The sequence below is a fragment of the Pseudonaja textilis genome, chromosome Z (genome assembly GCF_049901715.1).
Source record: "Pseudonaja textilis isolate UNSWEBS1 chromosome Z, rPseTex1.2, whole genome shotgun sequence".
NCBI lineage: Eukaryota > Metazoa > Chordata > Lepidosauria > Squamata > Elapidae > Pseudonaja > Pseudonaja textilis.
Window position 1 is genome coordinate 4913058 of NC_142008.1, and position 101154 is coordinate 5014211.

At 39.7% G+C, this 101154-nt stretch overlaps 2 protein-coding genes across 6 annotated transcripts; one reads left to right on the plus strand and one right to left on the minus strand.

The window, feature by feature from the left end:
• Window positions 1–16002: 16002 nt before the first annotated feature.
• Window positions 16003–77070, minus strand: TTC21A (tetratricopeptide repeat domain 21A). Its single transcript, XM_026718477.2, has 29 exons — window positions 77044–77070; window positions 73508–73637; window positions 72210–72323; window positions 70648–70814; window positions 67571–67693; window positions 65847–66004; window positions 64062–64146; window positions 60333–60431; window positions 59881–60076; window positions 59031–59128; window positions 51136–51336; window positions 49840–49969; window positions 47778–47935; window positions 46761–46973; window positions 44774–45012; window positions 38661–38733; window positions 37627–37737; window positions 36110–36248; window positions 34660–34766; window positions 32700–32888; window positions 31583–31693; window positions 27499–27580; window positions 27153–27303; window positions 24255–24419; window positions 22480–22675; window positions 21431–21655; window positions 18250–18370; window positions 17713–17780; window positions 16003–16345 (listed from the first exon to the last, which is right to left on the minus strand). Exons 1-29 carry the CDS (start codon window positions 77068–77070, stop codon window positions 16268–16270), a joined length of 3954 nt encoding a protein of 1317 aa, XP_026574262.1. The 3' UTR covers window positions 16003–16267.
• Window positions 77071–77420: 350 nt separating this feature from the next.
• Window positions 77421–100791, plus strand: GORASP1 (golgi reassembly stacking protein 1). Of its 5 annotated transcripts, XM_026718483.2 has the most exons (10): window positions 77421–77611; window positions 77993–78063; window positions 80644–80724; window positions 85381–85584; window positions 89614–89700; window positions 91057–91187; window positions 92730–92868; window positions 95132–95282; window positions 95971–96120; window positions 98587–100791. In XM_026718483.2, the coding sequence occupies exons 4-10, from the start codon at window positions 85465–85467 to the stop codon at window positions 98829–98831; spliced, it is 1023 nt and encodes a 340-aa protein (XP_026574268.2). In that variant the 5' UTR covers window positions 77421–77611; window positions 77993–78063; window positions 80644–80724; window positions 85381–85464; the 3' UTR covers window positions 98832–100791. The 5 variants fall into 5 exon arrangements, with proteins under 5 accessions (XP_026574268.2, XP_087771794.1, XP_026574264.2 ...); XM_087915668.1 differs by lacking the exon at window positions 77993–78063 and having other exon boundaries at window positions 77421–77930; XM_026718479.2 differs by lacking the exon at window positions 77993–78063.
• Window positions 100792–101154: the final 363 nt, after the last annotated feature.

A 101154-nucleotide genomic window follows, 5' to 3' on the forward strand; every position in this document is an offset into this window, starting at 1 on the left:
TGGTTCTTACCTGATACGTTTCTTTTCGTAGAGCTGTAGAGAGTGTCCAGCCCCACCCATAGGCCGTCTGGTGGAAAACCTTGCTGTTCGACCGAGCAAACTAATATATTTTTCCTGAGTAAGATGAGAACAGGGCCTTCCTTCTCGTCTTCGCAAAACTGGGGAGCGCCCGGAGGACCACGTGATGGTGAGAGGCGTTCCTCAATCTCAAGCTCAGCCTGTGAGAGCCGAGACTGGAGCTCCTCCCAACCTGGACACTCTCTACAGCTCTACGAAAAGAAGCGTATCAGGTAAGAACCAACGCCCCTTCTCCTCCCACCCTCCCAAATTCCCGTTTCCCTCTCTCCTTCCATAATTCCCTCCATAACTCCTTCCTTCTTTCCCACCCTCCCTCCCTCCTCCCTTCTCTCTCTTCCTCCCTCCTTACAAGAATTAAAGAGGGAGGGAGAGAGGAAAGGAAGGAATCTTCCACCCCTTCCTTCCCTCCTTCCTTCCCTCTCTTCCTCCCTCCTTACAAGAATGAAGGAGAGAGGGAAAGAGTTAGGGAGGAAGAATTCCTTCCTTCCTTCCTTCCTTCCTTCCTTCCTTCCTTCCTCCCTTCCTCCCTCCCTCCCTCCCTCCCTCCCTCCCTCCCTCTTTTCCCTTCCTCACATATCTACACTAGGGATTTGAAATCCTATTCCACAATCTTGGGTTCCTTAAGGGAAAAAAAATTAAGAATCTGGCATGGGAAGGTGAGTGGGGAAAGGTCTGAGAAGGTTTAACAGATTGTCACCAAACTTTTTGTCTCTTTCCCTTCCTTCCACCTTTCTTCTGGCAGATCCTAACCTTGTTTTCCGGAGCGTATTGAATTCATTCCAAAGATGTTTTGCTTTGTAATGCAGATGCAATCTATAAATTTTGGATCTAAATTTGGAAACTTATATTATTTGCTACCTGCTTCAGGTAGTTGGACAAAGTAGGGTGCATGCAGTAAAGGGAGCCACTTTTACTGAAGTTTGGAAGAATTTTGGAATATTTATGATGGATATAACTGCTGTGCAATTGTTTTGGGATCATAGCCATTGCTTAGCAAAGCATTTGAGCCTTGAAAGGTGTGAATGAGGGGGCCTTCTAAATGGGTGTTCCTCAACCTTTGGGGATTTAAAGTTTCAGAATTTCTTAGCCAGCATGGCTGGCTGCAGAATTTTGGAAACTGAAATTACACAATTTAAAGTTGTTGGAGCTGATAAGCTCTGTTCTAAATGCTGCAATACAGATGAAAGTGACTGCTATCAGCAGCCTTTCATCTGCAGAGTTCACACATTGTATTATGAAGAGCAGTGCCTTGCTACTATTTAAGGAGAAAAAAAAAAACCCTTGATTTCTACAGTTTTGTACTTGATAAAACTGGTAGTTAAATATGACAAATTATCAAACTAAACTATTAAGAGAGGAACAAAACCTATGAACTATTTAACAAAAAAAAAAAGAGAGTTTACATTGTGTTATAAATTATTGTTTTTATTTATTTAATTATCTAAGGATTTGGCCATGTGATAGAAAACAACTTTATTTGTCGTTATGGATGCCCACCTAGATTGGAGAGGTGTGGTGAGGAAGTATCAGAGAACATTTTACAGCCTTGGGAGGAGAATATAGAAGAGAAACTATGCTATTATTTTAGAAATATTGGATATCTCTTGCGGGAAAGGACAAGGTAGATCCATCCAATTCCCAGAAAAGCTGTAGTTTTCTTGTTGGGGTGACAGATTGTGATAGCCACAGACCAGTATTTTGAGTGCTCAGGAGTTCCCTTGCAACTTGATGATGGATGATAGTTTTAATCTTCTAAAAAAAACATAAAAAACAATCCTCGTCAGCAATCATGCCCACTATAGTTCAAAGTTTAATGTTCAGAGTTGGTTGGAAGTGGAGAAAACACTGGGTTTTTGTTTGTTTTTGTTTTTGTTTTGCTTTGGCCAAGCCAGGAGAGCAAGATAGTTTTTTATAATGAGCCAATTTACATGATTTAGAATGAGAGAGAAGTATTGCATTCCTTGTTGCCGAAATGCTGAGGAAAACCATCTAGATCAAGGTTTTTTTAAACTTGAAAACTTTAAGAGATACGGATATGGCCGCGGAAGTTTAAGGTGGCATCCATAAAACCCAGAGAGAGCTTCAATTGCACTGTTGGGGTACCACTGTGAAATTTTGGGCCCACAAAAGAACCAGGGGGAGCTTCCATCTCTTGTCTTGGCCACCATCTTGACTTTGGGGGATCATATCCTACAGATCCTCTGCACTGACTTCTTTCCAGGTTTGGCTAGGGTGCATACCAGGGCTAAAGTTTTGCACATCTGTGCATTGCTTTCTTCCCTAGACTACCATCCTGTAAAGTGAGAAGATTGCGATTCAGGAAAAGGGAACAAGAGATAATTTGATATGACTTCACACCTTCTGGTCACCGGGAGTCTAATGGGTGACTTGGCTTTATGGGTTAGGAGTTGCCCAGGAGGGTGCATTTATTTATGGTCTGGGAAATTGGTGGTGTGCAGGGGGGAAAAAAAAACACATTTTGGTCTTTTCATTGTCTGAGTTGATTGACCTTGCCCTTTGACCTTCAATAATTTACAAAGGGCCCCAAATTTCTTCCCGGGAAGGAAGGTTTTGTGAAGACAGCTGTCCCCCATCTGGTCTATGCAAAGAAACAGTTAACAAATGGTGGCAGAGTAAAATGTCTACAGAAATAATGTGGCATAATCCTGCTGTGGGCAGCTTTTCTTTTTTTTAAAAAAAAGTATTTTGTGAATATTATAGTTTTCCCTATTTTTATTTAATTGATGGGATTTTTTTTTTAAAAAAAATACCAATTTATATTAATTAATTATTTTACTGTATAAGTTTTTCCCCCCTCTGGGTACTGTTTATATATATACTTTTTTGGCACTAAAGCAATCATTCTTAGAACATTCCTATTTTCTCAGCATATTTTTCTAGAAAACAGCTTCATTTTCCAGTGAATGTTGGTGGGATAACAGACACAGAAGTCTTGTTTAGCCTTTATGTTTCTTCCACCCACCTGCTTTAATTTATTCACTTCATTTTCGCACCAATCCTCATCTCAGTATGCACTGATTTGTAAATAAATGAATATTTCCTCTTTCTGCATATTATGTGAAAGGTTTTTGGTTCAGACCCCTTGTTCTTTAAAAAAAGAAAAACCTAAGTTAAATCTGGGTATTTATTGACATATGTAATTAGCCAATCTATTGATGGAAATAATTTGGTTTAAATGCTCTGCCTTTGTTTTTTGGAATTATTTTTTCTGTGTATACTTTTGGATTCATGTTGCTTAAAGGTACAGATTTTATTTTTCCTTTTCATTTGTTGTATAAAACCAAACAAGCAAACAAAAGCATTATCCCAGCAAGTTGCTGTCTCTCATTTTGTTGAAGCAATATGAAGAAATTTTTTTTATTATCTTTTCAATTAAAAAAAAGAATGGAAATAAACTTTTTGTGTGTCATGATTCTTCTCAGTGGTAGATTGAAAAGGTGTGTCCGTGGGGGGCGGGGGAATATCAAAAGTGTGCTGACCAATAATCGTGCCTCCCCTGCCAGCTTTGAATGTAGCGGTTGCTATTCCTTTCTTTTCTAATTTACCACTTTGGGGAAGGAATTTCCCCTCTCTAACACAGAAAGAAAGAAAAGAAAAAAAGGGAAGGAGGGAGGGATAAGAGGGGATTTTAAATGCTATGACATGAAGCAAGCTGTGGATACATTCACATCATAGACCGAAGTATGAACAGAATACGAGAGTTGGAAGGGACCTCGGAGGTCTTCTAGTCCAACCCCCTGCTCAAGCAGGAGACCCTGTACCATTTCAGACAAGTGGCTGTCCAGTCTTTTCTTAAAAACCTTCATTGATGGAGCACCTGTCAAATTACACACAAGGGCAGTTTTTCCCCCGAATGCCATCACTCTGCTAAAAACAAATAATTCCCTCAACGCTGTCCAACTATTTACAAAGTCTGCATTACTATCACTATTAATCCTCCCATCCTTCCTTTCACCCATCTCCTCCCACTTAGGACTTTATGACTGCAAATTTGTCGCTTGTATCCTTACGATTTATATCGACTATTTCCTAGTATGATTTGATTGCTTATTTATACACTATGACTATCATTAAGTGTTGTATCTGATGATTCTTGACTCTTGACGGATGTATCTTTTCTTTCATGTACACTGAGAGCATTTGCACCAGGACAAATTCCTTGTGTGTCCAACCACACTTGGCTAATAAAAGAATTCTATTCTACTAGGTTTGTATGCTAGGTGAGCTGGTGATTTGAGGTACTATGAGCACAGCCACTAAATTAAGTGTTTTCTGACGCTTTGAGAGGCAAGTCACTAAATCTCATAAATGCCATTTCCTGGGAAATCCCCTTGGGTGGGAAACACGGTGGCATTTTCAACTCTGATGATTGAATTTTGCCTCCACTTTTAGCAGTGCCTTCGTTTCATTAATATGAAATACTTATTGCTTTAGTGGTCTAAGCGGGTGGGGAGGGAGACACAGAGAGGAGAAAGACTTTGCCAACTCTAAAACTAAGCAGTATCCGACCTGGCAGGAAGCTGGGGTAGAAAGTAAATAAATAAATTACAGAAGGAGGCAGAAGCCAACCACTTCTGTTTTGCTGCCAAAAAACCTGCACATGTCCAGGAAATCACCTTTTTGGTAACAGCTTCCTTGCCAGCAGTTCAGCTCAGGACTAACTACAGACTGACTGCATCCAGTTTTGCTCACCGTGGTATTAAAAAGAGGTTAGGACGCTAGAAAGAGTGCAGAGAAGAGCAACAAGGGTGATTAGCGGGCTGGAGGCTAAAACACATTAAAAAAAATGGTTGCAGGAACTGGGGTATGCCTAATTTAATGACAAGAAGGACTAGTGAGTGACATGATAGTATTTGAGGGGCTGCCATGAAGAGGGGGTCAAGCTATTCTCCAAAGCAGCTGAGGGCAGGACAAGAAGCAATGGATGGAAACTGATCAAGGAGAGAAGCAACCTGGAATTCAGGAGAAACTTCGTGACAGTGAAAGCAATTACTGTAACTAGTGGAACAACTTGCCTCTGGAATTTGTGGGTGCTCTGATATTGGAGGATTTTAAGAAGAGACTGGACAGCCACTTGTCCGGAATGGTATAGGACAGGGGGTTGGACTAGAAGATTTCAAGCTGTTATTCTGTTATATAGGTGACTTTTTAGCCAAAAATAGATGGGACACACACATCTACATACCCAGGCATATTTTACCACTGAGAGTTATTTCACTGCCCAAATTTTATACCCAGAGCCAGAGATGAAGGGCAGTTTTGGACACTCGTCCTACAGCAGGCTCCAAGGTGGATCTGTAAACTCTGAAGCATCCTTGCTAGACCCAGGCCTTTGTGAGTTTCCTTTATGTTCCCCAGCCATCAAAAACTGCCAGCTTTCCTTTTCCCCTTCCATGTACAGGTAATCCTCAACTTATGACCACAGCTGAGCCCAAGAGCAGGACAGTTAAGTGAGTTTTCCCCTATTTTATGACCTTTCTTGCCAAAGTTGTTAAGTTGGCATGGCTAGTCTACTTGAAGAGAAGGATCAGAGGAGACAGGAGAGCACTCTTCCAATATTTGAGGGGCTGCCACAGAGAGGAAGGGGTCAAGCTATTCTCCAAGGCACCCAAAGGCCAGACGAGGAATAATGGATGGAAACTGAACAAGGAGAGATTCAACCTGGAAATAAAGAGAAACCTTCTGACAGTGAGAACAATCAACCAATGGAACAGAAGTTGCCCTCGGAAGTTGTGGGACCTTCATCACTTGAGGCTTTCAAGAAGAGATTGGACTGCCATTTGTCAGAAATGGTGTAGGGTCTCCCGCTTGGGCGAGGGGTTGGACTAGATGACCTACAAGGTCCCTTCCATCTCTGATTATCTATTATCTGTTATCTGTTAAGTGAATCTGACTTCCCCATTAATTTTAGTTGTCAGGAGGTCACAGAGCGGGATCACATGACCCCGGGACACAGCGAACTTCATAAATGTGAGTTAGTTGCTAAGGGCCTGCATTTTGATCACGTGACCCCATGGGGGTGCAGTAACGTTTTTATCTGAAAAATCGTCATATTTTTTTTCCAGTGCTGTTCTAACTTTGATCTCTAAACAAACTGTTGTAAGTCAAGGACTTACCTGTAGTCTTTTTTTTAAAGTCTACCCAGATGAGATGAAAAAGTACTGTCTGTGGGAGAGATGCCCATTGAGGCCAGCTTCCAGTAATACGGACCCTTAGACTAACCTTAGATTGTATCCAGGGGTGGGATGCAAATATTTTTCCTGCCAGTTCTGAGAGCATGCCTAGGTGGGAGTGGCCGTGGGACTGGGTGGGTATGGTTTCTTTTTTGCAGCAACCCCCCCCCCCCACAACACACACTGTGATTTGGCTTTTTTGCTTCCTGGGTCTCAGGGAAGCCTCCGGGGGAGGGGGGTGCATTTTTATTCCCAGGAGGTTTCCCAAAGGCCCAGGAGGCAGAAAACACATACACACGTGCGTGCCCCTTTTTTCCTCCTGGGCCTCAGGGAAGCCGCCTGGGCGAAGCAATAAGATAGCGAGGGGGATCCAAGGACAGCTGATGGTTGAAACAGCTGATCGTCAGGAGGAAAAAAAGAAATACCTTTAAGGAGTGACTGGGTGGGGGAGAATGCAGTCAGCGATATTGGGCATGCGTGATAAGGACTGACTGGGTGGGGAGGGGAGGGGATACTGCAACCGTCATACATGACTTGCCAGTTCTCCGAACCGCACAGAATCGTAACAACCGGTTCTATAGAACTGGTCTTAGCCGTTAGAATCCCACCTCTGATTATAGCCAACAACGCTTCAGTACTTCATCCAATCTTCATTGCTAAATGATACTTTTGAATCTCTTCTCTAAGGCTGTGGCCCCTAAACTTTTGGGCACCAGGGACCAGTTCTGTGGATAAAGATTTTTCCATGGTCCTGGAGGTAGGGATGTGGTTTTGTGTGGTGCCTGCATCCTCCGAATGGGGCTTCGCTTGTTTATGCGGACTGATTTCTGGCATGCCATGGACCAGAAGTTGGTGGTGGTGGGGGTCTGCTTTAAGGCTCTCGTGAGAGAGTTTTTAAAAGGCGCAGAGCATTTCATTGCTGTTCAGTTAAAGCAGTCCTTAAAGCAAATTTCTTAGCTTGCGGCCCTAGATCCATGGGGATTTGGGAGATAGGTTTCAGGAGATCTGGAAACATGGTCATAAGTTGAGGACATAGAAACTCATTTTCAGGCACATGAAAATGATAACAGATATCAGACTTGGAAGGGACCTTGTAGGTCATCTAGTCCAACCCCCTGCCCAAACAGCAGACCCTACACCACTTCTGACAGATGGGAATCCAATCTCTTCTTGAAAGCCTCCAATGGTGAAGCTCGCACCACTTCCGAAGGCAACTTCTGTTCCATGGGTTGATTGTTCTCACTGTCAGAAAGTTTCTCATTTCCAGTTTAAATCTCTCCTTGTTCAATTTCCATCCATTATTCCTTTTCTGGCCTACAGGGGCTTTGGAGAATAGCTTGACTTCCTCTCTGTGGGAGCCCCTCAAATATTGGAAGGCTGCTATCTTGTCTCCCCTAGTCCTTCTCTTCCCTAGACTAGCCAGGCCCAGTTCCTGTAACCGTTCTTCATATGTTTTAGTCTCCAGTCCCCTAATCATCCTGGTTGCTCGTCTCTGCACTCTTTCTAGAGTCTCAACATCTTTTTTTACAGTGTGGTGACCAAAACTGGATGCAGTACTCTAGGTGTGATCTTACTAAGGCTTTACAGAGTGGTATTAGTACTTCCCTTGATCTTGACTGTATCCCTCTGTTAATACAATTTAGGATTGCATTAACTTTTTTGGCTGCTGCTGCACACTGCTGGCTCATATTTAGCTGGTTGTCCACTAAGACTCCAAGTTCCCTCTCACAGTTGAGCTTGGTTTCTTAGTTTCTCAACTTATCACCATAATTGAGCCCAAAATTTATGTCGCTAAATGAGACATTCATTAAGTGAATTTTGTCCCATTTTACAACCACAGTTCTTGCCACAGTCATTAAGTGAACCACTGCAGTTGTGAAATTAGTAACACAGCTGTTAAGTGAATCTGGCTTCTTGGTTGACATTGCTTGTCAGGAGGTCACAAAAGGGGATCATGGGACTTCGAGATACTGCAACCGTCATACATATGAGTCAGTTGCCAAGCCTCTGAACTTTGATCACATGATCATGGATGTTATATTCAGGAGGACGGCGTTCAGAGACGAGAGACTCAGGTCGGTAACAGCAGCTCTTTATTAGTAGGTTAAATCAGACTGGGGAAATAGCAGCACCGCCAGCTCTTTTATAGAGCTTTGCCGAGGCTAGGAGGCCAATGGTGCTGCTTTGAGTCTCCCACGCTTGGATTTAACCAATCGCGGAAGACTCTTAGCGAGCCAATCACAACCGTCCAGGCTAACCAATCAGGTAGCAGTTCAAGCAGACCAATGGGAATGCAGGGTTTCAAGCCTGCTAATACGGAACAGTGGAGATGCTGCAACAGTCGTAAATGTGAAAAAAAGTCATAAATCACTTTTTTTTCAGAGCCATTTGTAATTGCAAACAGTGACTAAATGAACCGCTTTATGTCGAGAATAAAGCATCTGGCTCAGAAGTGTTCAGTGTGAGTCAGGATAGTCTAAAACTTCCATTATTTTTTTCCACGGGCCTCAGAACCCTCCAGAACACGCTGCCAAAAAGCTGTTGTAAAATGGTAAACATTGGCAGCCTGGTTTCCTGCTTTTTAATTGAGCAGGCGAAAGATATAAAGGGAAACCTGCGAGTTAAACTGATAGGTCTATTTAATTGACAAAAGTAGTTTCCTCCAAAGTAAGTCAAAGCAGAGCAACACGTCCAGCCTCTCTCTGGAGAAGTTAATTATTTCAAGCCCTCTTTCCAGCTTTGCTTGGCTGCTAAATAAAATATTAAAATAAAAATATGTATTTAGAAAAAGTGTTCTCAACTCACTATAAGGTTCATCAGAATGTTTGGCTAAATTTTCCTGACTCAGTCCATAAGTGGGACTTTAGTTTGGCCAAAACATCTCAGAGAAAGAAGAGTAAACCAGGACTAGCAAAACGTATTTGTTCTCTAAGAACAAATATCCAAAATGAGCTGGTGACTACAGACCCAATGCAACCTAAATCTATTCATTGTCCAGTGCCTAAATGCCTAGCCAAGCGAACTGTGAGAGTGCAGGATTATTAGCTGAACACAACATTGGCCCTTTAATTGCTGGTCTTCTCTGCTCTAAGATATTGGTGTCTTCACTTGTGGCTTTTTGACAACATTCCTTCTGAAATGCTGTTCACAGTATTGCCCAACATTCCACAAGTGTGAATTTTGCAGCACCAATCTCCAGCTAATAAAGTCTGGCTCTTTTTGAAGTTTAACCTTAAAACTTCAGCTTAAAACTTTAAAAAAGAGTCAGACTTGGCTACAGTTAGTCCTTGACTTACAACAGTTTACTTAGTCACCGTTCAAAGTTACGATGACATTGAAAAAAAGTGACTTGTGACCATTTTTCATACTGATCAACATTCAGACGCTTGGGAACTGTTTCATATTTAAGACAACTGCAGTGTCCTGGGATCATGCAATCCCTTTTTGTGACCTTCTCACATTAAGATTCATTTAACGACAGTGTAACTAATTTAACAATTGCAGTGATTCACTTAACAACGGTGGCAAGAAAAATTGTAAAATGGGGCAAAACTCACTTCACAAACTCCTCACAGCCACATAAAATTTTGGGCTCAATTCTGGTCGAGAGTTGAGGACTACCTGTATTCGCTGCAGAAAGGATGTCAAAAGCTACAAGTGAAGACTTTGATCGCTTGAGAAGAGAAGATCAGCAGTAAAAAGGATGATATTGTGTTTAGCAAATAATCCTGCACTCTCACAGTTCAATTAGTTAGGCACTTGGAGGGACTATATAATGCAGTGTTTCTCAGCCTTGCCAACTTTAAGATATGTGGATTTAAAATATGTGGCTGGCTGGGGAATTCTGAGAAACCCACCTATCTTTGTTGCCAAGATTGGGAAATACTGAAATAATGCTTAGATTTCCGTGTAGCCTGCAAATAAAGATTAGAAAAATTAGAAGAACTTTATTGTCATTGTACAAGTACAACAAAACTGAGGATGCACCGCAGCAGCTGTTCGCAATTTGCAAAAGGATCCAATTAAGCAGGCAGAAGTGGCACGGTGAAGATGCGAAGCCTAGCGAGCTGGCAGACCTTCTCTTGTTGTGGTTTGGGCTGTTATATCTCCATTGCACAATTCCAGAAGATTGTGAGACGGCAGCAAAAAGATAGAGAAAAATTGAGGTTTTTGCAGTGCAGATGTGGTTCTCTCAACATTTGTGCCCAAAGGCCTATCAATTTGGAGGCTAATGAGGTACAAGGCCCCCCCTTAAGACCCCTGCCAACAATTATTAGCCATCACTTCTAAATAAATGCAAGCCTTAGGAGAAGCATTGGACATAAAAATAGATGCTAAAATTATCTGGGAAAAGAACATTCACCTTGGGCAACAACAGTCGTCTCAGCCTGGAAGATCATTTTTCAGCTCTCAAAGGACCCAACTGTGTTATTTGATGGTTTTATTATGGATTTGCTTTGGGCAAAGAGTGAAGTGTTCAGAGTTGCAGGCACAATTCCTGCTTCCTTGGTATTCTGACAAGAAGGATGAGGCTTCTTGAAAGCAACCCAGCGGCTGAAAATATTCTGGGTGGCCAAGCCTGGGAACAACCTGCACTCTTGTCAGCAAAGCTTTCTTTTTCTTCTTCTTCTTCTTTTTTTTTTTAAAAAAAAAAGTCTAAAACTTCCTGGCGCCTTCAGACAATTCACAGAACGGCAGCATTCAGCTCTTGTGAGATTGATGACACATAGAAACCCCTGTAGGTGGCCCGCCAAATGCAGAGTTCCTCAAGTTTATTCCCAGCCTGAAAGCGGGAGGTGGGGGGAGATACCCCCCCCCTTCTCCTGAAATTAAATTCCGGTCTTTGATTTTTCCAGAGGCAAACTGAATATGGTCGGTCGGTGGAGGGAGGTGGAGGCCCACATGTCGTTTTAAATGCCAAGAAGAACCAGACTTGGCAGCCTGCAAAAGGCGAAGGAAGGACGGTCCCAACTGATTCTGCCCCCTGGGAGAGAGGTGGTCAATTGGTCACTGTGGCCAAAGTCATTTCAAGAAGCGAAACAGGCAGGTTTGCCAGCTCTGCCTGATTGGATCTGAAATGAACTGTCTTCAGCCTTTATTTATTAATTAAATGTATCTGCTGCCCATCTCACTATCCAAAGCAATTATGGGTAAGATTTTTTGGTGCTGAGCTATTTTGATGTTTTATTTTATTATACATTTCAGTTTATATTTTATTTTATTTCGCTTTAATTTACTTCTTATATTTTACTTTTATTTTATTGCTTTAATATCAATCTGCCCTCTCTTTATTTTGCTTTCCAAGGAATTAAATCTGAGTTTTCAGCGTTGTTCAATGGAATAGAATAGAGCTGGAAGAGACCCTGGAGGTCTTCTAGTCCAGCCCCCTGCTCAAGCATGAGAACCTATAATATTTCTGACAAGTGGCTGTCCAGTCTCTTCTTAAAAACCTCCAGTGACGGAACACACACAATTTCTGGAGGCAAGTTGTTCCACTGGTTAATTGTCCTCACGGTTAACCAGTTGCTCCTAAATTCCAGGTTGCTTCTTTCCTTGAATAGTTTCCATCCATTGCTTCTTGCCTTGATAATTTGACCAACCCTCAAATACTGGAATATTGCTAAGATATTCCCCTCCCCCAGTTCTTCTTTTCTCTAGACTAGCCAAGCTCAAATCCTGCAGGCATTCTTCTTATGTTTTAGTCTCCAAACCTTTGAAGCTCTTAGTTGCTCTTCTCTGAACTTTTTCCAAACTCTCAACATCCTTTTTGTAGTATGGTGACCAGAATTGGTTGCAGTATTCCAGATGTGGTCTTACGAGGGATTTATAAAGTGGTACTAATACTTTACGTGATCTTGATTCTGTTTAATAGCCAGGATTGTATTAGTGTTTTTAACTGCTGCTGCACACTGCTGGCTCATATTCAAGTGATCATCCACTAGGACTCCAAGGTTCCTTTCTCAGTAGTACTTATACCTTTGATTTTTCCCTAACTGTAAAATTTTGCTTTTGTCCACATTATAATTCATTTTGTTGTATAAGGCCCATTGTTCACGTCTGTCAATATATTTTTGGCTCCTAAGTTTGCCTTCTGATGTGTTGGTTGAATTGTCTGCAGCTCCTTAAGATTGTTCACAGTATCTTAGAGGGCAATAAAATGGCCTTAGGGTTGCTTCCTTAGCTTTGTTTAAATTAAGCCCAGGTGCCAGGCACAAGAAATCAGGAAAACAGTTCAAATGAATATAAAGGTTTATTGCAGGCTCTCCACAAGAATCTGAACTACTAATGGTGAAAGCAAATTGGCGGTAGATAAGAGTCAATGGAATTCAAGATTTCTTGTGGACTTAGTTTGTTCTGGCTGCAAAGGCACTCAAGACTGATGATGCGTTTGACCCCCTCCTTCAGATTCAGCTGGTCATCTCCTATACCAGACTACAAATCATGAATTGGTAACCAACGGATCAGGAGGAGGTCTCTTGAGAAATAGAGGTGGGAAGAGATTATTGTATAGGGCAGTGTTGGCAGTGCACATGCAGGGAGGGGGACCACCGGAAACTCCCTGGTGGGCATGCGCAGGAGCGCTGGAAACTGGAAGAGCAGCTCCCCGGTGCACGCATGTGTGTGCCAGGAAGCTGAGTTTCCGGTTTCCAGTGCACACATGCATGCCTGGGAGCTGTTCTTCCAGTTTCCAGTGTTCCTGCAGTTGCGAAGAGCAATGGGCAACAGCTGATCTGCCTGGAGAGATGGCTCTGCATGCCACTTCCGGCACATGTGCCATGGATTCACCATCACAGGTGTAGGGAATAATCAGATAAGAGAGGGATAGCTCACAACTGCATAATGAGTACAGTAGCTCAGAAAGGGACCTCCCTCACTTATCAGTCTGTACAGGTAATTGCAGGATCCAATCTGGGCTGGTCGCTGGGACCAGATGTTTAGTCTTCTGATATTTTAGATTTGTGCTGGAGAGAACTAACTTCTCTCTAGCAGTGTGTGTGATTTGGGCTGTTATGTTATTCATATGGTGGCTGGTTTTGTGTGGCTTTTTAGTTGTTGATTGGGGTGTTGATGGCCAGTTATTAAACTGCTGGCTCTTGTTGCCTTGTGCTGTCAAGCCATCGCCTTCTAAGTACCTAGTAAGCTGGTGGTCAGTACCCCTGATGACTGACCAGGGGCCTATTTCCAATGCTTCAATCCCTTCCCTGGCTGTTTTTGTATCTGCCCCTCCTTAATCTTAGCAACTGCAAAACTGATGCAAAATAAATAACACACAATACAATAGCCTAAAGCACACACTCTGCTAGAGAGAAGTTCCCTGAGGATGGGCTCCAGCACAAGTTCAAAAACCTCTGGTCCCAGTGATTGACCCAGATTGGATCCTGAAACATTATCCTGGGCATGTATATTTATCTTCATTCATGTATAGGTAGTCCTCAATTTATGAGCCCAGAAGTGGAACTTACAACCTGGATGTGAAATTCTTACGTCTGTTCCCCTGTGGTCACATGACTGCACTTTGGGCACTTGGCATTTATGCTGTTTCAGCACCCTGAAGTCATGTGACTGTGATTTATGATGCTTTTTCTGGAAGTCAGTTTCCATGTCAGCATTTACAGGTACTTCCAGTTTCCTGGAAATATGGGTCCATAGCAAATAATGGCTTTGCTTAATGACCAGAGTGTTTGCTTAACAACCATAGGATATGTGCTTTATGACTGCTTCATTTGCTCAATCGTATCCTTATGATTTATATGGACTGTTTCCTAGTAGGATTTGACTGCTTATTGTACCCAATGACTATCATTAAGCGTTGTACCTGATGATTCCTGACTCTTGACGAATGTATATTTTCTTTCATGTATACTAAGAGTATTTACACCAAGACAAATTCCATGTGTCCAATCACACATGGCCAATAAAAGAATTCTATCTATGACTGCCGCAAAAAAAAGTTATAAAATTGTGTCTGGTCATGTGGTTTTATAGTCTCAAAACTAGAATAGAAGAGCATTAGTGCAAATAAGTCCTGAAATTATGACCACAATTGGGACTAGTTTTTACAATGCTAAACAAGGCAGTTGAGTCATGCTCAATTCTGTGACTTTTTTTATATGGTTGTTAAATGAATCACTATGGCTAAGTGAAATGTGGTGATTAAGCAAATCTGGCTTCCCCTACTGACTTTGCTTGTTGGAAGCTAGCTGAGAAGATTGCAAATGGTGATCACGTGACCTCAGGATGCTGCAATTGTCATAAATACACAACTGTTGCCAAGCATCCAAATTTTGATTAAATGATTGTGTGGATGCTGCCATAGTTGTAAGTATGAGGACTGCTTAAAACCACCTTTTTTTAACTGAATGCTTGTTAAATGAATGGTTGTAAAATAAGGACTACCTTGTACTATACCAATATTCAATTACAAAATAATTAATGAATTGTGTTCCAAAATAAGGCAACTCTGTTTAGCTGGCCTGGAGATACTGCACTAGGGGAAAACAGCTGCTAATTATTTAGAACTTCTTTTGTGTCAAGCAGGTAGTAAAGTAATACAGGAGCTGTATTAGGCACGCCTCAAAGCCTTAACTCCTTCTTGCATCCAATATGTCTTTCTTTGCTTTAAGTTTCCATAGGAACAGGTCCTATTTGCTTGAGCGTTGCCCTGGTAATGGTGCTGGCCAACTCCCAGCTGAACTGTAGCCACGCCCAACCTTCTGCAACAGGCTTCCTAGGAAAACCCTTTCCAAAGAAATCCCTTCACACACTCCTCTTCTTTCAGGGTCTGTCACAAGGGGGAAAGGGGTGGTGGTCTCAGCCTAGTCTCCAAAGCACCAGAAGGCAAGGCAAGAAGCAATGGGTGGAAAAGAAACCACAAAGACAAGCAACCTAGAAATGAGAAGTTTAGAGAGGAGAACAATTAAGCCGTGGAATGACTCGCCTCCAGAAGCTGCGGGTGCTTCATCACGGGAACTTCTGAAGAAGATTGGCTGGACGGCCACCTGTCTGAAATGGTAGAGGGTCTCCTGCTTGAGCAGGGGGTCGGACCAGAAGACCTTCAAAGGCCTTATCAGAAGGTCTCAAAAGGTGATCCAATCACCCCAGGACACTGCAACTGTCATAATAAATATGAGTCAGTGGCCAAGCATCTGAATCTTGATCACGTGACCATGGGGATGCTGCTATGGTCACAAGTGTGAACATTGTCATTTTTTTTCCAGTGCTGTTGTAACTTTGATTGGTCACTATACGAACTGTTGTAAGTTGAGGACTATCTGTACAATGGAGGGAAGCTGGAGGGCTTCAGCCCACCTTTCACGCTTTCAGTGAGCGAATGGATTATCTCTCCCATCATTCCTGCCTCTAATAAAGACGGTGACTGGCGGTGAAGATTCTCAGTCTGAAGAAAAGGCAGCAGGGACGTTTCATTGAGCCTCACCAATCTGTACTGTTTCTATTTTTAAAAAAGGACCAGTTTGAAACGTCCCAAAGATTTCCTTCAGAAGTAAATATTTTGAATAGCAACAACGTGTTTGACTATGAAGAGTTGACACATCATTTCAAGCAGGGAATCCGGAATGAAATTTGGAAGGGGTGCTATAATGAATCATTATTAATCCAGTTCTAAGTTTTCTCGAGTGCATCACAAATGAATCACATGAAGCACTATTTCAAGTGAAGGTTATATTAATATTTGTTTTGATTTTAACATATCACTTTTTTTGTGCAGTGAAGGGACACCACCACCTTGTGGATACAGAAGGAAGTGGCAACCCGGTCTTAATTGATGTTAAATCTATATTCAGAATCTGTAGTGAGGTCCAGGTGGAGTGAGAGAAAGAAACACACACACACACACACAAAACCAAAAATCAGAAACTGAACTGCAACAGATGTGCTATTCTGCTGATTTGACAATCAAGGTAATTTAAATAACGCAAATAATGCAACTTTATTGTTGAGTGTCCATGTTGATGAAGTATGAAAAACTGTGCATTTTAAGGTTTAAATGCCATTTGAGCTTTTTCCAAAATTTCCTCTTTAATTTTTGGATAATCTGGATATCCTTTCAAAACCTTTAACAAGGAAAAATTAATTAATTTTTAATAGTAGAAAGCAACAATAAGCATTTACAATTAATATGATACCAAATTATATACTAGAACTATAAATACTGCCAGATAAGCATTTAGTATGAAAGACGATTTGTGGCTGTTCCCCCCGCCTACACAAAACCGAAATAATTTTTCTATGATATGAACGAATAACAACTACAAAAGTAATGGAAAACACTGGAAATCCACTGGATTATCTGTAAAATTCCATGAATGGAGCAAGCTTTTTGTCTTCTAAATCTCTTTTCCCCCTTTTAGCTGCCAGCTACTGCCGTATTGCCAGCCCTCCTACTTGCCAAGCAGCTGCTTGAAGGGGGGGTCAAGGAGATTTGGCTCTCCACTGCAGATGGGGAGGGTGCACACAAAAAGGGGGGGTTACTTCCTTCCGCGGCAAAAGAAGGGGGCTGCCTAGGAAAGCAGAAGAGGCTGCAGAAGAACGGTTGGGGGCCTTTTTTTGAGTCTAGGTTTCGTATTATTTCAAAAACAGTAGTACACGCCTTTCAAGGCTAGCTTGAAGAACTGCTGATCATTGGGCTGGGCGACAGGCAAAGCAGCCTTCCCACTCCGCAGGATCAGCTATTCAGTGAGTTTGGAGATACCGGGTGTTGACAGACCAAATGACTAATCCCATAACTTGCAATCTGTTGAAGCCACTGACAAAGACAGCAGTTCCCTTACTGACAACCGGTTTCCTGCCAAGAGGGAGGGAAGCAAAGCCAGAGGGCCTATCCAGGGCTATTGCCTGGCATGGCCTGGCCCTGTGCACATTGCAATCCAGCGGAAAGGCCGTTCAGAGGCTATAGAGGTTCGGCAGTGGGGACAGCATGTTTCATACCCGTCATTTTTGGCTGACTCAGAGGCAAGCAGAGAGCATTTTATCTGAGCCACGGGGAAAAGCTCTGCAATGCCCACTATAATTCAATGGGTACAGCTGCTCCTTCTGTCTTGAGTGCTACATAATCTGGTCAGAATCCCAAAAATGTCTTTAAAAAAAAACAGCCCCCATCAAAATCTATTCTGAAAGGGACATTTGATTCAGGTAGGCTGCAATGTTTGAATCCCTGGATTATGGCCGCTCTCAGGAGGCATCTAAATTGAAATGTATATGTTTAGTCTTTTTCTCCATATATTTTGGTTAAGAACAGGACAAGAAGAGATGCAGAAAAGCATGATAGCATTAAAAACAGAAGTTTTACTTTCTGGATCACATTTACAATTCCGTGAATTCCGTGAGGTTTGGAAATAGCCAGCTTAAGTGGGACAATACAGGGCTGACAAGGTTACTACAGTTACTGTTAGTAACTAAATTATGCTTTGGAGAAACTTACATCATGGCATACATCTATGGTTTCTACATATTTCTTATCTTTTAGGTAGTTGAATGCCAGTTTAAATCCTACAGGAAGAGAAAAACGATGGGTTGGCATTCTGCAAAAATGTTATCTCAGTACAATGAGTGTAATGAGCACAATAATGCATACTGTTGTACTTTTTTATATCTGTGAATGTCATTATTTTAAATTGAATATACATAAAATGATACGTAGGACATGTATTTATTTATTTATGATACGTTACATTTATACAGTTATAGAATTTGATATTAGCTTTTTAATGTTTGCCATCGTTCAAACCCATTTAACAAAATTTACTGTTTAATTAAACACTTTTAATACTTTTCTAACAATTTTTATTCTTGTAATACTATCTGTTTCTAACAGTAAGTCCTTCTTGGTAGGCCTGGCATATATGGACGACTAGTACATACAGTAAAGCTAGATTCTATGCCAGAAAAAAATATTGAAAAAGTGCTAAACATTGCACTACTGAATCCAAGCAAATTCAATTGAAAAGATAATACTTACCAACTGCAGGATTTGCTTGGTTACTATATTTCCAAGCTAGTTCATAGTTCATGGCAGCATCTTTATATGCATTCTCCTTTTCAGCAATAAATCCCAAGCATTCATAGGCTTTTGCACATGACTAAAGAATAAGATTGAATGTGTAAAATAGATGCTTTTGGAAATTCTGATCTGTAAATGACAATACCGCTTCCAGGATTTCCACGGAGATCTAATAATTACAATACACAACTACCCACTATTAAAGGACAGCAACCAACAATTTTTTTACATGCAGTTTTTATTAAACAACCACCACCTTTTGAGCTTAATGAATATGTTAACAAATAGCTGTATCCTTGCCTGTAAATCTCTTGGTGTTTCTTCAAACTGAATTTGGGTTGTTATGAATTTGAGGGAGGGTCAAGTTGTTCCAGCCCCCCAAAGATTCCATTCAGCTAATTCTTGAGTTTTAAGATTTCTGTTGGTAAATTAGGGGCATGAAATACAATAATTTTTATTGCTCTGTAAAGCCACGCGTAGAAAACAGCTTGCCCCCTTGAATTGTGGGTGCTTCATTGCTGTAGGTTTTCAACAAAAGATTGGATAGCAAATTTATCCACAATGGTTTAAGACTAGAAGACCTCCAAACCCCTTCCAGCCCTATGATTCTATGATACAAATTCACCCTATTGCTTAAGGCAAGGGTCCTCAAACTTGGCCACTTTAAGACTTGTAGCTGGCTGAGGAATTCTAAGAGTTGAAGTCCACAAGTCTTACATTGGCCAAGTTTGGAGACCTCTGGTTTAATGGGATGCAATTCACATTTACACAAATTTGCCCAATATTTAAGGTCATTATTTTATCTCTGGAGAGATAGCTCATCATGTCTTCTACCCCTCAGCTTGGGTTTCACTTTCTCATGGAATAAAAAGTCTCTGAGAGTGCTTTTGCTAGCATGAAAAATTTTCAGCAGGTGCGCAAGTTAAGATTTATTAAGGAAACACCCATCTTCACTGATAATCTCATACCAAAGCTAGATAATGGTTTTGGGGACTTCTCTTAGCCTAATTAGAGAATGTTTTAGCTAATACTTTCAAAAATCAGTTAACCTGATAAAGTTCCCATTATCCTTTCAAAAGAATGTTTTCCAAACAAAAAAAAATGCATGCAAAAATATATGGATTGTGCATGTGGGGAGTCTAGACATTTGTTTACTCTTTTATTTAATGGAAAGATGGAATGCTGTTAATTTATATACCACTGGAAGTTCCATGATCACTGGAAAATTTAAAACAGTCAGGAAAGTTAGAATACCGCACCCAGTTTTGGTCCCCATATTATAAAAAAGATGTTGAGACTCTGGAAAGCAACGAAGATGATTAGAGCGATGGAGGCTAGAACAGACATGATAGCAGTGTCCCAATATCTAAGGAGCTGCCACAAGGAAGGGGTGTGTGTGTCAATCTATTCTCCAAAACACCTGAAGACAGAACAAGAAGCAAAGGATGGAAATTAATCAAGGAGAGATCCAACCTAGAACCGAGGAGAAATTTCCTGACAATGAGAACAATTAATTAGAAGTTGTGGGTGCTCTATCACTGGATGCTTTTAAGAAGGGCTGGACAACCATTTGTCTGGTATGGTATAGAGCAGTGGTTGCCAACCAGTGGGCCGCCGCCCACTGGTGGGCCATGAACATTTTTTGGTGGGTTGCAGAGAAATCTCACCCCCAGAGCACCCCCATCCAAAGCAATTAATCCAGGCTGCACAGGAACACAAGGCTGCTCAGCCCACATGGCCCCTGGGAACCCTCCCTGCCCACTCACTCCTTACCCGGCAAACTTGGCTGCTAAGTTGCTATTTTTCCTTTTTTCCAACCATCAGCTGTTCTGCTGTGCCGGGAGATTTAAATTAGCTAGGAAGTAGGAAATGGTTGGATTTCTTGCTTTCTAGCTAGTCTTTGGATCTTCAGCTCTGCTTTTAAGCACAGCCGAGCCTTCCTGAGGACTGAAGGTTCAGTGCAGACTCACAGCAAACAAATTTGAGAGACTGAGCTAACCGATGGCAGATAGATAGATCACTGGATGATTTTGTGAGCAACTCAATCTGCCTGCCTGCTTTGCCTGATTTGGGGTAAAAGTTGCTCTTTTTTTAATAAAAACATTCAATATTTATATACATATTTATAATATTTACATACAAGTCATGCCCCGCCAGTCACATGACCACCAAGCCACACCCACAAATTAGGCCACACCCACAGAACCAGTTAGTGGCCCCTGGGATTTAAAATTATGAGTTTGGTGGTCCCTGAGGTCCAAAAGGTTGGCAACCCCTTGTATAGAGTCTCCTGCTCGAGCAGAGGGTTGGACTAGAAGACCTCTAAGGTCCCTTCCAACTGTTATTCTGTTAGGTTTTGGCAAATTGGTATTTTCTGTGCTCAGCTGTTGATGGATTGAATTAAGCAATTATTACTTGAAGATACCCTCTGTAACCTCACACTTGCAACTATCGGACAACATCATGAAAACATTTTTGCTGTGGAGATGGTAAGGATAATGTGAACAAATTGCTAGTTCATTTTAAAATGTGTGGGTGATCTATTACAGCAGAGCTGTAGGTTTCAAGGGGCCAGCCATTTACCTCAGGGACAGTAATGCTCTAAAATACATTTGCAAATGATGCTTGGATGATTGGATATTGCAAGTGAGTATTTGTAACAGTTCAAATTCTGATAGAATTGGAAAAAAGAAACAAATAAGTTAAGTCTTGGGAATTCTATAATATTATCTTACAATAAATCTCATTGGCAATCTATGATATGAAGTGTTAATGATGTTTAATTTGATTAAATACTTGATACACTTCTTGTATCTCCTTCCAAGAAGCAAATTCCTGGGCAAGTGTTGATATGGTACTTAACTTTGTCAACCACTTTGAGTGGCATAGCGCAGCATTAATTACACTAAATATTTTTCAAACTTCTCATTGTTCAGAAATTGAGCATATAGCAACAAAACACTACATTCTTAGTATTTAGAAATCTCAGGGAAGACAAATTGTTTAATCAAGAAAAGAAAGCTTTCAGAATCAGGAATTCATGTGGTTTGATAATAAAGTTAGGCCTAAGAGAAGCCTATTTAAAACCCAATCCTGTGAAAATTTCTTCTGCTATTCCAATAGGTTCGCATCTTCTTACCTTATTGTATCGTAAGCAGCGCTTCACTTGCTCGGTGGCAAGATCATACTTCCCAGAAGTGCAGTAAATATCAGACAACAGCAGCCAAGCCTTTTCTAATTCATCAGCATCTGGCAGAGACCAGTTCACTTTGATCAGGCGCTTGAGCTGGGTCCGGGCTTTAGCTGTATATTTAAGCAGCATGTAGGCTTGAGCCATTGCCAGAATGGCAGGAACATTGTCTCTCTGTTTTAAAAATTGTGGAGAAATTTAGATTTTAACAGTGACTTCATATTCTTAAAAGGTTGATCTCTTTACCTGTATTAAGATGACTAGTAGACAGTAGCAGGGGTTAGCTTTTTTTGTATCTCTCTCACTTTGACATATGTATGTATGTATGTATGTATGTATGTATGTATATCTTGGTTTTAAGATACAAAACATACACACATACAAATGCATACAAATGTCAAGTCTGCCATCTTCAGCTTGGTGCCTACTGGCATCCTGCCATCAAAAGCCGGGGGGCAAGAGGGGAGGACAAATGGGATAAGTTAAGATAAGTTAAAGGAAAGATAAAACAAAACGGGATAAGCTTTTTCTCAAGCTATTCACTGTCACTTTACAACAGCTCTGATAAACCCACATTAATATATAAGGTCATATAATCTTCATTTCATCCTATGTAGGGAAGTTATTTTATAGATACTGTAGATTCCCCTCCAACTTACACCTGTCATATCTACTTTCCATCTCTAGCTATGCCAATTTTTAAAGAAGCACATATGAAATGAAATAAGGAAAACTACTTTGGGCATGTCCAAAGAACATTTCCCACCATCAAATGCCTCTTAAGGAATAGATTTTTTTTCTAGATTAAAAGTATTAATATTTCAGTATAGTGTGAGATAGTAGAAATCATTTGACAAACTGACCTGTATTTCTACTTCTATTGATATTACTCTGAAAAGAAGTATCTTTTAAGGCGAGTTAGCTTCTATCGGCATTCCGATGCCTTTACAGAGTTTCTGCTGATATGTATCATTTTGGATTTCAAATTTCTTATTTACCTCATTTTGTCCCATTTCTATAAACACTTTCAGAGCCTTCTCCACATTGTGTTTTTCTTTTGTAGCCATTAAGCAGTAGCTCTGCAACATTTCCACTTGATTCTGGCCTTCCTGTGAGTGAGGATAAAACTCCTTAAGTAGCTTCTCAGCTGTACGTATCCCATGCTGTTCAGATTCCTTTTTTTCCTTTAAGTTACTGTCGAAAAGAAAGTATTTGATGTTTCCTAAGCTATTCAAGTAGTGGACAACATTAAAGAAAGTGTTACTGATTCATTGCCTTTTAAACTAAGTAATATAACCACAAAACTTGGATTTATTTGACTAAGTGGTGTCCATTACATTGGAATGTCTGTTAAAAGGTGAATGGAATTTTGCCCATAGATAAAACAAATGAATTTTACGTATAGAGGATTATGCGAGCATAAAATCTCAAATGGATTTTGTCTCTTTCAGCAGAGATTTGATAAATCTGTAGATATTACTGGAGAGAAAAAGAGTGTACAGTGATCAGATCTGGTCAAAGCAACGATCCAGCATTAATGTGCCTATTGTTGCCTCCTTAATGCCTCCTGAACATAAATGTGTATCTTCCTAAGCCTGAGTGGTGATTGTGCAAGGCCAGATATGGGCAGAGGTCATTCAACGAGTTGCTGATAGATACAGCAAAATTGTCCATGTCAGATCTGAAACAACTTTGCTTACTATCAACTTCTATCCTACACTACTTACATTTGCTATAAGGCAAGTTCTGCTTGCTTACTTACTGGTTTATTTGCTTATTTATAATTAAGTTTGCACCCATTGTAATCTAATTACCCACAATAGAACAACAATTATTTTATTATTAAAATATTGGAAAAACTACAAAGTAATTATGCAACCGTGTGAATTTCATGGAACAAATAAGACTTCTGGAGAATATGACTAACTGAACACACACATGGGGAGAGATAAATAGTATCTGGGGATAAAAGGCAATTGTGGGATAATAAAACATTGCAATATGAACAAAATTATTATTATTTCTTTCTCTACCAATGGCATAATCCTGTTTTCCAGGCCCAGTTGGAAGTGTTGAAAGGCTGGAAAATGCCTTTCTTCTGAGGATTCGATTTTCCTGCTGGGAGGGCTCCGGTGCAAGGACACAGACAACTGCTTGGAAGCTGGTTTATTTTTCAGGAAGGCAAGAGATAGCAAGAAGTCTGCGTTCCTGGGGCTAGCCAGCTTTGTATAATAAACCCCTGATTTTTATACCTTTTCTCCTTTTGTGTGTGAGTGCTTGTGTTTGTATTTCTTAATGTTTTAAATCCTGTCAAGGGTTGTCTTCATTTCTGCCAGAGGGTAAACTCCGCAGGGTGGTTTGATTGGATTATCAGTTTCATCCTAATGTTTTCTTATATTTGTTTTGTGGCAATCTCCTGTCTGCTATGGAATTTATTTCGTGTCTTTTGTCTATTTGTTTTGCTAATTTGGCATGACCTGTTGTTTGTAAGGGATTTCTTTTTCTTGTTTCCCTAGCTTTCTTAATTACTTGGCTTTTGTCTAGGGGGCTTCTTTCAATACCTTTTATTAAATCTCTTTTCCTATGCAAGTTTGTTTTATGGCTGGGCTGATGTTCCCTTTGGGCTTTTCCTGCTTGGGTGTCACCACTGTCCTCATGAAGTTCCCTTTCCACAGAAGGTAAATGAAAAAAAGAAAAACTACAAAAAGACCAATTTTTCAAAATATATCTAAGAGCATGAGCTTCATATTTTATTAAGGAGCTTTTCCTTTACCTGGCATCTGTAGTATTTTGATTCTCAAAAGTCTCTCCACCTACTATCTCATTGTCAGGGTTTAGACATATCAGGATCATACAGCTGAGGGCTTTTTGGCCCCAATCACTATCCTTACGAGACTTGTTGAAGTACTTCAAAGCCTGATTAGGTTGCCACATATGCCTGTTTAGGGAGAGAGCGGTTTTAGAAAGTACATGCAATATAGCAGCTTTAAAATGATCGATCTTGCTAATAAAAATACTGTATATTTCAAACATTTGGTTTCATATTATCATAGATCTGATTCAAAACAGAGCCCAGTGAACTGAAGCCCAGAGAGTAATTAAGTTTAAATGAACTTTAATCTGTTGTACTAATGACCCTAAAAGAGTCTGAGATTTTCTACAAGTGTAGAAGAGAAATAAAGATAATGTTATCTAGACAAAAAGAAAAGTATACATGTAAAATCCATTTAAAAATTGAAAAGATCTAATTCTGAAAATATTCTTACTACAACAGCAAAGAACTTCATTCACTGTAAAACTGAGGAGACAATAATACAGTTCTTCCTCATTTGCCCCTAATCTGATGTAAATGTGCCTCAGTAAACACATTTTTTCCTGTCAAATTCTCATGATGTTCCCCTTATCCCATCCCATAGTAGAGGCAGTCTGAAGTCATTGCTAGGAGAGAGAGTGGTGGCGGGTAGAGAGAGAGAGAGAGAGAGAGAGAGATCTCCACATCATAACTTGATGCTTCAGGCTTTAGTGCTTTTTTTTTCAGTTATAGAAGATTGATTTAAACAATTAAATAGGAATTTGTGGGGCTACTTCTGCATCACTGATTGGCATTTCAGGTTTTCTATTGCAATAAGTGGCTTTTCTGTTTTTATTTTTATTCTTTCTGAGGATTCAAGAAGAAGCATTTATAACTATTGGTACAACCACGACCAATCTCAGGCAGCTGCAGTTTCTATAGTTGTTCTACAACAGACAGCAGTTGTCTATGTCTGCCTTTGAGAGTTGGGTGCCATAATTTTATTACTGATTCATTCGATTTATATTCTGACTTTCATTGATGAGTTCAAGTAAGATATTGTACTATTTTTCCCCCATCAAAAGCAGCCCTCAGAAGTAGACTGACCTGTGAGTGACTGGCCCAAAGTCACAAAGTGAATTTCTGTTGCTGAGGATGGATTCAAACTTGGGCCTCCTCATTCCTAGCCCAATTCTTTAATTACTATATCACACAAAATCTCACTTTTTTTTGCACTCCATTCCAATTTTGATACTATAGGAAATCCTTGACTTACAACAGTTTGTTTAGTGACTGTTCAAAGTTAGAACGACACTGAAAAGAGTGATTTATGACTGTTTTTCACCATTGAAAAACATCCTCATGGTCACATGATCAAAATTCAGGCATTAAGCATGTATTTATGGTTGCTGTGTCCCAGAGTCATGTGATTCCCTTTTGTGACTTTCTGACAAGCAAAGTCAATGGGGAAGGCAGATTCACGTAACAACTGTATTACTAGTGATTCATATATATAACAACTGTGGCAAGAAAGGTGGTCAAATGGGGCAAAATTCAACTAACTGTCTCACTCAGCAACCTAAATTTGGGGGTCAGTTGTGGGGTCATAAATCCAGGAAATTCTGTACTAATTACCATTGCGGTGACTCTTATTACGCATGAGGACAACCATGTGTAATTTATTTTTTCATGTCCATCCATTGGCTACTTCCAGGTGCTGCCAGCCCCATGGTAATTGGGTTGAATGGAACTCCTCAGTCACTCAGCCAGTTGTTTCAGCTTGCTCATTATCAATTGTTCCCTCATACTTACCTCTGCATCTGTAGCTTATCGGTTAAGCTGATTTTTTTTTTAACTTGGGTAGAATGCTCTTTGGAAAGAACACTAAAGTTGCATTCAAGAATAGCTCTGCTGCCGTGTCACAGGCATGAAGAAGGCGTCGTGAGCAAGAGCATCAAAAATCCCCCCCCTCCCCTTTGGTGCCTGGTAATGGCAATCCTAATATGCACAATTTATGCCAGCATGGTTTTCTAGTGACTCAAGGGCTGCTGGGCAGCATTTAACTCAGCCACCTAGATGAGTCCAAATGTTATTCTAGATACTCCAATGTGCTTCTGGCAAGAGATTTAAATTTAGTAGCTGGAACAGTGGGGTTGTGCCATGAGCCAGAACACATGGTTCTGGTTGATTGATAGGAGAGGGCAGGCGCCTGCGTGAGGCAATCTGCAATGTGATTGGTTGCTGTGGGGTTGGGAGTTTCCCTTTTATCCCACTTTTTTTCTTCTGTGTGCACCCTGTGATTTATTTCATGATGTTCCTGCCATGAATTGATTTACTATATAATGCTCCGATTTTCCTCACTATTTAGTTTGCTGTAAATATAGATATAAGATATATTTATTTATATAAAACTACAAGTACATGTCAATGTCTCTGACTCCATTTGGACACCCACTGCGCCATTCCCTGACAGCTTCTTTCACCGTTTGACCCATAGATATTGTACAGGTCTAACAGTCACACTTGATAGGGGACAGAAATTCATTTTAAGGTTTTAAAGAAATTGTAACAATTGCTTGAGGAACACATCAAACTGGGATCATAGTCTATGTTATTTTCATTATGAAATTGGATGGAGGTGGGAGGGTTTATAGGGATCAATATGACATGTAAGTTGTCATATTTTTATACAAACAGGAACTTGGGAAAAGTGGGAGGGCCACCAATTCTTTTTCTTCTGTAGCATTAGAATGAAATACAACTCCATCCTCAATTATTTCTTCCTAATATACAATGGATGTTATAATTTTGGGTCATCAACATCACATTTAGATGTACCTTAAATCTGTGATTTTCATCAATTCATTCTCTATGACTTACCAACAATAAAGCCCCATGCAATAATTATAGCCAGGTTCCAAAGCTGTTCGAATTGATTTTTTCTTGGCTAGTTCGAAAAAGAGTGTTGCTTCATCAAGTTGACCACTTCTTCTTAGCAAATCAATCAAGCTCTCCATAACTGAAAAGTTATCTAAATCACAAGTTTATACTTTCAGCAAAAATATATTTTCAACACTTTTCAGTTAAATTTTTGGTAACATATATACATGACAAATGAATTATTTAGTTTGATAATCTTTTAATTTGTTTTGTAACTTACTTTAATAATCCTATTTAAGTTCTAAAAGAAACATATAAGTGCTTTTATTAAATTATAAATACATACCAGGGGTTTTCTCCAAAACATTCCGGTAAAGACTTATGGCTTGCTCATATTTCTCTTTTCTAAACATAAGGTTTGCCAACATCTAACAAAAGAAAAAAATATTTGCATATTTCAACAGAAAGCAAAACCACAGCATTTTTTAAATTCGTTCTTTTATAAAAGCTAATAAAGATAAAAATAAATGAAAATAAATCTGTGAAGAGCTGATGCATAATGACTTTTTATCTTAAACTCTTGGTCAACTTAAGTAGAATCATAGAACCTTAACAACTGGAAAAGATCATTTCTGGAGGTGCACTAAGTTGTGGGTATCTCATTTCCTTTTGTGATTGTGGGTCTTTGTGGGTCTGTATGTGCCTACATACACACGTGCACAGGTAGTCCTCGACTTAGCAATAATCCATTTAAATAATAGAATAATAGAGTTGGATGGGACTTTGGAGGTCTTCTAGTCTGAACTCCTACTCAGGCAGGAAACCCTATATCATTTCAGACAAATTGTTGTTCAATCTCTTCTTAAAAGCCTCTAGTGATGGAACACCCAGAACTTCTGGAGGCAAATCATTCCACTTATTAATTGTTCTCACTGTTAGGAAATTTCTCCTTAGTTCTAGCTTGGAACTCTTCTTGATTAGTTTCCATCCGTTGCTTCTTGTCCTTTAGTGACTGCTCAAAGTTACAATAGCACTGAAAAAAGTGACTTATGACAGCTTTTCACTCTTAGACATTACAACATTCCCACAATCATGTGATCAAAATTCAGGTGCTTAACAACTGGTTTAAATTTATATCTGTTGCAGTATCCCAGGGTCACGTGATCCCCTTTTGCCATCTTCTGACAAGCAAAGTCAATGGGGAAGCCAGAATCACTTAATGGCTGTGTTACTAACTTAAAAATAAATGCAGTGGTGATTCACTTAACATCTGTGGCAAAAAAGGTTGTAAAATGGGGAAAAATTCATTTAATAATTATCTTGCTTAGTAACATAAATTTTGGGCTCAATTGTGATTGCAAGTTGAGGACCACCTGTATACATAGCTTATTAGAGTTATATTATATTTTTCCTTTAGGATTTGCAAGCAAGGTATACTCTATCCCAGACAGACTGAACAAATAAAAATGGGATTTTGACTGTAGAATAGCTAAATCCATAAAAATAGTTTCAAATAGATAATATTTTTTTGCATAAGCTGAACTTCTAGATAAATAGATAGCTTCTTTCTTCCATATGGGGAAGTTTGCAGATAACTGTTGCACAGTGGATAAGTGTAAATATCTTTCTTCTTTCTTGTTGGTTTGAATTAATTATATTCTTCTGGTTCTATCCTACTCCAGCTTTTGATCTGTCAGCAGATTCGGGGTACTCTGTCTACTACCCCACTTTCTGGCAGTTTGGCAATTCATTCATAAGCCTCTTCTGACTCTCCAGGGAATGTTCATATGAAGTAGTAAATGTCAACACAAAATCAAATATTTTTGTGAGACTCTTATAGACTTATAAAGTAAAAAGCTTTCTCAAAATGAAAATAAATGGTATTGCTGCTAGTCTGAGACAGTAAAGACTGAATTTGTGTGTACTATATTCTGTATCATCACACCATTAAGACAAAAATCGCTATGGTGTAAAACAAAACTAGCTATGTAGAAAAGTTTAAAAACCAATGCAACACCTTATGCCAACAGATAAAGGCAAAATGCACAAATTACTACTGCAAGCAAGAGGAAAACACCCTACGTACAAAATCCACCTGTGCCTTCTACAATTTTGTAAACACCAAACTTAAAAATTCAAGAACCATCTCACCCCTAAAAGGACTAAAAGGGAAAGACTACAGTGATGAAACTGATAAGGCCAACCTCTTCAACATATTCTTCAGATCAGTCTTTGTAAACAGCAATAGCTTATGCCCTACATTTTCTAGTCATGCCACAACTAACTGTAGTGATCTACTACATATTGATTTTACAGAATATAACGTAGAAAAGGCACTATGAAACTCAAAACCATCCCTATTTATTGACCCCGATGGATTATGTGCATACTTCTTAAAAAAGCTCCCCTCTGCCATAGCAGAACCCCTAAGCATTATATATGAGATATCATTCAGAACCAGCTCCTTACCGAATCTATGGTCCTTAGCTACGGTCATCCCTATATTCAAAAAAGCCTGGTTGAAAACTACAAACCAATATCACTGTGTTATGTCATGTACAAAGTCATGGAATCAATCATTAACCAATTCATCACCCTCCACTTAGAGTCAACCAAAAACAATTTGGTTTTAGGAAAAAATTGTCCTTCAATCTACAACTCCTACACTGCAAAAACATATGGACTTATTCTACGTGACCAAGGTAAAGCAATAGACGCAATTTACATAGACTTCTGCAAAGCCTTTGATTCAATGGTACATGACAAACTACTGTTAAACCTAAACTCTTATGGCATTTCCAGATCCCTTCATAAGTGGATTGCTGCATTCCTGTCAAACAGGCAACAAATAGTAAAAATAATGAGCGCTATATCAAACCCTGCTCCAGCTAACAGCGGTATCCCCCAAGGCAGTGTTCTGGGACCCATACTCTTTATAGTCTATATAAATGACCTTTGCGATCAACTGCATCCTCTTTGTGGATGATGTAAAATTATTCAATACCACCGACAATGCAACTGTCCTTCAAAGTGACCTTGATTATGTGTCTGTATGGTCAAACAATTGGCAACTCCAAATCTCGATCAACAAATGCTCTGTCCTACACAACGTTAAATAAAATCAGTACGCCAAATACAAGATAGGGGGATATGACCTCGTTGACAACCCTCACTCTGTCAAGGACTTCAGAGTCTAACGACTTAAGTGCTAGAGCTCACTGTAACAGCATTGCCAAAAAGGCAATAAGAATTGTAAATCTAATCTTACTTCCTCTGGAAATATAGAATTGTTAACTAGGGCATACAAAACCTTTTCTAGACCAATACTTGAATACAGCTCATATGCCTGGAATCCACACTGTATATTGGACATTAATACAATTGAGTGAATCCAGAATTATTTCACAAGAAGAGTACTACACTCCTCTGCTCGCAACAGAATACCCTATATCACCGGGCTTGAAATTTTGGGCTTGGACAACCTTGAACTATGCTGCCTACGATTGGACTTAAGCATAATACACAAAATTATCTGCTACAATGTCCCCCAGTCAATGACTACTTCAGCTTCAACCGCAACAGATACAAACTCAGTGTTAACCGCTCCATACTTGATTGCAGAAAGTATGACTTCAGCAACCGTGTGATCAATGCCTGGAATGCAGTACCTGCAGTACCTCTACTGTTACAACCTCTAACCCTCACTCCTTTAACCTTAAACTATCCACTATTAATCTCACCCCATTCCTAAGAGTTCTGTAAAGGGCGTGCATAAGCGCACAATCGTACCTACTCTCCCTTTCCTATTGTCCCCATTTATTCATACCTATTTCCTGCATTCTTACTCATGTTTATACTTATACCTATTATCTTGTAAGTGATTGACAAATCAAATTTAAAAAAAATATTGTTCTGGGCTATAGCAAATGCTCCGTTTATGTCTGTGGAGATTCTCAGTCATCCAGGGTCATAGTTGTCTCAAAGGTGTTTTTTTTTTCTTCAAAAGACAAATGGACTGTTTTTTTCTTTGAGGAAGAAGAAAATATTTAGCTTCTCATCCAAGAAGCTTCATCAATTGTGACGGCAGGGGGATGGAAGTTTTCTTCTCCCACCATCAGAACTGATGAAGCTTCTTGGAATGAGAAGCAAAATGTTTTCTTCTTCTTCCTCAAATAAAAAAATAGTCTAAATACTTTTGAAGAAAAAAAAAGCACCTTTGAAGCTCCCTTTAACACATCTCTTCATGTGAGCAATAGAATTGAATTTTAATCTGAGAGCGTTTCAAACTTTTGTTCAGAGTCACTCAGTGAACAGCTGTGTGTGTGTGTGTGTGTGTGTGTGTGTGTGTTTGTGTGTGTGGCGAGTTATCGAGATAAAGAAACCCACATTTTTTTTACAGCTGAGTATGAGATGGCAAACAAACTGCATACCATTGTTCCAATTTCACTGCACTCATCATCTTGAAGCAGGAGAGAACAGTAATGCTCACACTGGTCTGTGTCTCCTAGTATCAAGTATAGTTCAGCTAATTCAAATATTATCTGCAAATAAAATGAAAATAACATCTATTCAACAATAAATTTATAAGGGAATGATAATTGCAGATAGTCCTTGAGTTATTCAGTTTATTTAGTGACTGTTCAAAGTTACAACTACACTGAAAAAAGTGACTTATGTCCTTTTTTGCACATTTATCACCATTGCATTATCCCCATGATCATGTGATCAAAATTCAGATGCTTGGCAACTGACTCATATTTATGACGGTTGCAATATTCCAAGTCATGTGAACACATTTTGTGACCTTCTGAATCTGACAAGCAGAGTCAATGGGGGAAGCCAGATTAGCTTAATAACTGTGTTACCAACTTAACAACTGCAGTAATTCACTTAATAACCGTGGCAAAAAAAGTCTTAAAATGAGGCAAAACTCACTTAACAAATGTTTCATTTAGCAATTGAGATTTTGGATTCAACTGTGGTTGTAAATAGAGTATTACCTGTATATCGGATACCTCTAACCCTCACTCTATGTTTGAACTAAATAATTAACTTAATTTTTAGGTTGTTTTCAATTCCATCCTGAATCTCCTGCTGGTAAACTAAAAAAAGAAATATTCAAATCCAAAAGCAAAAGTTCGTTTCTAGGCTTTGTCTGAGGTAAAGCCTAAGCAATTTGATCTGCATCACTGAGTTTGTGCTTTAACTTCCTGTAATTCATGCTTGGAACAGTTTTTTGTTACCATCCAGATGCCAATTTGTCTTGGCATCGTTAACATAAAATACACTATATTCATTTACATAGTTTGCCTTTTTTCTAATAATAGTACTGTAGTCATGCTCTTTGCTACTTATTTCAAATGGGTAAATTTTTATTTTAATTTTTTTATGGGTAAAGCAAAACAAATTTATAATAAATCATCTGAAATACATATTGCTGCTTAAGAATGTAAAAATGCGTTACTGAATCTGACCCAGCATTTTTTGTGAGAAGTCCCAGAACTGGACAGTTTAGGTGGTTTGCTTTTCAAGTGAAGAGTTGGTTACCTTATTATCAGTTGGTACGGAGGCCAGGGCCTCTGAGTAGTACTTCACAGCCTTTTCATATTCCTTTTCTGATTGATGGAATTTGGCAAACTGCACACAGATTGTTAGTAGCATTTGTTTTTGAGGAGGGATCAACTCAGGCTGCTCTACACGAACTCTCTTTAATATCCTTTGCTGGATGTCATAAGCCTTCAACATGACAAATGCATAAAATTATAGCAATTGAGGCTACATGTAAGCTAGCACCTGATGAATATGTAATTCTGAGACAATTACTTTGTCACGTTCTTTAGATTTAAACTGCTATTTTCCTTTGAGGATCTTAAAGTGGCATACTGGTTTCTCCCCTTGCCATTTTATCATAAGGTTAGGCTGAAAATTAGCTATTGCTTTAAAGTCTATTGTGTGGTTTGATTATTGGACTGAAATCAGGGGACAAGTTGAGTGCCTTTGGGCCATTTACTTTAATAGAATCTATTTCAAAGATCAGGTGACAGCTCTGCCTGGCAGGCTTTTGCACCACTCTGTGCTGTATGCCAATTATGCCCCTTGCTGGATAAGAAGGCTCTGCTCTCAGGCCTTAGTGGGCTACCGCAAATCATTTTATATAGGCTGCCCTTGAAGAAGTTGCAGCGGGTGCAAAAATGAGACAACATAGGCAGTTAAGAGTAACATGTACGCATTTCTGCTCTGAAAGCTGCATTCACTGTGCTTGTAGGTGCAGTTCAACAAGCTGGCAATCATCTATAAAGCCCTTCATGCCATAGGACTGGATTATTTGTGGTACCACTTCCCATCAATTGTTTCTATTTGTAGTAGAAAAAAACATTCTAAAGACTGGTATTTGGGGGAGAGATCCAGGAGGAAAGCCTTTTCTGTCTTAAAGCCTCTCTTAGAACGTCCTTTCCCCAAAGATTAGATTGGCCCTGGCCCCTGAGTGGCATGGGCTCTTGAAAGGCACTGAAGAAATGGTTGTGTTCCTGGACTTGAGGTTCACATTGTCAGTTAGAGTCTGGATAATTAGATGAATTCTTGTTTGTGTTTTAAAATCTTGGCTGAAGTTATATATGTTATTTTTATTGTTGGCTCTGGTTTTTAATTGTCTTAACAATCCAGAGTCACTATGGTGAGATACAGGGCCACATAAACAAACACCACACATGATTATTGTGGAGAGATAAAATTGCGAGTCAAATTATAGTAGTATAATGTATTTGGGCTTGATTTCCTAAGATACAAGTCTAATAAGTATAACAGAATAATAGAATTGGAAGGGACCGTGGTGATCTTCTAGTGCAACCCCTGCCCAAGCAGAAGACCTGATAACTTTCCAGACAAATGGCTGTCCAATCCCCAAAAGCTGAAGGTTCAATCAAGATGTTAGGGATTCTTTTTATTATGCATACATTTTGAACAAACCATTTCTCATTATGTCTCTTAATTTTGCATGTACTTTGGCTTTGCTTTAGAGATCAGACCAGAAACACTTAATTCAAGAATTAAAAACCCTAAATTCTTTAATCAGTAATGTTTCTTAGAAAGAATGCTAAGGTTACAATACAAGAATTTAAATAAATCCCCTACTTTCAAAGGAGACAACGATATATAGGTGCTTATTTTGGCAAATATTGCTTCCTTCCACTGTTTCGATATTGAGGGCTATTTTGTAAAGGCATGGCAGTTTACATCTGTTCCTGTTTTAATAACTGTCAAACCTTCTGTTGGTTGACAAAAAATTAAGAAAGATGAATATTGAACTCGTTGCTCTCAACTGTTTACCTTCTCTGTCTGAAAGAATAGGTTATATCATAAGCTTATTGTGATACAAAAGTTAGGTTGCTACTTGATTTCAAACTGTGACTTATTTGAAAAACACATGTATGTATTTTTTCTTGTATACTGGAATTTACTTTTAAATAATTTTTCCTGATTTGTGGTTTATGTGTTGTTGGTATTTTACCTTTGTCAGGGTTTCCAGAATAACTTCTCCTTTTTTAGTCGTTTCATAAATCTTTGCTAGTAATATTAGATTTTTCACATCTTTCATCATTGAAGGCAAATCATCAACTGTAAGTTAAACAGAAATAATTGTTGATTTGTATATATTTTCTGAACAATTAGATATAGAATTCTGCCATGCAGTTTTCCTCAGAAATTTCTCAGAATAACAGAGCTGGAAGGGACCTTGAAGGTCTTTTAGTCCAGGGGTCGGCAATCTTTTGGACCTCAGGAACAACGAGAGAGAGAGAGAGAGAGAGAGAGAGACTTTTGGCTTCATGCAAAGAAAGCAGCAGAAGCCTTTCTTTCTCTCCCCCAAACTCTGCCAGAAATGAGTCTTTGTGAGACTTGTGACGCTGGTGCAGTCTCTTGGAACAGGATGCCTTGCAGAGTCTCAAAGACTCATTTCTGGTGGACTTTGGGGGAGAGAAAGAAAGACTTTTGCTGCTTTCCTTGTGTGCAGCCAAAAGCAGAAGAAGAAAGAAGTGGAAAGAAGCAGCCAGTGGCCAGGCCAGGCACATGGGGTCAGTGGGGCAAGTTCCTCCCTTCTCCACTTTCCCCTCTCCACTCACTACCTTGTGTGGTCCACAATGCAAGTGACACAAGCTTTGTGTTCCTGCAGGCCATGTGGGTGGTGCAACCTTGTGTTCTGCGCAGCCTCGATTAATTGCTTTAGGAGTGCTTTGGGGGTGACATTTCTCAGCAGACCACCAAAATTTTCTCACGGACCACCAAGTGTCTCCAGTCCACTAGTTGGTGGCCACTGTTCTAGTCCAACCTCCTGCTGAAGTATGAAACCTTACACCAGTTCAGACAAATGCTGTCCAATTTCTTCTTAAAAACCTCCCAGTGTTAGAGCACCCACAACTTCTGAAAGCAAGTTGTTCCACTGGTTAATTGTTCTAACTGTCAGGAAATTTCTTATTTCTAGGTTGTTCCCTGTTTGAATAGTTTCCATCCATTACTTTAACCTCCAGCCCACTAATCATCTTTGCAGCTCTTCTTTTATTTTATTTTTATTTATTTATTTTTGTCAATTGCTTACAAGATAATAGGTATAAGTAAAAACATAGTTATGAATACATGGATACATATAAGAAAAATAAAAAAATAAAAGAAACAATAGGACAGGGACGGTAGGCACACTGGTGCGCTTATGCACGCTCCCTACACTCTTCTCTACACTGTTTCTAGTTTCAATTATATATATATTTTACCTATAGCTAAGGCAGAGATGATGTGATAAGACATAGTCTTAATAGTCATAATAATGAGGTAGTGAGAAATAGTGAGAAATGAGGTATTATATACAAATATTGTGGTATGTAGATGACGAGCATGTTTCTGCCTTATATCAAACTCCAGCTGAAGATAAAAACTACAGCCAAAAATTCTAAGAAAAGAAAAATTACCTGGATCATGATCCAGTGCTTGGCTCAGAACTTTCTCAGCTTTCCCAAATTTTTTGAGTTTTAATAGGAGATCAGCGAGATCATGACACAAAAAGTCCTGTTCACTCATCTTGAGAGCAACTTCATAGTAATTAATAGCCTGAAACAATTTGATGTATATTGATAATAGAGTCTCAGCGATTTAACTATGAATGAAAAACATGCTTCAATGACATTGACAAATCTTAGAGATCTAAGCTGAATAAGTAAATCATATCAGCATCAAATCTGCTGCTCTCAATAGACTGTATGACTTCACAGCTGAATTAAATCCACTCCCATATAATAAGAGAATAGGAACAGAATTTGGTTCATATATTTGTTTTTACCCATGCATTTAATTAATTAATTTTAATAGGCTTATACAGTTGCAATCATCAACTGATTCTGTTGGCTTGCAATCCCACCAAATGTATTCAAAAATGAAACCAACAGGAAAAAATCCCCAATCCAACACAGAAAAAAAACCCTCAAATGAATAAATAGCATTACATAATCAATTATTCCTATGCCAGAGATAATGAAATATTCATATTTCCTTCTAAGATCAGCTGAAATAATCAGGTTTTGCTAGTCTTAAATCTCAATAATGTTGAGCAAGTCATGTCTCCACATTTATTTGGATTAGAAAGGCAATCCAAATAATGAGCTGTACCTCTGACAATTTAATGAGCTAGAAAAGGAAAGAAACCAAACAAGACTATGGTGCGTTTTTTTTCAGCACAAAAGTGTCATCATAATTTGCTCTGGAAAATGAATGGCCTTAAAAAACGATTGATTGGAGCCAAAGCTTTTTAAAAAAAATTGTGAAAGAATAATAGGAAATACAAGAGAAATAATAAAGCAAAAGCTGGATACTTTGTTTCGAGGGCCTTTCTACCTCATGGTAGCATTTTAAATAAAAATGCATCTTTGCAATACTGCATTTCCAATAACTAATCAAAAGATTGTGTTTTAGCTCAGGGAAGGCTTTGGATTAAAAATAAATGTGTATTTATATACCCCACAAGTGTAGTGGAATTTCCCTGATAAATATACACAGGATTGTGTTGTTATGTGGTTTTTTTTAGTTGGAATGTTCAGTTTTATGTGAATATTCTAATTAATATAATAAAAGCAAGATGGCAACTCTACAAGGACCCTATAAATATTTTATGATGTGCCTACACATTTTTCTTGCATACAGGGCTATTATAAAACTCCTGTACTTCAAAATTTGCCACCACATCAGTGAGTCACGTAACACTGAGAAGATTTTTTTCCTTCCTAAATGTCCTGGATTACATAGCCTTTTGTATCTAATTCCACTTTAACCCAGTATTTTAGGGACTAAGCAGACTAATCCCAGATCCTGATTTTGACAATGTACTCAAGTACAAATTCAGTTCATTAGGCAGATTAAAGGAACATAGCAGGCTGTATATTTCCTTGGCTCGGTTCTGAATGATGTTGAATAAAAAAAAAAACCGTTTCTGAACCTTGTTATACTGGTGAGTGTACACGTATGCTTGCCCAATTTTCCGTGCTACTGTTGCATCCAGGGGATTCTTCTTCTGAGCTGCTTCATAGACCTCTAAAGCTTTTTCAGGCTAAAACAATGAAAGTAACATTGCAGTTATTTTTGTGTGTGTAATATTAATCATAATAGCTTTGGAATCCCCTGACCTCAGCTTCATTCGGTGCTTGTTTTTCTGGACTCTATACACTCACACTCACGTTAAAGATAATTTTTCATTGTCTCATTTGTTTGTTGTTTAAACTCTACTGATACAGGGTTTAATGCCTTCTGTTAACGTACAGACAGTGGAAACCTAGCCCTATCTTGATCAGTATAGCACTATGCTATATCTGTTTCAATGGTCAAGGAATATTGTGCTATTCTCTGGTTAGTTGTCAAATCATTGTACCTGCATTTAATCCCATTGCACAAGTCAGTACAGGAATCCAAGATCCAACAAAACATCCCCTTGTTACCAGCTTCCCTTCCCTTTCCAAACAAACAAATCAGAACGGGAACTTAATTTTTCCTCCCTATGTACATTCCTCTATGTACATTAACCATGTTTCTAATATAAAGGTAACAGCAGTTATTTCAAGCTAGCTAGCTAGATGATTGAGTTGCTGTGCAGATGAATTCTGTAAGAGCAGAAATGATATTGTGAGGACCTGTGGAGAAACCTTAAGGAATGGGGAGTGAAGAAATCCAAGAAAAAGATTGCCCCCATAGGGATGAAGAAGTATTGTGAAATGTATAGGTATTTTTGGGGTGTGTGTGTGCTGAGATTGTAGAGTTTAAGAAGAAAAACACTGTAAAGTTGGAACACTTCATCTGTTTTTAGGCAGCAAATGTATAAGGGTAATCTGCCTTCAAAATCCTGATCTGTCGAGCTGCTTGGAATAGTCAGAGGATTAATATTTATATATTTATTGTTATACATACACATGATGGAGGGAGAGAAGGGGGGAGAGACAGTGTGAGAGAATCAATAATAAAAAATCATTTTCAACTAACCTCTTGAATATTCATGTAGGCATCACCCAGGAGAAGACTAGTATGAGGACTTGGCAAATTTTCACACAGTTCACTAGGTAAAAGGATAGTATTTAAATTACAAGAAAAAAATTAAAAATATAGGGCATACTTTTAAGTTTTCATGAGCAAAAAGTAAAAAATAACTTTTAGATTGGCACAGTTCATTTGACTAGCTCCCAAAAGTGTTTTTTCCCCAAAAGGCAACTGGACTTCTTTTGTTTTTCTTTGTAAATGTTTCACTTCTCACCCAAAAAACAAGGGAGTCCAATTGCTTTTGGACAAAGCACCTTTAGGATAACCACAACCTGGATGATTAAGAATCTTCATAGACACCTGCACTGAAATATGAATGGGTACTGTTCTATATCAGCATATTCCAAATACTGAATACTGATTGGTCCACATGGACCACGACCCAATTGGTCAACTGAACGGCCATGATTGGCACGCTAAGAATCAACCGTGATTGGCCGAGCTGATCACAGGAGATTCAAAGCCCTGTCATTGGCCGCCGAGCCGCGAGCAATCCCTATATGAAGGGCTGCCACAGCTCCAAGATCTTGCACAGGTCTTAACATTGAAATAAAGAGCTGAATGTACACTTTTGGACTCGCGTCTCTGTGGGAACCGATCTACCTGATCTAACACTGGTGACGAAGGTGGGATCGTGAGACAAGAGACCAACCAAGCACGTGGCAAAGCAGCACAAAACAACCGACAAGATGGCCAGCAGCATCACGCCACCTGCACCCTTCAACCAGGCTGCCGAGGATTGGGAATCATACATTGACCGATTCCTAATGTTTCTTGAGAGCAGCAACCTAAAAGATGCCAACGGACAGAAAAAAAGGGCCGTGTTCCTGACACACTGCAGGCCCGCAGTGTTCAAAATGGCTAAAGCCCTAGCTAAACCCGCCAATGTGAAGGAGATGGATTGGGCCGACCTCGAATCGTTGCTGTGGTGCCACTATGCCCCCGCCATGCCCAATCTCATCAGAAGGCATGAGTTCTATCGGCGGGACCAGAAAGACGGCGAGAGCATCAGCGATTTCGTGGCCACGCTGAGGGACCTCGGAGGCATGTGAGGTTTCACCGACATGGACGAGGCTCTACGAGACTGCGTGGTCCTTGACCTCAGAGACCCCATCCTGCAGAGCCAGCTGATGGCATCTCCGACACCGAGGCCATCGCCGAAGCAACTGCATCTGAAGCAGCCAAACAGTCATTGGTTCAGATGCAGCAGATGAATGCTGCGGACCGGCCAGCAACCAGCGAAGTGACCCCAGCACCAGAGAAACACCCGGAAGCAAGCCCAAGGATGACCACCACCACCCACCATGGAGACGTCGCCTCCTTCTCCGAAACCGAGGAGGAGGAGATCCACCAACTCCAGATGGAACGTGATCGACGGGAACGGAGAGGTCGTAAGTCTGGGTTCCAGTGTGCCGGCTGCGGCGGCGACCACCCCCACTCAGAATACCGATTCCTCAATGCAATTTGTCTGCATTGTGATAAGCGGGGGCACATCGCCAAGGTATGCCAGAACAAGAGGAACCACAGCCCTGGCAATGAGATGGCAGCCCCCAACGACGAGACGGCACCCCCCCTCCGGACCAGAGACCACCACGCCGAGAGCCGGTGGAGCCGGGACAGCCAAAGCAAGCGACTCAGTGAAATGCGGCAGAGAGAGGAGACCCATCAGACGGTCATCATCGGCCATTCCTCGACCATCGACGCCTGGAAGGTGCACATGGAGGTAGGCATTGAGGATCAACCATGCGAGATGGAGGTGGATTCCGGATCCTACCTCTCCATGGTTTCCTGGCGCACAATCAAGCACCTGGTGCCTACCATCCACCGGCGTGAGCTAGAAAGTCAAAAGCTGACCCTAAAGGACTATCAGGGAAACCGCATCCCTGTACTCAGAACCGGACATTTTAAAATAACCTTCAAGGGGCATACCGAGGTGCTTCCACTCATAATCGTGGACAAGGACCACCCAAGCCTGCTGGAACTGCAATGGTTCATGCCATTGGGCATAGAAGTAACGGGCGTCAACCATGTCACCAAGGCGGACTGGGAGGCAACACTCATGCGGGACTTTCAAGAGGTGTTCAACAGCGACCTAGGCAACTACCGGCAGTCCGCAATCTCTTTTAACTTAAACCCTAACATTGCCCCAATCTGCCTTAAACCGTGGCGGGTGCCATTCGTGCTCAAACCCAAAATTGATGAGCAATTGGACAAGCTCATCATGCAAGGGGTCTTAGAGCCAATTGACCATGCCCGGTGGGAGACACACATAGTCACCCCGATCAAGCCAGATGGATCGGTCAGGATCTGTGGTGATTACAAGGCCACCCTCAACCATGCGTTGCAGCCGAGCGCCTATCCCGTCCCCGTAGTACAGCACCTTCTGCACTCACTGGGGGGAGGTAAGGTCTTCGCAAAACTCGACTTGGTGCAAGCATATCAGCAACTGACAGTCAATGCCGAGACCGCAGAGGCGCAAACCATCGTCACCTACCGAGGGGCATTCCGGTGCAAGCGGCTCCAATTCAGAGTCAGCGTGGCACCCGGGGTCTTTCAGAGCCTGATGGAAAGACTCTTGCTAGGAATAAAAGGGGTGGTTCCCTATTTCGACGATGTACTGGTGTCAGCTACAAATAAAACCCAATTGGAAAGCCGCCTAAGGGAGGTCTTGCAAAAATTCAAAGACACCGGACTAAAAGTTAAAAAGGAAAAATGTCAGCTTTACACTGAGAAAGTTGAATTCCTAGGGTACCTCCTAGACAAAAACGGAATCCACCTCACGGAAAAAAAGCTCAAAGCCATCAGAGAAGCCCCTAGACCTAGGAATAAGACTGAACTGCAGGCTTTTCTCGGCCTCATTAACTTTTACAATGTTTTCCTGCCCCAGAAGGTGACGGTAGCGGAACCCCTCCATAGGCTGCTGGACAAAACAGCTGCCTGGGCCTGGGGGAAGTGGGAGGAGAATGCATTCAAATAGACAAAAAACCTGCTAACATCAGACGCAGTTCTCATCCAATACAGTGAGACTCTGCCATTAAATGTGACCTGTGAGGCATCCCCTTTTGATGTCAGAGCAATTCTCAGCCACACGTTGCCGGACGGAAGAGAAGCACCCATCGCTTTCTTCTCGAGGACACTATCCAAGCCAGAAAGAAACTACAGCCAGCTGGACAAGGAGGCCCTAGCAGTCATCACCGGAGTGAAAAGGTTCCATGAATACCTATACAGTAGGACCTTTTCAATCATCACCGATCACAAGCCACTGCTGGGGATATTGGCAGGGAACAAGGCCACCCCGAACATTTTGTCATCCAGGATGACAAGGTGGTCCGAGTTCCTTGCTGCCTACTCCTACCAGTTGACGTGCTGACCCAGCAAGAACATCTCGCATACAGACGCGTTGAGCTGTTCCCCTCTGCCCGACCTGGAGGACGACCCGGCACCCACAACAGCAGCCCTGCACATAGAGACAGTACCCAACCCACTCTTGACCGCGTCAGACATTGCCAGAGAAACCAATAAAGACAAACGGCTGGCACGAGTCTTGAGCTGGGTAGGAAAAGGGTGGCCGGAAAGCGATGGCAACGAACAATTCAAACCTTTCTGGAACCGGCAAACTGGACTTTTTATGCAAAAAGGCTGCATACTTTGGGGGGACAGGGTTGTGATTCCAGAGACTCTACAAAAAAGGGTATTGTCTATGTTGCATGAGGGGCACCCAGGCATAGTTAGAATGAAAGCCCTGGCCAGGAGTTACGCCTGGTGGCCAGGAATGGATAAACAGATCAAGACTTGGGTAGTTGCATGCAAACAATGCCAGGAAACCAGACCAAGCCCACCCGCCACCCCAATCCTGGAATGGGAAACGCCCAGGGGTCCCTGGTCTAGAATCCATATAGATTTCGCAGGGCCTACCAAGGGACAGACATTCCTGATTGTAGTCAATGCTTACTCCAACTGGCTGGAGGTAAGCACTATGAAAACCACAACCACAGAGGCAGTCGTGAACAAACTAAACAAATTATTCACCAACCATTGGTTACCAGATGTGCTAGTGTTGGACAACGGCCCACAATTTACCGCACTAGCCTTTGAAAAATTCCTGGCAGAACGGGGCATACGGCATGCGTTGACAGAGCCCGCTCATCCGGCGGTGAACAGGCGGGCAGAACGCATGGTTCGTTTCACAAAGAATACCATACAGAAAATCGAAACTGGAGATATACAAGAAAAAATAAATAAAATGCTTTTAATACAACACATAACTCTCAACACAATGACAAACAAAAGCCCAGCAGAATTAGGTCATGGGCAGAAAACTAAGATCCCCGTTAGACAGGCTACACCCCACATACAACCCCAAGAAACCCCCAGACTCATCAAGCAAACTCTGCACATTCAACATAGGAGATGCCATCCATGCCAAAAGCTTCACAGGGGACCCACTCTGGATACCGGCCAAAATAACCCAGGTAATGGGCCCCCGGTCTTACCGACTACAAACCATAGACGGACGAAGCTGGAAGCAGCATATCGACCAACTAAGGTCAAGAACAGCTACCGATGACACCAACAACACGCAAATACCACAAACAACCACTAAGGGGGAGAAACCTCAAACAAAAAACAAAATAGGGAAGAAAATCCTAAAACGCAAACCGAACATCCCCAAGCCAAAATAAACCAGCAATACTCACCGGTAGACGATGAAACCGAAACAGACGAGCAGCCAGAAGCTTCACCTGGAAGGAGCAGCCAAGCCAGTTCAACCAGCCCGGAAAGACCAGGTGGCAACAGCAAAATCGGCAGCTCAACCGACCCGGGTAGACCGAGTGGAAGCTACCGCAGTAGGCCCAGTTCACTCTTCCAGGCGGTTCCATCCAAGAGAACTGGAACAACGAGGAGCCTGTCCGAACTGGTCGAGGACCAAGCAGCAACTGAGCCACGCAGGTCAACTAGACAGGTATGAAGCCCCACCTACCTGCGCAACTACGTAACCATGCTCCATCGGACTGAACCAAGGGAGGGGTGTTCTATATCAGCATACTCCAAATACTGAATACTGATTGGTCCACATGGACCGTGACCCGATTGGTCAACTGAACGGCCGTGATTGGCACACTAAGAATCAACCATGATTGGCCGAGCCGATCGCAGGAGATTCAAAGCCCTGTCATTGGTCGCCGAGCCGCGAGCAATCCCTATATGAAGGGCTGCCGTGGCTCCAAGATCTTGCACAGGTCTTAACATTGAAATAAAGAGCTGAATGTACACTTTTGGTCTCGCGTCTCTGTGGGAACCGATCTACCAGGTACACTATTAATGTTCAGCAAATGATAACTATAATGTGCAAATACAATAAATACCTGTATAACCATATTAGGGAATGGGAACACCCTTAGGCATTCATAGGGAAACATGAAAATTCTGTCATATCTGAGACAGCACTTTTATTGTAAACATGAGGAGAAAGGGAAGGCCAAGTCTTCTCATTTTAAAAAGGAGTATACTATCCCCTGGAGAACTATGTTCTTCTCTCTGAACCTTGTCTTTTAGAATACAACTCTACTCTATCCTCAGAAAATGTTCATGTTGCATCAACTATATTGTCTAACTGACATATCTAGAGGGCTAGAGGTTGGGAAAGTTGATCTAACCATTGTATGTTCTGTATGTGCATACAGACAGATATCAGAAAATCCTGCTCACTCGCTGAGAGAAGGAAAGTTGAAGTGCTGCTCTCAATAGCTTAATTTAAATAGTGACTTAGCACCTTTGCATCCAACAGCTCAATTAAATTCATAAGCAATCATGTTGCTGTTTCTTAAAGAAGGGGTGTCATCTGAGCTAGGGTATAACAAGAATGTGGAAATAGAATACTTCTCAGTCTTCAGGCTAAAGTCAATATTATATTTTCAGACTGTATTATTCAGGACTTGTAATTTTCATGTTTGCTCTAATTTTTCATGCTCTTCTCTATCTCTAAAGTCAAATCTGAAAGTGAAGGGTTGCAAAAAAAAAAAGACAACATTAATTTGAGGCAAAAAAAAAAAAATTACCAATAGCATCCAATATATAATCTCTTATCTTTTCGGATCAGAAGGTATATTTGAGCCATCTTTTCCTTAACTTCAGTGTAATATGGCTGGTTGGGAGTGATATTCCTTAGCATTGTTAAAGCTAAATCCACTTCTCCTTTACTGAGAGCCAAATCTACATTAGCAACAGTGACACGGATTTCTTCGGAGGTCCCACTAAATTCATTAATGGCATCTTGCATAATCTTGGTAGCTTCATGCTGGAATGTAAAAATGCATGTGAAAACAAAACTGTAATTTTTAATGATTATGTAAGTATTACAGGTAAAATTATTTACGTATTTACCAGTTTTAGAAAAATTAACGTCCATATATGTGCTCCAATAACTTTTATATAACATCTAAAAAGAATACCAGTTTTTTTTCAAAAGCAGATAGAGGCTGAAGCTAAATATTGGTTGGTGCCAAAAATCAAATTGAAGAGTTGAATTGAAGAGATTTTTCTTTTTATTATTGCCTTTTTTTTTTTACAGTTGTTACCCTTTATCACAATACAAAGCAGAAAACAAATTGTCAGCCTCACCTGACCAGATCAGGATATAAACTTTATAGAAAGGCTATAACTATTTTTTATTGATATTGCAATAACAAAATCTTACAAGTCTGATTGTGCTGTACCTCCTCCCATTTCTTATAATCCAATTAATCAGGCAGCATCTGAGCTGCTCCGAAATATTACTTTAATTTTTGGACCTAAAAAAAATCAACAAACTAAATGATAGTTCTTGCATATAGGTGTTCCTTGTTTAACAACCACTCTCTCAGCAACCATTCTAACTTGTAATGGCATTGAATGAGTGGCAGCTATGACCAGTTTTTGAAGTTCCAGCTGGTGCAGTGTTCCTATTCAAGATTTCAAGAAGCTCATTTTTGACAACACAGAAATTAAAAGACTTCACTAATTATTCACCAAGATGTGGAATTCACTAGTTATATATTTCTCTAATTTTATTGTAGCTGGTGATATGAAGAAAGCAGTTAAAATATAATTGTATGGTACAATAATTCACAACAGATAAACAATTGAACAAAAGGCCATCACAACATATTAATCTAAAGTTAGTGTATGAGATCTCATTATGAATCAACCAAAATCTTGCAAGATTTGATAATCTCACAAAAGTTTGATCACTTTAAAGCACTACTGGTATTTGTATCAGTTGCTTGCACCTTAAACTAGTTGAAACTGTTCCTGATTACTTTGGAGAAGCCAGCAACTGGCCTTCTTAAATGATTTAATTGATAATTTTGCCTTCACTGGACCATAATGTACATTCAGGTAAATTTTGGTCCCATCTTGGCAAAGCTTGAGAGCTAGTACTGAGAAGGTCCTGCTTTGTTCTCAGCAGATATCAGCTACTGCTAACTTAATAGACAAGCATAAAGATGAAGGTTATTGCTTAAATAATACACCAGGCATAAAATTAGTTAGTAATGGTTTTTAACTGTGAGGAACATGTTCCAATTTTTATACAGCCTAAATTAAAATGGTCCATAAATCAATAGATCCAAATAATGCAATCCCCAATGCTTGGAAATAAAAGCCCTCCCCCCGAAATATTTTAAAAACATCTGAATATTTATATCAATATTAGCTAATAAATTTTTGATCTGGTTTTAAAATTCTTTTTGATTGTGTAGATCTACACTTCTTAAATGTTTTTCTCTCAGGACCACTTCCCACTTTTAAAAATTATGGAGGACCCCCCAAAAACCTTTTGTTTTTTGGGTTATATTGATGTTTCTCACATTGAAAATTAAAACTACGCATTCATAGAATATTTATCAAACTACTCAAAAAATAACAAAATAAAACCATTAGACATTAACAAATCATTTTTTTCATTAAAACCCTATGTTTAACAAATAAAAAATAATTAGAAGAGTGACACTATTTTACATTTTTGCAAATATCTTCCATATCTGGCAAAGAATTTTGATTTCTTACCAACTCCCCATTGAGTCGAAGAGCTTCAGCAAGTTCCAGGTAAATGGAGACCTGCTCACTCATTGTGACAAAGGGCCCCTGGCCTTTCTTAGCATCCCCTTTCATTTGAGGTATATTGATAAGCATTTTTAAGACTTTAATTGCTTCAGGATACTCCCCAGCTTTATTCAGTGCTCTAGCCTTGATGAAGTGGTACAGTGGAGAATCACGAAGCTAGAAAAGAAATATTAGAAGTTGACACAAATAAAATACTAAATTTAAAATGCTTTAGAATAGGAGTGGAGAACTATGGCCCTTTATGACTTATGGACTTCAACTCTCAGAAACCCCGTGGTGACATTTTGTAAACACTGGTTTTATTAGGTTCTTTAAAATGATATCCAGTTTTATTTTGCAATTTTATGTTAACAAATTAAACCAATTATACTATGTATAGAGCACAGGCTAAGTGGAAAATGACAATCTATAATTAATGCTGCTCCAATAAAACCATTGGAGGAAAAATTCTCAGCATGGAAGCCCCGTATATTTAAGTGATGTTTCAACAGCACATGTTGGATAGGGAAGGGTTGAAATAGAATTTTAAATTACTATGAATCAAGCATTTTAAAAAGGGGGTGGGAAACTGAAACTGGGATTAGTGTCAGTGTCAAATTTCATTGGCAAGTGGGTTGTTTTTAATTTAATGGGTTTTATTATACTGGTGATTTCTTACATTTTGTAAGCTGCCCAAAGTCACTTATGTTGACTTGGGCAGCTATATAAATTTGTTAAATATTTGTATGTATGTATGTATGTATGCATGTTTGTATATCAGGGTTCTCCATAAACTTGAAATGATTAAAATGGCAATTTTAGACTACAATGGGGAAGCAAACTTTGTCTTACTAATTTCCTGTCCTCTTCTTTGAATGTGTGCAAATCTCAAAATAAAATTACTGTGAATTTTTTTAAATTCTTAATGAAATCAATAAGCAGTACACATATTTAAATTATTTTCTTGTGGTTCAGTCTCACCTGAAAATTGTAGCTAACCCCTATTTCAAGTGAATGGGCGCATTCTTTGATGTTTCCTTGGGAAAGGTGAATCTGGGCCATCAGAAGATTGGCATCTGTTAATGTTGGGTCTATCTCTAGACAACGTTGCAGTGTACCCTGAGCGGTTTCCAGTTCTCCTGAAAAACAGTTCTGCATTAATGTTGTTCTGTATGATCTTCTTATTCTTAAAGTTCTGACTGTTTTGAACTCAAAGTGGTTGCTAAATCGAAACTATACATTTTAATGGTTATATTAGAAGGAAGTCAAAACTAATTTGTTTTGTAGTTTTTACCATTAAAAACTGATAATTTTGCATATTTAAATTTCCAATTTGAAGTGGAAAGAAATCAGCTTTGGATAAGAGTTGTCATGCCCCTGTCAGAATCTGACTTGGAGAGGGAAGCTGAACACCTGACAGGGAATGGGAGTGTGGCTCTGTTGGCTGTGGGAGAAACTGGGGAAGGGCAAAGTCTGGCCGGGCAGAGCAGGGGAGAGGTAGAGCAAGGAAGAGGGAGTTCAGAGGAAGACACAGGCCCATCCCCTCTTCACCCCAGGGCACGCAGAGAGGGATGGAGAAAGGAGCAACATGAGTTGTGTGGCTTATGGGGGAGGAAAGGGCCCTGATTCCCTTCATTAGCTGCAGCTGGGAACACAGTGTATAAAGGAGGAAGCTGCACACAGCAAGTTGATGGCAGCAAACATGAATTTATCTGGTATTGTTGTGGCTTATCTGTGTTCCTGGCGTCTTCCCAACTGTATGAGTTTTGCCATGCTTTCAAATCTGAAATTCCTCCTCCTGCCCTGTCGAGTTAATTACTTCAGCTTGGTTTGTTTGGATTTTTAGTTACAGTTTGTATGTACCTTGTTCTGAACTGAATTTTCTACAGTTAAAGGATATTCCTTGGAGAGCTTTTCTCCAGCTGAAGGTAACCTGGACATTGGGGGCAAACTTGGAGATAATAAAGAGACTCTTATTGCTTATTTGACTGTGTTGCCTTTGTACAATGCCCCAGGTCATCACAAGAGTATTGGTTACTGTATTGTCAACATTTTATAAAGCTAGGCCAACACATCTCGCTCACTTTTTATTTCCTGTCCAAATAAAAGAGTTAAACTAAGGAGGAAGCAATAATTTCAGGATGGTATAATGAACTTCTTACAACCAACATTAATTCTCAGAATATACCCTTGCCTGAGGATGGAGGTTCATTCTCCAAGCTTGTGGAACAAACCTCTAACCTCATCCTCCACCCGAGCTATAGATATTCGCCACCTGTGCATACTCTTATCTATCACTGAAACAGTTATTCCCAATTTGGAAGACAAAATTAATTAAGCTATGGCCTTAAAAGGCTTGACTGAAAATGTAGCTGTTTATAAAATATATTTGCATTGTAGGAATTACCTCCTCAATAGCAGACATTACTACACAAATGCCTGGTCTCACTTCTACTTAATATGTAAACCAATATTTTCCACTGCTATATTTTAGATATCTCCAATTTTAGTTCCCATAATCTAGGGCTGTGTCTGGAAGTAGCTAAATTGTGAGATACTAGTGCACATAGGATCAGATGCAAAGCTCATGATAGGAAACCTGAAAGTTTTGGGGGCATGGATGTATATGTTGGAAAAAGCCTATTTTAAAATTTGTTTAAAGCATGCAGACAGAAAAAATTTAGGATCAACTAATCATAAAAAGTTTTGGGAAAGAAACAATACTTATACCAGATGTGGTATTCAGCATGTTCTAACCAGTTCTGGAGAACCGGTAGCGGAAATTTTGAGTAGTTCGGAGAACCAGCAAATACCACCTCTGACTGGAGATTTTATAGTATCTTTCCCCTGCCACGCCCACCAAGCCACGCCCACAGAACTAGTAGGAAAAAAATTGAACCCCACCATTGACTTATACAAAACAGGCTCCTTCAAACTTTTTAGTGACTAAATTATGCTGAATTTATCAAAATAACCAACTAAAAAATTATAATCTAAAATGTGTGAATATTGTTTTTATTTGGGTAATTAGATCAAAACTTACCTGATAAATATTTAACTTGAGACATGAGGAAAAGAGGATCTATTATTCCAGGAGCTGATTTTACCAGTGGATTCAAAATTATTGTTACTTGCTTTAGAAGGGGAGATAAAACTTGGCCAGGTAACCGAGGCTATAAGGGTAAAAAATGAAAATACACATTTTCCAGAACTGTAACATGTAAAGTGAAATAATTTATTTGTTGCTATTCTCAAAAGTATGTGGATAGCATTTATAAATGATAATAGTATAGTACTATTTACAGGAATTAAGACATAGATGATGTCTTCTTGAGTGAAAACATTATTGTATTATATTGTGACAAACTAGGTCTACAATTTTAAAAAAACCTAATGTATTTTATTCAAGGATAATGCTTGCCAAACATCTTGCAACTGCCAAGGCTTTAAAACACTGAGCTAGAGAGAAAAACATTCATATACAGGTAGTTTTTGGTTATGATGGCAATCGAGACCAGAATTTCCATCTCAGATTGATACAGTTGTAAAGAAGTCCTGTAGTTCCTATTGCCATTGTAACCAGAGGACTTGTTAAGCAGGTAGAGGATGGAGTCACAATCACGACTGCAGGGATGCCACAATGACCACAATTTGCAGACCAGACATAAGTCTTGCTTATTCAGTGCCACTGTGTATTTGAACAACTCCTGAACAAGTGGCCATAACTTAAGAACTGTCTTTGGCATGGTCTCCAGTTATGTTCTAAACTTTTATTCTCCATTCATTTTTGAGAAACTATTTGACATATGGGACCCAGAGCTTTATCATTAGTGCCAGTACAGATATTCCTTGATTTACAATCACAATTGAGCCCAACATTTATGTTGCTAAGTGAGACATTTGTTGAGTTTTCCCTCATTTTACATCCTTTCTTGCCAGTTGTTAAAGGAATCATTGCTGTTATTAAGTTAGTAACATGGTTAAGTGAATCTGGATTCCCCAGATTGCTTGTCAGGTCACAAAAGTGGACCACATGACCCCGGGACACTGCAACTGTCATAAATATGAGTCAATTGCCAAGCATCCGAATTTTGATCACATGACTATGGGGATGTTGCAATGGTCGAAGGGTGAAAAATGGTCATAAGTCACTTTTTTCAGTGATGTTGTAACTTTGAGCAGTCACTAAGTGAACTGTTGTAAGTTGAGGAATACCTGTAATTGAGAATGGAATGGAGAGATAAGGCAATTTAAATTCTTGGCAGGCTTAACAGCTGCTCATTCCTTCCCAAATGCTGTATTGCTTAGGAAAGTGCAAGAAAGAAAGGAGTGTTCTTACCTGTTTGGGACAAAAGGTCAAATATTCTTTCACAATTTCAATTAAAAACATGGGGTTGAGCTTTTCGTAATATTCAATACTCAAAGGAAGACCATGCAAAGCAGAAAAATGAAGTTCTGCGGCTTCATTAAGAAAAGCACCAGCAATCTGTTCGTTCTTATTTTTCCTTGAAGCAATAACAGCTTGCAGATAAGCTAGAACCTGAAAGAGAGAGAGAGTGTGTGCTTTAAAAATGAAGTTAATATCCATGAAATTCAGTGCAAATTATATATAAACTAGAATGTACATAGGGAGGAGTGCAGAATAGTTTCCGTCTCTTTCATGTGTGAATTCTATTTATCTTTCTCTAGCTGGTTGGATGTTGAATGCTGCATGTGAATACAGGTAGCCCTTGCTTCATTACTACATTTGAGCCCAAAATTTATGTTGCTAAGTGAGAATTTTTTTACTGAGTTTTGCCCCATTTTATGACCTTTCTTGCCACAGTTGTGAATCACTGCAGTTGTTCAATTAGTAACCTGATTGTTAAATGAATCTGGATTCCCATTGACTTTGCTTGTCAGAAGATCACAAAAGGGATCACATGACCCAGGGACACTGCAACCATCATAAATATGAGTCAGTTGCCAAGTGCCTGAATTTTGATCACATGATCATAGGGATGCTGCAAAGATTGTAACTGTGAAAAATGGTCATGTCACTTTTTTCAGTGCCGCTGTAACTGAATAATCACTAAATGAACTGTTGTAAGTTGAGGACTACTTGTACTAAGCAAATCCGTGTGGTTTTGATGTAGAGTTCACTATAATGAATAGATAAATACATTAAACAACTGATTTTAATCATACTCCTTAAACTAAATACCACCAAGGCCCAACTGAGTCTTGAGACACACTGGAGTGGCTCTGGTTTCTTTGAAGAATGTCTCCAGAGATTGCAAGGAGAGGTTCAGATAGAGAAATATGTAAAATTCTCCTGGTCCAGCTGATCGTTCTGAAGAAAATAAGCAGCATGGGGAGAACAAGCAAATCTGCAGCTTTTACCAGATAAAAATCCTTATTTTACACCTACATAATTATGCATACGCATTTATTCTGTGGTATTTTCCAGTGAAATAACATCAGTATATCAATTAATGATATAAATTCTGCAAAATTACATTTGTAAGCATTATTTATGTAATAGTAGGAATATTATGTTCTTTATAGTAAAGTAGACACTCTGCCAATTTGACAGTAGCAGAGAATACTTTTATTGTCAAATATAATGAGTGGTTACATTTCTCATAACACATTAGATATTGAAGGAGAAGCAAATTTCCCATGAAGAAAATCAGAATAGGCCTTGGTATAATCAGACCATTCTGGATACTGACATTCAAGGCACTCCAGTACTCCATTTCACCATAACTTATTTCAGCAACCTAATATGCCATGGCAAGCAGATATTTTACCAGTAACGTGGAGTTACATTGAATTATTCTGTAACTGTACATGTGATCTTTTCCATGTAAGACTTTAGAAGCATGAAAACAGCTAAAACATCACCACACAGGCAGGAACTGCTGCCTGCCATATGAATTAGGAGGGAATTATTTATTTTATTTATCTTGATTTGTCAATCGCTTTCAAGATAATAGGTATAGGTATATACATAGTTATGATTACATGAAATGGGTACATATAAGAAAAAAAAAGAAACAATAGGACAGGGACGGTAGGCATGTTGGTGCGCTTATGTACGCCCCCTACAGACCTCTTAGGAAAGGGGGGAGGTCAATAGTAGACAGTCTAAGGTTAAAGTTTGGGGGGTTTGGGGAAGAAACCACAGAGCCAGGTAGAGTATTCCAGACATTGACCACTCTGTTGCTGAAGTTGTATTTCCTGCAATCAAGTTTGGTGAGGTTAACCTTGAGTTTGTATCTATTGTGTGCTCTTGTGTTGTTATGGTTGAAGCTGAAGTATTCATTGACAGGTAGGACATTGCAATGTATGATTTTATATACTATACTTAGATCGGACCGAAGGCGGCGTAGTTCTAGATTTTCTAGGTCTAGAATTTCGAGTCTGGTGTCATAAGGTATTCTGCAATAATTAGAGGAGTGGAGAACTCTTCTTGTGAAATATTTCTGGACCTTCTCAACTGTATTAATATCAGATACGTAATGTGGGTTCCAGACTGATGAGCTGTATTCAAGTATTGGTCTAGCAAATGTTTTGTATGCTCTAGTTAGTAGTGTGATATTACCAGAGAAAAAGCTACGTAGGATTAGGTTAACAACTCTTAATGCCTTTTTGGCTATGTAGTTACAGTGGGCTCTAGCACTTAGATCATTTGAGATGAACACTCCAAGGTCTTTTACAGAGCTTGGATCATCAACAAGGTCTTGACTATTCAGCCTGTATTTTATTTTCTGGTTTCTTTTTGCCAATATATAGGACAGAGCATTTATTTGTTGAGATTTGAAGTTGCTATTTGTTTGACCATTCTGCTACAAAGTCAAGATCTTTTTGAAGGGTAGCAGTATTGTCTGTGGTATTGAACAGCTTTACATCATCAGCGAAGAGAACGCAGTTGCTTTTAATGTGATCACAGAGGTCATTTATGTAGAGTATGAAGAGAGTTCGTCCTAGAACACTGCCTTGGGGGACACCACTATTGACAGGTACAGAATTTGACAGGACACTCCCAATTTTGACCATTTGTTGTCTGTTTGACAGGAATTCTTCTATTTAGTTATGTAGGTGTCCAGAGGTACCGTAAGATTTTAGTTTTAGGAGTAGTTTGTCATGTACCACTGAATTAAAGGCTTTACAGAAGTCTATGTAGATTGCGGCTATTGCTTTGCCCTGATCGAGTTGTATAGTTCATATGTTTTTGCAGTGTAAGAGTTGCAGATTACAGGATAGTTTTTTTCCTGAAACCAAATTGTTTATTAGAGAGTAGGTTGTTTGTCTCTAAGTGGAGGATAATGGATTGGTTAATAATTGATTCCATGACTTTACGGGTAATGCAGTATAAGGAGATTGGTTTGTAATTTTCAATTAGGCTGGGGTCTCCCTTTTTGAAGATGGGGATGACCGTGGCTTGTGAAAATAGGTAAGGAGCTGGTCCTGAAAGATTTTTCAAAGATTATGCTTAGAGGTTTTGCTATGGCAGTGGATAGCTTTTTTAAGAAATAGGCACATATTCCGTCCAGTTCAATAGATAGAGATTGCGTAGTGCTTCTTCAACATTGTCTTCTGTAAAATCGATATGTATTAGATCATTGTAGTTTTCTGTGGTTCAGCTAGGAAATATCCATTGCTGTTTACAAGTACTGAGCTAAAGAATGTGTTAAAGAATGTGTTGGCTTAAATGGTGTCGTCGTTGCAGTCTTTACCATTAGGTCCTATCGGGTGGGATGGACCTTGAGTCTTTTAGTTTGTTGTTTACAAAATTGTAAAAAGCGCGGGTGGAATTGGTGCATAGAAGGTTTTCTTCTTGTTTAATGTGATAATTGATGCATTCAGTCTTTATCTGTGGCATAAAGTTTTGTATCGGCTTTTGAAGTTGGCAACATGACCAGATTTGTTTTTCCACCAGAGTGAATTTTTTTGGATTGAAGTTTCCTTATTGTTATGGGTAATCTGATTTTTTGATTTTTTTTGGGGGTGTAGTTGTTGTTGGTACATATAGTTTGATGACTCTTTTGACTTCAAGTAAAAATATGTTGTAATGGTCTTCAACAGTATTGCATCCAGGGAATAGAAATTGCCAATCAAGGGATGAGAGATCGTTGTTTATAAGATCATAGTTGCCTTTTTTGAAGTTATAATTGGGGATTATGTCATTGTGATGATTTTTGTGTGGGTGTATGTTGAGACAAAAGTCAATCATGTTGTGGTCACTGTTGGAAAAGGGTTCTTTAGTTTGTATTCCATAAATTAAATTCAAACTATTGCAGAAGATGAGATTGAGGCAGTTGTTAAGTCTAGTATTGTTGGTTACTAGTTGTTCCAGTCCCAGATTTGCAACAACATTGTAGAAGATTGCATGTATGGGTTCAGTTGTATATTCGTTTAGGGTCCAGTTAATATGAGGTAGATTGAAGTCACCAAGAAAGATAAAAGCGTGTGGACAGGATGTTGCCCATGTTAGAAGTGAATTTAGCTTGTTTACATGTTCAATGTCATAATCAGGTGCTCTGTAATATAGTAAGAATCGAAATGTGATATTTAAGGATAGTTCACAGATGATGGTCTCAGGAAGAGCAAGCTCCTGGGTAACTTGGATGTTTTTTAGATGTAAGGACTTTTTATAGAAGATAGCAACACCACCTCCTCTACGAATTTCACAATCTGATTAGTAAACATGATAGTCTCTTACTGTGGTAATGAAGTCAGGGAGAGATGCATTGAGCCATGTTTCACAGACAAATATGATGTCAAATTTAGCCATATTTAGTAAGAGGAGAAATTCAGGTATTTTATTCACAAGGCTTCTTGCATTGAGTAGCTTGCATTTAAGGCCAGCTGTAATTGGAATTGAGGTAGTTAGGGGTGTGCGTGCCTAGTCTTGGGTGATGGTGGATTGGTTGAAGTAGGGTTGTGGTTGAAGGTTAAAGCTGAGTTGTGGGTTGTGTGACTTACTTTTGATACAGTCAGCACAGTAGTCAATGTATAGGTCCTTCTCTCCATTGTCTAGATGTTTTTTGAGTTCTGTGCGGAGTACACAGGAGTGGGCACATTGCTGTATGGTTAGGTCACGGCGAGAACGAAGGTTCTTATGGCTGGTGTTGCTTTTGGCAAGTGAATTTATACACTGCTCAAAAAAATAAAGGGAACACAAAAATAAGACATCCTAGATCTGAATGAATGAAATATTCTTATTAAATACTTTGTTCATTACATAGTTGAATGTGCTGACAACAAAATCATACAAAAATTATTAATGGAAATCAAATTTAACAACCCATGGAGGTCTGGATTTGGAGTTACACTCAAAATTAAAGTGGAAAAAAACACTACAGGTGGATCCAGCTTTGATGTAATGTCCTTAAAACAAATCAAAATGAGGCTCAGTAGTGTGTGTGGCCTCCACGTGCCTGTATGACCTCCCTACAATGCCTGGCCATGCTCCTGATGAAGTGGCGGATGGTCTCCTGAGGGATCTCCTCCCTCACCTGGACTAAAGCATCCCCCAACTCCTGGACAACGTGGTGCAACGTGATGTTGGTGGATGGAGCGAGACATGATGTCCCAGATGTGCTCAATTGGATTCAGGTCTGGGGAACAGGTGGGCCAGTCCATAGCATCAATGCCTTCATCTTGCAGGAACTGCTGACACACTCCAGCCACATGAGGTCTAGCATTGTCTTGCATTAGGAGGAACCCAGGGTCAACTGCACCAGCATATGGTCTCACAAGGGGTCTGAGGATCTCATCTCGATACCTAATGGCAGTCAGGCTACCTCTGGCAAGCACATGGAGGGCTGTGTGGTCCCTGAAAGAAATGCCACCTCACACCATTACTGACCCACTGCCAAACCGGTCATGCTGAAGGATGTTGCAGGCAGCAGAACGTTCTCCATGGCATCTCCAGACCCTGTCACATCTGTCATATGTGCTCAGTGTGAACCTGCTTTCATCTGTGAAGAGCACAGGGTGCCAGTGGCGAATTTGCCAATCTTGGTGTTCTCTGGCAAATGCCAAACGTCCTGCATGGTGTTGGGCTGTAAGCACAACCCCCACCTGTGGACGTTGGGCCCTCATACCACTCTCATGGAGTCTGTTTCTGACCATTTGAGCAGCCACATGCACATTTGTGGCCTGCTGGAAGTCATTTTGCAGGGCTCTGGCAGTGCTCTTCCTGTCCCTCCTTGCACAAAGGCAGAGGTAGCAGTCCTGATGCTGGGTTGTTGCCCTCCTACAGCCTCCTCCACATCTGATGTACTGGCCTGTCTCCTGGTAGTGCCTCCATGCTCTGGACACTATGCTGATAGACACAGCAAACCTTCTTGCCACAGCTCGCATTGATGTGCCATCCTGGATGAGCTGCACTACCTGAGCCACTTGTGTGAGTTGTAGACTCTGTCTCATGCTACTAGAGTGAAAGCACCGCCAGCATTCAAAAGTGACCAAACCATCAGCCAGAAAGCATAGGAACTGAGAAGTGGTCTGTGGTCACCACCTGCAGAACCACTCTTTTATTGGGGATGCCTTGCTAACTGCCTATGCTTTTCACCTGTTGTCTATTCCATTTGCACAACAGCATGTGAAATTGATTATCAATCAGTGTTGCTACCTAAGTGGACAGTTTGATTTCACAGAAGTGAAATTTGCAAATGACCCTGCAGAAGCATGGGGCCACAGAGTCACCTCTGTTTTTGAGCTCTCGGCCAATGCGGGAAATGTCAAGTATTTCAACAGGGGAGATGGTTGATGCTTGATAATCACTGATGATATTTTGGACAGTTGTGATGTCATCATTGTCACTGATGTCCTCTAGACCAAATAAGATGGTGTTTGGACGTTTCTCTGGACAGCTTCTCTGATGGGGATTGGGATATCATTATTTGATTTAGATTTTTTTTTTATTGGGTTGTGGATTGGGTTGTAGTTGTTGGATAGAGATGTGGTTTGTAGCTATTGGATGTTCAAGTTTTTGCGATGTGTCTTTTTTTTTCAAGGTTGGATAATCTTTTTTTTAAAGCGTCCAGGGATGCTACTGTGGTGTCAAGGGATATTATTCGTGTTTCTATGGTATTAATTCTTTCAAACAGATCCAGTTTGGGTCTGCATGATTTGCAGAGGTATGGAAACTCATTGGATGATTCTAGGTATTGAATCATTTGCTCAGGTAATCCCAAGCAGTCATGATGAGCGTATTTGTTACATATAGAAAATTTGATGGAATTTTCATTATCCTTTAGAGTTTTATAGCATTTAAGGCATGTGCAAGAGTCTTGTGGTTCATTGGTGGGGATTACTTTCTCTTTAGACTGTGGTTTGGCATTGGATTTTTTACTTGGCATGGTAGGTTTGTTAAGATGGTACGTAGATTAAATTACTTAATGAAACAATTTTGGGTAATCAGTATAGCCAATATCACACCAATCAATCAATTGCAATAATCTCTCTAGTCAAATAATTTTGCTAAGCAACAATCAGCCTAATCAATTAATGACACTAATAGCTAATCAATTAATTACACTAATCATTAATCACACTGTTCAATTAAATTCACTAAATCACTAATTTTACTAATCAATTAAATTACATGAATCTTGATCTTTTAAACCAATCAGTAATCACACCATTTGCACTCTAAACACTCTAATCACACTAATCAATTAAAACAATAAATCAATTAACCATTAATAAATTATTTTATATAAATTGATTATCTAATCATTGATATAGGTAATGAGGTAGAAAAGTTGTATGTTTTGAGGTAATGAATTAATCAGTGTTTGATTAAAGTAATGAGGTAGTATTGAGAGTCTGCAAGGAATGGGTTAATTGTTTTACTAGCAGCTGTTATTTACTGGGTGGGATTATAAATATAAATTATAAATGGTCCAGTAGCTTTTTAAAAACAAGACTCATCTCACAGCCATGTTTTTGGAGTTTACAAACTCAAATTAGGCGATTTAAGCTCAGTGTGAATTCGGGACCTGGATCATTTAGTGCACGAAGGGGCACTAATTGTCGATTCATAGTCTGTACAACAGATTCCTTGCTAATGATGAAAGCATCCTGTAGCATCACCCAGCCATCACTAATTGGCATCCAATTGTTCTCATGACCATTATTTCAGCATGGTGTCAAATGGAAGTGATTCTAGGAGTAATGGGGATCCTACCAAGAAAACAAGTAAAATAAGTAATCAAAGAAAATTAAGAATATTCTAACTGAAGATTTTCCAATTGACTGTTGAACTTCTTTCAGGAACTCTAATTGTTGTTCAGCTTCTTCTAGTTTTCCTCCAAGCACTTGGCACCATATAATCCCTGTAATGAACATATATGATAAAATATACTTTTAATAACTGTCATGGTCATGTTATTGTAATAAACCAGATAAGCAATTGATCACAGTTAATGCAAAGATACTATAAAAGAGGAGCTTTCAAGGGGAAGTTGCTTATCATATATCAATTTAATTGCAATCTCTTCTCTCTTTGGATCTTTCCTGTTAGAGGTTCAAATATATTCAGGATGGCAATAAACCATCCATACAAATCAAATGGCGGAGTAACCACTTTTATTAACAAAATATTTACAAATGAAATTATGCAAGTTTTTATTTATAGTGAATTTATTAAACAAGTTTTGGAGCTGTTTGTTCCACTACTTCTTTCTCCATAAGTTTTTTTTGGTTCAGCTATCTTAGACAAAGACTTGATAGTTGCTCTTTCATTTGTTGATTTTGACTCTTCTCTTCTCTCCTCTCCTCTCCCCCACCCGTCCCCTCAACCAAAGGATACCAAGCAGCTTCATTTTTCTCTGGAAGTCTTCTAATTTTGCTCTTTGAATGAATGTGTCTTCCAGTATCCTGACATATCCTGTGTATGAACAGCATTTTCACACTCTCTAATATGTCTCAGCTTTCACTGCTCCAAACAACAGCTAAAGAAATACGAGTCATACCTAAATGTTCAGTACTACTTCTTAAAATATGCCCCAAGTAGAGGCGTTATATATGATTAAAATATGAAGGGGCAATAGATATATATATCTAAACCTATATAGTAGTAGCCTACCTGTCAATGAATCTATGGTATTTTCATCCAAATCTATGGCTTTTCTGTACCATGCAGAAGCTTCCTTCCACTTTCCTTGAAGGATTAGCTGATATCCTAATTCATTTGCAAAACGTGCATCGGTAGATATGAGCTTGCTACATGCACTTTTAATGAAGTCATACACTTCCTGAAGGATATCTTGATTCTTTCCAGACTAAATATAAGACAGTTCCAAGAAAGTTAATGTGCCATGCACGTGCACGCGCGCGCACACACACACACACAGTATATAAATAGAAACAAGGATTATGAGAGATTTTTTTAAAGAACATATCTAATACACAAAGTAGCTGTAACTCAGACTTTTCTTTGCATCATTATTATCTTGATTTGAAACAAGATGAGAAACAGAAACAAATTAAATTTAGGAAAATAGGCAAAACTAAATATTAAGATTAATAGGGTTTTACCAGTCTAGTGATCACCAGCATTTTTTGAAAGTGAAATTCTGGTCTTTGAGGCTCTTTCGTGTCCAAAGCAACAATATATTCTCTAAGCAGATGTAATGCCTACATTCAAAATATCAATATTATTTTATGATCAGGCACAGGTGATTTGTTACACTGAATCACATAAGAACACTCTCATGAGCAAGGTCACTAACCACCTATAAAATTGTAACCTTTAACTATTTATTTAATTTAATTATATTTATATCTCTTCTAAAATCTTAAGATAATATGCTCTCCTCCAGTTTAATCACATGCATAGATCTGAGAGATAGATTCATCATGAGTGATCATTATTAGTTTCAAATCATTTTGTGAGTTTCCAGGGCTGTGTAGACTTGAACATCAGATTAATCCAATTTCCCAACACTAAGCCCTAAATATTATACTATGGTCACATTCACATGTTTCTTTCTATGGAGCAGAAATTTGTTTTTATTAATGAAATTAATAATACCAAAGGATACATTCTATGTACATACATTCTATGAGAGGTCTATGACAATTCACCACAGGACAACTTGCCACAGCCAATTTGCCATGGGACAACTTGCTGCGGGACAAGAGCTACACTAATATCAAAGAAATGGTGGAATAGAATTGTATTTTATCTTAATTAAATTGAATTGTTAAATTGTCGTGCAGCAAGTAGTCCTATGGCGAATTGGCTCTGGTGAGTTAGCTGTGGTGAATTGACCATGGTGAGTTGGCCATAGCAAATTGGCTGTGGCAAGTTGTCCCATTCCAACTTTCTTTTTTTAAAAATAAATTTTATTGATTTTACAATTAAAACAAACCAACAACACATACATAAATGAAAGAGAGAAAAAGAAGGGAGAAGAAAATAGAAAGAAAAAAATAGAAAACAAATAAAAACATTCTCATCTTCAACAGTTTGTAAGACCTCTTTTTTATCCTTATTTTATGCCATATACACACACCTAATCCTTACATATATGTGTATCACTACTATGGAGTTATCCTATCCTCTTTTGCCTTTTAGTGTGAAGTCTATCTTTGGTCTCTCCATTTGTACCAGCAGTTCCAGCTGTTGTAGTATATTGAAGTGTCTTTATTTTTTAATGCCAAAGTTAATTTGTCCATTTCTGCACAACTTGAAATTTTTTAAATGATCATCTCCTCTGATGGAACATGAGGCTGCTTCCAACATTGTGCAAAAGCCAATCTGGCCACTGTCAAAATGTGTATTATTATATATTTCACTTTTTTTATATTTGTTTATCAAAGATCCCTAACAGAAAGGACTCTGGTTTGAATTCGATCTGTTCTCTTGTCATTTCTTCTAGCCAATTTCTAATTTTCTGCCAATATTTTTGAGCTTCTGTACAGGACCACCACATATGGAAAAAAGTTCCCTCATTTTTTTTGCATTTCCAGCAATTCGGACTCATATTCGGGTGCATCTTCGCTAATCTCGAAGGAGGAAGGTGCCATCTATAAAACATTTTATAGGCGTTTTCTTTGTATGCTACTGATTTTGTAATTTTGTTATTTCTACCCCAGACCTTTTCCCATTCTGTTATGGTGATGCTACGTCTTATATTCCTACTCCAGGCTATCATGTTCCCTTTTACAATTTCTTCTTCTAATTCTACTTCTAATAAATAATTATAAAATTTTGTTATATTTTTTTTTGCCTGATCCTAATAAAATTTTATCTAATTGCTGGAGTTTATTGTTAATTCCAAATTCTTTCTTGCCCTGTTTATATCTACTTTGAATTTGAAGATATGCCCACTGATCAATTTTTAGTCCCCGCTCTTGAAGTTCTTGCTGCAATTTCAAATTTCCTTGTGTATCCAATAGATCCTTATATTTAATCATTTTAGTGATATCTAGATTATTTGGGTGAATCATCACCTCCATTGTTGAAATCCAAATTGGTATTTTTAAATAGTGTTTTTTCTGTATTTTCTTCCAATTAGTTAATAATGAGTCTTTGATTAGGTGTCTGTGAAAATATTTCTGGCTAGTTTTCCCTACATCCCATAAAAAAGCATGCCACCCCCATTGCAAGTCATGGCCTTCTAAAAATAATATTCTCTTGTTCGTTAAATTCACCCATTCCTTCAACCATACTAAAGAGGCTGCACTATAACACAACTCCCAATTTGGAAGTGCCAGCCCTCCCCTGCTCTTCATATCCTGCATTGCCTTTAAATTTATTCTAGGTTTTTTCCCTTGCCAGATAAATTTTACAGTTATTTTATTAAGTTCTTCAAAAAAAAATTTGTGTATTTTGATTGGGATCGTCTGAGATATATATAGGAATTTTGGAAGAATGTTCATTTTAATAGCAGCAATCCTGCCTAATAATGAAAGTTGCAGCTTGCCCCATGTTTCTAAATCCTTCTTTACCTGTTGCATCAATTTATCATAATTATTTTCCTTAAGTGTCTTACAATGTGCTGTCAACCATATTCCTAAGTATTTAACTTTCTTTATCACTTGTATTCCCATAACTTCTTCTAGTTCTATTTTCTGTTTTTCTGTTAAATTTTTAGTCATTAATTTTGTTTTCTTCCTATTAATTTTAAGTCCTGCTACTGCTCCAAATTGTTCTAATTCATTCATCAATTTTTTTCCTCTTTCTATTGGTTCCTCAATGAAAAAAAATCATATCATCTGCAAACGCTTGCAACTTATATTCTTCTTTCTTAACCTTTAATTCTTTTATGTCTGGGTTCTGTCTAATTTGCATTAGTAATGCTTCTAATGATAATATGAAGAGCAGGGGTGAGAGTAGGCAGCCCTGTCTGACTCCTTTTTCTATTTTTATTGGGTGGGTATATTCTCTGTTTATTATAATATTAGCCTGTTGTGTTTCATAAATGGTTGTTATAATATTTTCAAATTTGGTGCCTAAATTCATATTATAAATTTTTTGGATTAAAAATTGCCAATTTAAATTATCGAAGGCTTTCTCTGCATCTAAAAACATAAGTGCAATTTGTTTTTCGGGGTGGGCTTCGTAAAATTCTAAGACATCTAGTACTATTCTTAAGTTGTTCCTGATTTGTCTGGTAGGGAGAAATCCATTTTGATCTTCATATATATGCTCATTTAACATTCTTTTTAGTCTACTTGCTAAAATAGAAGTGAATATTTTGTAATCAGTATTTAACAGTGAAATCGGCCTATAATTATGTGTATATCGGGGATCCGAATCCTCCTTCGGGATCAGCGAAATCAATGCCCCCCTCCATGAGTCCGGCATCCTGGCTGCCAATAAGACGTCATTAAAAACTTCCACCATAAGAGGTCCTATTTGTTCTGCTATTGCCTTATACAGCTCCCCTGGAATCCCATCTGGTCCTGGGGATTTATTGTTTTTCTGGTTCTCTATTGCTGATTTCAATTCAAACCAAGTAATGTCTTTGTTTAATAATTTTTCCATTTCTTCCCCAATTGCTTTATCCTTCACTTCATCTAAACAGTTTCTTATTCTATCTTTGTTAACTTCTTCCTTTTTATATAACTCTAACATTTTATATAATTCCAACATTCTGAGTTATACCACAAACTCTTTATGACAGGTTTCTATCTAGATAGTAAAGTATATACCCAAGTTGTTAACAGTGCAAAATATGGCATACTTCACAGTGGGTAAAGACTATAATGCTGATTGAACTAAAGGAACTATGAAATCATTACTAATATAATACTCACCATGCTTTTATTGCCAGTGACAGCAAGATGATTTATCACCATGTATTGGAGTCCATCTATATCATTTGGCTCTTTGCTTAAGATTCTAAAACAAGAATTGTTTCCAGGGAATGAGAAAGCAATACCAGATAGAGTATTAATATTAAAAGAGATTAATTCTAGTTATAAGTGACAGGTTGATACATGGTCATACTTTAGTGAAGGATGGCTAAGAAAATAAATTAGAAAGGGATTGCATCGTTTAAAAATATATAGGGCAAATTCCATAGTTTTGGGAAACTATAGAAATTTCTATTTTCAAAAAACAAAGAAAAAGCATCTACTGAATCTATATAACATGGCCAGAAGGGTTTTTTTTAGTTACCCTAGAAACAAATTCATATTTGAGACATGCCTCATGCCTTCTTCTTGGGTGGTAGTTTGTGCCTTTCCCCTCAAATATTACATTTGCAACAATGTTTATTTATATTAAATGTAAATCCTACTGGGGGGGGGGGCGTTTACATAAACATTGTAACTAATGTTGTTAACAATGTTACAGAGGACAAATTTCCATCCAAGAAAAGAAGGGGAATAAGTGCTGTTAGGGGATCATCCGGTGTATCTATATTAATCTATTCTAATTTTATCTGGTTAAAAATTATGCTGGAATAGGCTATTAGTTTATTGATTACTTTTTGCAAAGCTAAATAGAGCGGATAGAGCTTCAGATAACTGGGCAAAATGGTTCTTCAAATTATCAAGAAGCATAAAACCTAACAATTTTTAAAATAAAAACAGTGACTTATAGAATGGTTAACTAGTGCTATGTTTGTGCCCGTATGTGCTCCAAAGCACAGAAAAGTTAGCTCCATTGGATTAATTAAAAGATGGGAATCTAACTGTGCTCTAAGTTGAAAAATTATGAAACTGTCTTTCTGCATAGGCAATTTAGCAAGAATCTTTAGAACATCCCATCTAACACCATTAAATATCATACAATTATAACAGAGACAGGAGTAGCAATAGAAGCCAAACAACAGAATCTTATCAGTGTCTATTGATTAGACTAAGGCAGCTTCTGGGGACTTTTTCAGTATGATAAAGGTTAGGAATCTGTCCACCAATTACTTGGGTTGGCAATATATAAAGCAACAATGTATGTTTGTATCTTTAAGACAAAATCACTGTATTGATTTATAACATATTCCGATTGGTTGATTATATTACAAATTACCATAAGAGGGAGGTAGAGATCATAGCTTGCTCTCTCTGACATTCTGTCTCTCTGACATCTGTTGCTATCTAAGGTTATCTGTTGTATTTATGCTGTGCTTATATTTTGATATTTTTGTTTACTGTAAATGACAAAGGCAACCGGTAAGAAGACTTTGTAATTGGATATTCTTTGGACTGCAAAACGTATATGACCTGGACCATTTATTGGACTGTGCTATTTCTTAAAGTAAACTTTAACTCAATTTAGTGTATCTGTGTGTGGCTGAATAATTATTCATAACTACTCTCATAAACATTTCCATGTGCATATCCTTGTTAAAGGTTATTCTGTACATATCATAACAAACATAAATGATAGCAAAGTGGAATATCTGCCTTTTAGAGATACTATTCCACTAGGAACCAATTTGAAGATTTAAAAGCAGAAAAGCATTATTGAAGCAGTGTTACATATTCTTTACAAGTATAGGGCAGATAGAGGAAAGCGACTTCATGAAGCAGCCCAAACATTTTAAAATTGAAGGAATTTCCTTCAACCTTCTCTTTTTTTTGGCAATAAACTCCTACCGTTTACTTTCTTCCACACTTTGCTCCCAGTCTTGCATTGCTAAATGTAGTTTCATCTTAGTTACAAGGGCTGGCACGAAGAAAGGAAAAGTGACCACTAACTGGCTAATTATTTCCAGAGCCCCTGAATAATTCTGATGCACCATGAAATACTTGGCCTACAAATACAGAAAAATCAGGTGAAGTAACGGGAAGGGGAAAAGTGCATTTGTAAAAGACATTTAAGTATCTTTGTGTTGTTGTCCTAACCTTCTATATTTGATAATAAATTTGTCTAAATTCAATATAGATTTGGCATTTGATTGGAAGCTGCCCAGTTGGTTCCAAGATGGGCAGCTGTATAAATGTTTTAAATAAATAGCAATACTTAGATTTATATACTGTTTCACAGTGCTTTTACAGCCCTTTCTAAGTGGTTCACAAGAATCAGCCTATTGTCCCCAACAATCTGGGTTCTCATTTTACCAACCTTGGAAGGATGGAAGGCTGAGTCAACCTTGAGCCCCATCAGAATTTAACTCCTGGCAATTTGAGCAGTAAGCCTGCAATACTGCATTCTAGCCACTCAGTTACATAAATAAATTCATGTTTATATACTTATAAAATAATTTGTGTCATTGCAGTATGATTATTTCAGTAAGTACTATTTCTTGAAAACAAACAAAATATGAATTTCGTATGCATTAAGGTATTACTTAGGATCTCAGCAATATAATTTAGTGGGCCTGAACAATATGTGACTGGCCAAGCAGCATTGTATGACTCATCAATGGTTTTTAAGAAGTACCGGTAGTAAATTTAGAACTGCTCCCCTACTGCTGATTTCCACCACTCTGCTGGCTGCTCAACAGCTTACATTCGGCATTGTTACCAACTTCTGCCTAGCCCAGTTTCTTGGGAAGGACTCAGTAGATAAAAATGCCAAATTCAGTCTAAACATCTTGGCTGACTGTGTTACTAACCATAATAAAAGGAAGAATAGAAAAGAGATATGACAAGACAAAGTGTTACATGGCCATTACATTAAAAAAATTAAGGGGCATACTAAAAAGACCTGATAATGGCTAAGAGCAGGAAAGTTGAAGAAAGAGACTGAGGGACTCATTTTGGTTGCACAAGAACAAGTGGATATAAAGCCAGAATTGAGAAGAGAGCCCCCACATCCAAACCACTGAGCTGGTCCAGAAGAATACAGTTGTCAGTGGTATTAAAATCTGCTGAGAGATCAAGCACAAGAATGGATGTGTCACTCATATCCCAGTTCCGTCTTTGTGACAAGGATGACCACGGCTGTCTCAGTACCAAATTCTGGCCTAAAACCTGACTGAAACAGATCTTGGTAATCTTTTTCCTCCAGGATTTTCATCAGCTGTAAGCTGACCACTTTCTCAAAAACTTTCCCCAGAAAGTGAATGTTGAAGACTGATTGGTATTCATTGAAAACTGTTGGGTTTGATAGTAATTTGAGAAGGGAGAGTACCAGTGTCTCTTTCAAGGCAAGAGGAAGTACTCCTTCAGAGACGCCAACACTATGGCCTGGGCATAATCATGAATCACATTCCTAGTTGCTTTTATGATTCAGAAGGGACCTGGATCCAGTAATATTAACTTAGCTGTTCAGCTTTTTAAGGTCAACCAAAATATGTAGCCTATATGAGACTTTTCAACTGACAATTCTAAGCCTTGTCATTATACACCCCTAATAACTTGAAGTAATAACCTACCTTTCCCATCATCCCAAATATATCTGTATTGTCTTGGATTCCTTCCTCCAGATATTTAATAGATTTCTTAACAGAATGTTGTTTATCAGATGTAACATAGATCCATCCTTTCAAAACCTGCCCCTGCAGCAATTTAAAAAAGTGATGAATTTCTAAGACAATTTAATGAAGATTAAATATTTCATTAATTAACATTTCATGTGCAACGAAACATACTATACATTCCATGTTTATTTACTATGTGTTACTTATAAAAATTGAGAAAGGAGTTCAACAAGGCTGTATACTGTTGCCCTTCTATTTAACTTATATGCAGAGCACATCATGAGAAAGGCAAGGCTAGATGAATCACAAGTTGGAATTAAGATTGCCGGGAGAAATAGCAACAACTCCAGATATGCAGATGGCACTCTAATGGCAGAAAGTGAAGAGGAATTAAAGAGCCTCTTGAGTGCAAAAGTTGGCTTGAAACTCAACATTAAGAAAACTAAGATAATGGCATCCGGCCCTCGCATTTCCTAGCAAATAGATGGGGAAGAAATGGAGGTAGATTTTATTTTCCTGGGCACAAAGATCACTGCAGATATGGACTACAGCCAAGAAATTAAAAGACGCTTGCTCCTGGGGAGGAAAACTATGGCAAATCTAGACAGCATACCAAAAGCAGAGACATCACCCTGCCAACAAAAGTGCATATAGTCAAGGCTATGGTTTTTCAAGTTGCAATGTATGGCTGTGAAAGTTGGATCATAAGGAAGGCTGGGCATCAAAGAATTGAGGCCTTTGAACTATGGTGCTGGAGAAGACGCCTGCAAGTCCCTTGGACTGCAAAGCAATCAAACCATTCAGTCCTAAAGGAGATCAACTCTGATGGCTCTTTAGAAGGCTAGATCTTGAAGATGAAACTCAAATACTTTGGTCACCTAATGAGAAGGACTCACTGGAGAAGAGTCTAATGCTGGGAACGATTGAGGGCAAAAGAAGGGGATGGCAGAAAATGAAGTGGCTGAATGGAGTCACTGAAGCAGTTGGTGTGAGCTTAAATGGACTCCAGGGGATGGTAGATAGGAAGGCCTGAAGGAACGTTGTCCATGCGTCGGACATGACTTCACAACTAACAACAACGATGTATAAAAAAGCAAATAATAGAAATATTATTACAGCACTAAAAGATGAAAATGTTTTATTTTACACATATGTGTAAAATGTTCTACTTATTTCAACTCCCTTAATATATGACTGGTGAAGAGGGGACATGTATGTCCCTCAAACATATATATCAAAGTATTAAGGCATGCATCATAATGCCATTCCCACTAACATGCAGATTTTGACTATCTTGGAGATACTGTTGTATTTAACCAAGAAAAAAATAGCATTCTTCTGCCACATTCCTAGAGATGCATTCTCTTTATGATTCCCAATACTAAAACAAGAGGGAAAATGTATCTCTGTACATATGATATACTGAGCCACAAACAATCCAACTGCAGTACAGTTCTGCCTGTTTTGTGAATCTAGCCTTTGAAATTAGTTTTGGTTCAGTGAGTTCTGCAATTCAATAAATTATAGTTCAATTAAGCACAGATAAATATGTCATGCTAGCACAGCACAGCACAGATTAGAACTTTGTATCCTTGAAGTTCAGGTTTCTGATGTATGTATGTATGTATGTATGTATGTATATGTATGTGTATATGTATGTGTGTGTGTGTGTGTGTGTGTATATTCACTCACGGGTACAGGTATGCAGGTTTAAGATACTCTTACTCTTAATCTTACACGGGATACGAAAGTACTTAATACTTAATCTTACTTAATCTTACACAAAGCCGAAAGCACCAGGCTGAGGATCGCGAGTGGGACCTTGCCGAAACGTCACCAAGATACTCTTAATCTTACACAGGAAAAGACCCAAACACACCTAGACCTATATACCTGTACCCGTGAAAATCTATGAAAATAGACACACACACACACACACACACACACACACACACACACACACACACACGTTTTCTTATGTTTTCGTGGGTATTTATATGTATGGTATTAAGTTTCTCCAGGTATTTTCCCATGTCTTAATATTTGTGCTTTTATTATAGCGACGTTTTGGCAGAATCTCATCTGCCATCCTCAGGCTTGTGTATTGGGTTTTTTTTTAATCTTGTGTGTTAGGCTTAGCAGCCGTTTTTTGTTTGAATTTGGTGCTGGCTTTCTGCTTTATTTAAATGGTTTTTTCCTCATCCTGATTGGCTAGGAGTCTAGGTCTGTTTTTATTGGTCTTCAAGTTGCTGTGTTCTTGATTGGTTGGCAACATTGTGTTTTGTGCATTGGGGTTTCTTAGTGCAGCTTGGTTTCTTGTGAATGGCCGGTAATTATTTACTAGGAAGCTAGGTTTTATTTGGATAGCACTATACAGAAGCCTGATGATGGCAGATGAGATTCTGCCGAAACGTTGCTATGACTTTAAAAGCACAACTATAATGATGTGGGAAAATACCCAAACAAAGCTGAATACCATACATATAAGTATTTTCTGTGGTATTTTCCATTCAGCTAAGCCGTACCTAGAGCTTCCATCCACCTATCACTTGTGCTTTCTTTCGTTCCAAGACACTAATTTATGAATCTACAAAACTTCCTGGATTTGGCCAGTATTTCCAATATCCAGTGGGAACAAAGGTTGTAAGAAGTGAATAGTCAAGACTTCTGGACTAGCTAGCTCAAGACTTTCATCAAGGCTAAAAACTCAGAGATTTGTGTCAATATTCCATAGCTCAGAAGTAAATCCTGGAGAAGTATTCAAAATCTGTATAGAAAGTATACGCCAGGAGCAAAGATCAAAGGTAAAGGAGCACTTTCCACAAATTTTTTAATAACAAAAGGCACCAAATAAGGATGTCCATTCTCTCCCTTCCATCTACAGAAGACTAACTGCCCAATTATTGCCTTGGAAGGTCTGATATTATATCTTATGGGTTTACATTTTACAAAATATTAAAAATAATTAAAACCCATTTTAAATACATTTCAGAGTTCAGGTCTGTGAAACTTCCTGCTCTAATCCATTGTACCTCTTTTGCTCCATTAGATACTTTCAACATTTTGTCAATATACTCCTTTGCTTTATCATTCTTATTCATTAGCCACAAAAACATCCCTGCATAATACAGTGCATTGCTTCCAGCAGTTTTCCGTGCTTCCTTCAACTTGGATTCTAAGTCCAAAAGAGCAGACGAATCTGAAAATAAACAGGACAGATGAAAATTATTTTTGTTTTCCACTTGTTTTATTTTCATATATTAAGTAATTCAAAAAGAAGCCCCTAGGATATTTTTTGCTAAGTAAAAATGGCAGCCTAGAACCCACTGAAAATGAAAAAGACCTTATGCTAGTCAACTATCTCAAAATGATGAAGAAAACCTTTACTAATCAATATTTTTTTCAAAATAAACTTTTCAAAATTAATTTGTGTAAACCTTGCATACTCCTCAAAGGATCATCAATTATGTTTAGTTTTATATATTATATGTACTCAGTCAAGTAAATTCAGATGAGCACTGTCCACATAGCAGTATTCCATGCTATAAATACCAAATCCTAATGGTTGTTAAAAACTGAGGCAGTTATGATATTGCAATTAACATGCTCGAATATTTGTGGATATGGTATATTCTGAGAAGAGAAGCTAACATTATTTGACATTTCATAATTGTAAGTCTCTCTCTCAAAAACAAATAACTATGCAGCATATATATTCCAGGAAACAAAATCATTCTGAACATTATTGCTTTCCTTTCCTTCAATTTTATTTAAAATTTAAAATATTGGAAAAATATGAAAGGTCAGGTATGATAGGAAGCTTGGATGGCATCAAACTAAGTATCTGCAGTATATTGATGCCCATAGATGCCACCCTTGAGACACAGGCAATTGAGTGTAGGTTAGAAGTAAATAGTATCACAGGTATTAACATGGTTTCTCAATAGAAGTTTTGCTTTAAGTGAATGACTCCATCTCATTCTGGATTACTGTTGTCCAGTTGCTCCTGATTGTGACTGTGGGTATTGTTTCATTAGGATTGTCTTTCAATAACATCTTCTTTGAGTTTCTATAAATTCATTCTTATATCATTAGTGACAATATCTAGTTATTTTCTTCTCTTGGCCACCTTTTCTCTTGCCTTTGATTTATATCAAGTCATTGTACAAATAATTGATTTTAGGATATTTTTGGTAATATTCTTGCACTAATTTTTCTTTATATTTTCCTTCACTTTTTGACATAAATATATTTTCCTTTATGTTTGTAATGTTCTTCAATAATTCTTCGATTTGATCTTTATCTTCTATTTCTTTGTGTTTGTTATTTAAAAATAACTGCTTCTCTCATCTTATTCTTCTCTTGAAACTCAATTACTATTGGCCAAGTTTTCCTCAGTCTTTCTGGCCTCTCTAATTGTAGCTATTTTCCCTCTGCATAGTTTAGCATTGTAATAGAGGGATCAAAATGGAATAAAAGAAAGAAAGGAGTCTTTCCCACCAAGTTTTCATCTGACTGACTGCAAGATTGCAAGACAGCTCCTGAAAATATGCTATAGCTTTCATTTTAAGCAATTTGTGGAATAATAACGCACCAATGTTTTCACATCTTTTGTGAGCATAAATGAGACCTAGAAGGCAGCATAAGGAAACATCACCATGTCGTTTCTGGGCATTCTCAAGCAGTGAGATGCCTTCTTGGATTCGGCCTGAAAAGATGCAAAACAATGACTTTAGTTTTTAGTAGATTTCACATGAAAACTATCATAAACGTAGTTACTTTGGAGGGCAAAGATAAACCTATAGCCAGTACAATTCATGGTTGGAAACTAATTGAGAGAAGCAACCTGGAACTAAGGAGAAATTGTCTGACAGTGAGAACAAAACCAGTGGAATGGCTTGCCTCCAGAAGCTGTGGGTGCACTGGAGGCTTTTAAGAAGAGACTGGATAGCGACTTGTCTGAAATGGTATAGTATAGGGTCTTGAGCAGGGGTTGGGTGCTAGAAGACCTCCAAGGTCCCTTCCAACTCTATTATTCTTTAAAGTCTATCAACATAATTATGTTGGAGAACAAAGCTAATCCTGTAGCCTATAAAATTCATGCAAATAGGGGCTTAATTTTTATGCCTCAAACCGCAAACCCCCAAAACTTTAACCTTAGACTGTCTACTATTGACCTCACCCCTTTCCTAAGAGGACTGTAGGGGGTGTGCATAAGCGCACCAATGTGCCTACCGTCCCTGTCCTATTGTTTTTTTTATTTTTCTTATATGTACCCATTTCATGTATTCATAACTATGTATATACTTATACCTATTATCTTGTAAGCGATTGACAAATCAAAATAAATAAATTAAATAAATAAATAAATAAATAAAATAAAAATAAATGACCTAATATTGTTTTCCAATCCTTGGTATTGTATATTTTGTTTTTGTTGTTTTTCACATTATTTATTAATGTATAGATCTGATACATTTATTTTGCTAATTTGGCTTTTGGGGAATTTGGTGTACTTTTAATATATTAATTACAGTTTATTCTTATTGCTTTAAGACATTTCAGTATCATTTGATTTCATGTTATCTTTTAAACTACTTACTTGCTCAAGATTAATTTTGAATTGCTGAGTTGTCCTATCAAGAGATTTTTGTTCTAGCTTTTCAATTTTCAGTTTTAGTTCAGAGATCTCTTGGTTCTTTACAATAAATAATTTGCATAGTATGACAGATTGTGAATGTAAATTAATTATCATTTCTAAACTGCGCAAAGTTTTCAACACTCCTTCCACATTTATTCCTTCCAACTCCTGTTTCAGAAACATTAACTGTAAACCTACAGTGTTTAGGCAGTACAACAAATTTATTTTAAATAATCATTTTTACTAATTACCCAGAAGCAAAGTTCCAAGGCCCTTGAAAAATAGCAGCACTGGATCATGAGCGTGTTTGGACAATTCGGTGTTCGTTGCTTGAATAACATGGTTGAAGTATTTTTCCTGAGCATAGTATAGAATTCTAGCCTTGAGATAAAAAAAAAGTGTTGAAAACTTATTTTGATTCTGTTCACTACATTAAGAAAAATATATATGAAAGCAGAAAGATTTGGATCCACTATCTAACTTGGCATTTAAAAGAAATCCTCACTACAGACTTCAACGGATAATTAGAACTGCAGAAAAAAACAATTGCTACCAATTTGTCTTCCATTGAGGAACTGTATACTGCATAAGTCAAAAAGAGGGCTGTGAAAATATCTACAGACCCCTCACATCCTGGAAAAAAATTGTTTCAACTTCTGCCCTCAAAACTACCCAAGGCACTGCACACCAGAACTAGACATAAGGATAGTTTTTTCCCGAATGCCATCACTCTGCTGAACAACTAATTTCCACAACATTGTCAAACTATTTACTAGGCCTGTATTACCATTATTTTTCTCATCCTTCCTATTACCTATCTCCTCCCACTTATGACTATAACCTTGTTGCTTGTATCTCTATGATTTATATTATTTTATTTCCTAGTATGATTTGATTGCTTATTTAGTAACCTATGACTATCACTGTTGTATCTTTTGATTCTTGATGAATGTATTTTTTCCTTCTTTTTATGTACACTGAGAGCATATGCACCAAAGACATATTCTTTGTGTGTCCAATCACACTTGGCCAATAAAGAATTCTATTCTATTCACTACATCTACCAAGGAGTAACGGTATAAACTGTTCCATAAACCAATGTTGCTAGATATTTATGTTTGTCATCAAAAGTAACAGATAATAATTTCTACATACCAGCAGCAAGTATCATGCTGGTCAAAAATGTCATTGATCCACTATATCAGGGGTGGGCAAACTACGGCCCGGGGGCCACATCCGGCCCGTTGGCCTTTTTAATCCGGCCCGCTGAAGATTGGTACAGAATTAAGGTTTGATGTGAATGATTGCATTCATTTTATTTTGACCTGTAATAACAGGCATTTTGACACCAGGTGGCGGCCCGTCTGTCAAATTTTAAAAGTCAATGAGGCCCTCGAGCCAAAAAGATTGCCCACCCCTGCGCTATATGCTTTTACTTGGAAATTTGAGCTGACTATAAAACTAAGGTATGATAAAACATGTTTCAAGTTGAGCTTGACTCTTCGTAACTTCATGGGTATCTCATAGAAACATAGAAAACTGATGGCAAAAAAAACTGATGGTTTGTGGAGCAGCAAAGGAGCGTGGCATGCCAGAAACTGGGCTGCAAACAAGGGAAGCCCATTTTGTGCAGACAGTGCATGAAATCACAGCCCCTCGAACTGTGGGACCTTTGGTCCCTAGTGCCAAAAGGTTGGGGGCCACTGCATTAATTCATTAAGTGACTTCCCTTTGAATTTTTTGCTTTCCCTTTAATGTATTATTAATTTTTATTATTATTTATTTATTTTTGTCAGATGTTAGATGTGTTTATTCCAAACATATTTAAACTCAGTTTAAATTGAAACTTAATTAAAAACACGACAAGAATTACAAGAACGAGGATTTATAATTGATCAGTGGGTGTACCTTCAAATTCATAGTAAATACAAACAAGACATTAAAGAATTTGGAATCTACAATAAATTACAGACTCTAGACAAAATTCTATTAGGACCAAGTAAAAAAATATATCTAAATTTTACAAATATTTATTAGAAACAGAACTGGAACAAGAAATTGTCAAGGGAAATATGATTGCGTGGAGCAGAAATGTGAGTCGGAGCATTACCCTAGCAGAATGGGAAAAGGTCTGGAACAGGAACATTAAGATCACGAAATCAGCAGCTTATAAAGAAAACTTATATAAAATGTTTTATAGATGGCACCTGCCTCCTTCGAGATTGGCCAAGATGCACCCCAACACGAGCCCCAAGTGTTGGAAATGTCAAAACATAGAAGGTACCTTCTTCCACATGTGGTGGTCATGCAAGGAAACCCAGAAGTATTGGCAAAAATTAGGCACTGGCTAGAGGAAATAACCATGGAACAGATTGAGTACAAACCGAGTCCTTCCTTCTAGGAATTTTTGATAAACGAATATCCAAAAAATCAAAGTATATTACAATCCATATCTTAACCGGCCAGACTGGCATTTGCCCAGTGCTGGAAACTATCTTCTATCCCCACTGAACTTATGGTCATTCAGAAAATTTTACAATGTGCAGAAATGGACAATCTAACCCAAGCATTAAAAAATAAAGAATCTTCAATTTATTCTAGCAATTGGAATCCTTTGTATATTTGGCTTAATCAAAGATAGTTCACCGCTAAGAAGACTAAGGCCGACGATAGCTTTGAAGAAGAAAAGACCTTACTGACAGTCACAAAATATGGTTTTATTATAATTGTCTTTCCTACCTTTGTTTTCCCCACTTTTCCCCCTTCTCTTCCCTTTCCCTCTTTCCTCTCTCAAACTTTCCTTTCTTTCCCTCTTGGCTTACGCCAAGACTGGTGCGTCTCTTTGTTGTATATAATTTATAGCTGTGTTGTTGTCTTTTTTTTAAAAAAGTAAAATTAATAAAGTTTATTTAAAAAAATAAAAAAAATAAATTGAAACTTAAACTCAAATCGCCATAAGGCTTTTAGGGCAACATTTGAAAGTTGGTTCTTATTTCTTTCTTTTTGTGTTTTTTTAAAAAATCTGGGATTTCTTGGTGGTCCTCCATATAAATATTAATCCTATCTTACCTTATTAAATTTTTGAGATCAGCCAAAATTATCCAGGTCATACTACTTGCAGTAATTAAAAATCCAATTCTAGGATTTCATAGTTAGAATATTATGTAACACAATAACCAAATAATTTTTTCTTCAAGCTAAGTATGTCCTGGTACTTGACTTACAACCACAATTAAGCTCAAAATTTGTTATGTTTGCGAGACAGTTAAGTGAGTTTTGCCTTTTTACAATCTTTCCTGCCACGGTTAAGTTAGTGACCCAGTTAAATGAATCTTCCCCATTGACTTTGCTTGTCAGATTGCAAAACAAAATCCCAATTTTGATCACTTGGCCATGGGGAAGCTTCAAGGGTCATATGTATGAAAAATGGTCATAAGTCATTTTTTTTCACTGCCATTGTAATTTAACCACTTAAATGGTTGTAATTCAAGGGTTATCTGTACACCCAGGACATACTTTGGATTGGAAACAAAAACACAAGTGTTTTCTTTTAAGCATATGTTTCTATGCCTCAGTTAATTTGTGTGGACTTCGATTCCTAGAATTCCCCTGTCAGCATCCTTTCTTTCCACACTTCTTGAAATCGCTGAGGTGGAGAAGCATTGCCCTTAAGGCATATTATGAACCCATCTCTCGGTTAATACGCACAGCGTTCCCAGCCGTATTTCAATAGACATATTTTTATATTAGAAACACGTGTATTTTGGGAGCGCGTGGAGGAGACTACCATGGACTGGGGGTCCGCGACGGCCATCGCGCTCTCTGTAAGCCGCCCCGAGCGACCTAACCGACAAAGCGCGCGCCACAAACAGATCCCGCCCTCGCCCCGAGACGAACGTCTTCAGCAGCCAATCGCGGAAGAGCTGCTCCTCCTCCGTGCCACGCGGGATTTCTCCTCCCTCCTCTTTCTCTCCGCCTTTCCCCCCCTCCCACCCCCCGCCTCTGAAACCCGAGCTTTCCCCGCCCACTTCGTCGCTAGCCCTTCTCCTTCGTGGCGACGTTAGGCGATTAACGGGCGCTGCAGCCTATGAAGCGCGCGTGCGTCGCTCGGCTTGCTTCGTTGGCTGTCCCTTTCCCGGCGGCCTCCGCTTGCGCATGCGCCCCAGGGTTTGCAGCATTGGAAGCTGACGGGCTCTGTCGTTAGCGACCAGCGGCGATGGAGACGGCGAAGAAGCCGTCGAAGCGGTCGGGGTCTCCTCCCAGCGCTTGAGTTGGGGCCTCACCGGGCAGCCATGGGGCTGAGTTCCAGCTCCGAGGTTCCCGATGGGGGCTCCGTGGGCTACCATGTGCACGGGGTAAGCAGCGTTTCCCCGGAGGGACCGGCGGAGGGTGAAGACGGGGCCACCTGGGGTGTAGCCGGTCCGAAATCGAAGCTGGACTCCAGCGCCCATCATCCCCAGCCAGTGGGTGGGAAGGACGAGCATTAGTCCAATCTCTCTGGGAGGGAGGGCATCGGCTTGCACAGGAGATGAGCCACTGCTAGCCCCCTGAAGCTTTTTTTTTACCCAGTACCCATTGCTCTCGCCCAGTGGATGGGGATTTTGGACATTCATCTAATATCTCTTGGTGACAAGTGACCAGCTGGGAAGGGAAGGATCGTGGAAAGTGCCCTCTGTGAGGCTGAGTGTAATTTTATATATTATCTCCTATTTTGTTGTTTTTATACGTCACTCAAGGCAGCGGACATATCCAACAAGGCTTCCTCCTCTTTATTTTACCCCACAACAACAAACAACAACCCTGTGAGGTGAGTTGGGCTTGAGAGAGAGAGAGAGAGAGTGTGTGTGACTGGCCCAAGGTTACCCCACCTGGCTTTAAGGACTAAGGCAGGACTTGAACTCGGGGATTCTTACTTTTTAGCTTGGTGACTTAACCACTGGACCAGGGGTCTTCAAACATGACGGCTTTAAGACTTGTGGACTTCAGCTCCCAGAATTCCTCCTCCAATCATGTTAGCCAAGTTTGAAGACTTGTGCTAGATCAAACTGCTGGCTGATGTCCTTATTTCAAGTATTTTCATCCTGCTCTGCACCTTAATAGGGTCCCAGAAGAGCAGCAATCACACAGCCTCAATGGGAACTTCCACTCTCTTAGAGACCTGCTCCAGGAAGAAAGCTGGAGAAATGAGATAGACCAGAAACCCCTGAATGGCTTTCCCTAAGGCCACTTGGGTAATTTCCTTGACAGCTCTAGGGAAGAGTTTGAGAATTGCCTCCCTCTAGGATATTTTCCTGACTCCAGCCTGACCCCCCGCCCCCCCAGCTGAAATTCCCTTGCTGGTTTTCTATGCAAGCCCTAATCAGGGCCATTTAGCTTTGTTCTTAGTTACAGAAAACCTGCCCTGCCACCTGATACCTCAAATTTGTTGCTCTTCCGATTAGTAACTATTGCTTTGTCGGCAGGAATGTTGCCAATTTATAGAACATAGTTGATTTTTGCTGATGTTAATGCGGTTTGCAAAAGGCAATAGTAAAAAGTAGCTCACCAAAATGACATAAAAAGAACTTAACTGTACCCTAAAACAGCTGTCGCCGTATGCTTGTTTATCTTTGGTGGGTAGAATCTAATCTTTTTTTTTTTTTTTTGCTATTTTGCCATTTTTGTTAAAAGATACATCCCAGCTTGAAGCATGAATTTTGCATTGGTGAAAATAAAACATGACTAAACTTGTTAATATCTTGGAAGGATCACACCATATCCAGTTTGGTATAGTGGTTAAAAGTGTTGAAATTAGGAGAAAATTAGGAGACGGAGTTAGAGTGCCAGAAAGCCAGCTGGGTGACTTTGGGCCAGTCCCTCTCTTTTAGAGTGGTTGTTGTGGAGAAACGAGGAAGAAGTATTGTGTATATTTGCCACCTTGAGTTACTTATAAAGGTGGAATAAAAATCAAATCAAATGGAATAGAATAGAATTCTACATTGGCCAAGTGTGATTGGACACACGGAATTTGTCTCTGGTACATAACCTCTCAGGGTACATTCAAGCAACAAAGTGATAAAACAGATCATAAATCATAAGATACAATTATAAATCATAAGATGCAAACAGTAATTTATAATCATAATATACCAATAGGAGAAAGTAGTAGGAAAGATGAGAGGTGAGAAAGATGAGAAAATGACAAAGATAATATGGTAGCAACAGAGACAACTACACAGGTAAAATATCTTCAGTCATGGATATTTAGGGTAAATATCCATCCTTGGTGGATGTTTGGAATAATGCTTTATGGGTACTGTCTCCTTAATACTCTTTTCCTCACCAAATGTATCTCTGAATACATTTCTCATTCTTCAATCTATTCCAACTGTCAAATAGGTTGGGGATGATTGGAATCCTATAGATTGGGTGGGTCAGAATGATTAAGCTTTGTCTTTGCAAGGTTAGTGCTGTGCCTTTTTAATATTGTGTGCAGAAGTTATGAGTCATGACTGCAGAAGTAATTTATTCTTTTTTTTTTAAAGGAAGAGTGTTGGGCGAGGTCTTGGTATGAGATGTTTAACTTGTTGTGGGGGGGTACGTTGCCCTTCCTCGGTGGCTTTCATAAGTTAAGGTTTTTGAAATAAAGCAAAGTCAAAGCCCTTCCATATTGCTGGATGTGTACACAAAAACATCAGATGTCAAGCTTGACTTAAAGGAAATATTCAGGACTGCATTCTCTGGGTGTATGTTGAGACTAAGCTGTATTTCTAAGTGCAGTGCAGGAAGTTCTGTGGAGAATGTTTAACCCAAAGTCTGAGAAATTGAGATCCTTCTTGCAAAAGAATTAAAACCTCAAAATTGTGAACTCCCCAAGAAGCTTGCTATGAAAGGAGATGATGCCTGGCCGTGCCTCCTTTTTAATTGCCTTGGATCTTGCCTGTGGGACGAGGAAATAGCACTAGCACTTAGACATATATGGCTCTTTCTAGTGCTTTGCGGTCCTCCGTAAAAGATTTACAGAGTCGACATATTGCTCCCCATCTCCCCAATCTGGGTTTTCATTTTACCAACCTCAGAAGGATGGAAGGCTGAGTCAGCCTTGAACAGGTCAGAATCGAACTCCTGGCAGTGAGCAGTGAGTTAGACTTGTAGTACTGCATTCTAACCACTGTGCCGCCATGGATCTTCTCCAAATTGCTGAGCTGAACAGCTTTAGTCTTGGGGCTCCAGATTATAAGAAACTCCTTCAGTTATTTATAACAGATGTTTATGGTTAATTTATACACATGCTTGTTTCAGGCACTTTTTGCATTAAGCATCCAACTTTCTTCAGGAAGTGCATTCTTATGGTGATGTTCATTTATGTGTAATATATGTATATGTGTCAATTTTGCCATTTTTGCAGATTCAGGAAAATTCCCCTGCTCAGCTGGCTGGATTAGAGCCATTCTTTGATTTCATACTTACCATAGGACATACCAGACTGGTAAATAGCTAAGATAAGCCAGTGTTTTCTGTGTGTACGTGTGTATGTACGTGTGTGTGTGCATGTGTGCACTTGCTTGTGTCGCTGTTCTTGCAAATATATATTGATGTTTCAGCTGACTTTATTTTTGAAATTGCTTCAGTCAACTTTCACTTTCAGGGAATGCCCACCATTGGGCTTCCTGCTGTTAAATCTCTTAATAGATAGAGATCTTCATCAAATTTTCTCTGTGTGTTTGGATTATGTATGAGATTCCTTTAGTCTTAACCAATTATGGTCAAGAGACCAAAAAACTGCACAAGAAGAAGCAGATTACAGAGAAGTATTATTCATAATATTCTGTGAATCTGTAGGTAAACATAAAATAAAACTGAATACAGGTAGGCTGACAACCATTCATTTAATGACTGTTCAATTACACTGGCACCGAAAAAATGTGACATGGGCATTTTTTATACTTATGACCATTGAGCATCCCCATAGTCATATGATCAAAAGTTGGGTATTTGGCAACTGACTCATATTTACGACAGCGGGAGTGCCCCAAGGTCATGTGATCACCATTTGTAACCTTCCCAGTAGCTTCTGACAACTAAAGTCAATGGGGGAGGCTGGATTTGCCTAATGACCATGTGATTCACTTAATAACCACAGTGATTTTGTTTAACTATGGCAGTAAATGTCATAAAGTGGTGCAAAACTCAATAGTTGCTTTCTTTAGTAACAGAAATCTGGAGCTCAACTATGGTCATAAGTTGAGGATTACCTGTAAAGATATAGATATGGCAGTTCAGTATCCTTAATCACCTTAACGATCAAACTTGGAAGTCTTCTGATAACATTTGCAATCAAGCAGAACTTTGCTATATTTTTGGAAATTTTAGTAGAAAATTCAGCAAATAAGCAAATGAGTGAGTTAGGATCACCGTATACTATTACTGCAAAAAGAAACAGGGAGTATGAAAATAGTGAGTTTCTACATTTATGCAAGAAGAACCAAATGCACTGATATAGAATAGGTGGTATCTGATTCAATAGTAGTAACTGCGAAAGGGATCTTGGAGTCCTAGTGGACAGTTACTTAAATATGAGCCAGCAGTGTGCTGCAGCTGCAAAAAAGCCAACACAATCCCAGTCTGCATTAACAGAGGGCTAGAATCAAGGTCACGTGAAGTGTTAATACCATAACTTTAGTCACCACCATGTAAAAAGATGCTGAGACTCTGGAAATTGTGCAGAGAAGAGCAACAAACATGATTAGGGAACTGGAGGCTAAAACATGAAGTACATATGGTTGTAGGATTTGGATATGTCTACTTTAAAGAAAAGAAGGATTCGGGGTGACATAATAGCAGTTTTCCAATATTTGAGGGGCTTCCACAAAGAAAAGGTTGGTCAAATTATTCTCCAAAGCACTTTAAGGCAGGACAGGAAGCAATGGGTGGAAGCTAACCAAGGAGAGAAGCAACCTAGAACCAAGGAGAAGCTTTCTGACAGTGAGAACAATTAATCAGTGGAACAACTTGCCTCCAGAAGTTGTGGATGCTCCAACTTTGGAAATTTGCAAAAAGAGATTATACATTTTTGTCTTAAATAGTATAGGGTTCCTTCCTGTGCACGGGGTTGGACTAGAAGACCTCCAGGGTCCCTTTCAACTTGGTTATTCTGTTATTCCATTCTGACCGTATGGATACATGGTTGTGTAAATCGCGCCAAGAATGCAGATAATAAATCAAATATGGAATGAATGGATGGTATAAAGAATGTAAAGCAGGAGCTTGCAACTTGAAGTCTTTGGACCAAATTGCAACCTTGGCAGGTGCAGCCTGCTTCTCCCTCCCTTATCACTGACTCAGTTGCATTTTAGAAACCTCAGGAATTTAGCCAATCGCTTTAGGGAACGGTGGGGAGTTATGGCCCCTTTATGACTTACGGACACCCAGAATTCCTGAGCCACGAGTCGTAAAAGGGCTTTAGGGTATGACATGAAGAACCAAGCATGTTCGCTTCTTAGATCAGCTTTCCAGAACGGGAGATGGTGGCCAGAACGCTCTTCGACTGACGTGCTTGGAAATTGTGCGCAGAGGTTGCTGTATAAGCAGCCGTAGGTGGCTCTTTGGGGAAGTTCTGGAGTCATTGCTTCTTCCTCCCTTTTGGTAGCTTTGAGACGGATTCATGCCATCAGACGCGGCTTGGGGAAGGAAAAGTTGGGCTTGCAACTCTTTCAATCCCTTCTCCATGCAGGCGCAAGGATTTGATGCGGACGTTGCAGTGCTTGTCTTCAAACCAGATACAGGTTGTCCTTGACTTACAACAGTTCGTTTAGTGACTGTTCAGTGTTACAATGGCACTGGAAAAAGTGACTTTAAGACCATTTTTCAAACTTACGGCCGTTGCAGCATCCCCGTGATCATGTGATCAAAATGCAGGTGCTTGGCAGTTGTCTCATATTTATGACGGCTGCTGTGTCCAGGGGCCTAATGATCCACTTTGGTGACCTTCTGACAAGCAAAGCCTTTGGGGAAGCTGGATTCACTTAACCACCAGACTGCTAACTTAACATCTGCAGTGATTCACTTAACAACTGTGGTAAGAAAGAGCATAAAATGGAGCGAAATTAACTTAACCAATGTCTCATTTTGCCACATTAATTTTGGGCTTGATTATGGTTGTAAGTTGAGGACTACCTATAATAGGAATCGAAGCGCAACTGAATTGGGTGAGAGCTTTTTTCCCCCCCTCTTTAAAATATGTATTTTAGAAAGCAAAATCCAATTCTAAATACATGCCAGTTGCCAAGCACCCAAAGTATAACTGGTGCTGCAACGGTTGTAAGTATGAAAACTTATCATAAGACACACACACACACCCAGTGCTATTGTAACTTTGGTCACTAAAGGAGCGCTTGTAAATCAAGCACCACCTGCAACAGTTACTGTAATGCCAACCTGATTATGTGGTGAGAACACGTCCCGCCTCTTCTCAGCTTGAAACATCTTTGAGCTTTCAAACCTGTTTGGTACAATCACGCTGCCCCTTTTAGCCCAGCTTTGGAAGGAAGACAAGGGAGGATATTGACTTCTTTGCTGAGTCACCAAAATCAACTCTCAATATTTGACCAGTTATAATCCTCCTTGTTAATAATCAACAGATTAGAAGCTGCTTGACAAAGGCACACAGAGACGAGAAAGAAGTCTAGCTGGTAACTTCCAGCTGTTATTTCATTTAGTCGACGTGGCAGCCTGTCATCTTGAGTACAGGTAGTCCTCGGCTTACAACCACAATTGAGCCCAAACTTTCAGTTTTTAAGTTGAGGTATTTGTTAAGTGGAGTTTGCCCCATTTTATGATTTTTTTCTTGCCACCGTTGTTAAGTGAATCTCTGCAGTTGTGAAGTTAGTACCACAATTATTAGGCTTCCCCGTTGGCTTGTCAGAAGGTCGCAAAAGGGAGATCACGTGACACACCTACTCACCCACCCAGGGCACTGCAACCGTCATAAATATGAGTCAGTTGCCAACTGTCTGAATTTTGATCACAGGATCACGGGGATGTTGCAAAATGTGAAAAACGGTCGTAAGTAATTTTTTTCAGTGCTGTTGTAACTTTGAACGGTCACTAAATGAACTGTTGTAAGTTGAGGACTACCTGTATTATCATTTTTATCTAGACCTATTTGCTTAGAAGTCATGTTTTGGGCCAAAAGATGCCTTAAGCATTGCATTTAAAAAACAAAAACAAAAATATCAGGACAGAAATGTTGGACTTTTCTTCTGCAGATCCTGTTTTAAGGCAGCAACTTCTGTTTGTATGAATAAACATCTGGATTTGCCATCATAAATTTTCAAGAATTTTAACTTTTATTTTTCAGAACCTCAAACATCTGTTAAACAAAACAAACCTCCCAAACCAAAATAAATACTAATATTGCCACATTCCACTCTAATTTTTTACTAATCCCAAATAAAATTGGTCAGTAAATTTACACCAATTTACAGTATAGCTAATCCTCAACATGACCACATTGGAGCCCAGAATTTCTGTTGCTAAGCAAGATAGTTAAGTGAGTTCTGCCCATTTTAACAACCTTTTTTGTCACAGTTGTTACGCAAATCACTGCAATTATTGAGTGAATGTCATGCGGTCATTAAATTAATCTGGCTTACCTTTGCTTGTTGGAAGTCTGCTGGAAAGGTTACAAATGGTGATCACATGACCCCCAGTTTAGTCCAACTGTCATAAATATGAGCCAGTTGCGAGTATTGAATTTTGATCACGTGACCATGGGGAGGCCGCAGTGGTCAGTAAGTGTGAAAACAAATCACGCCACTTTTTCCAATGGCTCTGTAACTTCACCAAATGAGTGATAAGTCTGTACTTAATCTGGAAGTAGGTTGAGTGGGACGTGCTTTCCATCAACAACTGTAAAATTTAAGTTTAAATTTCTTTCCAGATTTGGAAAGAACCGAGCTGGAAGAATGGCTCACCGTCTAGAATGAATGAATGAATGAGTCAATCAGTCAATCAATGAATGAAACTGTTTCCTGCCTTTTATGGCCACAGATGCTTCCATTCTAGGTTTTTATTTTAACGTGTTTGCTACCACGTCCAGATACAAGGCCTTTGATTTTGTTTTTAACCCCTCCCCTGCATATAGAATAAAGAAGGCGACACCCTGAAAGATCTACTAAAAGCCAACGTTGAGAAAGCTGTGAAACTGGAAGTCTACAACATAAAAACGATGAAAGTGCGGGAGGTGGAGATCATCCCCAGCAACATGTGGGGAGGGCAGGGACTGCTAGGCGCCAGTGTGCGGTTCTGCAGTTTCCAAGGCGCCAATGAACACGTCTGGCATGTGCTGGTAAGCGGGAAAGTGGAACCCTGTGTTGCATTGGGCTTTCTGTGATCGCTAGTCCTGATTAGTTGTTATCTCGGGTCACAGCCGGATGATCAGATTTCAGCTGCTGAGAAGCACTTCCGGAAGAAGAGACCCCTTGCATGTTTATTAGCAGCTTACCTGAAGGACCGTCTCTTTCCGGCTCCATCTACCTGGCCTACCAGAGTGGGATGCAGGGATTGCTGCAGGTCCCATCTCCTAATCTGGCAGGATCCAGAAGAAGGGCCTTCTCCGTGGTGGCTCCCTCCCTGTGGAACTTCGTCCCCTCAGGGATTAAACTGGCCCCCATTTTAACACTCTTTCACAAGGTCCTGAAGACCTGGCCTTTGCCAACAAACCAGAGTGGGATGGAGCTCATCGAGTGGCGGGTTTAATTGCTTGCTATCGCCGTGGAGTGTTATGTGTTGTGTGCTATCGTTTTTATTCTTTTAATATTCTTCTTTTATTCTATTTTTATTCTTTTTATATTCTTCTTTTATTGTTTGTAGGCTGCTCGCTGAGAGTAGTGGGTGGCCATATAAATCAGACAAGACAGATTTATGTGGCTGCCCCACTCACAGTGGTTCCAGGTGGCATATAGCATCAAAGACCAAACAAGATGAAAATTCCAGAAATCCCCATGCCCTTTGGCGATGACAAACACAATCATACAATCCTCTTGATCGGCTCCAAAACAAGCTGAGATCCTCAGACCTGCTGAGAGAACCTTTTTTCGGAGCCTTCCGGAAGAATAACAAGGATGAGGCCAGCTTTATTGCCTTGGGAAGGACGTTCCAAAGGGAGGGAGCCACTACGGAGAAGGCCCTGCTTCTATGTCCCATCAATTATCGAGGCGGGACCCATAATCTATCCCACCTTCCTGCTTTGAATGAGCAAGGGGAGGTGGTCCTTCAAAAGGTGCATCTGAGTTAGACAGGTTGGGAGGGCTCCTTGAGTTCCTGTGAAACGGCCGTATTGTTCCATGGCCGCACAATCCCCTTTCACGACCTTCTGACAAGCAAAGTCAATGGGGAAGCCGGATTCACTTCAAAACCACGTTGCTAATTTAACAACTGCGGCAATTTGCTTAAAACGTGTGGCAAGAAAAGTCATGAAACGGGTCAAAACTCGCTTAACAAATTTCTCACCAACATAAATTTTGGTCGTAAGTTGAGGACTACCTGTGTAGTACAGACAAAAAACTATTTCAGAGGCTTGAGCAGACACTCCGACTCCTGTGCACGGCGAGCTAGCCAAGACTTCAAGGATGTTCAAAAGGCCAACAGAAATCGGGGCTGATATAATCTGTGGGGGAGACGAGGTTCTAGAAGGTTCTTCAATGGATGGGGTCCGTAGCATTCCTCTAGTGCAGGGGTGGTGGGATGATACCGGTTTGGCCCGGTTCTATTGATCCTGTAGCTGGGAAAAGCAGCTGACACCAAACCGGTTCAGTGTTTGGCCTACCCGCCTGCCCGGGCTCTAGGCTGTCCTTTATTCCCTGCTTTTCCCTCTGCAGCTGCTTTGTGCGGCACAGCTGAGGTTGAAAAAGCGGGAAACAAGGATTTTTAAACACTGCACACTCAAGCACAGAGCTTGTCAGCTCTCCAGGCGGCACAGCTGATGATTCCTTGCAAACGCCGCACCCACGATTGTCTGCAGTTCAGAGAACCAGCAAGCGCTCCACTGGCTGGGCCCTCCCCTCCCCCCCAGTCACTCACTCCTTACCTGGCATGCGAGCCATCCAACTTGCCTGGTTTGGTAAGTTGCTATTTTTCCTTTTTTTCCCCCGACCATCAGCTGTTCTGCTAGGAGATTTAGATTAGCTAGAAAGCAGGAAGTCTTTGGATTTCTTGCTTTCTAGCTAATCTAAAAGCAGAGCCGAACCTTCCTTAGGACTGAAGCTTCTACTTTTCAGTGCAGACTCAGGTAGCCGATTGCAGATTGATAGATCTCTAAGTTAATCCATGGTTCTGTGAGCAACTCAGTCTGCCTGCCTGCTTTGCTTGCTTTTGGATAAAAGTTGCTCTTTTATATAAAAAAATCAATATTTACATAAATATAATATTTACATACAAGCCATGACCACCAAGCCATACGCAGTCAACAAGCCATGCCCACCCAGTCACATGACCACCAAGCCACACCCACAAAATAGGCCACAGAACCGGTGGTTAAGAAATTTGAATCCCACCCCTGCTCTAGTGCCAGACTTGAGGGGATGGGTAGACATGGATAAGTGATGCTGCAAATAAGCTGGCCCCGTGCCATGGAGAACTATTTATGATGTAACTACCAGCACTTTGAATTGAACCCTCGAAAGGATCGAGGGCAGCTCAAGAGCCCAAGGTATAAACCCAGCACAGCTGCATTTTGTATCAGCTACATCTTCTGGATCAATGTTGCCAGCCCAACCGCAGCAACTTTAAGCTGTGTGGACTGCAACTCTCAGAATGCCTGGGAATAACCCAGCTGCCCTTGGCTGATCTGGAATACTTTGCAAGGTCAGTAGAGAAAACCAGTCATGTCAGCTGGACAGGAAGGAAAGCCACTGTGTTGCTCCCAGAGGGAAAAAAAACATGGCCTTCCCATGGAGTTAGGATGAGTCTAGCTTGAGAACTTCACTTAGAACTTTACAAGTGGTCCTCGACTTATGACTCACTCATTTTAATAACCTTTTGAAGGTTACAACAGCGCTGAAAAAAGTGACCTATGACCAGTTCTCGCATGACCCTACACCGTCTCGTGATCAATATTCAGGCGCTTGGCCACTAGCACATGATCCCCATTTGCAACCTTGCCAGGGGGTTTCCGATGAGTGAAGGCAGTGGGAGGAAAACAGATTCACTTAATGACCATGGTAAGAAAGGCTGGAAAAACAGATGTGATTTAATGTCATCATTTAACAACAAATTCTGAACTCTCCCACTGTGGTCATAAGATGGAGGCTACCTTAGAAAGACTATTTTTGAGAAAATTGTGGTGTTTCTCCTGTGCCCCTCCTTTTGATTTAGGGCGCAGCTTTCAAATCTCTGTCCTTTTAGGAGCTTTTCGCACACTAATTTGCTTGCTTTGCCAGTTAAGTGTATTAGAAGATATTATTTTGTTTAGGTGGAGCACCACTTAGATGTTCCTGGTGCCTGGCCAAAGCACATGTACTGCTCTTTTGTGCCCTCAGTTCTGCCACCTCTATCTTGGATAGAATTAAAAATTATTTGTTAATAAGTTAATTCCTGCAATTAATCTGCACTAGAAAAGTCAATTTGCAGGAGAAAAAGATCTGTTGCATATTACAGAATGCAACCATACTTAATTAGAATAGAAACATTTGCATCCTTAACATAGGGTAGAACTTTTTTGATGGAAAAACAGAAATGCAAGGAACTTTTTCATTACACCATATTTAAAATGAGGAACAAGTATCCCCCCAAAAAAAAAACAAAAAAAACCCACCATTGATCCATCTACTTATCTGATAGTTCATGAGATTTCCTCGGAATAGTTGGGTGCAGCGGCTGAGGCATTAGGCTATAAACTGGCAGACGCCTGAGTTCCCCTCTGTCCTTAGCCATGAGAGCTGGCTGGGTGAGTCACTCATCTTAGCGAACTCACTGACATGGTATTGGGGGAAATAGATGGAGGAAAGAGGACTATGTACGCTGGCCAACTTGAGTTACAAAAATAACAAAGGTGGGAGAGACATAAATAAAATCTGATTAGAAACCAGAAAATGGTGAATTCTCATCCTGCCTTAGACGTGGTTAGCTTTGTGGCAGTTCCTCCCTCCTCTCAGTCCTAAGAAAGCCATAGCAAACCAGTTCCAAAACCGTGCCAGGAAAACAGCTGGGACTTTTGTGGGTAGTTGTGCAAAAGGAGTCAAGACCCTCCCCACTCATGCGCATCTCTCAAAAAGGTTTACGAAGCACTGAATTAAAGGGCTTTTCCCCACTGGCTTTGCTGAATAGGCTTGAGTAACATCACCTGTAGCCCTAACCGTGGTCTTTTCCTCTTGTCTAGGATGTGGAGCCAGCTTCTCCGGCAGCCTTAGCCGGCCTGAAGCCCCATTCTGATTATATAATTGGATCGGATCAGATACTCCACGAGGTAAAGATCCAGAAGGATTATAACTGACTCCGAAGTGAAGTCAGGGGAGATTGGTCTTCAGTGGTGATGGCTGTGAATATTTCCTAGGCTTTGTTCTGTGCTTGCAGGGTTGAAGAACGTGGCATTATTGTGTTTTGCTATATTTTGAGGCGTTTTCCAAGGATGGCATGGAGAGCACGGCATCCTAAAACTGGAATTGAAACATGCAAATGAAGTTTCGAAGATTCAGGCCAAAAGTATCTTAAAAGGCTACGTCATGGCAACTGGACCAAACTTTATTAAAACTGAGACATTTTGTTACTCATCCAAATGACTTCTAAACGTCTCAGTTTTAATAAACTTTGGTCCGGTTACCATGATTTTACTTTTTAATATGCTTTAAGGCCTGGATGATTAAATCTCCATTTACATGTTCTTTTCATTTTGGGGAGAAACCTCCCTGTGATCTGTATGGCAAGAGTTAAGTTCTTTCCAACAGCTCTCTGACTCTCTCTCTGCCTATCCAAATTCTCATTTTGACTGAAGAAGTTACTTAGATGAGTAACGAAACGCCTCAGTTTTAATAAACTGTGGCCCAGTTGCCATGATTGAGCCTTTTAAGAAGTGGAATTGAAAGGGACCCCAATGATCTTGACTTGTTCCTTCATTGTGCTGGAAAACCAATTTATCCATTGATGACCGGGGGCGGGGGGTGGTGGCTGCGGGGGGTGTCTCCCTGATCAAAGAACAGGCTGTAAATCCTCTCCCCTAATGCTTTATTCCAGAAACTGGGCGGCTGGTGGTGGTATAAATGGGAAGTGTGCTCCAGACAGTATATAGTTAATTCGGAATTGGGATAGTTAAGTGGGAATTGGGAGCTGTCCCCTTAGGGGAATGCATCATGGTAAATGTAATTAAGGCATCATGGGAAATGTAGTCCATGTCATGTGGTCACATCTGTAATCCTGATTGGTCACTAAATTGACCCTTGGTTCCTGGCCCGGACCCAGCAGCATGCTGGCTCCCTCTGCTCCATCGTTATGGGATGAAAGATCACTATAATTTTACACTATGAAGTCAGCTGTTTCAAATAGCTAGACATTAGATGAATCTCGACATAACCGTGAGTTACAGCTTGAGAATGCCTTGTGAACCAATAAAGAAACTTTGTATGGAAGCCTTTGTGGAATATGTCTGTCTGTCTTTATATTCAGCCAGCGATCAAAAGACAGAACAGAAAAATTATAATGATCTTTCGCCCCGTAACGATGGAGCCCAGGGAGCCAGCATCCTGCTGGGTCCAGGCAAGGAAAGGGAACCCAACCAGGGTGGCATGTTTGCTGCAGACTCTGAATGACGGATCTCTCTTTCGTGCAGTCTGAAGATTTCTTCTCCTTGATTGATTCCCATGAGGGAAAGCCTCTGAAGCTGGTGGTCTACAACACGGAAACGGATTCCTGCCGAGAGGTTTTTGTAACGCCCAACGGAGCCTGGGGTGGCGAAGGAAGGTATGAAAGCACCGGAAGGCAGAACAAGGGATCGGTGGATGGAAACGAAACAAGGAGAGAAGCAACCTGGAATTAAGGAGAAATTTCCTGATATTAACCAGTGAAATAGGTTGCCTTCAGACCATTTTGGGCTCCTGTGCCCAAAATTGCGAGTGCCAGCACACCCGTGCTCGCGGGCCCAGCACCCAGGAATGCAATGTGCGCGCCCCCTCTGCACACCCCCTGCATGCACGCGCAGTCCCCACCCGCTTACCTGCACTGCACCTCACAACTGATTTTTTGGTTGGTTTGAGGCATTCTTCGACCTCCCAGAGGCTTGGAAAAAAGCCTCTGCAAGGCTTCTCAGGCCAAATGATAGGCGGTTTTGTCCCTTCTGGTATTACAGGAAGTGATGAAACGGGCCTATAATTCGGTCTGAGAAGCCTTGCTGAGGCTTTCCCAAGCCTCTGGGAGGCCAAACCTCAAACTAACCCGGAAAAAAAATCAGCTGTGAGGTGCAGCATGTGCAGTGAGGTAAGTTTGCCTGCGGCTCGCATGCCAGCATAAATGGCAGTTCACCATTACGGGTATAGGATCTTACTTTTTTCCTTCAGAGTCAGTCTGTGGGGCAAAGACATAGTAGCACTTTGCAAATCACTCAACAGTTGGTTTTTCCTATAATTTCCCACAGCAAAGGGGGAAAAGTAGAGATGATTAAACCGATTGCTTTATTCAAAGAAAAGAACATACCTAATTTTGTTTTCATTTGGAAACCACTTCTGGATTGTGTGCTTGTGATTTAAGGAAAAAATGAAATTTTGGTTTTGCTGATTAGATAGATTTGTTGTTGTTGTTGTTGTACAAATAGCTAGTGCAGGTAATCCTCGATTTACAACCACAAGTAAGCCCCAAATTTCAGTTGCTGAGTTAAACATTTGTTAAGTGAGTTTGCCCCATTTTGCTACCTTTCTTGCCACAGTTATTAAGCGAATTGCTACAGTTGTTAAGTTAGTGAATCTGGCTCTGGCTCCCCCATTGACTTTTTACTTGTTAGAAGGTCACAAAAAGGGATTGCATAACCCCGAGACACTGCAACCGTCATAAATATAAATCGGTTGCCAAGCGGTAGATTTTGATCATGTAACCTTGGGGATGCTGCAATGGTCGTAAGTGTGAAAAACAGCCTTAAGTCACATTTTTCAGTGCCGCTGTAACTTTGAATGGTCACTAAATGAACTGTTGTAAATCAAGGACTATCTGTACATATTATTGTGGAAAAGTAAAAAGTTGAGGCTGTAATATTTTGCAGTGTGCTAAAAAAACCACCTTTTTTCTATGTTCTCTTCTGTCCCACACTTTCACTCTTCCCCCTTTTCTTCCCCCAGTTTCCCATTATTTTAATTTTAACTTTGTGTTTTATAGTCTGATAGATTAATAACAATTTGAAGACACAGAAAGTAGAGGTTCCCTTAATAGTGGGGTTTCTGTTTGCAGCTCCCCCCGTTACGTTTTAAAAACCAGAGTGTGCACCCTGTTTCTGACAACATTCACTTTCTTGTGCAGCTTAGGATGTGGCATTGGATATGGCTACCTGCACCGAATTCCCACACAGGCTGCTGCCCCAAAGAGAGCGGCTGAGGTCTCTTCTTTTTTGCCCTCTGGAGACTCACTGATCGAATCCCCAGCTAATGGCTACATGGAGGTAAGGAGGTTTCATTCTGGACATGGCTTAATTAACTCCTGTACACCTGGCGACCAAATTTATAGCTGGAGGCGGGTATCACAGGCCTCTTCAGTTCTTGCTGCTGAAATGTGGAGGTTGGTAGCCAAAGAGCTGTGGTATAAGATGGATGCATTAAATTTCTGATATCTTATTTCGTTTGCCCCCTTCCTTGCTTAGCCTGAGTTATTTTAAGAAGTCAAAATATTCTGGTCAAGTGCTTTATGCTTCTTTGGTAAGACTACACAGGGAATACTGCATCCAATTTTGGTCACCGAGATACAAAGGAAGACTATGAAAAGTGCAGAAAAGAGCAAAAAGATTAGGGGACTGGAGGCTAAAACATATGAAGAACAGTTGCAGGAATTGGGTATCTCTAGTCTAGTGAAGAGAAGGACTAAGGGAGACAGGATAGCAGCATTCCAGTATCTCAGGCGCTGCTCCAAAGAAGAGGGAGTCAAGCTATTCTCCAAAGCACCTGAGCGCAGGACAGGAAGCAATGGGTGGAAATTAATCATGGGGAGATCCAACCTAGAGCTAAGGAGAAATTCCCTGACAGGGAGAATAATTAATCGGTGGAACAACTTGCCTCCAGAAGTTGTGAATTCTCCAACACTGGAAGTTTTTAAAAAGAGATTTGGGCAGCCATTTGTCTGAAATGGTATATAGTCTATAGGGGGTTGTATAAGATGACCTGCAAGGTCCTTTCCAACTGTGTTATTTTGTATTCCCAGCCACCACTAAGAGCTGTGGTGGTGCAGTGATTAGAAGGTAGTATTGCAGGCTAATTCTGCTGACTGCAAGAAGTTTGATTCTCCCCAGTTGAAGGTTGACTCAGCCTTCCATCCTTCCGAGGTGGGTAAAATGAGGACCCAGATTGTTGGGGGCAAGAGGCTGACTCTGAGAGGGCTGTAAAAGCGCTGTAGCGGGATACATATGTCTAAATGTTATTGCTGTTGCTATTCTGGTCCTGTCCTTCTAATGATGCCCTTGAATTATTGCCCTGCTTCCAGGACCTTTGACTGTGAGGAAAAAGGCACTAAAAGGGTATCTACCTCCAGCCTGGGGGGAAAAAATGCGGCCCATCCAAGTTTCAGTCGTAGTTCCTTCTGAAAGAGAAGAGTCCGTGTAATTCCATCTTCTTTCTTTTTCTGGCAAATAATACCCCTACCGTGCCACAGTACAGGTAGTCTTCGCTTAATATAAAGCAGAAAAGGTTTTCATCTTGGGACTCCCTAATTGGGAATTCCCTGTCCCAATTAGAGATAGTCCTCGACTTAACAAGTTTGTTTAGTGCAGGGGTGGGCAAACTACGGCCCGCAGGCCACATCCGGCCCGTTGGTCTTTTTGATCCGGCCTGCCGAAGATTGGTACAGAATTAAGATTTGATGTGAATGATTGAATGATTGCATTCATTTGATTTTGACTTGTAATGACAGGCATTTCGACACCAGGTGGTGGAGGCCCCGAGCCAAAAAGTTTGCCCACCCCTGGTTTAGTGATTGAGTTTACAACGGAACTGAAAAAAGTTACTTATGACCTTCTTTAGTACATATGACCATTGCAGCATCTCCTTGGTTGCATGATGAAAATTTGGACGCTTCGTAACTGACTCATGTTTAAGACGGTTGCAGTGTCCCAAGGTCACTTTATCCCCTTTTGCGACCTTCTGACAAGGGGAGCCACGTTCACTTAAAATCAGATTGCTAACTTATCAACTGCAGTGATTCACTTAACAATTGTGGCAAGAAAGGTCATAAAATGAGGCAAAGCTCAATTTAACAAATGTCTCGCTTAGCAACAGAAATTTTGGACTCAATTGTGGTCATAAGTAGAGGACTACCTGTACTATCATTTTAAACCAGTAATTTCTTAAATAAAGGTTAGTCCCATATGAAATTAAGATGCTGGACTAGGAACTTGGGGGCTTAAGTTCAGTTCTCCAGACCACCAGAGAAGTCTGGGCCAGTTGCGCTCTCATTCAGTCCAGCCTACCCCACAGAGTTGTTGTGGAGGAAAACAGGAGTGCTCCACCCAACATCTTGAAGAGCTCTTGAAGGGAAGGTAGGATGTAAAATCTAATCAGTAATGCATTTGATTGGCCAAATTGAACCTGAAGAATAATCTGGGAATTCGGCCAGCCACCTGTGTTGTTCGGCAGAGCAAGAAGCTGCCTAGGAGGCACCTGAATGGCAGCGGGGCCAGGTCGTCCCCCAGGCGGTCAAAATGGATTCTTTTATTTTAGGCTTCCTTGATGGCACCTCACTCCAAAACCGAAGAAACCGAGAGTTTGGGCCACATCTCCAATCAAAGCGTGACTGCCTATTCCTTAGAAAATTCCCTGCACCTTCCTCCTGCTCCTCCTCCTCCTCCTGTCCAGAGAGTCATGGATCCAGGTAATTCAGAATCTCTCCTTTTACTTATTTTCCCACCCATGCTGACATTTAAGGGAGTTGTGGCCCAGCGCCTCAAGAGGATAGCGGGTTGGGCAAAGCACCGCAGAAGATGCTTCACATCAGGGCAACGTCTGCAGATGTACGAGCTGAATTTCTTGGCCTCTGACTACTAGACAAAATGCGCAAGGCATTTTTCCTGCAGAGAACAAATACGTGTGTAGGAATGCAGTGGGAACATTTATCACTGCAAAGGCTTGTTTGGTCAGCTTTCTGATTCTTTTCCTTGCAGAACCCTTTCCTCTACATCTTCACACCCATGTCCTCTTTTAATGACCGAGAATTTTCTAAGCATCTTCCAATCCCAGGTCCGAGATGTATGAAATCAGCCCTCCTCACTCTTACCTTGGTATAGCAGGGTAGCATGGTTCCAGAAGACTCTTAAGTCACTTATATTTACACACTGACTGAGTAAAATAAACCAGGATGGCCCACACTCATTCGTACAAGTCAAGAAACCACAGCACTAGCGGTATATCTCCCTGATGTTCAGTTCTGTTGTATCAAAGGGGAAACCAGAATGTTCTCTGTGCTGTTAAAATTGTTTTGGTTCTGGTTAGCTTGTCTGATAGTTTGGTCAGGCATATTTTTGTTTTTCTTTCTTTCCTTTCGTCTTTTTTTCTCCCTGCAGATTTTATAGATATGTCTGGAGCTTCTTTTTCTGAATTAATTGACTTAGTAAAAACAGCCCACGTGCCTTCCTCCCCTTCTGCCACCTTATCAGAGGTCCTGGAAGCTTCTGGAAGCTTATCCACACATAGTGAAACTCCTTCATATTTTGGTAAGCAGAGTTAGAAGCCGTTTGGCCTGAAAAGATAAAAGGTGGAAGGCCCATGCTACATACTTTATCACTGTGGTGATTTATTTCTTGTTTCTGCTTTTATTTCTCCCCTGTGAACATTTATAATGTAAATATTGTTGTGGAAATTGCACGGGAGCTGTAAGATTAGAGTGGTATAAAAATCAATAACGGCAAATCACCAAGAAATAATCACATCCGCTTGAATCATAAAGAGAATTAGGATTTTTGGCATATCCAAAATACTGGTAGTCCTTATGATCAGAGTCGGGACCAGAATTTCTGTTGTTTAAGGAAGGCGGTTGTTAAATGAGTTTGTACTGTGGTGATTAAACAAATTGCTACAATTGTTAAGTGAATCACATGGTTGTTAAGTGAATCTGGATTCCCCCATTGACTTTGCTTGTTGAAAGCTGGCTGGGAAGGTTGTAAATGGTGAATCACAGGATGCTGCGACCGCCATAAAAAAATGCAAGTGCCAAAATTTTGATCCCAGCAACAATTGTGTGAGTTTTAAGTCATTTTTTTCAGTAGCCTTGTACAGTCTCTAAACAGATGGTTGTAAGAGTTGACTATCTAAAAAAACAACTCCTTCAAGCTCAACTGCTTAGCAGCAATATAGATGTGTTTTTTCATTACTTTTTTTCCCTAGTATTTTCTTTCAAATCCCCAATCTACCTTCCCTTACTGCTCTAGGATTTCTTGGTGCTCTCCTATCTAAATAGTAACTACACATACTATGGCTAGATTTTTGAGACCAGCCAAAGGCTGTAATTTTAGTATTTCAAGATAAAAATGCTTTTTTGTAGCATCTTAAAAGACTTGAAGTCTTTCCACCGTAATGAATAAAATGCAATATTGGATAGATTTTACTAAACTTACTTGTTTCTCCCCCTTCCTTACCTCGTAGGGCAGACATTATCTAAACAGGCACTGCAGATGAAAATGTCTGAACAACTTTATAAACTTTATGGAGAATTATGGTGGCTAAAATTCATTAGCCAGTCATATGTATCCTCACCCAGGGATGAGTTCTCTGTCAAAATACAGGTAGTTCTCGAATTAGAAACACTTCATTTAATGACCAAAGTTACAACGGCACTGAAGAAAATAACTTATGACCATTTCTCATACTTACGACCGTTGTAGCATCTCAAGATGCTTGGTAACTGATTTCACATTTATGATGGTCGCAATGTCCCTGGGGGGTCATGTGATCCCCTTTTGCAACCTTTTGGCGAGCAAAGTCAATGAGGAAGGCAGATTCACTTAACCGTGTTACTAACAACTGCAGTGATTCACTTTACAGCAAGAAAGGTCATAAAATGGGACAAAATTCACTGAACAAATGTTTCACTTTAGCAACAGAAATTCTGGGCTCAGCTGTGGTCGTGAGCTATCTGTAACCTGGTTAAAAAAATACCTTCATGAATATTCTGAAAGCATGTGTGCCAACAGTTTAATATTTATATAATGAATGTGTATGTGTGCATTAATGAATGTTTAATACAGAGGAAGTACCAAAACCCAGCCCTATAGGCCAATCAGCATGTTTTATTATTATTATTTTCAGGAAAAAAAAGTCAATGTACTTAGAAATGTTCAAAAGCCCTACGCCAAATGAATTTTAGAAGAAAATGGTAACCAATTTGAACATTTAATATCCATAAAATATATTGATGCTTCTTAACCTTGGGCATTTTAGGGTGAGGGGATTTTGACTCCCAGAATACCTCAATCAGCATTCTGAGTTGAAATACATCTTAAAACGGCTAAGGTTGGGAAACACTGTAATAAATAATCTGCATTTTGGACAGAGACTGGCCGAGCTAGGGAGAGGAGTCAAACGGGGAATTAGTCTGGAATCCCTATGTGGGCACAAAGAGAGAGGGAGAGAGAACTGCCTTGAAAGTGATATGTCAGAATGGAAAAGTATTTGGGAGACAATATCCTTACTAAACATGAGCATTTTGTTTCAGGAAAGTTCATGCCATTTCTTTTTTCAAATATCAGCAAGATCTGTGCCCACTGTCCTTCGTAAATATAGTTAGTCTTCCACTTATGACCACAAATTTCTATTGCTAAGTGAGATCATTAACTGATCTTTGCCTTATTTCTTGCCACAATTGTTAAGTGAATCATTATTGTAGTTGTTAAGTTAGTAGTATGGTTGTAAAGTGAATCTGGCTTCCCCCATTGAATTTGCTTGTCAGAAGGGGATGACATGACCCCGGGATATTGCCATGGTCATAAATGTGAATCAGTTGCCAAGTGTCTAAATTCTGATCACGTGACCATGGGGATGCTGCAATGGTCTTAAGTGTGAAAAATGGTTATAAGTCACTTTTTTCAGTGCAGTTGTAACTTGGAGCAGTCATTAAATGAACTGTTCATTGTACGTCGAGGACTACCTGTACTACAAACGTTTGCTTGTTTGTCTGTTTTCAGACCGGGCCTCTCTTCCGTTCTCAGAAGAATCGGTATCTCTTCAAGCAGACGGGAGCTCTCACCCCGAATTCCTCGAGGGAAGCCCTTCCGTGTCTCCTCCACCAGCCCTTCCTATGGACGTGTCACCTGGACTGGATGCCGATGCTCAGGAAACTGTCCGACACCTAAGTGGGGTTGAGAACCCCAAAACAGACGGCAGTGACAAAAGTACCCAGGAATTGATTGATGAAACCAAAGAGGCCTAGCTTTTCAGAGGACATGTTTCACCTTTGGGGCTTTGAAGCCACTGGCACCAGAAAAGTGCTGGTTTTATGCGCTGCAGAAACCTTTGATTTGGTTTCTGGATCGCGGTAGAATTCACCTTCCTTCGATCACACTATTGACTTTGGAGCCTGTACACCCATGTTAGTTCTGCTTAGTGGTAACACTAATGATCGGGAGTTTAGAAACGTAATTCTTTTTTTTTTTCTTTTTAAAAGAGCTTGTCTCTAGCTGCTCAGACATTTTAAAAAAGGAAGGGCTCTTTGAGCAATACCAGCTGCACCAGATAAGTAGGAATTGGTGTTGGCTTTTCAGACTGTTTTTTGAGTTTTTAAATCTTAAAAAAGGGGGGCCTTAAGCTCCTTTGGCTTAACGCACCTATTTTGCTCTATATCTCCTTCCCAAATTCCCTTCCCCTCCCCTCCATTGCTATAAAGGGCTGGAAGGGAACAGGAAGACGTCCTGGAAGCATTTGTTCCCGAGCACAGCTGATAAGAAATGCAGGAAAACTTATAGTTCAACTCCCAGAATTCCTGAGCCAGGCGGCTCAGCAGTTTTGGGAGTTGAAGCCCACATGTCGTAAAGTTGCCATAGTTGCCCACTCCTGCCTTACGGTAAGACTCTTAGCCGAGGGCAGCTGATAAGAAATGCAGAAAAACTCCTTATAGTAAGCGTGGACTTCCAACTCCCAGAATTCTGGGAATTGAAGGCCACCTGTTGTATGGCTTCCTTAGTTGCTCATCCCTGCCTTAAGGTAAGGCTTTTAAGCTGCAAACTTGTTACATCGTTACCTCTGTCTCCTATCCCATTAATTTGCCTTCAGGTGATTTTATTTGAAAAGTTTTAACTTAGAATTTTAATAGGAAGAATACCTTGATCTTTTACTCTAAAATCCCACCTAACCCATAACAAAAACCAACCTGTTTTAATCTTCTTTGAGCCGTTTGAGCCTCTGATCTGCCCTCAAAGCTTTCTGAAACATGTGAGAAGAATTAAGATCCCAATGCAAGATCCCAAAGAGTTTCAGTAAGAGAGGTGTCCACATATAAAAAAATGCAATCTCATTATGGAAGTACATTGGACTGGGAATTTCCCCTAACCTCTGTTTTATGTTTCACCCTAGAGAGTTATAATCATTATTCGTTGCTGCAGAAAGTTTATATACAACCCCACAAAAACTCTCTAGGAATAGTAATTGAAGAATCAAAGGACATTAGCAATGTAGGGTTCTTAATTTCTGTTCTAAATTAAGAGCTGTTGCTTCATGCTGTGACAGAGGCTTGGGTGATTACTGTTACAAGCCACTGTTATGTCTGGTGAGAGGTTAGTACAATGGCACTAAATAATATTTAATTTGAGGTGCATGCTACCAAGCAAACAACTGGCCATCTTGTTAATGCAGTGGTGCCTCTTAAAAGTGGAAGCATTCTTTTCTGCTTATATGAAAAAAAAAAAAGAGCAAGATTGCTTCTAATGTGAATAATGGAGCAAATTGGAGCAAACACTAAATCAGGTGCTTCTCAACCTCAGACACTTTTAAGAAGTGTGGATTTCTATCTCCCCGTATTCCCTAGCCAGCAGAGACCGGCTGGAGAATTCTGGGAGTTGATGTCCCCATACCTTAAAAGTGGTCGAGGTTGAGAGGATTGGGCTTTCAAAGATCATTTTTGGTCAGTTGTGTCTAAACTTTATTTTTAAAGATTGCAAAAGTTGCCCATCTTTGTTTTTAAGAGAGATTTATTCTAATTTGAAGCCATTTTATTGTTGTTTTTAGAATTTCTTTAACTTGGTACGTTGTCAGCTACTAAAAGTCTTGCAATGATTTACAGTGGAATGCGTATTGTCTCAAATATCTTGTGAAACTAGTCCTAAGTTAAGACGTTTTGACAGTAGCAGGCCCATATAAAGGCAAGCTGAACAAAATAAAAGTACAATTTGCTTAAACTTGAGTTGTCCAAGAGGGACTCTGACATACTAAAATTCCTACCTCAAAGTCCCATCAACTGATCAATAGCACAGACCGCTTGAAAATAAAGTATCTTAGACCAGCATTATCTCAAAGTCAGCAGCTTTAGGGTATGCTCCTAGCACCTTGCCTGGGGATTTTGGGGAGTTAAAAAAATGTCGTCTTAATCTATGCAGAGATTCTGGGAGCTGGTTCTTCAACTGTCCTGGCCTCCTGGCGTTTATGGCTTTTTAAATAAAGGAGCAATTATGCCCAGAAACCAACTGGCAGCCATGTTCCATGTCAATAGGGCAAACACTGTTCATGCTGTGAAGCCCATGCCAGCAAACCATCTTCAAGAC

Bases quoted from the DNA above. Each gene is read 5' to 3' on its own strand.
- TTC21A (XM_026718477.2), bottom strand. From the start codon at position 77,070: ATGGCCGTCGCGGACCCCCAGTCCATG. The intron at 59,129-59,880 runs GTAGGCTACTAC...TGTTCATTACAG, and splicing joins TACCATAGATTCATTGACAG to GGATTATATGGTGCCAAGTG. The intron at 46,974-47,777 runs GTGAGACTGAAC...TTTCTTTTCTAG, and splicing joins GGGTTAGCTACAATTTTCAG to CTTCGTGATTCTCCACTGTA.
- GORASP1 (XM_026718479.2), top strand. From the start codon at position 77,549: ATGGGGCTGAGTTCCAGCTCCGAGGTTCCCGATGGGGGCTCCGTGGGC. The intron at 77,612-80,643 runs GTAAGCAGCGTT...CCATTTTTGCAG, and splicing joins TGGGCTACCATGTGCACGGG to ATTCAGGAAAATTCCCCTGC. The intron at 80,725-85,380 runs GTAAATAGCTAA...CCCTGCATATAG, and splicing joins CCATAGGACATACCAGACTG to AATAAAGAAGGCGACACCCT.